Below are 144179 nucleotides of genomic sequence, written 5' to 3'. Positions count from 1 at the left end.
CGACGATTAGGAACTGGTGATCCTCTCCCACGGATGATTAGTCAACGAACGGGCATATTATAATGGTCTGTGGTGAACAGGATGGGGAGTAACTACGGGGTGAAGAGGATGGGGAGTAACTTGTGGTGAAGAGGATGGGGAGTAACTACGGGGTGATTGGTGGGGAGAGGAATTAGTTACTTAAAATTGTTGGTATATCCATAAACTACCTTTAGTGTGTGTGTGTGTGTGTGTGTGTGTGTGTGTGTGTGTGTGTTTAGTCGTGCGTATAATGGTGTAGGTGGTGTGTATGTTTAATAGCGTGTGTGCGTGAGTAATGGGGTACGATGAGGAGTGTTTAGTGGCGTTGGTGGTGGTGTGGCGTTGGTGGTGGTGTGGCGTTGTACCAACCAGTCCATTGACCTGTCCATTGACCAGTCCATTGACCAGTCCATCGACCAGTCCATCAACCACACAACCAAATAAGTCATCAAACCTGTAACCAAGCAGTTCACCTTAACAGAATATTGTCGGTAGAGTGTACTGTAGGGAATAGAGACAGCAGGCGCCAGACTCTAGTGAATGGAGATGAGGCTTTTGAAGGAGAGAGAGAGAGAGGAAGGGAGGAAGACGGAGGTGACTGTAGAGCCACCAGCCTGAGCGACCCTCACTCACCTCCCTGGGGACATCCTGTGTTTAGCTTTAATTACGAACAGTTGACGACACTGAAACTATTCTCATGCTAGTAGTGTGAGGATCAGGGTTACCGAGTCGGGTTTTCACTCTTGTATCAGCCGTGGGTTGTCATGTTAATCCCAGAGAGTAGTGAGCCCGGTAATACTAGTTGCAAATGCTTTGATCTCGGGCTGGCGGTCATGAGAGACATCCAGTTATCCTGGATAAACATTAGCTTGTTGCTAATGCAGGATATATCTGGTCAGCTTGGTGTAGGTAAGCATAATCTTGCGGTTGAGACAGCAGCCAATGTTGCTCTCCTTACAAGAGATCTACTGAGACATAAGGTGTTTGGTAAAGCACCTGAAGACACACCTGAGGGCACTTAATGAGTGACCCTTGACCCAGAGCACACATCGAAACACACAACACTTGATGGTTTAGATTTAGTGCTTAGTGCACATTATTGTTAATAAACGTAATCTGCATTAAAAAGGTTATACTGTATTGGCGACACCCGATCCACATTGGTATATGACAACTGCACCATGAGCATTATTAACGCGTTCATACATGACCACTACATTTGGTGCTACTAAATATGGACAATGTATTGGGCAAAAACTCTGAAAACAAGTCATGATTGAATGGCGATAAAGGCACTGTGTCCATGTTTTTCTAATAATATAATCTACTGCCCCGATACAGTATTAGCCTATGTGATAATTGAAACCTTGAAAATATACCTGGTGATGGTAGTAGTGGTGGTGGTAGTGGTAGTAAATTTATAGTTATTGTAGTAGTAATAGTGTTGGTGGTAGTTGTAGTGGTGATGGTGATAGTGGTAGCTGTGGTGGTGATAATGTTACTCTGAACTATATAGTCATGGTCTGGTAGTCGTATCACTGTCAAGCCGTGTCGTTGGTAAGGTCGTCTTTGTCATTCAGGGTCGTCCACGTCATCATCATCGTCACTATCGTCCCTCTTCACAGTTAATTACACCACGCCACACCGCGCCACACCACACCACACCACACCACACACAGACACGAAGAACAAAACTACAATAATACTAGACAGGAAAATAATAAGACCAAGGGAACACTGTACAGTCTATGTGGGTCAGTTGGTACAGTAGAAGAAAAAAATATTGTTAGAAATTGGCCAGGTGAATCACCATGCCGGGGTTGTTATAGTAATTTGGGACGAGTTAACACCTGATTGGTCTATTTGACACCACTACCATTATCACCACCACCACTAACATCCCCCACCACTAACACCCCCCCACCACTAACACCCCCCACCACCCCTACCCTCACCCCCACCACCCCTACTTTTACCTACTTTTACCCTAACACCCCCACCTACCCCACCCTACTTTTACACCCCTAACACTACCACCTAAAACCCCCCACCACTTTCTTTTACACCCCCTCCTATTGCGACTGTTAAACATCATCACCTCAAGACTTGGTGCAACCATGAAATCTGTGATACCTCTCTTAATCCCTTCTCCCCCTCCCTCTCTACCTCCTTCACCTGCCTTACCTCCCCTCTCCTCAACCTTCCTCCCCCCCTTCCCCTCACACCCCCTATGCCTTTGCATCTCCTCCCTGTGTCCTCCTTCCCCTCCCCTTTACCATCCCTCCCCTCTTCTACCTCCCTCCCTTCTTCCTCCCCTCCCCTCTTCACCCACCCTCCCTCCCCATGCCCCCTTGCTCCCACCTCCAGGTTTGGCTGTGTGCTGCCGGATCCTGAACTTCTTTTTACCTCGGTACTGGTTGGTGTGTCCTTCAGGTAGAGATGGAAATCTCTGTTGTCGTGAGAACTGCTTGAGGAGACGCCTGTCAGGCTCTGGGTGCAGAGTGAGGAGGTGGTGATGATAATTACAGGTACTCAGCAGAGCATGGATGAAAGGTTTTCACCAAATGTATTTAACAGTATAAGTCTCTCTCTCGGGGTCCAGTATACATGGTAGTGTAGGAGGCATGACTGGTTAATATCTGGAAACTTGTTTGTGCTTTTGGTTGGGCTTCGTATCATTACTACCACTCCTATATTCTACCACACACTCCACCACCACTACACTCACCACCACCACCCTCCACCACACACGCCACTACCACCACCACCTCCCTACACACATCACACACACACACGTTGATAAGACAGAATAAGATAGATTTACTCGCTTGGTAAATAATCTTCCCTCAGCGCTTCTTATCTTGTTTTTTAGTTTTGTTTATCTTTCCTGTTGTTTATTTTACTGTAGGTGTTGACGATCATACACGAGTTGAGTAAGTTGTCATAATCACCTGAACTTTAGGCACCCCAGGATCACCTGTTTAGGGACCCCAGGGATCACCCTGAACTTTTGCAGGCAGCCAGGACCACCTGAACTTTAGGCACCTGAGGACCACCCTGAACTTTGAAGCACCCCAGGGGACCACAGGCACCGGCTTCCAGGATCACATGAACTTTGAAGCACCAGGAATACCTGAACTTCGGCACCCAAGGGACCACAGAACTTTGTTTTTGGATCCTGAACTTTAAAACACCAAGAGATCTGAACTTCAGGCACCAGATCACTGAGGCTTTGAGATCCTGAACTTTAGACACCAGATGCCCTGAACTTGGCTTTTAGGATCACCTGAACTTTGCGACACCCAGGATCCACCTGAACTTTAGGCACCAGGGATGCCTGAACTTTAGGCACCCGGGATCACTGAACTTTTGGCACCCCGGGGATCACCTGAACTTTACCAGGCTGCCAGGGATCACCTGAACTTTGGGCACCCCAGGGATCACCTGAACTTTGGAGCCACCCAGAGGATCTTGCCTGAACTTTGCGTACCCAGGGATCACCTGAACTTTGCAAGGCACCCAAGGATCACTGAGCTTTGAGCACCCAGGGATCACCTGAATTTTGAACACCCAGGGATCACATGAACTAGGCACCCAAGGGACCACCTGAACTTTAGGCACCAGGGATCACCCTGAACTTTAGGCACCCCAGGGATCACCTGAACTTTAGGCACCCAGGGATCACACCTGAACTTCAGAGCACCCAGGGGATCACCTGAACTGCGACGCAGGGGATCGCCTGAACTGGAGCACCCCAGGGATCACCTGAACTTTAGGCACCCAGGATCACACAGAACTTTAGAGCACCCCGAGGATCACCTGAACTGGGCACCAGGGATCACCTGAACTTTAGGCACCCCAGGGATCGCCTGAACTTTGGGCACCCCAGGGATCACCTGAACTTTAGGCACCCCAGGGGATCACCCTGAACTTTAAACACCAGGATCACCTGAACTTAGGCACCCCAGGGATCACCTGGTTTAGGCACCCCAGGGACCACACCTGAACAGGCACCCCAGGATCACACCCTGGACTTTAAACTTCCCAGGGGATCTTTACCCTGAACTTTAGGCACCCCAGGGATCACACCCTAAGACTTTAGAGCACCCAGGGATCACCTGGATTTTAGGCACCAGGGATCACCTGGTTTGGGCACCTGGGGATCACTGAATTTGGACTTTGGGATGCCTGAACTTTGGGCACCCAGGGATCACCTGAACTTTTGGCTTTTGGGGATCACTGGCTTTAGGCTTTTGGGGATCGCCTGAACTTTGGACACTGGGGATCTCTGTGGACTTTAGGCACCCAGGGTCACCTGAACTTTAGGCACCCAGGGTTGGGAACTGGCACAGGGATCACTGAACTTTAGGCGCCCAGGGATCACTACTTGAAGGCCCAGGGGGATCATTTGAACTTTAGGCACCGGGGATCACCTGAACTTTAGGGGATCGCCTGAACTTAGGCACCAGGGTACCTTGAACTTTAGGCACAGGGGATCACATGAACTTTAGGCACCAAGGATACTGGACTTTGGGCACCAGGGATCACCTGAACTTGGCACCAGGGGTCTTCTGACTTTGGGCACCCGAGGATCACCTGAACTTTAGGCACCCGGGGATCACTGAACTTTAAACACGGGATCACCTGAACTTGCATGCAGGGATCTGAACTTTAGGCACCCAGGGATCACCTGAACTTTGGCACTGAGGGATCACCTGAACTTTGGGAGGATCCTGAACTTTGGGCACCCGGGATCACCTGAACTTTGAGCACCCCAGGGATCACTGAACTTTAGTTTAGGGATCACCTGAACTTTGGGGCACCCAAGGATCACTTGAACTTGGCACCCCAGGGATCACCTGAACTTTGGGCACCCCAGGGATCACCTGAACTTTAGGCACCCAGGGATCACCTGAACTTTTGGGGATCACCTGAACTTTAGGCACCCAGGATCACCTGAACTTAGGCACCCCAGGGATCACCTGAACTTTGGGCACCCAGGGATCACCTGAACTTTAGGCACCAGGGATCACCTGAACTTTAGGCACCCCAGGGATCACCTGAACTTAGAGCACCCGTCACCTGAACTTTGGCACCCAGGGATCCACCTGAACTTTAGGCACCCAGGATCACCTGAACTTTGGGCACCCCAGGGATCATGACTTTAGGCACTGGGGATGACTGAATAGGCACTTAGGATCACTGAACTTTGGGCACCCAGGGATCACCTGTGCTTTGACACCCCAAGGATCTCTTTTTGTACTTTAGGCACCCCCAAGGGATCACCTGGACTTTCTGTTTTGGGATCACCTGGACTTTGGGCACCCCAGGATCACACCTGAACTTTAAACTTGGATCACCTGAACTTTAGGCACCCCCAGGATCACCTGAACTTTGGCACCCCAAGGATCACCTGAACTGGCACCCCAGGGATCACCTGAACTTTAGGCACTTTGGGGACCACCTGAACTGGGCACTTGGGATCACCTAGACTTTGACTTTGGGGATCTTTTTGAACTTTAGGCACCAGGATCACCTGAACTTTGGCACCCCAGGATCTCACTGAACTTTAGGCACCCCAGGATCCTGGACTTTGGGCTTTGGGATCACCTGAGACTTGGGCACCAGGGATCACATTTCAGAACTTTGGGCACCAGGGATCACCTGAACTTTGTTTAGGGATCACTGGACACCGGCACCCAGGATCACTGAACTTTAGGCACCCCAGGATCACCTGAACTTTTAGGCACCCAGGATCCTGGACTTTGGGCTGGGCACCCCAGGATCACCTGAACTGGGCACCCAGGATCTGAACTGACACCCCAGGATCACTGAACTTTAAAATCCCAGGGATCACCTGAACTTCAGAGCACCCCAGGATCACCTGAACTTTGCAGGCACCCAGGGATCACCTGAACTTTAAGGCACTGAGGGGATCACCTGAACTTGGCTTTTAGGATCACCTGAACTTTGGGATCACCTGAACTTTAAAGGCTGGGATCCTGAACTTTAGACACCCAGGATAGACTTACTGGGTTGGACTTTAGGCACCGGTGCTGAACTTTAGGCACCAGGGTCACTGAACTTTGGGCACCCCGGGATCACCTGAACTTTTAGGCATTTAGGGATCATGGACTTTGAGCTTGGGGATCACCTGAACTTTGGGCACCAGGATCACTGAACTTTGGCACTTCAGGGATCACTGAACTTTGGAACTTTAGGATCACTGTTGGGTTTTGAACTTTAAGCACACAGGATCACCTGAACTTTAGGCACCGGGATGCTGAACTTTGGGCACCCAGGGATCACCTGAACTTTGGGCACCCGGGGATCACCTGAACTTACACCAGGGATCACTGAACTTTGAGCACCAGGGATCCTGAATTTTAGGGCACAGGGGATTGTGAGCTTTGGGCGCAGGTACCTGAACTTTGGGCACCCAGGGATCACCTGAACTTTTAGGCACCCGGGGATCACCTGAACTTTGGGCTCTGGGGATCACTGAACTTTGGCTGGCTTGGGATCACTGGTTTAGACTTTGGGATCCTGAACTTTGCAGGGTGCTGTTTGGCACAGGGATCACCTGGACTTTAGGCACCCCAGGGATCACCTGGACTTTGGGCACCCGGGATCACCTGAACTTTAGGCACCCAGGATCACTGAACTTCAGGCACAGGGATAACTGAACTTTTGGCATTTTGGGATCACCTGAACTTTAGGCACCCAGGATCACTGAACTTTGTGTTGGGGATCACCTGTTTGGCACCCAGGGTCCTGCTTTGGGGATCACCTGAACTTTGGTGAGGTCATTTTGGTTCAGGGATCACTGAACTTTGGGCGCCCGGGGATCACCTGAGCTTTAGGCACCCAGGGTCACCTGAACTTTAGGCACTTAGGGATCACTGGACTTTAGGACTTGGGGATCCTGTTTAGGCACCAGGGATCACTGTTTGTGGTTGTGGGGGGTTGTGGGGACTGGTTTGGGCACCCAGGGATCGCCTGAACTTTGAGCACCTGGGGATCTTTTGAACTTTGTTTGGGTTGTTTAGGGAGGGATCCTGAACTTTGTGCCAGGGATCCTGATTTTGGGCACCCCAGGGATCACTGGCTGGGCACCCAGGGGATCACCTGGCTTTGGGCACCCAGGGATCACTTGAACTGGCACTAGGGATCACCTGGTTTGGGCACCCCAGGATCACTGAGCTTTAGGAACCCCAGGGATCACATGAACTGGGCACCAGGGATGATGTAGGCTTGGGTAAAAGTGGGCTTTTAGGATGACTGAACTTTAGGCACCCAGGGATCACCTGAACTTTGGGCACCCCAGGATCACCTGAACTTTAGGCACCCAGGGGATCTTACTGACTTTGGGCTTTTGGGTTGTTTGCAGGGATCACCTGAACTTTAGGCATGGGTACCTGAACTTTAGGCACCCAGGGATCACCTGGGCACTTTGGGGATCACTGTTTTAGGCACCCAGGATCACCTGAACTTTGGCTTGGTTGTTTGAGGGGATCACTGAACTTTGGCACCCAGGGATCACCGTTTAGACCCCAGGGATCACTGGGCTTTTGGCTTTGGGTTGGCTGGTTTGGGATCTCACTGGGCACTGAGGGGATCACCTGGGCTTTAGGCACCCCAGGGGATCACTGGTTTTAGGCACCCAGGGGATCACCTGAACTTTGGCTTTTGGGGTCACTGAACTTTAGGCACCCAGGGATCACCTGAACTTTAGGCACCAAGGATCACTTAACTTTGGGCATTGGGATCACCTGAACTTTGGTGCCCAGGATCTCCTGAACTTGGAACCCCAGGGATCACCTGAACTTTAGGCACCCAGGGATGCCTGAACTTTAGGCACCCCGGGATCACCTGAACTTTGGGCACCAGGGATCACCTGGACTTTAGGCTGAGGGGATCACTGACTTTAGGCACAGGGATCACCTGAACTTTGGGCACCCAGGGATCACTGAACTTTAGGCTTTTAGGGATCACTGAACTTTAACTAGGGATCACCTGAGCTTTAGGCTTTTTAGGGATACATGACTTTGGGCACTAGGGATCACCTGAACTTTTGCATTTCAGGGATCACTGAACTTTGGCTCCGGGATCACCTGAACTTTAGGCACCCAGGATCCCCTGAACTTTTATTTTTGAGGATCACCTGAACTGGGCACCCCAGGATCACCTGAGCTTTAGGCACCGGGATCACCTGAACTTTAGGCACCAGGGATCACCTGAGCTTTAGGCACCTAGGAGTCACCTGAACTAGGCACCAGGGATCACCTGAACTTCACCCAGGATCACCTGGTTTAAGCACCCAGGATCACCTGAACTTTATTAGGTATTCTTTGGGATCCTGAACTTTAAGCCCCAGGGATCCACTGAACTTTGATCCCAGGGATCACCTGTGCTTTGACTTGGGGATCCTGCCTGAACTAGGCACCCAGGATCACTGAACTTTGGCACCCAGGATCACCTGAACTTTGGGCACCCAGGGATCACCTGAACTTTAGGCACCCAGGGATCACCTGAACTTTGGGCACCAGGATCACCTGAACTTTAGGCACCCAGGATCACCTGAACTTTAGACACCCAGGATCACCTGACTTTAGGCACCTAGGGATCACCTGAACTTGGCACCGGGATCTGAACTTTGGGAGCTTGGGATCACTGAACTTTAGGCTTTGAGGATCACCTGAACTTAGGCACCCGGGATCCTGAATTTAGACACAGGGATCCCACTATGAACTTTGGGCATGGGACCACTGAACTTCCCAAGAGCACCCAGGGACCACCTGAACTTTAGGCACCCCGAGGATCACCTGAACTTTAGGCACCCCAAGGGATCACCTGAACTTTAAGCACCCCAGGGATCACCTGAACTTTAGGCACCCCAGGGATCACCTGAACTTTGGGCCACCCCAGGATCACCTGAACTGGGCACCCGGGATCACCCACAGACTTTAGAGCACCCCAGGGATCACCTGAACTTTAGGCACCCACAGGAGGATCTCACCTGAACTTTTGGGCTTGCAGGGATCACCTAGACTTTAGGCACCCAGGGATCACCTGAGACTTCCCAGAAGCACCCCAGGGGATCACCTGAACTTTACTAGGCACCCAGGGATCACCACCAGACTTTGGGCACCTGGGATCACACTGAACTTTGGGCACCCCAGGACCACCTGAACTTTAGGCACCCCAGGGATCACCTGAACTTTAGGCGCAGGGATCACCTGAACTTTAGGCACCCAGGGATCCTGAACTTTGGGCACCCCAGGGATCACCTGAACTAGGCACTAGGGATCTTACTGACTTGCCCCAGGGATCACCTGAACTTTGGCACCCCAGGGATCACCTGAACTTTAAACACCCAGGGATCACCTGAACTTTAGGCACCCAGGATCACCTGAACTTTAGGCACCCGAGAGGATCACCTGAACTTTAGGCACCCAGGATCACCTGAACTTTAGGCACCCCAGGGGATCACCCTGAACTTTAGGCACCCCAGGGATCACCTGAACTTAGGCACCCCAGGGGATCACCCTGGACTTCAGGCACAGGCTGGGCACGGGGACCACCTGAACAGGCACCAGGGGATCACCTGAACTTTGGGCACCCAGGGACCACATGGACAGGCTGGGGACCACTGAACTTTAGGCACCCCAGGGGACACGCAGACTTAGGCACCCCAGGGACCTGAACTTTGGCACTTGAGGGCCATGGACTGGGCACCCAGGGACCACCTGAACTCAGGCACCCCAGGGGATCACCTGAACTTTAGGCACCCCAGGGACCCTGAACTAGGCACCTGGGGATCACCTGAACTTTGAGCACCCAGGGGACCACTGAACTTTGGGCACCCCAGGGGATCACCTGAACTTGGCACCCCAAGGGGACCACCTGAACTTTAAGACTAGGACCACCTGAACACCCCAGGGACCACCTGAACTTTAGGCACCCCAGGGGACCACCTGAACTTAGGCACCGGGGACCTGAACTTTAGGCACCCCAGGATCACCTGAACTTTTGGCACCCCGGGGGACCACCTGAACTTTGGGCATCTGGGGACCACCTGAACTTTGGCACCCCAGGACCACCTGAACTTAGGCACCCCAGGGGACCACCTGAACTTTAGGCTTTGAAGGGGACCACCTGAACTTAGGCACCCCAGAGACACCTGAACTTTAGACCAGGGGACCACCCATTTAGGCACCAGGGAACCTGAACTTAGGCACCCAGGGGACCACCTGAACTTAGGCACCCCAGGGGACCACCTGAACTTTAGGCACCCCGAGGGACACCTGAACTAGGCACTGAGGGACCACCTGAACTTTAGGCACCCAGGGCCACCTGAACTTGGCACCCCAGGCCACCTGAACTTAAGGACCCAAGGGACCACCTGAACTTTAGGCACCCCAGGGGACCACCTGAACTAGGCACCCCAGGGGACCACCTGAACTTTAGGCACCCAGGGGACCACCTGAACTTTAGGCACCCAGGGGACCACCTGAACTTTAGGCACCCCAGGGACCACCTGACCTTAGGCACCCCAGGGGACCACCTGAACTTTGAGGGGACCACCTGAACTTTAGGCACTGGGGGACCACCTGGGCTTTAGGCACCCCAGGGGACCACCTGAACTTTAAGGCACCCCAGGGGACCACCTGAACTAGGCACCCCAGGGGACCACCTGAACTTTAGGCACAGGGGCACAACTGGGCACTGGGGACCACCTGAGGACCCAAGACTTTAGGCACCCCAGGGGACCACTTGAACTTAGGCACCCGGGGACACCTGAACTTTAGGCACCCCAGGGGACCACCTGAACTGAGGCTTAGGCACCCCAGGGGGACCACCTGAACTTTAGGACCACCACCAGACTTTGGCACCCCAGGGCCACACCACAGAGCACCGGGGACCACCTGAACTTTAGGCACCCCAGGGACCACCTGAACTTTAGGCACCCAGGACCACCTGAACTGGGCACCCCCAGGGGACCCCCGCCAGGGACCACCTGAACTTGGGCACCCGGGGACCACATGAACTTCAGGCACCCCGGGGACCACCTGAACTTTAGGCACCCCAGGGGACCACCTGAACTTTAGCTTGGAGCACACCTGAACTTTAGGCACCCAGGGGACCACCTGGACGGGGACCACTGAACTTTAGACTTCGGGGACCACCTGAACTTTAGGCACCCCAGGGGACCACCTGGACTTTAGGCACCTGGGGACCACCTGTTTAGGCACCCAGGGGACCACCTGAACTTTAGGCACTTGGGGACCACCTGAGACTTTAGGCACCAGGGGACCACCTGAACACAGGCACCCCAGGGACCACTGAACTTAGGGGCCACCTGATTTAGGCACCCAGGGGACCACTGAACTTTAGACTTGGGGACCACCTGAACTTTAGGCACCCGGACCACCTGAACTTTAGGCACCCAGGGGACCACCTGAACTTTAGGCACCCCAGGGGGACCACCTGAACTTTAGGCACCCCAGGGGACCACCTGAGCTTTAGGCACCCCAGGGACCACCTGAACTTTGGGCACCCCAGGGGACCACCTGAACTTTGGCAGACCACCTGAACTTTAGGCACCCCGGGGTCTTGGAGGCACTTGGGGACCACCTGAACTTTAGGCACCCAGGGGACCACCTGAACTTGGGCACCCGGGGACCTGGAACTTTAGGCACCCCAGGGACCACTGAACTTTGGCACTTGGGGACACTGGGGACACCTCTGAACTTTAGGCACCCCAGGGACCACCTGGACTTTTGAGGGACCACCTGAACTTAGGCACCCCAGGGACCACCTGAACTTTGGGCACCCCAGGGGACCTGAACTTTAGGCACCCCAGGGGACCACAGACTTAAGCAGGGGACCACTGACTTTAGGCACCCCAGGGGACCACCCTGAACTTTAGGCTTCGGGGACCACCTGAACTTTGAGCTTAGGGGACCACCTGGACTTTAGGCCCCAGGGGATCACCTGAACTTGGGCTTGGGGACCACCTGCACCCAGGCACCCCAGGGGCCACCTGAACAGGCACCCCAGGGGACCCCTTAGACTGGGCACCCCAGGGGACCACCTGAACTAGGCACCCCGGACCACCTGAACTTTAGGCACCCCAGGGGACCACCTGACTTGGGGACCACCTGAACTGGGCACCGAGGACCACCTGAACTTTAGGCACCTTGGGGACCACCTGAACTAGGCACCCCAGGGGGACCACCTGAACTGGGCACGGGGACCACCTGAACTTAGGCACCTGGGGACCTGAGACTTTAGGCACCCAGGGGACCTGAACTTCCCAGGCTTTGGGGACCTGCAGACTTTAGGCCCAGGGGCACCTGAACTTTAGGCACCCCAGGGGACCACCTGAACTGGGCACCCCAGGGACCACCCGGACTTTAGGCACCCCAGGGGACCACCTGAACTAGGCACCCGGGCCAGGCAGGGGACCACTGGGACTTTAGGCACCCCAGGGGACCACCTGAACTTTGGCACCCCAGGGGGACCTTTCAGACTTCCCCATTGGGGGACCACCTGAACTTTAGGCACCCAGGGACCACCTGGACACCCCAGGCACCCCAGGACCACCTGAACTTTAGAGCTTGGGGGACCACCTGAACTAGGCACCCCAGGGGACCACCTGAACTTTAGGCACCCCAGGGACACCTGAACTTTAGGCACCCCAGGGGACCACCTGAACTTTAGGCACCCCAGGGGACCACCTGAACTTTAGGCACCCCAGGGGACCACCTGAACTTTAGACACCCCAGGGGACCACCTGAACTTTAGGCACCCCAGGGGACCACCTGAACTTAGGCACCCCAGGGGACCACCTGAACTTTAGGCACCCAGGGACCACCTGAACTTTGGCACCCCTAGGGGACCACCTGAACTTTAGGCACCCAGGGACCACTGAACTTTAGGCACCTGGGGACCACCGACTTTAGGCACCCCAGGGACCACCTGAACTAGGCACCCCAGGGGACCACCTGAACTTTAGGCACCCCAGGGGACCACCTGAACTAGGCACCCCAGGGACCACCTGAACTTTAGGCACCCCAGGGGACCACCTGAACTTTAGGCACCAGGGGGCCACCTGAACTTTAGGCACCCCAGGGGACCACCTGAACTAGGCACCCGGGGCCACCTGGCTTTACAGGGACACACAGACTTTAGGCACCCAGGGGACCACCTGAACTTTAGGCACCCGGGGACCACCTGAACTTTAGGCACCCCAGGGGACCACCTGAACCCTAGGCACCCCGGGGACCACCTGAACTTTGGCACCCCAGGGACCACCTGAACTTTAGGCACCCCAGGGGACCACCTGAACTTGGCACCCCAGGGGACCGAACTTTGGGACCACCTGAACTACCCAGGGGACCACCTGAACTTCAGGCATGGGACCACCTGACTAGGCACCCCAGGGGACCACCACAGACTTAGGCACAGGGGGACCACCTGAACTTTAGGCACCCAGGGGACACCTGAACTTTAGGCACCCCAGGGGACCACCTGAACTTTAGGCACCCAGGGGCCACCTGAACTTTAGGCACCCCGGGACCACCTGAACTTTAGGCACCCCAGGGGCCACCTGAACTTTAGGCACCCAGGGGACCACCTGAACTTTTAGGCCCACAGATTTGGCACCCAGGGGACCACCTGAACTTTAGGCACCCCAGGACCACCTGAACTTTAGGCACCCAGGGGACCACCTGAACTGGAACTTGGGGACCACCTGAACTTTAGGCACCCCAGGGCCACCTGGAGGATGATGATGATGATGGTGGTGGTGGTGGTGGTGGGTGGTGGTGGTGATGGTGGTGTGGTGGTGGTGATGGGATGGTGGTGGTGGTGGTTGGTGTGATGGTGGTTGGTGGTGATGGGATGGTGGTGGCTGTGATGATGGTGGTGGTGGTGGTGGTGGTGATGGGATGGTGGTGGTGGTGGTTGGTGATGGTGGTCAAGCAGTAGTACCAACACTGAGAATAATCCTAAAGAAGACACCCCCCAACTCATAATAAAAACACTCACGCCTTTTTAATTAAATTCTTTATATAATTAACACCATTTATAGTGATTTAGATATTTTGGAACTCTTAATTATGGGATGAAAAATATTGTTTGGTCGGGGCTCGTTGGCAACACTGGTCAAGGTGGGCTGCTAATGAGGGTTTAATGTGAAGCAAATATCGGTCGTCCTAACAGGTAATTTTATCTGCCACCAACTAATTTTGGGTGACTGAGGAAAATATTTTTGTGGGAGAGATGAGGGCATTAATTTAGCCTTGTTGAAATTAGTGTTTCTTAATGATGGGTGGATGAGTGGATGGGTGGGTGGATGAGTGGATGGATGGGTGGATGAGTAGATGGATGGGTGGATGGGTGGATGGATGGATGGATGGATGGGTGGATGAGTGGATGGATGGGTGGGTGGGTGGGTGGATGGATGGATGGATGGGTGGGTGGGTGGATCCTTTTAAATATACTTATTAATGTTTCAATATTTCCTTCAGTTTAGTGTATAAGAAAAAAGAGTCATATAAATTTTACACTCTTCTTTAAGTCCGTTATATACTTGTACAATGCCTGCAGTACCTCTTACAATACCTGCAATCAGACACATCTTGCATTTCTTATTAACTCATTTCCATTCTTGAAGGAAATTGTCGGTGTGGAGGAGACAGAGGGGGGAGGCATCGTCCAACACCTGTAATTAACACAAAAGAAAATGTTTAGACGGTTGATGACGTCATCTCTCCAGGTACACATCACTATGTTAATTAATGATTATTCACACGTTGTAGTGTGTGTGTGTGTGTGTGTGGTCAGAATAAAATCGAAGCACGTTCATCTTCCACCCAGCAGGGTGTAGTTGTGTGGCCAGCAGGGTGCAAGTGTGGCCAACAGGGCATAGTAATATGGCCAACAGTGTGTGTGTGGCCAGTCAGCGCCACTATTCACCTAGCCCACAACACACACTCTCACTTGCATATGTGAGTGTTTCGTGTTGAGCGTTATTAATTACTCACAATCAAAGCAAACTTAAATTACTTTCAACTTCCAATTTGGATCCAAACATAAATTCCGGAACACAGAGCCGTGTGTGTGTGTGGTGGGGGTGAGGACGGACCGTGAGTGGCCAGGAGGGTGGGAGAAGGAGGGGGGGACATCTTGGCGATGAGTGTTTGATGAGAGTCACCAGATGGCGTCGTCTCCTACCTGGTCGGAGACAAGGGAAGGCTGAGCTGAGGATCCTGACTCCTTCCTCTGATGTGAGTTTGATGCTGGTCAGTTTCAAGATTCTACCGACCCGACACTGACAACCCGACTGAGTTCTTGCGTACACCGGCAACAACATTAAACTATATTTTGGTGACTGGGTGGAAGAGGTTGTGTGAGGGTGCGGCCATGCACAACGCTGGTCTTTTCTTTGTAAATTAGTCAACCTAAATATTACTGACGGCGATGTTGACAGTCGTATATAAGCCTGAGTGAAATTGGCTGTCAGAACTTTCCCTTTCCTGTAATATTTATGGGAGCTGTACTAGGACTGTATGTTGCCTTGTGATCATCGGCAGTTTCAATGTCTCTAACTTCACACATGTTGCGATACTATATGAAAAAGTTTGAACACTTCTGTAATATAACTCTATTGTTTCGTTCAGCGTAGAGTGAAGGAATGGCGGGGAACAGATCTGGTATTTTGTTCTTAAGGAAAAAATTGAAACGTATTTTGACGTGAATGAATGTCGAAAGTTGTCGTCTCTCTCACAGCCCGGCCGACCGTCCGCCAACAGCGACAACACCTTCCTGGGGTGTTTGTGTTGTGTTGCTTTGTGTTGTGTTGGGGTCCTGTTTAAGTGGGAAGGGGAGCAACCAGAATACACTATGAACGGACTCAACATAACCTGATATATATTAACAGCGTCCCTAGACAGTACTTTAATATGACCTGGAACCAAATAACTCCTGACTGGATCCCTCTGAGTCATCTAGCGAGACTACCTTAACTGTCTTCTAGCGGGACCATTAGAGAAAGTCCCTCACAGGACCCCTCGGAGGCTGCTGTCAAAACAGTATAAGATGCCGGGTCATCTAAACATCATCTTTAGAAACTTTCATTGTGGGGGGAAAGGCGAGAACCCCGTGGCGGCAGGTCTTGTGAGCTGGGCGGGTGACACCGTGGCCAACGAAGGGAAATTTGGTAGTGCAGTGGTAGATGCTGACTTGTCCCTCGAACCTGTTTTACTCACCCTGAAACCCTCATACCCCGTGTTGTTGCTTCCGGGGATGACTTACTTTATATAAACGATCAGCTGTTTACACCATCTACAGCCAGCTGGTGTCAGGGTGATGGTGTCATGCCTGTGAACATTTCCATCATCATCATCAAGGCTGCTCACCGGTTAAGGATGTGATTATTCATAAGTTTGTTTATCTTCACAGTTTTTAGTGATGGATTCTTCCCGGTTTTGGGCAAGATGGCGGGTCTAGTTGAGCCGCCATTATGGTTATTTTAGTTAGGTTTATTTTCCTAAATCTTAGAAATAATGTGATGTGGTGATGGTGATGGTAGTAGTGGTAGTGATGGTAGTGATGGTAGTAGTAGTGATGATGATGGTAGTGATGTTTAGTAGTGGTGGTGATTACTTCATCATCATCATCATCAGCAAAACAATCTCCAACTCTGTGATCATTCAAGCATTTTTCCTTTTTTTTCACATTTACACTAATTAATTATTATCCTTTCAGAGAATTAGTCTTTCAAAACGGAGAAACACGAAACACATTTACAATAACGCCTCTAATCCTCTGCCTCTGGTAAAGGTTATTCTTTTTTTGACATTTATTTTCTCTTTTCTGGTTTGTTGGCTCTTGCTGCCCAACACGCTAAATGTTGTGGCATGGTGTGTGTGTGGGGGCTCAGTGATGAGTTGGGCGTGTTGTGAGTAACTTGGGTAGGGTATTAGTGTGGGTGAGGGTGTTGAGGAGGTGTGGGGAGGGGTGTGTGGTGAGGAGGATGTGAGTGAGGTGTGTGAGGGAGGGTGTGTGGTGAGGGAGTGGTGTCAGGTAAGAGTGTGGTGGGGAGGTGTGTGGGTGAGAGTGTGTGGGGGGAGGTGTGTGGTGGGGGTGGTTGTGGGTGAGAGATGTGTGGGTGGAAGGAAAGACGGACAGGGTGAGGATGAGGTTGGCAGGTGGGGGTGTGGGGTGAGGAGGGGTGTCAGGTAGAGATGTGTGGGTGAGGAAAAGGCCGGACAGGTGAGGGATGGGGGTCCCGGGAGGTGAGGGTGTGGGGTGAGGGAGGAAGGGGGCAGGGGACCTCAGTAATGTCGTGAAGTGACGGGCCGTTTAGTCGTGTGTCGCATATACTACCGGCGGCCGGAAGTAGTTGAGGCTACACAGTTTAAATGCTTGACGGCAATTAATTTCATCACCTGGTTCTCTACTGTTAAAACTCAACGCGTTTTTTTTTTCTTTTTCCTTTCCTTTGTTTTCAGGTGTTTTATCGATTTTGTCACCGTTTTATTCCCCTTTTCTTCATTATTTACCTCGACTTTTCATTATTTATCTGGATGTTTTGTAGTTTATCCTCTATCAATCTTTCCCGGCGTTTTCTTCATCATTTTCCGCGTTTTTTACAATAAATTTCCCGCGTTTTACCTGTCATATCTACAAGGGGCTGGCTTGTCACCTGATATATCGTCCTCAATAACAGACTCTTATCACTTGTACTCTGGGTCGTTTCATTACACACTGAGTACATGTTATCGGCCAAGATGTGACCCATTTTCTATGTAATATTGCAAAGAAAAACGAAGCGAGGGAAGGTTATATTTTAGTGTAGTGTTCTTGTATGACACGTGTTCCAGTTACTGCATAATAACTGCTGATAATAATTGCATCATTGGTGTGTGTGTGTGTGTGTGTGTGTGTGTCTATGTTGTATATTTATGTATACTGTATATGGTATGTATACGAATATACGAGCTTTGATACACCATTCAGCAACCTGCCACCCTGACCACCTCCTCCTCCCCACACCCTGACCTCCTCTTCCCCACCTGACCTCCTCCTCCCCCACACCCTGACCTCCTCTTCCCCCACACCCTGACCTCTTTCCCACACCCTGACCTCCTCTTCCCCACACACCACCTCCTCACACCCTGACCACCTCCTCCCACACCTAACCAACCTCCTCCTCCCCCACCCTAACCTCCTCCACTCCCCCACCTAACCTCCTCCCCGACCTCCCCAACCCCGACCTACCCCCTTTCCCCTCACACAGTACAGGAAGCGAGGTGCATTAGTGGCGCTAGTGTAGTAGTGGCAGATGGTGGGAGGGCATCCGTGCCACCACTACCACACACCTCATGTGGCGTCTGGCTACGGGTTCACAATACCGCACCAGCAGGAGTAGCCCGGCGGTTGTTGTGGACTGACTGGGAGGAAATATTGGCGTGGGATAATTACATAAGGTGGGGTACAGGTGAAAGGGGGTGCAGGTGAGATAATGGGGGTGCCGGTGAGATAAGGGGGTGCAGGTGAGATAAGGGGGTGCAGGTGAGATAAGAGGTGCAGGTGAATGTGGGGGGTGCCGGTGAGATAAGGGGTGCAGGTGAGATAATGGGGGTGCCGGTGAGATAAGGGGGTGCAGGTGAGATAAGGGGTGCAGGTGAGATATAGGGGGGTGCAGGTGAAAGGGGTTCAGGTAAGATAAGGGGATGCAGGTGAGAAAATTGGCTTGCTTAAGATGTGGACACGAGGTCGGGTTTAATCTGTGGGGCAAATATACCTGGTGGATGTAACACCTCTCTCTCTCTCTCTCTCTCTCTCTCTCTCTCTCTCTCTCTCTCTCCTTTCATTCTTTCTACTTCTGCTATTCAATTCATCATCTTCCTGTAGTGGTGGTGATGGTGGTAGTAGTGATGGTGGTAGAGGTGGCAGTTGTGCCGATGGTGGTAGTGGTGGTAGCGGCGACGCACAAGACTAATGGGTCACACACACATATTTTCCGGACAAAAGTTGGAGAACAAAAAAAAACTCGGTTTCATCCTGTCGAATTAAAAAGAAAAATGTGAAGTAGCAAGATTTATCATTGTATTTTTGTTGCCCCCGTCTCCTTGGCCGTGTGTGTGTGTGTGTGTGTGTGTGTGTGTGTGTGTGTGTGTGTGTGTGTGTGTGTGTGTGTGTGTGAGAGAGAGAGAGAGACTATTGTGGGTCGTAATAGTGGTGGTACTGGACGACTTCCTCCCCACTGTGGGTTAACTCAGCCCCACAGTGGGTAGTTAACCTCCTCTACCTCTCCCCTACTCTTTCCTCCACCCCTCTTACCTATCGCCCTCCCTCATCCCTCATCATCCCCCTTCCTCCTTCATCACCCTGTCCTACTGTTATCCTCTCCCATTCTTCTCTCCTTATACTCCCTCCCCATCCAGTATCCCTATGACCCTTCCTCCCCATCCTTCACGCCCCGTCTTCCACTTCTTTCCCCCACCCCACTCCACCTCCCCATCTCCCCACCCCCCTCCCACCTCCCCATCTCCCACCCCCCTCCCACCTCCCCATCTCCCCACCCCCTCCACCTCCCCATCTCCCCTCCCCCCTCCACCTCCCCATCTCCCCACCCCCCCTCCACCTCCCATCTCCCCCCCTCCACCTCCCATCTCCCCACCCCCCCACTCCCCATTCTTTCCTCTCCCATCTCCCAGGAAACCAAAAAGTCACCATGAATATTGTATGTTTTGTTCATCTTCCCGTACCACAGTCTCTCTCTCTCTCTCTCTCTCTCTCTCTCTCTCTCTCTCTCTCTCTCTCTCTCCATGACCGTCGCCCCATTTCCTGGCCATTTTGTGGGAGAGAGAAAGAGAGATTCCCATGACTCAGGTTTTCTCTGTCAACACGTAAATGTATTTCAGTGTGAGGGTTCATATTGCCTCTGTGTGTGTGTGTGTGTGTGTGTGTGTGTGTGTGTGTGTGTGTGTGTGTGTGTGTGTGTGTGTGTGTGTGTGTGTGTGTGTGTGTGTGTGTGTGTGTGTGTGTGTGTGTGTGTGTGTGTGTGTGTGTGTGTGTGTGTGTGTGTGTGTGTGTGTGTGAGATAGTAGTTTTGTCTGTCTCTACTTAGGGAAGATGTGAGGGCGAAGGTGATTGAGGTCGGGAAGGAGGGAGGGAGTGGAGGGGTCAGGAGAAGGAGGGTGGAGGGTTGGAGCTAGATGGAGGGAGGGAGGGAGCTAGTGGGGGGGGGAGGGAGGAGGGTCAGGTAGAAGGAGGGAAGGAGGGAGTGGAGGGGTCAGCTAGATGGAGGGAGGAGGGAGGGAGGGCAGCAGACAGAAGACCGCTCCATCAGTGGTACAAATTGTTGTCTTTGCTCAGCCTCGTTACTTCACTATTGTCTTAGGTTATTAATGAAAGTCAATCTTGCTTTTATTGTCTCCCCTTCATTATATCCCCCTTCACCTTCATTATCCCCTTCACCCCTTTACTATCCCCATTCACCCCTTCATTATTATCCCTTTTCTCCCTTTATTATTATGCTTCACCCCTCTTTGTCATTCATTAAATTGACATAGATGTGGAATAATAATAATATATAATAATAAGAAGAAGAAGAAGAAGAACAATAATAATAAAATCAATAGTTAAATGTATAACAATCATAATAAGAACAACACACACACACACACACACACACACACACACACACACACACACAGGAGAGGAGGTTTCCAGGTACAAATTCTTAAGAACTGATTGGGAGTTTAACAAACACAAAGAGCCAATCACGTCCCTCCTTACCTCCCCTTGAAGAAGCTTATCACAGCCAATCATCTCTCCTTACAACCCATGCAGGGAAGCTGATCCCGGCCAATCGCATTACCTGCCTCCCTACCTTCTCCCCGCCCCCCCTCCCTTCTCCCTCCTCCCTCCCTCCTACCATCCCCCTCCCCCAACCATCCCCCTCCCCTTTTGCAACCTATTGGAGGAGGAGAGCCGTAGTATTGAATCGCCTTCTTGTACTGTACCAGAGAGGACCTTCTGTACTCACCAATAATGGTTAGTTAGGTTACAGTCTGCTGTAGAAGGCCAGGCCAGGCTTCAGCTGCCTCCCTCCCTCCTTCCTTCCCTCCCCTCCCTCCTTCCTCCCTCCTCCCTCCCTCCCTCCCTCCCTCCCTCCCTCCCTCCCTCCTTCCCTCCCCTCTCCCGTCCTCCGTCCCGTTCCTTCCCGTCCTTCCATAGCAGCCTCTCTCCCTTGTTTACAAGACGACTCCACTTTCTCCCTCCATCATCAACTCCATCACCCCTCCCCTCCATCACCCCTCCTCCATCACCCCCTCCCTCCATCACCCCTCCCTCCATCACCCCTCCCTCCCATCACATTGCGCTCTCTAGCACATTATAATCTGTTTTTATTTTTAATTTAACTTCAATTTACGGAAATATTTTTAAGACAATTCATTTTAAACTTAGAAGGAATTTTGTAAAGATATTAATTTTAACTTTTAATTTATATAAAGGTAGTTTGTGTTGTTTACAGGTGATAATATACGTATTTCTTATTTTAACGTCACTCCACCTAGTGTGTGGTGGAGGAGTGATCTTGTGCTCTCACCACCACCACCTTTACTCCACCTAGTGTGTGGTGGAGGTGATCTTGTGCGCTCATCACCACCTAGTGTGTGGTGGAGGAGTGGCTTGTGCGCTCACCACCGTTACTCCACCTAGTGTGTGGTGGGTGATTGGTCATCCACCTGTGTGTGGTGGAGAGTGAGCTTGTGCGCACGTTCCACCTGTGTGTGGTGGGTGATGTGCTCATCACCACCTAGTGTGTGGTGGAGGGACTACAAGGAGAGTTTGAGGGCAAGTTTAACAACTTTACTTGTCCTATATATCAACCATTTTTACATGGGGCGGGTGGTGGGAGGGGGTGGGGGAGGTGGGGTGGGAGGTGGTGAGGGAGGATGGGTGTTGGAGGTGGGGGAGTGGGGAGTCCATCTTGTTAACTTTATTCACTAAATCAAGTCTGTATTTATTTTTAATTATGTATTATATATTAGTTGTATAGGGGGGAGGTAGGGGTGATAACAGGGGGAGGAATGTGTGATAACAGTGCCAGAGGAGGGTATAAAAGGGGAGAGGGTTGACAGTATGGAAAGGGAAGAGGGAGGGAAGGGGGTGACAATAGAGGGGGTTTGATAATGAAAGGGAGGAGAGTGTCTTTGTAAAGGATCCAACAGGAGAAAAAAATGAGTATTGATTTTAGAAGAAAGGAAATATTTTTGTTCATTATTAAAAGAGTTTGTTTATCAGTTAATAGGATGATTTTTTTTACCTTTTATCTCAGGAGTTCAGGGCCTGTGGAGGGTGATTAAGGTGATAAGGGGACTCAGGTGATTATCATTAGTGTATGTATATGGTATAGTTAACAACATGTAGGCGTGTGTTGACAAGTATTGGTGTATAGAAAGGTGTGTGTGTGTGTGTGTGTGTGTGTGTGTGTGTGTGTGTGTGTGTGTGTGTGTGTGTGTGTGTGTGTTGAAGGACAGGCCTCACAAGAGTCTGGTTACTGCCCCGTGTGACTCCTGCTAATCATATATTGTCCCTTCATAATGCTGCCTAATGAGGACAGGTGATGAGGACAGGTGATGGGAGGACAGGTGGTGAGGACAGGTGATGAGGACAGGTGGTGAGGACAGGTGATGAGGACAGGTGGTGAGGACAGGTGGTGAGGACAGGTGGGAGAGGACAGGTGGTGGAGGACAGGTGGTGGAGGACAGGTGATGAGGACAGGTGGTGAGGGACAGGTGATGAGGACAGGTGGTGAGGACAGGTGATAGGACAGGTGGTGGAGGACAGGTGATGAGGACAGGTGATGAGACAGGTGATGAGGACAGGTGATGAGGGACAGGTGATGAGGACAGGTGGTGAGGACAGGTGGTGAGGACAGGTGGGAGACAGGTGGTGAGGACAGGTGATGAGGACAGGTGGTGAGGACAGGTGGAGGACAGGATGAGGACAGGTGATGAGGACAGGTGATGAGGACAGGTGTCGTGTGGTCGGATGGTATTTTCTTTTTTTTTACCTTTGACATAAAACTCGATCAGCTTCTCTGTAATCTCAGCCAATCATTGTAGGTTAATCAGTTCACGTGTTCGCTTGTTAGCCAATCAGTGTAGAGTATTCAGGTTATGTTTTTCTTTTAGCCAATCAGGTCAGTTGTCCTCTTTGCAACCAGTCAGGCATAATTGATCAGGTTATGTGTGGGGTAATCAGGCCGTATGTTCTATCAACCAATCAGATACAGTTAATCAAGTCACGTGTCCTCGGTTCAACCAATAGGGTATTGATGAGCTTACCTGAAGTCTCGTCCAATCAGCGAAGAGGAATATGGAAACGCATCTAGACTCGACCTTAACTATTTACCTCCAACCAAGGGAAAGAAAATATTAAGGAAGGGATCTTTGAGAATCAGGAGAGAGATGATCTGATTGGGGGGGGGGGTCTCTGACTACCTGCAGCTCTGTGTGGCGTCGCTAAATTGACTTCTGATTGGCTTCCCAGAATGTTGACTTAAACTTGTGGGGGTCTGTCAGGCGGGGAAGAGGAGGAAGGAAGAGAAGATGAAGATGGGATTTGAAAGAGAAGGAGCTGGAAGAAGTAGGGAGAAGAGGAGGAGGCATAATAGAAGTAGGGGGGGAGAGTAAACAGAGGATAACGTAAAACATTAAACAGAGACAACAATGAATAAAGATAAAGGAGAGAGAAGAGAGAGCGACACACACACACACACACACACACAGGTGGGCAGGTGAGCATTACCTGTACACGACTAATCACTAAGGTTGTTCTCCTGAGCGTGTACCACCACTCACCCCTATAGGGCTACATCCTCCCCCTTGTGAGGACACCGGTGCTGTACCGTTTTTACTGTACCTGGGATGTTGCGTCACTCCTGTACCATCTGTGAGAGAGAGAGAGAGAGAGAGAGACGTGAAATGCCACTTGGAAGAGAGGGAGTTATTAGGGGTGAAGTAGTTGGGTGGACGATGAGGGAGAGTAGTGACAAAGGGGCGTTAGTTAGTGGTTCTAGGAAGGTTAGTGGTTCTAGGGGGGTAGTTAGTGGTTCTAGTGAGGTGGTTAGTGGTTCTAGGAGGTTGTAGTGGTGAATGGGGTAGTGGCGCCTATTGGCATAATATTCACATAACATACATTTAACTTTCACACACGAGGTCAAAGGTCAAAATGGTGGGTAAGGTAGATGGTATGTCTCTCTCTCTCTCTCTCTCTCTCTCTCTCTCATGGTTAGATTAATTATTGAGCGGGTCTCTACCGTTCCCCTGACAGCAGATCAGTAGCTTGTGTGTATAACTAAGACAGGTCATGGAGGAGGAGTGTGTGTACCTGGTGTCTGGCCCCCCTTTATGTGGCTCACCTGTGTTGTGGCTCACCCGTGTGGCTCACCCGTGTTGTGGCTCTGTGTTGTGGCTCACCTGTGTTGTGGCTCACCGTGTTGTGCGCACCTGTGTTGTGGCTCACCTGTGTGCTCACCCGTGTTGTGGCTCCTGTGTTGCTCTGTGTTGTGGCACCTGTGTTTATTAACACCTGTGTTGTTCACCTGTGTTGTGGCGCACCTGTGTTGTGGCGCACCTGTTGTGGCTCACCTGTGTTGTGGCTCACCTGTGTTGTGACGCTCAGGTGCAGATAAAGTATTAGAGAATGAAATGTGTGTGTGTGTGTTTTGGTTTTACTCGTGACCAAGAACAAAATCCTCTCCCATGACCCTTCTCCCCACACTTCTCATAACATTATTCATCCCTTCCTTCTCCCTCTCTAGATCCTTTTTATCCCTCCCTTCCCCGCTCCCTACAACCTCTCACCCCTCACCTCTCACCCCTGAGCGGCTACATGATGGGCACATCAAGGACAAGCTTGAACAAATCTCTTCTTCTACGGTAAGTTCCTCGCCCTGGCATGCACGGAGACGGACCGACCCTTCACCCACGGTCGTTACCTGACGAGATTATCTTGACATACCGTTGAGGTTTTCAGCCTTAATGATCAAATGTGATAACTCTTTCTTGACTTCACATCCCCCTTCACCATCTATAAGGTCGTTTTATCTGTGTAAGAAGCGTGAGATTTTCGACTTAATATCCGCTGTGTGTTGATGCCTCTTGACTCCATTCATTCAGCTGGTCACTTGAAGCCATAATGGCTGATTCTACTGTTCGAGATGAATGATAATCTCATCCTTAAGTCTAATGTGTGTTAGCTCCCTCTTGACTCTTACCTTATCAGCTGTGGCACCAAAGAACCCTACATGGTCGCTTTTGCCGTATGAACAAGGTGGGATTTTGAGCTCAATGTGTATTGTGTGTTGGCAGCTTCTTGACCCCGTCTTGGTCACCTGTTCCCCCAGGTGATGTCACGCGTGATTAGGATATATGTGAATGTAGTGTTGTGTGTGTCTTGGAGGAGAAGATTTTGTAGGTGTTTTAGAAGGGAATGTGGAGGTGTTTGGAGTCTTGAAGGAGGAATTTTGATATTTTTGAAGGAAATTTGGAGGTGTGGTCCTGGGTTGTAAGTTCATTGACTTGTTAGAGGGAATTTGGAAGTAGAGCGACGTAGTTAAAGCATTACTGGAGGTTTGGAGGTGAAGGGGTGATGGAGGAGGCAGGGAAGCGGTGGAGGAGGAGGGAGGGGAAGGGGTGGAAGAGTCGTCCATCTATGGTTTCGTATCTTATTAGTCTCCTCCATGTGTCTATCTCTCCTCCCTCGTCTCTCATCTCTCACTCCCCCATCCCCCCATCCCTCCCCACCATATCCTCACTCAAGCCTACACCCCTACCGTGTCCTCCAACCTCCACCACCACCACCACCTCTACTTTATCCGTCAACCACTACAACCACCACTATCAACACTACCAACAACCACTACAACCACCACTATCAACACTACCAACAACCACTACAACCACCACTATCAACACTACCAACAACCATTACCACCATCCACTACAACCATCACCATCCACCACCATCCGCCACCAACAACAAGCTCATTATCACACAGAATTCCTCACTATTCTTCAATCGTCATTAATATTCAAGTCTGCGCGTCAGCTGCGTCTTCTCGCCGCCAGTAAAAGTGGCGGCTTGACCCATCTCCTGCCGCAGCCGCTTGCGTCACGCGGCTGTGGCTGTGTGTGGTGGGGAAAGTGGCCGCTCGCTAGACCCGCTGTGGTAAAAACTAGCGAGGCGGAGGCGAGTGACCTGACGGCGCTGTGACCTCCCCCCCACGGTGCCTTCCCCCTCCCCCCCAGGACCTCCGACCCTCTTAAGGTAGTGCCCCTCCCCTCTCCGTCCTTCCCTCTCCACTCCCTCTCCCATAGATCAGTTCCTCCTTCCCATGATCCTTCCTACCTCCCTCTTACATTCCCTTTCCTTCAAGTCTGGTCCCCCTTCCTCCTGAATCGTGTTTCCCCCCCCTCACCCCTCACTCACCCCCGGGCGTTGAGGGAAAGTGCGGGAATGTTGTATTGTTGAAGGAACAACTTTTACCTCACCCGCAAAATGTGGAGGAATATGTGGGTGTATATATGTGTGTGTGGGGGGGAGGGGGTTGCGGTGGCTGAGGAGATACAGTACTCGCCTCCTGTACTAAGAGTCAGTGGTTGATGCTCGGAGTAACTCTAGTGCACCTAACTTTACAGATGAGTGATGTGAAGATGGTCTAGTGCAGTGCTGGGACAGGCTGTTTCTGCAGTTCCAAACGTACAGGCCCTTCACTAGTGCGTTTACAGAGGCTTGCCATATAAGCATTCCACATTGATATATTTGTTTTAATATTGTTTTTCTTTGATTTCATAGTCTGTTAACTATTGTGAGTTTCCTTCTTTTAAATGTAAACATACACAGTGATGCCATACTGTGTGTGTGTGTGTGTGTGTGTGTGTGTCTGTGTCTGTGTCTGTGTGTGTGTGTGTGTGTGTGTGTGTGTGTGTGTGTGTCTTTATTAACCTTCTCGCCTCTACATTTGTTTATCTATTTGTCTGTTAATCTGTCTGTCTGTGTGTCTGTATCTTAATGTCTCAGTCAGTCTGTGTGTGTTCATCTTACCGACCTCCTGGCTGTTCTGGAATCGCGAGTACATGGGTTCGACTCTCTGGGTACGAACGAGGAAGGAATATATATATATATATAAATATCTACATCTATCTGGGAGTCAATACTGCCAGCGATATATTCCTGGTAATTTCCCATGAGAGAGAGATACTAGTGGTGGTGGTGATTTGGTTATTGTTGTGGTAGTGATCATGGTAGTACAGTTGTCATGATGTTGATGGTGGTGTTATGGTGATTGTTGGTATAATTGTGGTGGTTTGTCGCGGTGATTGTAGTAATTGTTGTTTAGGATGGGGTAATGGAAGAAAGAAAGTGGTGGTGAAGGGGTGGTGGTGAGGGGGTGGTGGTGAGAGGTGGTGGTGAAGGGATGGTGGTGAAGGGATGGTGGTGAAGAATTGGTGGTGAAGGGTGGTGATGAAGGATGGTGATGAGGGAGTGTGATGGGGGTGGTGGTGAAGGGATGGTGATGAGGGTGGTAGTGAAGGGGTAGTAGTGAGGAGTAAGGGGGGAATGAGGGGTGAGGAGGTAGTGGTGAGGGGTGAAGGGGTGATAGTGAGGAGTAAAGGGGTGATAGTGAGGGGTGAGGGGAGGTCATCACTGCCCTCTAGTGGTCATTTACTACACACAAGTGAAAGTTGAAGAGGAGGTGTCGTGAGGCTAGGATTAACACACACACACACACACACACACACACACACACACACACACACACACACACACACACACACACACACACACACACACACACACACACACACACACACACACACACACACTAAAACGTGGAAGAAACTTAATATTAGTTCCTAAAACGAGAGAGAGTTACTACATGCAACTTCACTAATCATCTCTTGTCTGTCTCGTTGCAAGTCGTCAGGTAGGTTATTTTCGTTGTTTACCTCAGCTTAGTAACCTCCAAAACGTTCCCCTCTCTCTCTCTCTCTCTCCCAACGTTTGAATATATGTAGACAAACGTTCGGCCGTAGAGAGAAGATCAAGCATTACTTTCACTTGTAAATATCAAATATGTCAATACGTCACTTTGTAAATTATTATTATTTGGATCATGTAAAAGTGTAAATATTCCTTTGTGCTTTATCAGTGTCTTGTAAATAATTTCTTGGTTCTGGGGTCAAGAATTGCGTGTGGCGATAAGCTATTTTGAGTGTGATTTGCGTGTGTGGGTGAGGGTGGAGTGCAGGAGGTCCTCGGGTGTGTGTGTGTCAGGGATCAGTGTTTTTGCATGGGCTTATCCTTCACAGCACCTCCCCAGCACCTCCCCAGCACCCCCCCCCAGCACCTCCCCCAATCACTCTACTTGCCTATTTCCCAACCTCCCCACCTACCTATCTCCCCACATATCCACCTCTCCATCATCCCACCTACTTATCTCCCCACCTACCCATCTCCCCAGCTCCCCTCGTGGTGGTGGTGGGGAAGTGGATGGTAGTGGTGGTAGTCATGGAGGTAGTGATGAAGATAGTGATAGTCCTTCCTTCCCTCCCTCCCCCTTCCCCCCTTCCCTCCCCTCCTCCCTCGCCCCTCCCTCCAGCTCTACCCCTCCCCCTCACTCCTACCTGATCCACACGCTCCGGTCTTCGCTCTATCTGCTCATAAGAAACACCAGACAGCGTATAGATGTTGCCACAGAACCTTGAGTAAATCATATCGTATACCTCGAGTCCTCACCATTGTATATAACTCACAGGGGAGGGGGGTGAGGGGGAGGGGGGGGAGGGGGAGGGAAGTCTTTGCGTGTTTTATCATAATATACTTTCCCTCCCCCCAGGTATACTCGTCCTCAGGTATACTCGTCCTCAGGTATACTCCTCCTCAGGTATACTCGTCATCATTTACACTCGTCGTCAGGTATAATCCGAAGTTTAAACTCAGACCAACACAAGTCATTAAAATCCTCAATTCGGGACACATACCGCCCAGTCAGGGTCCTCAGCCAGCCAGTCAGGATCTTTAGCCAGCCACTCAGTTAGTCAGTCAGTCAAACTCATATCCAAGTTGGACTGTTAAAGCTGACAATAATGTTTGTTTATCCCTGGTGATGGTGAGGAGAAGAACCAGGGAGGGTAAGGGAGGGTAAGGGAGGAAGGAAGGGGGTAGTATAGTCCCAGATAATAAACAGGTCAGGTGAGGTCAGAAAGCAACCCCTCCCCACCCCTCCTTCTACCCCCTCCCCCTTAACCCCTCCCCCTTATCCCCCACCCCCCAAGGTCTTATCGTCGTGTGTGGCGGAGGATAAGTATTTACAATTTTTTTTTTCGTGGCCACAGGTACAGTTGAGTGATAAAGGTGGGCGCCCCCTCACAGGTGTATTCAGGTGGTAGGCGGTAAAGTGTCATCATTGAGTGTGTTTATCTCTCGGGCTTGATGGTCTCTCAGTCCTCTCACTTCTTCTTTTCACTACTTCTTTATTTGATGATTTTTGTTTTTATTTCCTCCTCTTCTGGTCGTCGTCATTTTCCTTGATTTTGTGTTTGTGTGTCTGTCTCCGTATATAGCCAACGTCACTCTCCTCCTCTTCCTTCTTTCTCCTCCTTCATCCTTCTCCTCTTCCTCCCTCCTTGTCTGTTGAGTGCTGGAAATGTTCAGAATTCACATTTTGTGTTTTTCCTAATTTGTGAATGTACTCTCTCTCTCTCTCTCTCTCTCTCTCTCTCTCTCTCTCTCTCTCTCTCTCTCTCTCTCTGCCTGGGTGTAGAGTGAGGCAGGCAGAGGGCGTGGGCAGGGTGAGGACCTTGCTGCTGGCCACCCCGCCTCAGGCTCTACTACCATCCCTCTCCCTATCTCCCTCTCCCTCCCTATCTCCCTCTCCCTCCCTCTCCTCCCAATCCTCCTACCTTCCTCTCCCTCTCCTCCTCCCTCCCTCTCTCTCCCTCCTTCTTCTCTCCTTCCTTCCTGTCTCTGCCAGTCCTTCCTTCCTCCCTCTCTTCCTCTCTCCCTCACCCCCATCAGTAGGTGGTGGGGGAGGGAGCAGTGTGAAAGAGAGGGAGGAAGGAAGAGGGGGTTGAGGGAATGGGAAAGGGGGGAAGGGGAGAGAGAGAGAGAGAGAGAGAGAGAGAGAGAGGCAGAGCAGAGATGAACAGTGCTGGACCAGGTAAGGACTAGCCACCACCACCACACTGCAAATAACACCGCACCTTCAGATCAACTCACCTGCCGCAGTATTAGCCACGTCATATTACCAGTGTTCTCACCTCCGCCAGATGACACTTACCTGTAGGGATAAAAAGTAATTGAAAAAGGTTTTTTTTATATATATTTATATTTATATATATTATACCTGTTATTGGTAACACTGCATGACTGGGGGAACTTTTTTTTGTCTTCTCTAAATTCATGTTGGTAACACTGTATTGTCCAGGAGGTCGGAGGTGAGCGTCTTGGAGGAGTGACTCAACCCTCTAGTGGCCAAGGTGTCGTAATCTGAGCCTTAAACCCCCTTATCGTAAGGTGGGAATTGCAGGTGTTGACGAGGGAGGGGTTAAGGGCGTGTTAGGCCAGCCGCAGGTCGTGGTGGTGGTTGGCAGGATACGTCTTCTCTTCTCTTCTCTTTATTTTCTTCCATTCCTCCTCCTCCTCCTCCTTCTTCGCCTTCTTCGTGTTTCTCCATTTTTGTGTTTATGTCTAGTATTTGGTGTCATGTCGTCTCTCTTATGCTGTAATTTATTTATGTTTATATCTTTCGTAATAATATATTTTTCCTGTGAGGTATTGTGAGTGGTACCCGTGTGTGTGCGTGTGTGTGTGTGTGTGTGTGCGTGCGTCCGTCCGTCCGTCCGTCCGTCCGTGTGTCCGTCCGTCCGTCCGTCCGTCTGTGTGTATTAAATTGATTTGTATTTTCATTAATATTTATTTCATTAACATTATTATCACATGAATTTCAGTGACTTTTTTCTTTATTTTATTTATCATCACTTCTGGTTTTAATTACAATTTTATTTTATATTTGACAGTTTGTTAGTAATTTTTAATCCTAGTTTACTTAATTAAATAAAAAAAATACATGTTAATTAATTTACATGAACCAATATTAATATCCACGATTTTTATTTATTTTTTTATTATTTTTAATGAAATTTGTTGAGAATTAGGACAAAGTGGACGATGGTGGGCGACATGCTGGAGTTATTATTGTTATTATTATTGTTATTATTGTTATTATTATTATTGTTATTGTTATTGTTATTGTTATTATTATTATTATTATTATTATTATTATTATTGTTATTATTGTTATTATTATTATTATTATTATTATTATTATTATTATTATTGTTATTATTATTATTATTATTATTATTATTATTGTTATTATTATTGTTATTATTATTGTTATTATTATTATTATTATTATTGTTATTATTATTGTTTTTGTTATTGTTATTGTTATTTTGGTGGTTGGTGATGGTGGTTGGTGATGGTGGTAGTGATGGTGGTTGGTGATGGTGGTGGTGGTTGATGAAGAGCTAGATGCTGGTGGTTGATTGGTTGATTAATGAAGACGATGTGTTAAGGAAGGCGTTGATTGGTTGACGCGTCGAGAGGTAGAGAAGATTAGATGTCAGCGAGGGGGAGGGTAGAGGGTAGGGGGGTGATGGATAAGGTAGAGGACCTGTGACGGAGGATAGGGCTAGTGAAGGGGGAGAGGATATGGGGGAGGTGAAGGTGGAAGGCAAGTTGGGGGGTAGGGGAGGGAGAAAGGGAAGGTGGGGGGTGAAGAAGGTGGGGGAAGTAGAGGGGGTGAAGGGAAGGTGGGGGGTGAAGGGAAGGTGGGGGGTGAGTGGGTGAGCACATCTTCAGGTAAGAATGTGAAAGTTTAGGAAGACAAGTGTGTAGATGCTACTGGTGATGTGGGCGGAGTGAGAGTGTAGAGGTGTGGGGGTAGGTATGTGGGTGTAGAGGTGTGGATGTGGGTGGAGGGGTGAGAGTGTGGAGGTGCAAGCGTGGGCGTAAGGCGTGGAAAATCAAATTCGGGTATGGGCGTGTGGGCCTTGGGTGTGCAGGCGTGGGTGTGTAGACAAGATACGAGGCTTGGGCGTGGGTGTGTGGGCGTGGCTGTGAGGGCGTGGGGACGAGGGCGCGGGCGTGTGCCGGCGGACATCCCTACCTGTGTCAACAATGAGTCGGAGGATTTATTCCACCGTCCATCGTGTGTGTGTGTGTGTGTGTGTGTGTGTGTGTTTGTGTGTGTGTGTGTGATCATCACACTAACCCGCTACATTTTTGTCACCTGGCCGTACACTCATTAACAGGTGACTCACAGGTAACTCACGTAGCCTACCTGGTGTGTCACCTGAGCTCACACAGGGCAGTCAAGATCGGCGAATCCGATCAGTATTCTCCACCCTTCTCACTGCTTCCTCCTCCCTGCTCCTCCTCCTCTCCTTCCACTCCCCTCTCTCTCTCCTACCCCTTCCTCTCCTCCCTATCCATCCTCCTTCCTACCCATCCCCCTTCCTACCCATCCCCCTCCTTTCTACCCATCTCCCCTCCCTTCTACCCATCCCCTCATCTCCCTCCCCCCACATAAACCATCACAAGAGGCAGGTGTGAATTATGTTATCAATGCAGGATGGAGCCCGGCAGCCACACCTAATTATCATAATTACCTGACCTGATCATGTGACTCTTACACCTGAGGCCCTAGTGTCTTGGTCGTCTGTGTCTGTCTGTCTTTCTGTGGGGGGGTGTAGTGCGCTTTTTAGGAGGGAGGGAAAGGATGAGGGTTGTTTGTAGGGGGGAGAGGGGGTGGTGTGTGTGTGTGTGTGCGTGTGTGTTCCTATTCACCTAACTATCTACACATCTCACACACACACATACAAAAAGTATATATACACCTGTATTACTTTAATCACTAGACATACCTGATATTTCACCTGTGACCTGTGTGACCTTAGTTAATTAATGACCTTGGAACCGAATACGTCACCAGGATATTAGGGATTGCACAATAAACTAGCTTCATGGGGGGGGGGGTGTATAACTCTATGGACTCACCTACACACAGTTCACTCTGTACCTGTGTGTTGGAGGAGGCTGGTGGTAATGCGTGTTGCTCTGTCTCTCCTTCTCTCCCTCTTTCTCCTTCATCACCTGTCTTTTCTCCCTTCCCCTCTCCTCCCTCTTTCCCTTCCCCTCTCCTCCCTCTCTCCCCTCTCACTCCTTCCCTACTCAACCTTTCTCCCCTTTCTCAATCCTCCCTCCCTCTACTTCGTCTTTCCTTCCTCCTCCTCCTCCTGTACCCAAAACTTCCTCACGTCTACCCAGGTGCATAACTTACCTGGGCCAGGTGACACTTGAGTCCTGGAGACGTTCACTGTAACCCACACGAGACCAAGTTAAGTGAGAGAGAGAGAGAGTAAGAGAGAGAGTTACCTGCTCGGGTTAATGGGGACGACCTCTCTCTCTCTCTCTCTCCCTCCCCACCTTTACCGCCTGTCCCTTCCTCCTCTCCTCCTACTTCTATACTCTTCCTCTTTCCCTCCCTCCCCCCTCTCACCTCCCCCTCTACTTTCCCTCGGCGGGATTTCATATCACCAGGTAGAGTTAAGTGGTCAGTGAGCAGCCAGGAAATTTCAGGTGAGTTCACAGGTGTACAGCTCCTGATTGTCACTCCGGCCGATCATCTTGTCACCTGTGGGTTCCAATCATCGTTTTTATCTGATGGTCACTGCCAATCACAGCCAATCTGATTATCATTTCCAATCATGATTTGACCTAATTTTCATTGCTAATCACCTTTCCCTGATTATCGAGTGTTATTTTCTATTAATCTTGTATCTGATTATCACTCTTATTTCCTGATGATTGTCACCGGTGGCTGCCAATCACCGTTTCCCCGATTGTCACTTTGAAGTTGCTAATCACCTTTCATCAGTGCCGGGGAGATGGGGAGACATGTTATTGGTGGTTTATTGCGGGCTGAGGAGGGGAGGTTATATTGTCAGCCTGGGGGAGAAGATGGGGAGATATTGGAATGGTTGTCATAGGGAGGTTATTGAACTTGGCTGTGGGTGAATATTTAGGAGTGTTGGGAGATTAGATGCTGTTGGGGAGATAGTTCAGGGGTGCTGGGGAGAATATAGCCTAATAGGGAGATGGATTGGCTGGCGTGAGAGCAGACTAAACCTTTAACACCGTCTTTGTTTCAATTTCATGTTGGTGTTCAGCTGAAACATCTGTAGCCATTATCCACGATGCCTGTACTTACCTCTCAGTGGCGGGGAGATAGAGTATGGGGAGTGGGGGTGAATAGGATGGGTGGGGAGGATGTAGGAGTGGGAGGGGAGAGGGGAGGAAACACCATCCTTCATATGATTACCAACACGGCAGCCCAAACGGCCCTGGGAGGTGTTTATTACCCACGGGTTGGCAACACTGCTTGATGGTCCAGATCCCAGGGGCAGAGCCAGCCTTAGTTCTCTTATTACGGGGTTTAAATCATTCACCAATTGGTAACGTCGGTGTCCTGAGAGATAATTTAATAGGGTAGAGTCTCGGGCTGAGTGGTGTTGGGAGGCTCTTGAGTCTGTTCGTGGACCGAGTGTTTGAGGCGGATTGAATCCATCCAGTGGTTTGTTGACGTTCTCGTAAGTGATGCTCCCGGCGGCGCCCCTCACATCGTCCTCATCGTCTCTACACGTCTCCTTCCTCTTACTGGACGCCCGTGTGATAAATGGCTTCAGGCTGCTGCAGTCACCTCAACTCTCTCTCTCTCTCTCTCTCTCTCTCTCTCTCTCGTTCAGGCTGGGAGCTAATCTCTTGTCGCTCCTCAGTGCCGATGGCCCCTCGGAGGCAGCCATTGTAGGGTTTCTTTATCTGTCTGGTTCAACCTCAAGTCTGTAGTGTTTCCTTCTCTACTGTATTTGATCTTAATAAGGTAATGACTGGCCAGGTACTAGGAGATATTCTGATAAGGTACTAGGAGATATTCTGACCAGGTAGTAGGAGATATTCTGGCCGGGTACTAGGAGATATTCTGGCCAGGTACTAGGAGATATTCTGGCCGGGTACTAGGAGATATTCTGGCCGGGTACTAGGAGATATTCTGGCCAGGTACTAGGAGATATTCTGACCAGGTACTAGGAGATATTCTGCAGGTACTAGGAGATATTCAACTAATAATACAACTTTTTAACCATTCATAAATAAATAAACAAATAAAAATAATGTAATAATCTCCTTCTGTTATGCGGTAATAAATGTTAATAGATTGGTTGTGGTTGTTTGTGGTTGGCGTGGTTGGTGGTCATTATATCTCTCTTCCTTGCGGTGGTGGAATGATTGTGGTGGTGGATAAGTGGTTAATAGTGGTGGTTATAGGGTGGCTGCTAGTGGTTGTGCTGGTTACGTCTTAGTGGTAGTTGGTTGTGATTGGTTGTGGGTTTTATAGTTTGTGGTGGTGAGGTGAGTGGTGGCTATGGTTTTATATTGGTGGTGGTAGTTGTGGTTACGGTGGTGGTGGTGGTTGGTGGTGGTGGTGGTAGTTGTGGTTACGGTGGTGGTGGTGGTGGTTGTGGTTTTGTTGGTGGTGGTGGTAGTTGTGGTTACGGTGGTGGTGGTGGCAGCTGTGGTTACGGTGGTGGTGGTGGTAGTTGTGGTTACGGTGGTGGTGGTGGTGGTAGTTGTGGTTACGGTGGTGGTGGTAGTTAGTGATGATGGTAAATAATAATAATAATAACAACAACAACAACAACAAAACACGTGGGTCGTTTGGTTCGTACAAGTCAATTAATAACCACCTAACTACCTCGTTCAACCTTCCTTAACCACGCCCACCTTGTTCCATCTGCTCGGTATCGCCAATGACTCAGTTCTCGGTCAGACATATACTGTAACTGGCTGTCAGTCATATGGCCTCGTGTCTGAACTATTGTCATGACCATAGTAAGGTTTGTGTGTGTGTGTGTGTGTGTGTGTGTGTGTGTGCGCGCCCCTACTTACACGTATACAGATATTGTGTATTTCCTTGCTGTAACTACTATGGTCTTAAACACACACACACACACACACACACACACGTACACGTACACATACATACACGTTGATCCTGACAGTCTCGAGCTGAACATATCTACTAAAACTGAGAGATAACTGAGAGACTGAGAGATAACTGAGAGACTGAGAGATAACTTACGTCTCTCACGGGCAGGTAGAGGGAGGGAGAGACTCCTCCTCACACAGGTAATATTTACGCTTCCAATTATTCATTTTCTCAGGTGATTTATTCCGTCTTTACCTGATATTTTATCTTGGAATTTATTCTCACTTCCTTTGAAATTTAGTTAAAATAAATTAGTAAAATATTCAATAGAAGAGGTTATGGATTGGTGTGTGTGTGTGTGTGTGGTAGTGGTGGTGTGGTATGCGGTGGTAGCAATGGTGTGAGCATTAATCACGATTGCGGTATTTGTGGTATTGGTGGTGTAATGGTGGTAATAAGATTCAGTAGTGACGCGGTTGTTGGTGGTTTGATTGTGGTAGAGATAGTTGTGGTTGTGGTGTTGATGGTGTGTTTTTTCTAGTATGATATTTTGTTGTGGTTTATTAATGGTGGTAGTTGTGGTTGTTTAAATTAATGATGGTTTTGATTGTGGTTGCTTAATAATTGTTGTGGTAGTTGTTTAATAATGGTTGTGGTGGTTGTATAATGGTTGTGGTAGTTATATAATGGTTGTGGTGGTAACATTGGAGGTGTGGTAGTAGGTGGTAGCATCTCTTAAGGGAATTCAGCAACATTATTTACAGTGGTAACATTGGTCATCACGTAGGTAGAGTCACGGTCGCAGTGTTACCATTGTGTTAAATGTATGTGGTCGTGTTGATGTGGTAACACCTGTTGGTCCTTGGTGCGGGGCGAGGGAGGGTAAGAGGTATGCGGGAGTGGAGGCAGTTGGCTACACTGACGCTCCCAGGGCCCTGATGCCTCGCGTACAGGAATTAATCTCTCCCAGTCAGGCATAAATAAAACTTATCTCTTGAATCTGACGTTGGTGAGATCGGAGCTTGAATATTGAATTTTACGCGGTTTTATTTTCTGTGTCTCTTGTATCTCGTGTGTATGTCAGGATAACTCGTCGAGGTGTTGCAATTAATGGCAACTGCAAAAGCGCCAAGTTGTCCCAAGGGGATTTTTTTTTTGTGTGTGTGTAATGGCGGAGCGACAAAAACAATGCTCGCGTGATGGCAAGAGCGCGCGCAACCATCAAGGCACAGAGCTGAAGGCAATAATTACAACATATTCACCCACAGATGATCTATGAGGAGGACCGGACCGACAAAACTACGCTCTAATCCTTATTCTATCGTTCAGTACCCGGGCGGGCTCTGTAACAACACGGGGACGACCATCGACAAGGCGCTTGAACATTGTGGAATTTTTCGATTAATCAGAGTCCAGACGCCATTGGGCTGGTGTTAACTCGCACACGTTAGGTCCCGCCGCTCCCCCAGATGAAATATTCTCACCTGCCGCCTAAATGGCACCTGACTGTATTGTTTTCTTCCGCGACACATGTTCTACGGCTTTTGATTTAAAAGTTCATTAATATTTGCAGTGAGAGGTGGGGGATGAGCTATCAGTACCCGCATGTTGGGGATGTGAGGAGGAGGTAGAGGCGAGGTGTGTTGCGGCGTTATCTCTCGGACACCACACAACTTGACTCATTTTTCTCAAGCTATAATACAAGTAATTTGTTACTGGGTGTTGCAGGCCGGCCGTGGAGCCTCGTGTATCTTATGTTGATGTTTCGTGCTGGTGGTTGCTGAGGCGAGGCATTAGGGGGAGAGAGATGGGGAGAAGAGGGGCGAGGAGGAGGAGGAGGGTGGGGGGGGTACATGCCTCCCTGGTTCAACAACCTGCTGATTACTGCTGCTGCTTCGGCCACCTCACAGTGATAGCAGTTCGCTCTGGCTGTGTCTGGAGGCTGAAGTTCTCCTCCGGTGCATCATGGCAGGTATTGTCCCACCTCCTCCTGCTGTCTTTATCCCGAGACAAAATTCAACAACTCACAGAAAATTGGAAGCCAAAGTTCATCTCCCTGTCACCTCCCCTCCCTCTCCTCGTCTCCCCTCCCCTCCCCACCTCTCCCCTCCCCACCTCACCTCTCCCCTCCCCTTCCATTCCCTCCCCACCTCTTCCCTCTCCCTTCCCTCCCCACCTCTCCTCCTTCCCTTCCTCCCCCCCCTTCCCTCTCCACCTCTCCCCTTCCCTCCCCACCTCCCCTTCCCCCTCCCCACCTCCCCTTCCCCCTCCTCCCTTCCTCCCACCCTTCCCTCTCCACCTCTCCCTTCCCTCCCCACCTCCCTTCCTCCTCTCCTCCCTCCTCCCTCCCTCCCTCCCCCTTATAATCCCACCTTTAATGTCGCCAATCATACCTCAGCCAACCCCTCCCCCACTCTACAACTTCAATAGAAGACCCGGCTACCTTCCTCCCCCGCTACCTCCTTCATCCTCCCAGCTTCCATCCTCCTCCTCCTCCTAGGCTTCCCTACCCTCCTCCTCCTCCACCAGGCTCCCCCTACCCTCCTCCCTCCGAGGCTCCCCTCCTCCTCCCTCCACCCCGCTCCCTCCCTCAAGAGTGCTTGATGCTGCTCCTTCCACACCAACCTTCACACCTCACGTTGACTACAAGAGGATAATCCCTCCCCCTCCCCCTCTCTTCTTATCGCCTTCTCCTTTCCTCCCCTTTTCTCTCGTCCAGTATCTCTTCTCCTCCGCCTGCCCCTCTTCACGCGATTCTTGCTGGTAGGGACGACTGTGTTGCGGGAGGAGGAGGAGGCTGTGTGTTCATTAAAGTCCTTCTGTAGGTAGGTGTTTGTTGCTGGTGGTGGCGTCGCTCTGGGGGGGGTCTCAGGCTGAGTGTGTGTGGGGGTCTCAGGCTGAGTGTGTGTGGGGGGTCTCAGGCTGAGCGTGTGTGGGGGTCTCAGGCTGAGTGCTGTGTGGGGGGTCTCAGGCTGAGGTGTGTGTGGGGGTCTCAGGCTGAGGTGTGTGGGGGGTCTCCAGGCTGAGTGTGTGGGGGTCTCTGTGGGGGTCTCAGGCTGAGTGTGTGTGGGGGGTCTCAGGCTGAGTGTGTGTGGGGGGGTCTCCAGGCTGAGTGTGTGGGGGGTCTCCAGGCTGAGTGTGTGGGGGGTCTCAGGCTGAGTGTGTGTGGGGGGGGTCTCAGGCTGAGTGTGTGTGGGGGTCTCCAGGCTGAGGTGTGTGTGGGGTCTCCAGGCTGAGTGTGTGGGGGGTCTCAGGCTGAGTGTGTGTTCTAGTAAAAAACTGACAGACAGATATACACAGATGTTCAGGTAAAGCATCATTCGGGTACACATTGATTCGTTATATACATAGGCAGTACACGTAAACAATAAACATTGCTGGTATACAAACAATGTTAACAAAAGTCCATTTAATAAAGGATGGACCAAGAAAACTGTTACAAACTTATTTCCTTGTCTGAGTGTCTCTCAGTCTAAATGTTTGACAGTCAAGTGTGTGTTTCTGCATGAGTGCCTCCCCATTTGAGTCCCTCCCTGTCTTAAAGTACCTCTTGAGTGCCTCCTTGTCCTAATGTCTCCCAATTAAAAAAGATTTTGTTAAATGTTTAGTTGCTCCTTCGGGTTTTGTTGACATGTGACTTACGTGTTTCGTGTTTCCTCCACCAGAGCGGCCGAGGTACAGGACGGCGTACGCTTGTGAAGGCTCCACGCTCAACATGGAGTGTGACCCCGGCCACGTCATCAACCTCATCCGCGCCAACTACGGCCGCTTCAGCATCACCATCTGTAACGACCACGGCAACACGGAGTGGTCTGTTAACTGTATGAGTCCTCGCTCCCACCGCGTCCTCCACGACAAGTGAGTACCCGTAGTTGTATACCGCCTTAGTAAAGAGGTCGTAGTTACCCAGGTCCTCTATACCACCATACTCCAGTGGTCGTAGTTACCCAGGTCCTCTATACCACCACCCAGTGGTCGTAGTTACCCAGGTCCTCTATACCACCATACCCAGTGGTCGTAGTTACCCAGGTCTAACTACTGTCCTTATCTGAGGTCGTAGTTACCCAGGCCAACTACTGTCCTTATCTTGAGGTCGTAGTTACCCAGGTCCTCTATACCACCATACTCCAGTGGTCGTAGTTACCAGGTCTAACTACTGTCCTTATCTTGAGGTCGTAGTTACCCAGGTCTAACTACTGTCCTTATCTTGAGGTCGTAGTTACCCAGGTCTAACTACTGTCCTTATCTTGAGGTCGTAGTTACCCAGGTCTTAATACCATGTTACTCCAGAGATCTGCCAGGTGTGTGTTTTCCCAGCACCTGTGATTAGTGTCGGGGGGTGAGGGGGTCACCTCTCCTTCCCTAGTTAAAGGAGGAGAGATATTGATTGATTTATATACCTGCATAAATTGTGTTATTGATACACCTGTTGGGCTGGAGTTAGTTTATTGATACACCTGTAATAATTGTGTATACCTGTGTTCTGGGGTACTTCTTCCTCAACTTTTCTCCTCCTCTTGCTCCTCTATCCTCTTCCTCTTCCCATCCCCCTGCTTTTCTTCCTTTTCCATTTTCACCAGCCTCCCTCCTCCATCTCCACTCCTTATCTTTCTATCCCTCCTCCCCCCTCCCTATCTACCTCCTCTCTCTTCCTACCTCCTCCACCATCTTCCACATCCAGCCTCCTCCACTATCTCCCACATCCAGCCTCCTCTCCTCCACTATCTCCCTCTTCCCTCCCCATCTCCACATCCAGCCTCCTCCTCCTCCTCCACTTCTTCCTCCTACCCTCTCCCTCCAGACCCACCACAAAGTCCCTCCGTTTCATAAATATCCCATTTACACAGTTGGGAAAGTAAAGGCTGCCTCGTATAGGTGGGGTATATAGGTATGATTGCGTGCTCTCTTGGTAATTCATCATGTCTGTTTGTCAATATTTAGTGTAGAGGAGGAGGAGGAGGAGGAAGGGGAGTAGAGGTATGAAACGGAAGAGGAGGGAGTGTAGGAAGAGGAAGAGAAAAAGAGAAAGGAGGGGATGAGGAAGAAGAGAAAAGGAAAAAGGAAAGAAAAGAAATGAGGGAGGAGAGGGGGAACAGAAAAAGAGGAAGGAGGGAATAGTCATCAGGTATATATAGGTCACATATATACTGTACACACACAATCACACACACACACACACACACACACACACACACACACACGTTTATCCTAACTATAACGCAGTAGAAGCCCTTAATCCTTACTTGGCCCTGACATGAACACTGAGGGCAGGTCACTCCCCTTCACCCCCCTACCCCTCCCACCCCATCTCTGATCCCCACACCTCTCCCCACACTCCTCCCCACTCCTCCCCACACCTCCTCCCCAACCCCTTCCCCCACACCCCCAACTCCTCTCCCCACACCCCTCCCCCACACCCCCAACTCCCTCCCCACACCCCTCCCCCACACCTACACCTCACACCCCTCCCCACCTTACACCTGGACGACCTGAGGGTTTTATTACCTGTCCATTACCTTCATGACTACCCATCCATCATCACCCACACCGAAATTGAATTAGTGGATCGAGGAAGGATGTCAAATACCTGTGATTGTGTGTGTGTGTGTGTGTGTGTGTGTGTGTGTGTTTATATAATGGATATAAGGTTGTGGTTGTGTTTTTTGTGCCTGTGTTGTTTTTAACTTAGGTGTGAGGTGGAAGACTATCTCTCCATTGAGTTCTGGATTATAAATGCACTGATGCCAAGTTTACATGTAAATAAACACAGCGATGCCACGTTTTATGCCTGTAGCCAGTACACAGGGAGCTCGCCTACACCTCTGTACTAAAGGGAACCTGTAGTTGTACACATACGCACATGTACTACCTTTGGTGATGTTGGTTACTCTCTCTCTCTCTGATGGTTGTAATAGGGCCGAAGAAGAATAGTTGTTATAAATAGGACCTGTGGGAATAGGTTGTAATAGGCTGGCTCGGTGGGGAGGTAGTGGTAATAGCTGGTCGTATTAGGAAAGGAGGGTGAAGGGAGAGAGAGGAGATGGAGATGAAGAGTAGGAAGGAGGTAGGGAAGGGATGGAGGGAGGGAGAAAGGAGGGATGGGAGGGGATCAGAGTGAGGGAAAGGGAGGGGAGAAGGAAGGGAGGGAGATAGGTCGACATCCACCTAAATGGTCCCGAGCATCCACCGTGTAATTGGTTCTATCTTCCCCATTTAATTGGTTCGGTCAAATTGGCTGTTAATCTGGTCGTCTTATTGAATTACGGACTTATATATATTATTGAACGCATGCGGCCGTGTCTTCTACTGTACACATGCGGCTGTATGATTCTAGACGCATGCGGCTGTATGATTCTAGACGCATGCGGCCGTTAATGCAAGTTTGATACATAATCCTATAACACCAATACTACAATGCGGCGCCCAGTCCAGAGCTGCAGCATGCGTGGGGAGAGAGAGGGGAGGAGGAGAGAAGGCCAGGCTAGGCTGCCGCCTCCCAGAGATCAATATATAGGTCCTTCTCACCCCCACTCACCTCCCTCCCCACCTCCCCCTCCTCACCTCTCACCCCCTCCACCTCCCCCTATCAGAGGCTATGTATGTAGGCCTGGCTGGCACCTCCCTCCCCCCACCCTCTCCTGCTGCCCAACCTCTTGTGTACGATAACACACACACACACACACACACACACACACACACACACACACACACACACACACACACACACACACACACACACACACACACACACACACACACACACACACACACACACACACACACACACACACACACACACACACACACACACACACACACACACACACACACACACACACACACACACACACACACACACACACACACACACACACAGGAGGTCACGTAAACAGGTATCGTATTATAACAGCCAGTGAACAACCTGAATTAGCATTTATAATACAGTGTTGGCAATGACCAGGCGAATTAATATGTAGATGAGTGGGAGTTATTCACAGTGGAGCATAGCACAGTGGAGCATAGCGGAGCACACAGCACAGTGGAGCATAGCGGGAGCACAGTGGAGCATAGGTGAGCACACAGCACAGTGGGATATAGCGGAGCACACAGCACAGTGGGGCATGCAGGAGCACAGCACAGTGGAGCATAGCGGAGCACAGCACAGTGGAGCATAGCGAGCACACAGCACAGTGGGAGCATAGTGAGCACAGCACAGTGGAGCATAGTGGAGCACAGCACAGTGGAACACAGCACAGCGGAGCATAGCGGAGCACACAACACACGGAACACACAACACAACACAGCCTCCACAGCACCAACCACAGTTTGCCTCCCTCTTTGATCTTAAAATATCCACACATATAGTGAAAGCTCTATTTACCGGACTATATAAAGAATAAAGTCCGCTACATCTGAAAACCCCATCTATCGGATTATAGAGATGAAAGTCCGTTATCGGGAGATAGAAATCTGTTATATGGAGATAGAAGTCCGTTATATAGAGATAGAAGTCCGTTATATAGAGATAGAAGTCCGTTATATAGATAAAAGTCCGTTATATAGATAAAAGTCCGTTATATAGATAAAAGTCCGTTATATGGAGAGAGAAGTTCATTATATGGAGGTTTCACTTTAATAAACAACCAGACTCATTAATTAACTCAGTATCTTTATTATAAGAGTGAAGGTAATTATATTCATTAACACCTGACTCTCTATTTACACTCGGTAAAAAAAAATTCCAAAATGTATAAATGTTTTTTTTTTAGTCATTACTTTTTATTAATTATTTCGAAATCAGATGAGCGAAAAATATTGGAATTTCTCTTGTGGTGATTAGTTTTTGATACCATTGAGGTGTGGGGGTTAGGGGGTGGAGGGGAGGGTGTGGGGAGAGGTGGGGAAGAGGGGAGGGAGGAGGAAGAGGGGAAGAGGGGAAAGGAAAGGAAGGGAAGGGAAAGAGAAGAAGGGAAATAGAAAGGGGGAAGGGGTGGGAAGAAGAAGAGATAGAGGGAAGGGAGAAGGATAGGAAGGGGGAAGAGGCGAGGGGAAAGGAAGGGAAGGGAGAGAGAATGAAAGAGGGGACTGGGGCCGAATGTTACATAATACCTGGAATTTGTTTGTTGTTTTTGTATTAATTTACATATTAAAAAAGTTTTGTTTTACGTAATAATAATATTTTAGGTGTTGTCTTAGCAGCTCTTAAGCGTGAGGGAGGTGTAGCTTTTGTTTGTTTGTTTGTCTAGATGTTTGTTGATGTTAATACAAGTTATCTTAGGAGAGGAACTTTAAGTTTTTATATACGCGCGCGCGCGCGCGCGTGTGTGTGTGTGTGTGTGTGTGTGTGTGTGTGTGTGTGTGTGTGTGTGTGTGTGTGTGTGTGTGTTTTTCCGTGCGTATATGTGTACCTGTGTGTGTTATTCTGACCTCTCTCTCTCTCTCTCTCTCTCTCCCCTTATTCATTTTGTCAGCTTTCCATTATTTTAACTCCAGCTTCCAGTAGGCAGGCGGGTTACGTCCAGATCAAACAGCTGTGCCAACGACTGTAAACTTCCACCCTTGTGTCCCCGTGTACTAGAGGTCCCATTTGTCCTCACCCTCCCTCTCCTTTCCTCCCCTCTCGCCCTCCTCTTCCCTTCCCTCTTCCCTCCCTCTCACCTTCCTCATTCTCCCGCCTCTGTTATGCATCATATGTAATACTATTCAAATTGTCAATTCTCTTCTCCACGCTGTTTTAATGTCCCTGTTTTAACTGTGGCTAAGATGGTTGGAGGTAATTTGAGCTCGCTGATGTGATTAGGGCCATGGTTCGAGAGATCATGACGGAGACTTGAATAAAAAATTTCACTTCCTCCCCCTCCCCTCTCCCTCTACCTCCCCTCCCCCCAAAAAAGGGTCTTGTGGTTTATTCTTCATTAAAATTCAAATAAATATTGTAATTCGTTTTGGGTTTTAATCATTTCTCGTCTTTGGTTCCTGGAAATAAAGTGAAGAAGAAAGATTATTTTTTTTTATTTAAATGTGGTTCATCTTGACAGGTGAGTGTGTGTGACAGGTGAGTATGTGTGTGACAGGTGAGAGTGTGTGACAGGTGAGTGTGTGTGACAGGTGAGAGTGTGTGTGACAGGTGAGTGTGTGTGTGACAGATGAGAGTGTGTGTGACAGGTGAGAGTGTGTGTGACAGGTGAGTATGTGTGGCGGCAGGTGAGAGTGTGTGTGACAGATGAGAGTGTGTGTGACAGGTGAGAGTGTGTGTGACAGGTGAGTATGTGTGTGACAGGTGAGTGTGTGTGACAGGTGAGTATGTGTGACAGGTGAGTGTGTGTGACAGGTGAGTATGCGTGTGTGGGCTCTGTAGTACTGGGTGGTGGGTTAGGTCATTGTAGCAGGGACGAGGTATAAAATGAGCAGTGGCTTCAGGCTTATTTAATTACTGTCTCTGGCCTAAAGCACCGACACGATTATTGGGTTGAGATCAAAGTGAGGGGTCCTCTCCCTCTCCCTCCTCCTCCTCTTCTTCCTCTCCCCCTCCTCTTCCTCCCCCTCCTCCTCCTCCACCGTGTCACAGCCTCCTCCCATCCTCTCTTACGTTATCTCCCCCTTGTTCTCGCCCTACCCTCCTTCCCTCCCTCCTTTCTTCCTTCCCCCTTACTCCTTCTTTCCTTCTTTCTCTCCCTCTCTCCTCCTCCCTCCCATCATCCCTCCCCTTCTCTCCTTCTCTCCCTCTTCTTCTCCCTCTCGTCTTCCCTCTCTTCCTTCCCTCCCTTCCCTCCCTAGGTCTTCCTCTCCTTTCTCCTTCGTCACCACACTTCTACTCCCTTCTCCTTTTTTCCCACAAATCTCCATCTCACACCTCCCTTCACCTTTCTTCTCATTGTCTTTTTCTCCTTCCCCCACCGCCCCCCCCTCTCTCCCCGTGACCGTCTCTTCTCACCGCCTCGACCCCCATACCCCCTCCTCCACTTCATACTCCCCTCCTCCACCTCCTCACTACCTCCCCCCACTACCCCCGCCCCCCCCCTGTTTCATATCCTGATCATCAAAGTAGTGGTAAACGCAGCTCTTAACCAGCCAGAAATTGTCATTAAGGCACCGAGCGCGTGTGTACCCGTGTTCGTATTCGTGTGCCCGTGTCAGTAAGAGTGTGTACGTATCTGTGAGTGTGTCCGTATCTGTGAGTGTGTCCGTATCTGTGAGTGTATCTGCTACTGAGTGTGTGTGTGCGTGTCCGTGTCCGTAGAATAAAACCAACGACGATAAGGTGGTATTAGGGAGGGTAGTGAGTGGCGGGTGTCCGTGTTGATACTCGAGGCTCACGTTGGAGGGTGAGAGCTCATCCTCCACAGTTCGAGGAAGAGGAATGAGCACCAGCGTAGCTTATCAACCACGTGACTCACAAAATAACTTAAAAAAAGAAAAGAAGGAAAATAAACGTGGGAATAAAAGAGAATCCATCTTTCTGTCGTAGCTTAAGTGAATCAAGAAAAATCAACATATATGTATCTTTGGGACTTTGGGTAGGATGGTGGGGGGTTGGGGGCAGGTGTGGGGGTTGGGGAGAGGTGGGGGGCTGGGGAGAGGTGGGACAGGATGGTGGAGAGAGGAGTGGGGGGAGGTGAGTAATAAGAAGAGATGTAATAGTCCCTCACAGGTAATTACTGGAGGTGTTTTATTGAGGTGGTGAAGGAGGATAGTGAGAGACATCACCCACCACCACTATAATCCTCACCACCATCACCCTCACCACCCTCACCATCATCCCCATTCAGTCCTCAGATGGATCAAAGCCCTTCCACACACACACACACACACACACACACACACACACACACACAGATTCAAGCACATTGCTGGCTCCCAGACTCACCTGAGACCCTGCACCCGAGACCCCACCCCAGACCCCCACCCCAGACCCACCTGAGACCCCACCCCAGGTTCCCCACCCCAGACCCCAGCTCCCCAGACCCCCACCCCAGACCCCACCCAGACCCCCACCTGGAGACCCCCACCCCAGACCCCCACCCTGAATTTCACCCCAGACCCCTCACTCCTGTTCCTCACCCCAGACTCCCAACCCTCCCTTCAGTATTCACTTACATTTAATCCTTCCCGCCATTAATATATATTTACAACACGCTATATATAATACCCTGTAACATAATACTGTGTGTAATATAATCTACACGAATACTTATAATCAGGAGAGTCACGTCAGAGAGATGAAGTATTGGCTCGATAATTTCCTCTCTGATGCGGAAGAGGGAGAGAGAGGGAAAAAAAGACCTTGTATTATTACTCTCAGAAAATGGAATTCTCTACCGGAGGCACCAATTTGTGAGTGGGCTGGCTGACAGAGACGGACTAGCTGGTGATTGGAGCCCCCTAGCTGAGGAGTTGGTGTGTGGTGCATCTGGGGGTGTGTGGTGAGCGTTGCGTGGCGGCCCCACTATAAGGAAGTGTTATTTTAACGCCTTCACTACTGGGACGCTGCTTTACGCCTGGCGATTTTATTCAGCTCGGAGGGGAACCTGTACATGAGGGGTGAGTGCTGACACCGCCACTCATGCCAAAACCCCTGTACTGTATAGGTGTCTGTAGTGCAGCTCCAGTGTGAGAGATGTAATAGCAGAAGTAAGGTATATACCCACACAAGTAGGGGTATATACCCACATAAGTAAAGGTGTATACCCACGCAAGTAGGAGTATATTCCCACGAAATTAAAGGCATATAAGTAAAGGTATATACCGACATAAGTAAAGGTATATACCGACATAAGTAAAGGTATATACCCACACCTCGGCACAGGACCTACACAGGTGGGTCACGCTAGCAGGTGTGAGGTGGGTCATATTCTCCCGCCAATTTTTCCCTCGCGCGGCTAAATAATTTCCCGCCAATTGGCCGCCTAGACTCCCGCGCAAACCCTCTATTTTGCCAGTCCCACTCCCACTTAAAATGGCGGGCAGATGAGCGATAGTGTACCCAGGCAAGGGCAGGCTATTTTGCCCGTGCGATGTTATCGAAAATGACTATCTTTATTATAATGACTTCGCAGGCAAATGTGGAGGCGGGGTGAGGAAGGGGGGGGGATACGCACATACATACATACATGATTTGTCTAGCTCCGTGTGTGTGTGTGTGTGTGTGTGTGTGTGTGTGTGTGTGTGTGTGTGTGAGAGATAAGTGGTTGGTAGGGATTGGTGAACTATGGACACATGATGATGATGATGATAATGATGATGCATAAGTAAAGTGTCAGGGGATATGATGCATTGATGGTGACGGTAGTGGTGATAGTGATGACGGTGAGACTGCTGGTGGTGGTAATGGTGATGAATAATGATATCGGGAGGAGTAGAAGGATTATGGTGATGGGGAAGAGGAAGAAGAAGGGGTGGGGGGGAAGTTGATTGGTGAGCCTCTGCTAGTGGTGATGGTGATGGATGGTGACGGCGAGGGATGGTAGTGATAGTAGTAACATGGTGATGGTGGTGAACCTTTTCCTGGTGCTTGTGTTGGATGGTGATGATGGTAGTGGTTAGGTTAGGTTAGGTTGCTAGGGTTAGATGAAGGAAGAAAGAAGTTAGGTTAGTTTTAGGTATTAGTTAGGCAACTCTGATCACCCTGACCCCAACCAAACGTGCTCTCACTAGCTATCTTAAATCATCGTTACACAGGTGTCTTGTTATCACTCCGCAGGTACACGGGCAGCCTTTGTGATCACGACCGAAAGATATTGGGAAAAATTAGTGGCATGACGGTAATGAACTATTGATAAAGATGGATGGTGAGAGAGAGAGAGAGAGAGAGAGAAAATTAAGAATGAATTTTTTGAAGTTACTATAATGTTTGTACGTAAATAATCACTTAATTATTTCTCATCTGAGGTTAATATATGCATTAATAGGACAATAATCAAGGTCTGTCTTTTATTTGTCATACTTGGACACTTGTGAGAGCTGGTTTAGTGAATTATAAGTATTTAAGTAATTACCAACACGTGTAATAACGTTGTAAGTGTTAAGTGAGTGTGTGAGTTAAGCGTTAAGTATGTGCGTTTGAGTTACAAGTATGTAAGTGTTTCTAACGTGTGTAATATTTAATTGTAAGTATAAGTAATGTAAAGTAACTGTGTACAGTGTTACAAGTACTCCCAAAATATGGTAATACTTGTGTGTAGTATTGTAAGTGTAAAGTGAGAGGAGGCGTGTGTTGAAGGAGAGAGGGGCGTGGTGGGGTGAGCGTGTGAAGACGTGGAAGGGGAGATGGATAGCGTATGTGGGCGTAGGAGGGGAAATAGAGAGGCGTGTGGGCGTGGGAAGGAAGAGGAGTGGGTGTGGGAAGAGAGAGGAGTGCGTGTGTGGGCGTAGGAGAGAAGAGAGAGGGGCGTGTGGGCGTGGGGAAGATTGTAGTGAGACTGGAGATATAAAAATCTTGGCCTGGTTATTTCTCCTGGGAAGTGTGTGTGATGGATACTACTGGTGCCGCCTCTCTCACCTTCCCTTCCTCTCTCACCTTCCCTTCCTCTCACCCCTTCCTCACACCTTCCCTTCCTCTCACCCCTTCCTCACACTGCTGTATATTTATGGCTAAATAACGTGTTTCAATATTAATAATCCACACGGCAACCACAATACCACAACCACACTACAACAACCACCACACCACAATAACCACATCACAACAACCACACCACAACAACCATACAACAGCAACCGCACTCCAACAACCACACCACAACAACCACACTACAACAACCACACCACAACAACCACACCACAACAACTACACTACAACAACCACACTACAACAACCACACCACAATAACCACACCACAACAACCACACTACACCAACCACACTACAACAACCACACCACAATAACCACACCACAACAACCACACTACACCAACCACACCACAACAACCACATCACAACCACACTACCACAACAACCACCACAAAAACCACAACACAACCTGGATAACCAAAACACAACACGGAGTTAAAATCACCTCAGGGGTCAGCAGGAAGAGACGCGTTTATAATCCCGGTATTTATATCTCGTCGTCGACCTTGTGTGTGGTGAGGTTTTGTGTCACCCGAGAGCTGGGAGGATTAACCCGGGATTTAGAGATAGTAATGAAGATTTATGTGGAGCGTGATGAAGTGGGAGCGGGAGGAGGAGGAGGACCCGGGGAGTTGAGGTCTTCCTGCTGACGGCGGGGGGGACACACACATATTGGCTTTTTATTGTTGTGGGGGTGGTGGTAGTTGTCTTCTTCTTCTTCTTCTTCTTCTTTCTTTTCTTCTTCTTTCTTCTTCTTCTTCTCGAATTATTTTGTTACAGTTCCTTTCATTCGTTGTATCTCTCTCTCTCTCTCTCTCTCTCTCTCTCTCTCTCTCTCTCTCTCTCTCTCTCTCTCTCTCGTTCCTATAATTCAGTATTAAGTCTAATAAAGTATCAAGAAAAGAGTAAGTACAGATAAGTCTTACCATAAAGTAAATAAGACGAAGGAAACACCTACCTGAGCACTCATCAAGGACAGGTGTACATCGTTAGTTCCTTATTGTGTACTTACAGAGAGACTTGATTTATGTGTTCAGGTGCAACCAAAATTTTCTTCGATATCTAGCAGTATCTGGCATCTACTTTTGGATTGTTGTTGTTGTTGTTGTTGTTGTTGACGTATAAGAAACATGAAAATATACGTTATAATACAAAGAAATTTTTTTGTAAATAGATGACCTTTAAGTGCCTGTGTTGTGTTCAGAACGAGGCCGGACACACACACACACACACACCTAAAGTGGTCGAGTCAGGCAGTGTCAAGAACAGAGAGGTCAGGCGAGGTCAGGTGGTCAGTGTTGGGTGTGGTCACTTAAGTCAGTATCATGTCAGGTGTGGTCAGGTCACAGAGCGTCGCTAGTTAAGTGTAAAGCTGCTGTATTATCGTCTGAACTTAGTAGCGAGTCACTAGAGTAGTCATAAGTTAGCGTTAAGGGTAAATTAGTATTAGTTAGCGTCAAGTTGCTAAGTTAGCTTCATTAGTTCATAGTCGCTAAGTTAGCTTTAGTATCGTGTGAGTGTTGACTTAGTGTGGCCTGAACCTCTCCAGTGTGTTCTCTCTCCACTATTTTTTTTTTATCTTATTCACAATTTATCATCACTTGTCTGTTTCCTCTTCCCGCCACAGACGAAACTGGGGTGAGTAAGGTTACCAAACGTCTGTCTCGGCCCCAGAATGAGACAGAAATAGTGTCTCGAGATAAATAAACAATTAGGTGGGCGCCATTGTGTGTCAGTCAGGCGGCTGGACATGGCTCCTTCGCCACCATTTTTCCCGCGCTCCGACCCGCCTCCCTCACCACCGCCTCCCTTACCATCGCCTCCCTCACCACCGCCTCCCTCACCATCGCCTCCCTCACCAACCCCGTAAAGGCCTGAGAGCTTACAACTGCCCATAAACATTCCATATAAACAATTTCCCTGGTGGCAAATATCACCCACGCAACGGGGGGAGACTCGGCCTATAAGATGTGACCTCCCAAAGTCCTTCCTTCCTTCTCCCTATCCTCCTGCGCCTCCTTCCCCTATTCCACCCCTTTACTCAGGCCACCCTATTCACCCCATCCTCCCCTCCGGCGCCCCACCATGTTACAGACACCCTTGGGTTTATTGTCATTCCGGTCGCCGTGCTCAGAGTATTCGGGGAGGAGTCCTCGTGGGGCCGTAGACGCGGCCAGGCTACTCGTAAAAAAGTGAAGAAGGTTCTGCTGGTTGTTGTGTGTGTGTGTTGCTGTTTGTTGCGATTGGAGAGACAGAGACTTGCTACCGCCTCCGTTTGTTGCAAGAATACAACAGTTGGTCCTTCAGGCTGCTCGTGGGGGCGCTTCGTTGTGGGCGTTGAGTGAGAAATATTCGTGCGAGAGATTTAGCAACACTGCCCGAGACTGATTCACCGCATGGAGTCTCCTCCTCACTGACGGCCATTACCAGTGGCAGGAAGTGTTCTTGGGTAGGTGGGATGTGACTTGGTTGCTCTACAATGGCCGCCACCGCCCCTCTGTCCCTCCTGGGCTGCTCCTGGGTGACGACTCTTACCAACACACGAGAAGCTACCACCTGACGACACAACAACTGCAACAAAAACAAATACCAAACAATTTTTTCCACAAGATGTTGTTTGTTCTGTTTTGCGGTGAAGGAAAGAATTTTCCTCCTTATGTTTATCATCATCATCATCATCATCATCATCATCATGTATACGGGCATCTTAACAGAATAATTTACGGGAGTACCAACAGAAAAATTTACAAAACCCTCAACACGCATTTTAACGGAACCTCCAACAGAAGTATTTTATAAGAATTCCGTTGAGGCATTTGCAGAGGAGGTCCCAACAGAAAGGCACTGCCCTCTGTTCTTTGTCATTGCCCGCTGCTCCTTGCCATTGCCCGCACACTCTTGCCCCTTACCGGCGTCGTCTCAAGCTCGGGAGGGGTGTGACAAGGATCTACCCCAGCCACATATTAAGCAGCTCACTGTCGACGTCTTCGCCTGCCGCCTTGTCTTGGTTTGCGTCATTTGCATTAAGGTGCTGCCGCTCAACCTGTGTGTAGCGGCAGTTGGCCAGGTAACCTTTATCGAGGCTTCACACACTAACTGCTAATCATTCAAGCAGTGGTTAGGTTAGGTTTCACTCAACTATTAGCCAGTCATTAATCAGGTAGTAGCCAGGCAACACACAGCAACTGTTGGACACACACACACACACACACACACACACACACACACAGTTTTTGCCCAGTTATTAACAGACTTATTGGGTTTTTCACATCAGTTTTCTGACAGCCACGAACAGTCAGTGCCTAGGCTTCACACAGCATCTACTGGACACAACCCTTCAACAGCTACACAAGAGAGAGAACTGTTTACGAGGAGGGTGTTCATAAAGCGGCCTCAGTCAGCCTCCTGCCACAACTCCCCCGGGATATCTGTTGTGTGTTGCCCTCAGCCATAAACAGCGAGTAACCTGAGCCAAAGATCTCCGCGTCCACTTCTCTAACATATAAACTAGGATAACAGGAGCCGGAAGACGGGCCTGGCGGTGCCTATAGGACGGGTTCCTTCAAGTGTTTATCTTCCTTAGAGGGCGTATAGGATGTATTTACAGGATTTAGGATGTCTGTAGGTATTGTTATGACTTGGGATAAATGACTCGCCTAGTGAGGAAAAATTGTCTTCACAACACGGCGGTTTCTTTAAAGATTAACCCCCCCACATTCTCGTTGTCTTCCAAGAAAATGTAAGAGTATAAGACCTCCTGTTGTCTTGAGACCCACTTGAGGACTTGTTATGGTCGCATGCCAAGCTGTGAGGCGATTTAGGTTCATAATTGCCATTAAGAGAGTTGTCAAGGGGCGGTGAGGATGGTAGGTTATGATGGTCACTGATGATAATGAAGAGATGGGACGAGGAATCTGGTGGCTGGAGGTAGTGTGTGTGAGAGAGTCCTTTAACCAACGGGGGGCTGTAGGTGACTTATCTTCTCGCTCGGGTTACCACAGCTGTTGTTCCTGTTGCTGGTTTATCGATACTGTTATTTTTGCTGTTTTTTTACCGATTTTACTGGGTTTTTTTTACTGTTACTTTTGTTTTTCTTTTGTTGATTTTACTGCTGTTATTATTAACCTTTTTTGCTGTTTTTGTTGCTGTTGTTGACATTATTGTTGCTGGTGAATTCAGTGTTGATTTTACAGCTTCTTCTCTTGTTGCTGTTGTCACTTCTGCTGTTACTCTTGCAGTTGTTCATGTGTGTGCTGTCTCATTTGTTATTGACGATGCTGTTGCACGTCTTCTCACCGTTAATGCTGTTGTTGTTGCTACTAACCCAACTGGTGGTAAGTCAGTCAGTCAACCAAGAAGAAGAAGAGAAGGAGGAGGAAGAGAGAGTAAATGGATGCACCAAGTAAAACAAAAATATATATAAGAATAAAGAGAAAAAGAAAACAGATTATGATTTTAACAAAGGAATGAAAAAAGACGAAGAGCTTGAGACTACAGTAGTGGGTGGAGGGGGACGTCACCAGCAGGAGCGGATGGTCAGGTTACCTTCAGTAGCCACTCCTGTATGATATGAGGGCCAGGACGCTCTAGGTGAAGGTCATATCTCCTCCCCCCCTCTCCTTCTTCTCCTCCTCCTCCCCATCCTTCTCCCCCTCCTCCCTCTCCCTATTCCTCCCCCTCCCTCTTCCTCCCCCTCTTCCCCTCTCACCACAGTAATGTGCCCAGCTCTACTGTATAATGGCTCTCCAGCGCCATTTAACATGGGTGCCACTTTTATTGTCCTTGGCACCACTATGTACTGTCCCAAGCCCCACTGTACTTGTCTGGCACCACTGTATGATGGCCCCAGTGCCACTTGTCCTCAGCACCACCATGTCGTCTCCAACACCACTAACACCAGCACGGCCTTTATCTTTAATCAGCTAGAGAAGGTCCACTACCACCAGTCCGCGTCGAGAGAACAGCACTAAGATATATAATAGCACCAGCAGCAGTAGTGAGGGCAGCAGCAGGTAGAACAGCAGTAGAAGCAGGAGTAAGGGCGGGCCAGTAAGCAGGAGGAGGGAATAACAGAGGAGGGCCAAGCTCGAGTGACCCGCCACATTTGAATGCAATAGATGGGTGTGTTTAGGTAGTGACGGGGCCTGAGGGAGTCGTCGGCTGTACTCGGCTGCCCCGCCTCAGGTCCCCGTCAGCTAAGTAATTGACAGGAGCAGGAATCTATAACTTATCCCCGCTACGATTAGGTCCTTCAAGTGAGTAGTTAAACCCAGAGGAGGGTCATCGCTAGTTAGGGCGTTGTGTAGGTGATTAGGTGATTATCATAAGTTTGTGGATCCCCCGACGATGGGCTGGTGTAGCTAGAGGGCGCCATTATGTGTGGTTGAGGTCTGTGTTTGGTAGTTTATGGAGGACCAAGAACACCACATGGGTTTGTTTTTATCCCTGATGGCGTAGTGGAGTCGGTGGTGGTAGTGGTGCTTGCTAGTAATTGTGGTTAGTAAGAGGTTGTTGTTGTGGTGATGCTTGCTAGTAGTTGTGGTTAGTAAGAGATTGTTGTTGTAGTTGTGGTGGTGTTTTATTAGTGGTGGTGGAGATAATTACGTAGTTGTCAGTGGTAAATCCATAACCACTAAGGGTTAAATCATCATCGTCCTCAAAGGGTTAAATCATTATCATCATCAAAGGGTTAAATAAAATGTTCCCAGTATAGGTTTCCTTGTAGTTCCTTCTTACTAAACACTACTCGTACCCGTGTAAGTCACCCGTGTTGGGGCCGTGTTAGGGACGAGGTCATCCGGTCAATATAACATGATCGACGACGTAAATCATCATGATCGACCAGGGGTAACTAAACCTCTGGTGGAAGAAGCTCAGGTGACGGCTGGACGAAAGAAAAACATGAAAATTACAGCCACTGAAGAAATAATTTGTCTCTGGGGAACTTGATGATGAAAAGTCAGGAGCAGAAATACGAACTTCTGGCTGGTGGTGAGACACAGGTCAAGGTCTGACCCAGCTGAGGAGGAGGAGGCGGAAAGGGGAGGAAGAGGAGAGACGGGGAGTAAACTAGGGCAAACCAAGGAGGTTAAAGGGAGCGGTTTAGGGAGGAGGGGAGGGAGGGAGGGAGGGAGAGACAGGTAGCAGCTCCAAGATTAACAGTAGAGGCGGGGCTGGGAACGGGTAAAGAGGACAGGAAGGGGTGAATGGCTCGATGGGATAGGGAGAACGTTCAGGAAATAAGGAAGGACAGGGAGGGAAGGATAGATAGAGGGTAATGGGATGAAATGTTAGGTAATTAGGAGGATAGGAATAGATGAATAGAAAATGTTGAACAGGAAGAATGGTTAGGGAATAGGGGGAAAGCAGTCGCCTTTATAAGGGAGGGATGGGGAGGGCAGGAAGGTATGTGGGGGATGGGAGGAGGAGGAGGGCAGGAGGTAGCCACGTAACCTCACCCCCCAACAAGGTAGGTGGCCCACGTAACCAGGTGGGCTTAATTATAAATCTGATTTTATAGGCGTCGTTGTTGTGTAGGGGTGGGGCTGGTGGCCCTCAATCCAGCCCTTCTGTACTCTCTCTCTCTCTCTCTCTCTCTCTCTCTCTCTCTCTCTCCCCCCTTTGCTTTTCATTCTTCTCAGTTCTCTCCCATCCACTTACTATAATCTCGTGTCTTTCCTAATTCCTCCTTCCATCTGTCTGATTCCTTCGCAGTTTCCTCCTGGTCTCACCTCCATTGACTTATTTCTCCTTATCATTATCCTCCATCCTCTTCCATCCTTTGTTCTTCATGACCCTTACCTTTCTACCTCCCCTTCCATCTCTCTCTCTCTCTGCTGTTCCTCCCTATAACCTGTTCTTTTTTACCTTTGTTTTTCCTCTTCCATCTCTCTCTCCTTCTCTTGTCCCTCCTTCCCTTCCATCACCTGCAGGGATCACTAGGCTGGCCCTGATCAATAGGTTCAGTGGGTCAAGTACCAGGACACTTGTGGGTTTGGTCTCTTATTTAAGCATGTGCTTCTGACCTCTGACGTAACCCAGGAATGGGATGACGTAAAATGGGGATGGGGCGACGTAAAACGGGGATGGGGCGACGTAAAATGGGGATGAGACAACGTAAAACGGGGATGGAGTGACGTAAAACGGGGATGCGGCGACGTAAAATGGGGAAGAGACAATGTAAAATGGGGATGGGGGCGAAGGTAAAATGGGGATGAGACAACGTAAAACGGGGATGGAGTGACGTAAAACGGGGATGCGGCGACGTAAAATGGGGAAGAGACAATGTAAAATGGGGATGGGACGAAATAAAATGGGGAGGAAGTGACGTAAAATGGGGATGGGGCGACGTAAAAGGGGACCAAAACAACATAAAACAGGGACTGGGAGACAATACAGCTCTGTCCTCTGATGGTGACTGACCTGTGTGTGTGTGTGTTTTAAAATGATATTTATTGTGTGTTTTTGGACCTAAAAATCATTGCCGTATCAACTTTGAACAGCTGAACGTACAGAAAAGTTCAGCTGTGTTGGGGCTACACTTATGTAAAACTCTTCAGCGCCTGAATTTTTCTACATGTTGAAGTTCAGCCACACAAAGTTGGCATGATGTGGATTCTTAGGTCAAAAGACAAACAATAAAAGCCTATTTGTATGCACACACACATACACACACACACACACACACACACACACACACACACACACACACACACGACTCTCTGACACTGATGGATCCGTAGAAGACAAAAACACGCAGCCATAACTATTATCAGTTCAGATGTGTGACGGATGACAATGAGACGAGGATGATGAGACGAGGATGAGGAAAACGAGGAGGACGTGAGGGAAAAAAGGTCTCAGGGGCTCCTCGTCGGGGCTGAGGACGTGACATCTCTCCCACCTTGGCATTACTTGGTAGTTGTTATAACAGGACGTCTTGGGAACTTGGTTGAGTCAGTTGAGGTTGTTGTAGTTGTGGGTTAGTCAGATGAGGTTGTTGTTGACCTGGTTGAGTCAGTCGAGGTTGTTGTAGTTGTGGGTTAGTCAGATGAGGTTGTTGTTGGTCAGATTGAGTCAGTCGAGGTTGTTGTAGTTGTGAGTGAGTCGGATGAGGTTGTTGTTGGCCTGGTTGAGTCAGTCAAGGTTGTTGTAGTTGTGGGTGAGTCAGGTGAGGTAGTTGTGGTTGTAGGTGAGTCAGGCAGGTCGCCACGATCCCTGGTGTTGTGGTAGACTTCCCGGTGTTCTGGACGATAACCGCTCAGGCCTAGAAGGTGCGGTGCCCTGGTCTACTTTAGGCGCCCATGGGAGAGGGGGAGAAGGAGAGCCCTGCCTGCCTGTGAGACTAGCGAGCTGTTGGGAAGCCCTGGGGAGTGGGGGAGTGGAACCTCGTGTCTAGGACTCCTCTTACAACTCCTGCAGGACATGTAGATGGAAGCGAAGGACTCCCATAGTGGTAGAGGCGGTAGGATATCATGGGATGTTTTTTAGGTGAAGAGCTTGAGCGTGTTGTGATGTGTGGGTGTGGAGGTGACCTGGGAACTGTCGGTAGGAGGAGGAAGTGTGGGCAGTGTGTTGAAGGAGTAGCTTTGAGGAGGAGGGAGAAGAAGGGGAGAGGAAGAGAAGGAGGACGAGTATGAGAGGAGGAAGAGGAGAGGAGGAAGAGGAGAGGAGAGGAGAGGAGGAAAGGAGGACGAGTAGGAGAAGAGGAGAAAAGGAGGAGGAGGCAGCTGGTCCGGTTTAGGGTTGTCAGATGGTCAGATTGTTAGCAGAGGTGGTGGTGGTGGGGGGTGGGGGTAAGCTTGGCCTGCCCCCCGTCTCTATCTCCCTCACATCTACAGGGCGACTATGTCACCTCCACCATTATCACCACCGCTACTTCCACCATTACCTCCATCACCACTACCACTACTTCCACCACCATTACCACCACCACCACCATTTTGTAACCCACCACCATTAACTACCAACACCAGCACCCTACAACAAACCCCACCACCACTACTCTCACCACCACCACCACTCTCACCACCACCACCACTCTCACCACCACCACCACTCTCACCACCACTACCATCACCATTACTACCACTACCACCACCATTAACTACCAACCCCACCACCACTACTCCCACCACCCCTACCACCACCATTAACTACCACTACCACCACCATTACTACCACTACCATTACTACACTACCACCACTACTCCCAACCAACATCATCTACCTGTGCACCTTCTCACGGTCCATGAACTAATTTACCTGATTAATCAAGGTAAAGTTAGTTAATGAAGGTAAAGGATAATTTATGGAGGTAAGGTAAGACAAGATTTATATAGGCTTAATGTCGAACAGAGAGATTGTAAGGAACACATGCTGGACACGGTAAGTTGGACACAGATACTGTCAGATACATAGGGAGCTGGATACAGATGACGTCAGATATAGTCAGGTACAGGGGACACTGGATACATAGAACGTAGGACCCTTATGAATATGCACAAGATAGCACTATGTTGTCCCGAGCCTTATACCTGCCTGCTGTAGTCGTTACTCCTAGGTTGGTGGTGTAGGATGGTGAGCCTTGTGGAGGGTGAAGGAGGGCCTCGGTGGCACTGACCTTAAAGCTTTAATTTTTGTCTTCGCTTTCCCCTCCAGGTAGGAAGACAACAAGTGTTAGATGCTGTTTTCCTCACAAAATATTTCCCCCAATTCAGTTAACTTCTACTCAAATGGAAGATAGAATGAGTTTGAGTTTATCGTCGCAGGTAATTGGGTTTATTTGGGTCCAGTAGTTCTTTAATTAACTTTATTATCCAATTTTCTTCTTTTTATTTTTGCTGTGTCCGTCTTTATTCGGTTTCATTTCCGCGATTCTTCAGTGTAACTTTTTCCTTCTTTCTGGGGGACGTCGTGACGTTTTTACAGCGAAAGTTTACAGAGCCGTAAGGTGAGGGTCCGCTAGGTCAGCCTCTCCCGTCACCACACCCGGGTCCTTCGTCACCACACCCGGCCGTACGGGACCACACCCGGGACCCCCTCCGTTACACCCTGCAGTACGGGGTCATTATCCCGTCGGTCTACCTTAAGGAAATAGTCGCCCCAATGGCTGCGGTAAGCAGCCGCAGAAGTTATTAATAATATTGTTATGCGGAAGGGAAATGGAGGGAGCTTCTGGAGGGAGGGGAATGGAGGTGAGGCAGAAGGATAAAGAGAGGGAGGGAGGGAGTAGGGAGGTAGCTGGCGTCATCAACCCTGGGCTTTATGACTGCTCAGGACGGGAGTTGCCTCGTGTAGGCTCCTTCCCTAACACTCAGAACTCGCCACTTTTTCTCCTTAAACCCCGGGACTTTTTCTCCATAAACTGGGTCTTGGCTGAGACTTGAAACTACTGCCCACATTACCGTGCTGGCGGCGCATCACGGACGGTGGGCGGAGGGAATGTGTGTGTGGGAGGAGGAGGTGGAGGAGGGCAGGAGTGGGAGGAATAGGAGGAGGAGGAGAAGGGGTAGGTGGAGGGGGAGGAGGAGCCATTAGACGTTTTATAGACGCATTAGACGCTGGAGGCAAGAGTCCCTCCAGAAAGGTTCTTCACTGCCCACCCGCTAATTGGATGCAAGAGACGTATTGCGCTGTGCTACGGGGGGAGGTTACTGCTGCACCGCCTTCGTCAGGGAGGGAGGAAATAGGTCTTTGCTACCGTCAGTAAGTGGAGGACGTAAAAGGAGGACAAAGAGGAAGTAAAGAAGGATGAAGAATGGAAGACAGAGGAAGAAAGTCGGTCTTATGGGGTTGATACAATTTTTTCTTCTTTTCTCGAAAGGAAATTGATAAGATGACGACGAGGAAGACGGAAGAGAAGTTGATGAGAAAGAGGGGAAAAAAGTGGAGGAGGAGGAGAAAAGGAACATAGCGATGAGGATGGAAGGAGAGATGGGCGGATTAATCTTCTTCCCTCTCACTTCCTTACCTCAACACCTCACCTTACCTCCCCTCACCTCACCTCACCTCCCCTCACCTCACCTCCCTTCACCTCACTTCAACTCTATCCACCCTTTCCATCCGTTCTTCATTATCCTTCAAGTTTCTCTCATCCTTACCGCATACCTGTCGAACTTTTATCTTATCCTGATCTTTACCCCTCTTAATCTTCCCTCCTCCTCCCTTCTCTCTTTCTCGTTTCCCCTCTTTTTCCTCCTTCTCCTTTCTTTCTTTCCTCCTGTTCTCTCCCCACCCCCTCGTCTCTCGCCTCACACTGAGAGAAACCGCTAGACATATTCCTCCCCGTCATGCTGCTAAATTGTTCAAGTGTTGGGAGGCGTCGTTAATGACTGTCTAAATTGCCCTCCGAGTCGTTTACTGAGCCAGTCAGGGGAATGTCAAAATTCAGGAATTCAAAAACTTTGGGGTTTGGATTGGCAGGGTTCGAAGTTCGGGGGTTCGAAGCTTTAGTGGTTAATGGAGTTCAGGTTTTGAGGCTTCGGGGGTTCGGGTTTATTGTGTTCGGCCTCCTTTTGGCCTCTTCTTCCTCTTCACACCCCAGCCCCCTCTTCTTCACACTCCAGCACCTTCCTCTTGCTCCTCTTCACACTGAAACGTAAACAGAAGCTCATTAGACAACAGAGTCACCCATACTACTGTACACCTGGATAACGCATGGAACAACAGGATTCTCGTGGGACAAAAATATTATCCCGAGAACACTGGTAGGGCAGATGAACTACCCCTGGGAACACGATGGATAAAGAGAAAACATAGCCAAAGATAGAGAAAATAGCCAAGACTAAAAGGAGCCACCCGAAAACATAGTCATTTCTTCAGTCAGGATTAAAACAATAGACTGGAAGGAGCAACAAGAGAATTAAACCTTTAACCTGTAATCCCTACTGACGGGAGAGTTATTGTTGACAGCCAGGAGACGATACAGTTTTAAGCCTGGACTTGACCTGTACCTACCACTACTACCCCTACCACCACTACTACCACTACCACCACTACCACTACTACACTACCCACCACTACTACCCTACCACCACAATACCGTCTCTGTCTCTCCTCCCTTTCCCTTTCCCTTCTCTCTCCTCCCCTCTCCCCCCTCCCCTCTCCCCTCCCCCACCTCCTTCTTTCCTTTCCCAACCCCTCCTTCCCTCCCCCTCCCCTTTCTTCCCCCTCCCCTTTCTTCCCCCCTCCCTCCCCTGTATCTGCTGAGTCTCAGCGCTACACTGACTTCATTTGCTCTTGTGGTTTGCCTCAGGTGAGACCAATTAGACCAGGTGTTCTCAGGTTACAGGTAAATTGGGTATAAATTGGGAGTAGTGAGGTGAAGGGGGTGCTGAGTGTTGAAACAGTGCTGAGTGAGGTGAGTGTTGAGTGAGGTGTGAGATGAGGTGCTGAGTGGGAGTGCTGAGGTGGTGAGGAGTGCTGGTCAGGAGTGCTGGTGAGAGAGGCTGAGGTGAGGGGGTGAGGTGAGGGCTGAGGTAAGATGAGAGTGCTGTGGTGAGGTGGGGAGTGCTGGGGTGGGGGGGTGGGGTGGTGTGAGGGAATGCTGAGGTGAGGGATGCTGAGGCGAGGTAAGGAAGAGGTAAAGAAAACAATAGCATCACGTCAAAGGTACAGTCTCAGAACACACTATCCGCCATTGTGGTCAGCGTAAGTGAATAAGTTAAGAAAGATAAGGGAGGAACATAGGAGTGTGTTGGCCGGAGCCTCACCTGGCTATACGACCTGCTCTCTTAATTAATTAGCAGGTAATCTAGAGGTGGGAGTTATCTCTGTGTGGTTAATATATATGTGATGTCCTGTGTGCTGCCACCGGAACGATCTGACGGCTCCCCCCTCCTCCTCCTCCTCCTCCTCCTCCTCCTCCTCCTCCTCCTCCGTCTTTCTCCTCCTTCTCTGGTTCCGTCTTTCTTCTCCTTCTCTTCTGGCTCCGTCTTTCTCCTCCTCTTGCCCACTTTTTTGTTCTTATTAATTCTCATTCTCCTCATCTGACTTAGTCTTCTTCCTCCTCCTCCTCCTTACCTTACCTTACCTTACCTTCCTTAACCTCCTTCCCCTACTACATTTTACCTTACCTTACCTTACCTTACCTTAACCTTTCCCTACCTTACCTTAACCTTACCTTAGCTTCCCTACCTTACCTTACCTTAACCTTACCCTTACCTTGCACTTTTTGCTTAACCTTTCCCTACCTTAACCTTTCTCTTACCTTGCAACCTTACCTTACCTTACCTTAACACCTTACCTTAACTTTCCTACCTTAACCTTTCCTCTACCCGTTTACATTACCTTACTTACCTTACCTTACCTTACCTTACTTTCCTACCTTACCTTAACCTTACCTTAATTGAGCCAAAGGTAAACTTACCCAAAGATTAGTCATTTATTTTAAGTTTATTATTAGTGGTCGTGAGATTTAATGTTATGGTTCAAGATTGACTCATGCTTCCGTGGAGACGGAACAGGTCAGGAAGGACAAGGACGGAACAGGCTGGATTCTGTCCCACCACTTGTATATATTATGGAACGGGTTAGATGCTGCCCTTCTCAAACGTATATATCTCTTGTGGAACGGGGCGGAACGGAGCGGAGCAAAGCGCGTTAGATTCTATCCATTCACAAACGTATACCTTATGAAACGGAACGGAACGGGGCGGAACGGAACAGGGTATAGCAATCCCATCTAACTGTCTCTCTGTGGGACGGGACAGGGAGAGAACACACACACCAGCATCTGTCTCTCGGAGGAACAACCATAAACATAGAGTATCTCCAAGCACTATCTCTCACGTAGACACTCATAAATACAACACTATCTCCCCGAGAGACATGAGGTGGCGGTACTGACAGACGGTTACTCCTAGTGGGAGAGACTGGTATCTGGCTCCTACATGAATGGGTGACATTTATACCTGTTGGGAGAATTACAGATAATGATGGTTGATAACGATGTATAGTGATGTATATATGAGGTATAGTGATGTATAATGAATGTATATGATGTATAGTAATGTATAATGTATATTGATAATGTATGGTGATGTATATTTTAAACGGAAAACAAAATCTAAATCAATAGACACATTAAAAATTTATTTTTGGGAAAAAAAGAAAAAAATGTTCTTGAGAAAAAAAATTGAAAAAAATCTACTGGAGGAAGATAATGAGGGGAAATAATTTGTAAACTTGAAAATAATTTGTGAAAATTTTTACTTATCTGAAGAAAAATTTAAATAAGATTATCTACTTATATGGATTTCGGATTTAGGAAGTCAATTAGTTATGTTAATGAGGTGATGAGACACATAGGTAAATTGTGTCTCATGAGTTCGTTGTGTCTCTCATGAGTTCGTTTTCTCCTTCATGATCTCGCTGTATGTCTCAAAAGCTGTTTGTGTCTTCAGTGTGCTTTTTATTCCCTCAGCCGCTAAACACAGTACACAGGTGCACACAGGTAAGCTCTTTTATGGTTATATACCTTAATTAGGGATGTGTGTACCTGAGGTCAGCTCCCAGACAGGTGTACCGTGATGGAGGGGGCGTGTGTACCTTGGGTTTGGCTCTTGGACAGGTGTACCGTGGGGAGGGGTGTACCTTGAGTTAGCTCCCGAACAGGTGTACCGTGATCGGGTGGGGGGGACGTGTGTACCTTGGGTTAGTTCCCGTACAGGTGTAACGTTAAGTAGTGTACCTGGGGTCAGCTCCAAGTTAAAGGTACCGTGGGGAGAGGGGGAAGGAGGAGAAGGTCGACCTGTACCGATCCCGTCCTATTCCCGATACTCGAAATTAGTGATGTTAAACGGGTCTTGAGTCATGGTTTTGAGCACAATAGAAGGAAATACCCAAAAGACGTGGTTAGGGGGAGGTACTTGGTCAGGATTTTTGGGGGTAGCAGTAGTTAGGGTAGGGTCGAGGGTAGGTACTGGGCACGCTTGGGTATCTCTTGTCACATAATGTACCCTGGACAGCTTCATCTGGACGGGTTGTGGCCTGATAAAGGTTGGCCACTAATTACCTGAGCTCACCTTACTGCTGTGTGTGTGTGTGTGTGTGTGTGTGTGTGTGTGTGTGTGTGTGTGTGTGTGTGTGTGTGTGTGTGTGTGTGTGTGTGTGTGTGTAAGGAAATTTTATAACCTGAAAAACAATTCTTCTTTTCCTTTCTTTCTTCTTCTTCCTCCTTTATCTTTTCCTCCTCATCTCATCTTCCTTCTTCCTCTTTTTCCTCCTCATCTTTTCTTTCCTCCTTCCTCTTTTCCTACTCAGCTTCTTATCCTTTCATTCTTCCTCCATCCTCCTCATCTCTTCCTCCTCCTCCTCTCCACAACACCCAGACGTTAAAGGCATGTGGAAAATAATCAGTCGTAGAGTGTAGTTTCCCCCAATACTAGCGCGTTGATGCCATGTCTCTCCCCCTCAAGTGCCTGTTATAGAGGGAGAGTTTACGGGTTGGTAGTCCATCCTAGGAGACGTAATTGGCGTCAAGAGTTGCGAGTTGTTAGGTAGTTTGGATTGTGTTGAGTGGGCTGGGGAGTGGGTAGTAGTGGGCTGGGGAGTGGGTAACAGTGGGCTGGGGAGTGGGTAGTTGTGGGCTGGTGAAGTAGTTGGTTGTTATGGTGGGCTTGGGGTTATGTGGTGGTGGGTTGGGGAGTGGGTTATGGTGGTGGGCTGGGAAGTGGGTGGTTATGGTGGGCTAAGGACAGGTCTTCGTGTGTCTCAAGTCTGGCAGTAAACAATAAACACATCACCCCACCTTAGGGTAGAGACAGTGCCAAGACGGTCAACCTCCTCAACTACTGCTTCCTATACGTCTACAATTCCCAATATTAACCCCCCTTCCTTCCTTCCTTCCTTCCTTCTTCCCTTCTTCTTCCTTCCTTCCTTCCTTTAATCTTCTTTCATCCCCTTCTTTCTCTATACAAAAGGGAGGGTTAGCAAGTATATAATAAGACCTCAACTGGAACGTATCTCATTGACTGTCTGTACTCTCCTCTCCTCTCCTCCTCCCCTCCTCTCCCTCTCCTCCTCCCTCTCCTCCCTCCTCTCCCTCTCCCACCTGACCTCCCTCTCCTCCTCCCTCCTCTCCTCCTCCCCTCCCCCTCCTCCCGTACTTCATTCTCAACCTCCTCCCCCCCTTCCTTCTCCTCCTCCCCAGTGGCAGTGATCAAGGAGCAGCAGCAGAGAGGAGGAGGGGAGTGAGGGAGGAGTTTGTCACCGGTAGACTCTGAGGCTAAAGGAATCGATGGTTCTTCCCCCTTCCCCCTCTCCTCCTCCTTCTCCCTCCTCCCCTCTCATCCCCATCCCCTCATCCCATCCCCCACCTAGATAGATGGAGTTCGGGTGAGCTGCCTCGCTGTGGGGGGTGGGGGGGGGTGATCGGGTCGTTCTCACAGTCGGATTTACGCCGGATTTATTTACGTTTTTAGATAAATCTCCGGAGTTTGATTCTATGGGGTAAGATGTTTGTGGCCTGAGACTCGCGTTATATCTGGGGGATTATTGGCCTCCTGTTCTGGGGGAGGGTGAGGAGGAATGAGTGGGGAGAGGCAGGTAGGTAGGAAGGTGATTTATACAGTAGCACTAATACCAGTTTTATCGACAGTAGTAACTGTACAAAAGTGGCAGTAAAATCAATATTAGCAGTATAACAGTGCCAGAAATAGTGCCATTAGTAGTAGTAGTAGTAGTAGTGGCAGTAGCAGCAGGAGTAGTAACAGTGCCAGCAGGAGCAACACTCACAGGGCTTGGAAGAGGGTCGTCGAACCAACCATTTCTCTGCTCACTCGATTGATGCATAAAAAACTGTGTACTAAATCGTCTCCCTCCCTCCCTCCTCCCTTTCCTCCTTTCCTCCCTCCTCCCTCCCTCCCTCCCCTCCCCTCCCTCCCTCCCCTCCCCTCCCTCCCTCCCCTCCCTCCTCCCCTCCCTTCCTCCCTCATTCTCCTCCCTCCCTTCTTCTCCCACCCTCCCTCCACTCCTCCCTCCCTCCACTCCCTCCTCCCTCCCCTTACTCCCCTACCCTCCCCTTCCCTCTTCTTCCTCCCTTCCTCTGCCCTTTTACACGCTTTCCTTTTTATCCTCTCCCTTCTTCGCCCTCCCTCCCTCCCTCTCCCAGTCCTTCATCCATCCCTCTTCCTCCTCTTTCTCTTCCTTCTCACTTATGTACAGGTTCTCTCCCCTTCTCTCTCTCTCTGTTCATCATTCGTTCACAGTTTTTTCTCTCGTCTTCTTTTACCCTTTCACCTGTTTTTTCTCTTGTTCCCCTTTCAACTCGTTCTCCTATTCTTTTTCTCCTCTTCCTACCACTATCCTCTACCCCTTCGCTCCTTCCTCCTAGCTTGCATCCTCTTCTATCCCTTCTTCTTCCTCCTCCTCCTCCGTGACCAGGGTGCCGGGCAGTATGTCACCACCACTTTATAACAAACCTCACCAGTATCTACACCCCCGTCTGCCCATTGTACACCCCCCCCACCCTCCACACCAGCCACACAAGAGGGGTTAGGTTACGTTTGGTTAGGTTAGGGTTAGATTGGTTTTGGTTAGGTTAGGTTACGTTAGGTTAAATTAGGTGGTTTAGGTGTGTGTCAGGTGAGTGTTAGGTGGCCCAGGTGCTAATCTTTGGCCAGGTGACAGTGATGGAGGGAATAAGGGGAGGGGCGGGGAGGGTAACAAGGGGAGGGGCGGGGAGGGAACATGAGGAGGGGCGGAAGAAGGTAGTGAGGATTAGCATAGTATGAATAGAAATAACATTGGTGGAGGGAGGGAGGGAGGGAGGGAGGGAGGGGCGACTGATAGTGGAGGTGAGGGAGAGGCGATGATGGGGGAGGGAGAAAAGGAAGAGGAGAAGAGGGAGGGAAAGGTAATTGTGAAGGGAGGAAGGAAAGGAGGGAGAGGTAAAGGGAGAAGGGAGATGAATGAATGAAGATAACAACGAGACGAGAATGAATGCAGATGAAAAAAGTTGTGAATGAAAACAGTAAATAAAGAAGGAAGGAAGATGTGAGTTGAGTATAAAAACCGGGAATGAAAATAGCCAATAAAAATATCACAGATGAAAGCAGTGGAAAGAATGTCGCGGGATAGGAGGTGAATGAAAATGGTCGTGATGAAAGAACTTGAGTTTTAAGAATGAAGATGGCGCCGAGGGAATCAAAGGATCTTGTGAGGCCGAAAGAAACACAAAGGGAAGATTATGATGATCGTAGAGAGAGAGAGAGAGAGAGAGAGAGAGAGAGAGAGAGAGAGAGAGAGAGAGAGAGAGAGAGAGAGAGAGAGAGAGAGAGAGAGAGAGAGAGAGAGAGTTTATTGAATCTGAAATCTGTCGACGTTGTCTGACAAAGGAGTGAGGGAAGGATAGCAGGTAGTGAGTGAATGCAGTGCCAACCTTCAGTGCCAATTTTAACGGACTATAAAGTAGACCGCCTGGCACTTTCCTGTTGTGGCACTCTTCCTATAGGGGCCACTGGTGTCACTTATGGCACTTCATATGGGTGCCACTGGTGTCACTTATGGCACTTCATGCAGGTGCCACTGGTGCCACTTATGGCACTCTTCCCATAGGTGCCATGTATTGATCTTAAGGTTCCCAGGGCGGTAGCTTGATGGAGGGAGGGGAAGTCTGAGTGAGTGTGTGAGAGGAGAGGAGACGGAAAAGAGAGAGACAGGAGGAATGGAACAGTGGTTAAACCCAAGAGGTGAGAGGAGAGGAAAGGAGAGAGAATGAGATTGAGAGGAGGAGGGAGAATAGAAGGAAGGGAGAATAATAATGGCGTTAAAGATGTGGACGAGAGAGAGAGAGAGAGAGAGAGAGAGAGAGAGAGAGAGAGCCAACTAACAATAAAACAGTAAAGCATAATCCGGCTTTATGCTCGGACCATTCAGTCATTTTTATACATTATTCACTAGTTAATATAATCATTATTAAGCCTGTTTCATTTGAATAATTCCACACATTCATTATACATCACGTAGTGTGTGTGTGTGGGTGTGGGGGGGGGTGTGTGTGTGGGTGTGTGCGTGTGGGGTGTGTGTGTGTGTGTGTGTGTGTGTGTGTGTGTGTGTGTGTGTGTGTGTGTGTGTGTGTGTGGGTGTGTGTGTGTGTGTGTGTGTGTGTGTGTGGTAGTGGGTGTGTGTGTGTGTGTGTGTGTGTGTGTGTGTGTGTGTGTGTGTGTGTGTGTGTGTGTGCGTGTGTGTGTGTGTGTGTGTGTGGGTGTGTGTGTGTGTGTGTGTGTGGGTGTGGGGGGGGGTGTGTGTGTGGGTGTGTGCGTGTGGGGTGTGTGTGAACCTTGCTAGACGTGTTATGGTTGGTTGAGGATAATGAAGTTTGTTCAAGGGATGTCATTGGCTGGAAAAATGTGTTTTAAACCAATGGCCAATCAGAATTGAAGATTTTTCGGCGCGTTTATTAACTGATAGATCTTAGCCGTGGAAATATAAGAGTTATGGACCAATCGAAATTGAGTATTTGTCTGCGTGTATTATAACTGGTGAGTATAACAGCGAAAGTTTGAGTCTCGTCGACCAGTTAAAATTGGAGTTTTATCTACGTGTATTAACTGATGATTGTTATTGGTGGATACATGATATTATGGACCAATCATAATTGAGCATTTTCTCTACATGATATTGTTTGTGGTAGTAATGCCAGCCCCCCCTTCCCCTCCCTCCCCCTTCAACCCTCCCTCCCCAACCCCCTTCCCCCACCTCCCCCACCTCTTCACCTTCATTCTACCTGTCCCCTCTCCCTTCCTCTCTCCCCTTCGGTCTTTTGCAATCCCTCCTTCCTCCTTCCCTTCCTTCCCACCCCACCCTCCCCCACCTTCCCCCCACCCCCTCACCTTCAGTCTTCCTGCCCCACATGGCACCGAGGGGCCATAAAAGCAGGCCCGCCATAGCTTCCGTGAGTACAGCCCTGATGGAACGCCATATTTGCATATAATTTTGTTGGGTGAATGTGGGGTAATGTATCGCGCCTGATAATATATATATATGGCTTTTCTTTCTGTGACGGAATCCATGATGGTGATGGCTCTTAGTGTTACTATTTACTGGTGTTACTTTTGGGTGAATTGTTACTGTTACTTTTTGGTGTTACTGTTGTTATTGTTGCGCGTCACCGCTCGGACATACATACATACTCTCTCTCTCTCTCTCTCTCTCTCTCTCTCTCTCTCTCTCTCTCTCTCTCTCTCTCTCTCTCTCTCACCAGGAGCTGTTTAACATACGTGACATTGCAAAATACTAGTTGTCGGTGCTACATTACCCTAGTGTGTGTGTGTGTGTGGTGTGTGTGTGTGTGTGTGTGTGTGTGTGTGTGTGTGTGTGTGTGTGTGTGTGTGTGTGTGTGTGTGTGTGTGTGTGTGTGTGTGTGCCCCCAGGCGTGGTACACATGGTGGGCGTGATCATGGGGGGCAGTGTACGGGCGGCTCGGGATACATTGCCCTTATTTGCAATTCTATTCCCGGGTTGTATTTGGCTCTATACCTTATGTCTCACGGCCTTCAATAACTCCGGGTTTTGCCTACCAGCTCGGGGGAGGGAGGGTGGAGAGGGTGGAGAGGAAGGGGTACTGTAGAGAAAAGGAGAAGGTAGAGAGGGATGAGAAAGATGACGAGAAGGTGAAGTGAGGCGTAAGGAAGGATGAAGGTAAGAAGGAAGGGAGGAAGGAAGGAAGGGAAGCAGCGAAGGAATTGTAAGGAAAGATGGGGTGAAGGAAGTTGGTACACACTCAAACACAGGAGTAAGACAACACATCCCGGGAACACAGGTAGCACATCACAGCACAGCGCAGCACAGCACACCGCAGCACAGCACAGTTTGTGGAGGCTGTGTATACACTTAAGAGGAAGCTGTTGACTCATTATCCTGAGTGTGTGTCGTGGTGGTCAGCTCAACCTACCATGAGGCTCCACGTGTTATTAGTGAAACTGGGTGCTGAGCGAGGTGCTGGGCATGGCTGGGTGTTGGGTGAGGTGCTGGGCATAGCTGGGTGTTGGGTGAGGTGCTGGGCATAGCTGGGTGTTGGGTGAGGTGCTGGGCATGGCTGGGTGTTGGGTGAGGTGCTGGGCATGGCTGGGTGGCCTCCTGGGTGTTGTGTGAGGTACTGGGCGTGGCTGGGTGGCCTCCTGGGTGTTGGATGGAAGGCCATAGCTAGGTGGCCTCCTGGGTGTTGGATGAGGTGCTGGGCATGGCTGGGTGGCCTCCTGGGTGCTGGGCATAACTAGGTAGCCTCCTGGGTGCTGTGTGAGGTGCTGGGCCTGACTAGATACGTTCCTTTTACACTTTGAGTCATAGTTTACGTGTGGCGTGTTGTTGACAGGTCGGGTGGGAGTGACAGATGAGTGACCGTGTTGACCGTAACTCAGCAGGGAGTGTTGTGGTAATCCCCCTCCCCCCCCCCAGGCTGTGTGCCTCCATTATTGTTAAACCATCATCTCTATAATGTGTTTTAGATTTAATAGTATAGTTTATTTATTGTTTTATTTTAAGATATTATTAGCGTCACCTGAAGATTATCATTCACCTTATTTCACCTTAAGATTAATCATCCTAATGCTAATCTAACCTAAACCCCCTAAGGATGTTTAATTAATCAGGTGAAATAAGGTGAGTCTAATTAATCAGGTGATCTTTTTCTTGTTTACAGCAGCAGTGATTTACCTGACGTGTTTACTAATTGGTGTCCTCCTCCTCCTCCTCCTCCCGCAGGTGCAGCCAACGACAGAACTGCAGTGTGGCGGCGTCGACGAGAGGTTTCGGTGACCCTTGCCCTGGCACCCTCAAATACCTGGAGGCCCACTTCCAGTGTGTCCCAGGTGAGTGCCACTTATTGTTCATGGTCACACGTTATGAATAATGATGTGGACTGAGGTTGTGTTTGTCCCGTGCGTCGTTGTCACCTGTGCTGTTACGTTACATGACGGTACATAATTACTTAATACATGATACATAATTACTTAATACATGATACATAATTACTTAGCAATACCTGATACATAATTAATTAACAATATATGTACCTTTAATAATGTTACATAGGTCATTCTTCCTCACTACCTCCACTGGTGAGTCTTACACCCGCTCCCAGGGAACACTTGATCCTGTCGCGCCACAAATGTTGTGGTAAACGTCACACAAACTGGCGTATAATGACTCAATCGTGGGAATGACGGTGCAGTAACAGGTTGCAGTGGTTACAATGAGCTGTGTAACATTATCAACGGTACATGTAACGTTATTATGTAATGTCCTGTAATAAGCGTAACTGTACCCGATATAAATCCTATACATTACTCAGGGGTGACGACACACAGAGGTGGTCCAGCCTAGTGTGTAAACATTAGGTCCACCTGTTGTTAGTGGCGTCTCATACACCTGTACTGGTTCCCACGATGTGTAATTACTATATTAAATACCTCATGTCCTAAACACACACACACTGAAATATTTGTGTACTGTAGAACGTGAACAAATGAGGCGTGTATGTATTTTGTTATTCATTTTAGTTAATTACAAAAATATAATTAGCTTGTAATTATCGAGGTGTTGTGGTGTGTTACCTGACCTGGCAACTGTGGGGGGAGGGGGGGGTCCTGTCGTACAGTAGCCTGCCATCTACCTCTGCACTGTACCCTCCCTCCCTCTCTCCAACACACACACACTCTCTCCCCCAACACATACTCTCTCCCTCCAACACACACTCTCTCCCTCCAACACACACTCTCTCCCTCCAACACACACTCTCTCCCTCCAACACACACACTCTCTCCCCCAACACATACTCTCTCCCTCAACACCTCTCTCTCCCTCCAACACACACTCTCTCCCTCAGCTTTTACACTCTCTCCCTCCAACACACACACCTCCCTCCAACACACACTCTCTCCTCCAAGCTTTTACTCTCCCTCCAACACACACACACACACACACACACACACACCTCTTTCTCCAACACACACACTCTTTCTCCAACACACACTCTCTCCCCCCAACACACTCTCTCTCCCTCCAATACACTCCCTCTCTCCAACACCCTCCCTCCCTTCAATACACACAGCCAGTCCATCATTATAAGTACCGTTTTATAGTCCAATATTAGTGGTCAACACACCTCACCTGTAGTGCCAACCTTACTAGTCGTGCCACGTCAGGGCCAAGTAACCACACATGTACCACCATCACATAACTCTTTCTTCCACACACACACACACACACACACACACACACACACACACACACACACACACACACTAGGATAATGTACTTTTGTTTACTCTCAGGTGTGTAGGTGTAGTGTATACATGTAAATGCCGCTTTGGTTTATCTGTGTACGTACATGAGTGGCTTTGTGTGCTGTGTGTGTATTTTCTACTTACGTACATAAATGTTATGTTATAGATTTTAGATTACCGTGTGCACAAATGTAGGTTCCATTGACGGTGTGTACATGGTTGTGACTGTCTCGCCCTTACAGTGAACCCGCCGTCGCACACAGCCCGGCCACGCCCTCCCTGGTTCATCGCCACCAAGACCACCGTCAGCTCCATCACCGAGGACGACCCCCCCATCCCCTCGCCTCCAATTAAGGGCAGCCCCGTTGGAGGCAGTGGGGGTGGCGGCGGTGGTATCGGAGGCCCCGCTTCTGGCAACGATGGAGATGGTGGGGGAGGAGATGGCGAGAATGTTGGAGGAGGAGGAGTACTACTAGGAGGAGGAGGAGGAGGAAGAAAGGGAGGGGGAGCAGCAGCAGGAACAGCAGGAGGAGGAGGGGAAGGAGTCAGTGGCAGCGGGGATACCGGCAGCCTTAATTTGGAGAACCGCCTGAAGGGGACTCCTGTCGAGGACCTGCCGCAGACGACGACCTCCACGACGACAACGACGACGCTGCGGCCGCCGCCCTGGCTCATCACCAACACGACCAAGAATACCACCACCACGACCACTACTTCGACTACTACCTCCACTACTACCACCACCACGCCTATACCCGCCTCCTCCACGACCACCACGACCTCAGGACCTCAGACGAACCTAGACAGTCCTGTTGTGTCGTCGGCAGCAGAGGCGGGCGGAGGAAGTAAGACTCGAGGAGACCAGGACGACAGTGACGCCACGGGCGACAAGTCGCCCACCCAGCAGGAGGAAGACGATGAGGTGCAGGGCGAGCAAGTCGTCACCTCCACTATCTCAACCACAAGTAAGTACAGCAGGTGGAGGTGGACCTTCACGAGGCCTGTGTTACCCTTGAGGGACGATAGTTTAACCCCTTGACGATTTAAAGCTCTTCAAGTGGTAGTAGCTTAAACTTAACCCTTCGAGGACGATGGTTTAACCCCTTTAGAATTATAGGTCTTTAAATTGTTATATCTTAAAGGCTAAGTCCACTTTCACTAAACCTAAAACAGTAAGTGAATTATGTGTGTTTGTGTGATATTCAGTATACTTGGCCGAGATTAAATGCAGGAACAGTGTACCAGCGTTATTTGATTGCTGTCTAACTGAATTCATAATTAGTTAATATGTATTAAGAGGGAAACACGCGTATTAATAATTCCATTATTCTCTTAAATATTTGTTCAAATGATTTATGTTCATCGTGTTCAGAGCAGAAGGAGAGATATAAACTGGGGCATATTTTCACAGTGTCTGAGCACCAAAGACGCTTCAATCTGAAATCTCGCCGCCAATATTGGGTTGTGTCACAGAAGATTGTCCGACGCCCACACGAGGCTGTTGTTGTCTAAAAGATTGGAATATATGTTATTGAACTGCCGTGGGTGGCGGGACATATTGCGCCTTCCTTATTAGTTTGTGCACAGCGGGGCTTCCGGGAGCACTCTGCTGGTATTCCACCAAAAGTGAGGACGTCTTAAACTGACGTGTGAGGGGGGGGGGGTAACCTGGAGGTGAGAGTTCCTGGTTACTGAAGGATGTTGGGTGATGTTTTGGGAGAGAAATATCAGTCAGGTCATATACTGTTTAGCCGAGTTACTGCATGACTCACATCACTAACTGTTTCCCTTCCCTTTACAGCTGTGTGGTCGGCGCGGGCGGAGGTGCCCACCACGGGTGTTGGTCCCATCGGCAGCGAGGCGTCGTGGTGTCCTCCCTCGTCAGGCCGCGGTCTTTTCTGGAACTGGACGCAGGGTGGGGACCTAGCGGTGCAGCCGTGCCCTGGGGGAGCCTCAGGGTGGGCGCGGCGCCCCTGTAACCCCTTAGGGTGGTCAGGACCTGCCGACCTGAGTGAGTGTCGCAGCGTGTGGCTCACCACCCTCACATCTCGCGCTCACGCTAACGACGCGGTGCTGGCCGTAGCCCACGACCTGGCGGCGGTGACGGGCTCCCGAGCTCTGTACGGCGGCGACGTCACCGCTACAGCCAGACTACTCAACAGTCTCGCCCGCAGGATGGCAGACGATGTCAACAACTTCCCTGACGGTGACCAGCGGGAGGCTCTGGTGACGGAGCTCGTAGGCGCCGCCGTAGCCACTGGTTCACATCTAGTGGGCGGCCAGCGAGCGGCGTGGGCGGACTTGAGGCCTCCCGAACACAGGGCGGCCGCCACCGCCCTCCTGCTGGGACTAGAAGAGGCAGCTTTCCTGTTAGCTAACAACTTACACTACGAGAAGACTGTCAAATTTGCCGAGTCTAATATATGTGAGTACAATACAGTACAGTACAGTACAGTACAGTACAGTACAGTACAGTACTTCTGTTTACCTGTCCCGTGTGTGTCAAGTGCCCTGTCCCGATACTAACATGTCTGGACCGATGCCTCTGTCTCAGCACTTCCCTCCCAATAGCTGTAATATATAACCATTCCCCCGGGTGTAGGAAGGTGAGGGGTGTCAGGCACAGTCCAGGGGCCTCCTACACTCCTACACGGGTGAGGTCCTTTAGGAGCAAGGAGGAAAGTCTTGAGTGTTACAAGGAGTAGGTTACCTGTCCCTCACCTGTCCTTCGTCACGCCTTGTTTACCTTCTTGTCGTTCCTCAAGTCTTCCTCCTCCTCCTCCGTCCTTTAGTTCACAGTCTTATCCCCCCTCGTTCCTTCAGCGCCTCCGGCAGTAATTGCATCAGACTCAAACGTATAAGATCCTGAGAAAAAGGTGAGTAATTAAAAGATAGTGAAGCTTCCATTATGTGCTTGTTGTGGCCTGCAGGAGATGCTTGTACGGCCTGCAGCAGATGCTTGTACGGCCTGCAGCAGATTTCTCACTACGGCCTGCAAAAGATGCTTCTTGTAGCGTGCAACAGCCTTTGAGGACCTAGTTGTTAGAGCCTGCAGGACCTACTTGCTGGAGCCTGTAAAAGGTAGGCGGCCAGCTGGGAGTGGCTTAGTGTCCTGCCCGTGTACCCAGGACAGTCTGGCGTAGAAAAGTCTTCTCATTTGCATACGGTATTTTTTCCCTTAAAGATGTAGCGTTAAGTAAGATCGTAACTTAAGAATGGGGAGCCGGGTAAGTCGATCCTACTTTTGTTTACTTAATAGACTAAAGTAAATTAACCCAAGTTGTTGTTTTACTTAAGGACGAGTAGTGAAGTAAGAGACGTTGTTAAAGTAAATCAAACTGTTTCAAGGACTGGAGTAGATTTTGAAAGTAAATTATAAGTATTTACTTAAAGGTTTTGAAAGTACAAGTTGAATACGAGGAGGAAATACTCTCTCTCTCTCTCTCTCTCTCTCTCTCTCTCTCTCTCTCTCTCTCTCTCCCTCTCTCCCCCTCCTCTCCCCCCCCCTCCCCCTCCTCCTCGCCACACATCCATCACCCAGGAGATAATATATAAGCCAGCATCACATTGCCAGTTCTTAATGGTCATCCCCCCTTTCTTCCCCCTGCAATCCCCTTCCCCGTCACCTCCTCCTCCCCTCCCCCCTTCTTCCCCTGTTGTTTTTGTTATAGTGGATTTCATGACAGATAACGGAAAAAAGACTTGACAGAAAGCAAACAGACAGACACAAAGAAAAGACCGACAGGAAGTAGGCAGACAGACAGACAGACAGACAGACACAGACAGACAGACAGACAGACACAGACAGACAGACAGACATAAAGTAAAGTCAGACACACAGTTTTTCCCTGGGTGTTGTACAGGGTCTCAGGGCCAGGGGTCAGGAGCATTGCCCTGATTCGTTGCTACAGGCGAGGCTGACCTACTGAATACCAAGGTCCTCCCCCCCTCGCCCCCACTCATCGTGTATTCCTCCGCCGCGGGTTTTATCACTGGTTTATCACACGGCTTGTTTTAGTTGTGTTTTATCGTGATGAGGATTAACGATAGGATATTAGGATTAGGTTTAAGTAGTTAGTATCCTTCACTGACTGTCTTTACGGTAAATTATTGTAGGTGTTAATGAGAAAATTTACCTGTATAAAAGGTGTAGTCTCTCTCTCTCTCTCTCTCTCTCTCTCTCTCTCTCTCTCTCTCTCTCTCTCTCGTTAAAACTATTGGCAACGCTGATTGGGAGGTCCAGGAAGAAGGAAACTCTTTGGCAACACTTGGTGGACAGCCGCGGAAACCAGCTGATTGAAATTACACAGGTGGCTCGCCCTCGCCGCCACCCCCCGTCCCCTCGCCCTCGCCTCTGCAGCTTGATTGGCGGCCACGGCTTCCTGGAGGGTGTGGGCGGGGTGGGGGCGTGGGTAAAGGGCGTGGAGAGCACAGACGTGGGTGTAAGGCGTGGCAGTGAGCGCGTACAAACAGCGTACTTTAATATTAACTCGGGAGTGGACCTGTGTATGAGAGAGAGAGAGAGAGAGGTTAGGTTTAGGTTAGGTTAGAAAACGGGAAGAAAATATTAACATCTCGGACGTTGACTGATAACAAACGTTGATATTTATGACGTCAGACAAAAACGTTGAGGCAAGCGTTTGTTGTCATTTATAGTTGACTTTACCTAAAGCTTCTCCGTCTGACGTCACCATTGATAAAAACTTTGAGAACTTTAAGTTTGTTTTACCATTAGAGGAATTTATTTTACCCAAATAAACTGACAGATGAGGAATAAACGAACGCGGGGGAGTTTGTATTGAGGAAGGGAGAGCGAGAGAGAAGGAGAGTCTGGAGGGAAGGAGGAAGAGAGCGAGCGAGGGAGGGAAGGAGGGAGGAAGAAGGAGACAGTTTGGGTGGCTCGACATAATTCGATTTAAGACTTGATTCCTCCCACAAGCTGGTGTCTGTCTCTGTCTGTCTGTCTCTGTCTGTATCGGGCTGGCCAGGACAGGGAAGAGAGAACAAGTTCATTTGGTCATTGCTATCTCGTTAAAATCCCTCACAGAAGGTGACCTCAACTCCCCTGGTCCTGTTAACAGCTGTAGCCACCACCACCACCTGGCCCACAACTGGTGTTCTTGTAGGAGGAAAGGTCAGCAGGGAGAGGGATCAGGTCAGATGGTGAGGGAGGTCAGGATGTAGGAGTAGGTTACATCAGCAGGGAGAGGGATCAGGTCAGATGGTGAGGGAAGTAAGGCGACGAGGGGCCAGGAGGGTCACGTGGGGCATTATTGGGATCACACAAGGGTGAACTAAAGTGAAAAATCAGCGACACAATTGGAAAAAATCAATGGTAATTGAAGTGTGACGCTGTTATTGTAGCCAGATGAAAGACGGCGAGGGACCCCACGCTGATCAAAGGTGCTTACCCAGCCCCGCCTCAACCCCGCCCCGCCCCGCCTCGCCTCGTCTCACCCCGCCCCATGCCACCCCCCCCGCCTCGCTTCGTCTCATCCCACCGCCCCATCCCACCCCTTGCCCATCCCACCCCCGCATCGCCTCATCCCACCCCGCTCTGCAAGATCACCCGCCACACCACCTCCCCCTCCCCACCACCCTTTGTCTCCCTCCTACACCACCAGGACGAATCTCTCTCAGTGTAATTGACTTTGGATTTGATTTCCTCGTGTGGTGATGCTTCGGCGACGCTCTCCGGCGCCTGTACGGATCACGCCAGACCTGAGATGAAGGGATGAGGGAGTCGGGGTGATGAGGGAGTGAGGGAAAGGAAAAGAGTTACAGGAGGCTTGGGTGAGGGGAGTGAGGGGAAGGCTTGGGTGAGGGGAGTGAGGGGAAAGCTTGGACGTGAGAAAGACCAGTCACCTTTAAAATGTCCTGTAGATACCATATATTGCGGGGTGGTGGTGGTGGTGATGGTCAGGGGTGATTGTGGTAGTTATGGTGAGTGTGTTGAACTTGTTAACGATAGTTGATTGTGGTGGTAGTTATGGTGAGGGCTACCGGTGGTTGTAATGTTGGTTGTGGTACTAGTGATCGTTGTTATGAGACAGAAGCTAATGGTGGTGATAGTGATGATAGGTGATGGAAATAGAGGGTGATGGTGGTGGTGGTAGCAGTTGTTGTAGAAGAAGAGATGAAGATGGCCAGCCTGCCTCCCTCTCTCCCTGCCTCCCTCCCTGCCTCCCTGCCTCCCTCCCCCCCTCCCCTCCCTCTCCCCCCTTTCAGATAAAAGACTTAATTTACAGTGTAGGTATCGAGCGAGGCATCACCTAGCAGACTGTGTTTATTGTCTTAAAGAAGATGATGTCACCTTGGCCTTATGTTAGGTAGCGTGTAGGTACTAGCGTCTCTCTCTCTCTCTCTCTCGTTATTGAGTCACTACTAATATTCTCTCTCTCCCTTCGTCAGTACTACGCCTTCAGGTGGTGGAAACGAGGAACGTGGCGGCCGTGTCCTTCCCCTCATCTGGCGAGACGTGGCTAACGACGACGCCTACACGCCCTAGCGACCCGGCCTCCACGCCCACCGGCAACCCCTCCTACTCCTCCAGCAGCTCCTCCGGGGACCTGGACGCCACGCCCTCCTTCATCGGCGGGGACGTGTCTCAGGATTTAGGGGCCGAGTCGTCCAAGGTGCCCCTCGACACCATCATCCTGCCCCCGGAGGCTCTGCTGGAGAACTCTGAGAACGGGCTGGTGAAGATGGTGTTCTTCAGCTACGATGGCCTCCACCACCTGCTGCAGCCTGACGGTCGCTCATACAGGGTCAACGAGGCCAACTTCAAGGTGAGTCTCTGGCCAGGTGGGTGAGGTACAGGTGAGTTCCGCCAGGTGGGTGAGGTATAGGTGAGTTCCGCCAGGTGGGTGACGTTACTCTGGATCAAGTCACTCTACGGCCCTTAACTCCAAACTGCGACAAAAGTGAATACTGAATCCATATTATATACATCGTCAAAATTGAGAAACTGCGTCAAAGTTCAAAATTGCATCAAAATTACTAATATAAAGTCCAGCCACTTAAGCTTTGCCTCGATAAAACAACACTTCAGTCAGTGTAATTACGACCAAGTGATGAGATTTGAGTTAATTTGGCAGAAAATAACAACTGGTGATGACTGAGAGAGGTCGAGAGGGTAGAGTGAGGTTGACTTCTCCGGCCAAAACAAAGACACACCTTCAGTATATCACCTACAGTATATCACCTGTAGTAGCTGAGTGTCCGGGTCGTCTCACAGGACCTACTACTGAGGCACAAGACACAAGCCACGAGACACCTCCCTGGCATCTCCATTTGCCAGAAACAATTGTACCAGCTCGTGGAAAAGTGAAAATGGAAAACACAAGATGATACACGCGATGGTGACTCAGTTATCGTCACCTATGTGTGATCATCTCCTAACACTTACCAGAGGTGTAGAAACTTGGTATACGCGTGTGAGTTTAGGTTAGGTTAGGAGTGTAGACATAGAGAAATAATTAGAGTTTATTGTTACATTATAAAAGTCATTGTATTGATTCACTAAGCTAATCCTCCCGCCTCCTCCCCCAGGGCGTGAACGAGACGCGGGTACTCAACTCGAAGGTGCTGTCGGCGTCGCTGGGGGCAGGACGACACATTGAGTTGTCTGAACCTGTGGTCCTCACCTTCGCTATGATCCGCACCGTCAACGTCACCAACCCCGCCTGCGTCTTCTGGGACTACACCACCAGGTAGGTCCTCTCTTGTTTCTCCCAGGGTTTACTTCAGCCTTCTACATGATTACTTCAGCCTTCTACATGATTACTTCAGCCTCCATAAGTTTACCTCAGCACTCACAGAATTACTTCAGCTCCCCACAAATTTATTTCAGCCCCCAGAGTATTAATTCAGCCCCCAAATGTTTACATCAAGCAACTTTCCCCGGCATCTCCCCATCCACACCTCCCACACTTGTATTGGCTATTGATGTTGTAAGACCAGACGTACCTAACCTAACCTAACTAAGCAAGCAGAGAGCAAGAGAGATGAAGCTGCCACACTCCACAGTTGGTACCGGGAGAGAAGTGACCCCACACGCTGGTATCTTACCCTCAGCCACTGGGAGGGATGGTGGTATCAGGCCCTCATTCTGGAGTTTATAATAACATGGTACCAGCATTCATGGGTTATACCACTAAAGAGTATCATGGGTTAATACCACTGTTAGTAATATCGTGGGTTATATTCTTAATACAGGTTACATAACATTTACCATACAAGATACAGCACCACAACAGCACCACAACAGCACCACTACACAGCACCACAACAGCACCACTATACAACACCACAACAGCACCACTACACAGCACCACAACAGCACCACTAATACACGTACAGCAACAAACCACACACCACACCACCAACCGCCACAACACCACCACACAGGTCTACGAGGGAGAGGAAGCATCCTGCCGTTTTTATCGAGGGATAATTGCCAGAAATTACACTGAAATGGACCGCAGACAACACGAGATAAAAATCAGTGATAGTGATCAGGCCGCGAGCCAGGCGATCACCATCTGCCTCCACAGCTGGCGGCGGGGGAGAGAGCAGGGAGGGAGGGGGCAGGGGGGGGCGGGAAGGGGTGGGAGGGGGCGGGGGAAGGAGGGGAGGGAGGGGGCGGGGAGGATGGGCAGAAGGAAAGGAAGAGAAATTATAAGGAGATTAAGGGGTATAATGGTTAAGGAACGGGTGAGAGGGAAAGAGAGGGGTGTATTGAGGTGTCAGGGTGATGAGGGAGGAGACTGAGGGAGTGTAGAGGTGTAGGAAGCGCTGGGAGGAAGTGTCAGGAGTGAGGAGGAGGAGGAGGTTGGAGGGAGGTGTGAGGGTGTTGTGGTGGGGTGTGGATAGGTGTAACAGACGACCCTGGAGAAGTGGGAGGCAGGAAGAGGAAGAGGAGGAAGAGGAGGAGGGGAGGGTGGAGGAAGAATAGGCGGAAGAGGAGGAGGAGGAGGAGGAAGAGGGCACTCACTCTGTGGCGTCTATGATTATGACATGTTGATCAGTTGGTGATGTTACCTCTTGCACTTCTCGCCTCCCTCCTCTCCCTTTTTCCTTCCCTTCCCTCCCTCCCTCCCTCCACCACTCCATCACACCTCCCTCCACCACTCCACCACCCCTACCTCACTCCACTGTATCACCGTCAGCTTGGTCGCTTCACATATAAAGTGTTGCCAACCCTTACGGAATGTCCAATATATTTATGAAATAGTTTAGCTGGACATTTGAGCGGATGTGGCATCATTTTTTTGAGTATTTTTTAAGGGGATACAATATTTTTTTTTTCTTTTATTATTTTTTTTAGTGAAGCAAAAGCCGTATTAAGTATCAATGGTTGTTTTTGGTGTTTATCAAAGGTACAGTTTTATGTGGGTATTTTATTTCTTTATTTGATATCATGTGACTTTTTCCCCCGTGGGTGATATGGGTAGTATTTTATGTAGTAATTGGGGACGAGAGGATTAATTTTTTTAGCTGTTAATTTGATATGAATTATTTTGTGGTGTGGTGTGGTGTGGTGTGGTGTGGTGTGGTGTGGAGTGGTGTGGTGTGGTGTGGTGTGGAGTGATGTGGTGTGGTGTGGTGTGGTGTGTTTGTTGACAAGTGAGTGAATACTACTACTACTACTACTACTACTACTACTACTACTACTACTACTACTACTCAGATAACCTATAACAGTTTTTGATTTACAGTGGGGTAATATGTTTTGTTGTTGTTGTTGTTGTTGTTGAGAGTCCCCCGCGTTCTTTCCGTCTGTTAAACTACTGCGGGGGATGTCTACAGCAGTCATCTCGTGGGGATGTCTGCCAGCGGTCTGGCGGATCCATCTCGCGCTCGCGTTCAAATCCTGGCTGTTCCAACTCCCTGCCCGTCCATCTCACTCGCGTTCCAACTCCTCTTGTTCATCTTCTGACGTTCAACTCCCCAGACGTTCAACTTCCTGCCGCCCATCTCACTCGCGTTCAACTCCTCTTACATTCATCTTCTGACATTCAACTCCCCAGGCGTTCATCTCCCTGGCGTCCATCTTTCTAGCGTTCAATTCCTCTCACATTCATCTCCTGGCATTCACTTCCCCAGGCGTTCAACTATAACATTCAACTCCCCTCACGTTCATCTCTCTGGCATTGAACTCCCTGGTCGTTGAACTCAGGGGCTGGCGTTCATTGACCGCCCCCTCCCCAACAAATGGCGTGGCAGTGTGCGTCTGACAGGCATTAATAAAGACCGTCCTCGCTCTCTCCTGACGCCGGGGAAGAGAAGAAGAAAAAAAATCCTCGCGGGTTAATTAGTGAGCAGGACCCGACCCGACCCGTAGTCTCAAAGGTGTGTAAAGGTAAATTTGTTTCTCGCCTTAAGATGAATTTCAGTGAGGATGAAGACTAATAGTTCTTTTCTCGGAGGTACATAAGGTAAATTTTCACCTGTAATGTCGAAGTTAATTAATTATATCGACACGTGGATGGATTCTCAAAGGTGTACAATGTAAATTTTCTCACATTGAACAAAATTTACCTGTTCATTTCAATTATGACACCTGGACGTAAGATAAATTTCCGACTCTTGTAAGTGAACATTGAGATCGACTTAACTATTTTACCGACAATATTACACAAAGATAGAGATTAAAATCCCCCCAAATGTTAAGTTAATTAACCTCACCTGACTAAGACACAGGTAGAGTCTTAACATTAACACTATACCTGCCGCCATCTTTGACTTCTTATACATCAGTTAAGAGGAAAAAATTATCTCACGAACGTTAGAGAATCAACCTGTTTACTGTAGACTGAATGAGCCAATTAGGTGAGTTTGTAAATATCCAATTAGGGGAGAGAGAATTAACATAGGAATCACTAACAACCCTATCTACCTGTCCTGGTATAAATGAGGCAGTTAGATACACTCTCCTATCTCCAGACAGGTGAACAAATTTAAGCTTAGGGAACACCTGTGAGTCCGTGTGGAGGTTGGGTGGTGGTGTGGTGTTTGTGGTGGGGGTGGGTGTGTGTGGGAGGGGCTTGGTTGGGGACGTGTGGTTGGAGGTGTGTGGTAGGGGGACTGGCTGGTTGGGGGTGTGTGTGTGTGTGTGTGTGTGTGTGTGTGTGTGTGTGTGTGTGTGGGGCTGCGTGAGGGAAGGTGTACGTGGTAGAGTATGGGCTGCGTGTATGTGCTGGCCAGGGGCTGGGGAGGACGTGTGTGTTGGGGGCTGAGGGTGTGTGTGTGGTAGGGGCTGGTGTGTGTGTGGTGGGGGGCTGGGTGTGTGTGTGTGGTGGGGGCTGGGTGTGTGTGTGTGTGTGGTAGGTGGCTGGATTGTGTGTGTGTGGGGGGCTGGGTGTGTGTGTGTGTGGTGGGGAGCTGTGTGTGTGTGGTGGGGGGGCTGGGTGGGGGTAGTGGTCGTGGTTCACTGGCGTCTCTTCCCTTGGCTCAGAATTTCGATTAAATGGGGTAATTAGAAATCTGGCGGCCTCAGGCGTGTTGTGGGAACTGGATGGTGGCTCCACCAGCTGGATACTGATAATGATGTGTGTGTGTGTGTGTGTGTGTGTGTGTGTGTGTGTGTGTGTGTGTGTGTGTGTGTGTGTGTGTGTGTGTGTGTGTGTGTGTGTGTGTGTGTGTGTGTGTGTGCTTCCTCAACCTAACGTCTTGCATTATTCATCTTTTTTCATTCACTGTTACTAGTCTTTTTCCTGTCACTCTTATTTTTATGTGTGCAACGTATGTATTATGATGAGTGCCTCCTTCACAACACGGCCCCTGGTATGAGTATTCCCCTTCCTAGCTTGGCCCCCTGGTATGGTATTCACACTTCTAGCTTACCCCCTAATTATGGTATTCATCCTTCACAACATGGCCCCTGGTATGGTATTCCCTTCTGTAGCTTACGGCCCTCTGGTATGGTATTCCCCTTCACAACATGGCCCCTGGTATGGTATTCCCCCTTCCACAACACGGCCCTCTGTTATCAGTATTCCCCTTCCACAACATGGCCTGGTATGTTCCCCTTCCACAACATGGCCCCCTGGTATGGTATTCCCCCTTCCACAACACGGCCCCAAAATTTCCATCTGGTTTACCCTTGTCGCTTGAGGAGGGTAAAAATCACGTCAGATGGCTGGTGGAGGGACGGTGCAGGACGACGGACCTTCACTCACCCTCACTGACAGGGGAGGGAAGTGAACGTATGAACCTTTGTGGATTCGTACCCTGACCCCCCAGTGAAATGTGAAATAAAAACATAAACAGCTGATCGACAGGGGCTACAGCTGGTAGACAAGAACCAGCAGTTGGTTGATAGACAGGCAGGAGCCACAGGAGTTTATACCTTCATCCTGCCTGTCTACACCTTCATCCTGCCTGTCTACACCTTCATCCTGCCTGTCTACACCCACACACGTCGCTTATTACCACCAAACGTTGCCCAAATACACAGCTAACGCACTCAATCAACAAACACTGAAAACTTCAATTACACTGTTTACAGAATAGATCTTTGTGTTTGGGTGAGGTCAGACAGTGAGGGGGCAACGCGCTTTGGGGGTCATGATGGTGTGTAAGGATGATGTTTCTAGTGTTATGACAACTATGTACCCCCAGACGTGACCTCCCACAGGGTTGTTCCTAGACTCCTCCTGTTGGTAGTTTCAATATTTTCTTGGACTGACGGGTCTTATCCGTCCTTTAGTTTATCCATACAATTAAGATAACCCATGATGGATCTGAAGGAGGGTGACCTTGGCCTACTGTACGAGGTCATGAGGCCAGTTATGGGAACTCTTTTATTAATTAAGATAACCAGGTGAAGGATCTGACACACGCGCCGCCAGGAGACTTATATCATGGCTATATCCAGTCAATCTGCCAGGCGAGTTAGGAGATGGATGAGTCTGTCTTTAGTTTCAAGGTGGTGAGGCCGCTTAGTGATGGGGTGAGATGAGGAGTACCCCAGGGACTGTGAGTGTGTTCTAGTTCCACCGCTGTTTCTCAAGTAAGAGTGTGTGTGTGTGTGTGTGTGTGTGTGTGTGTGTGTGTGTGTGTGTGTGTGTGTGTGTGTGTGTGTGTGTGTGTGTGTGTGTGTGTGTGTGTGTGTGTGTGTCGCGGCATTGAGGACACTGCCATTTTGTACTGTACTGTCACTCAGGATGGTAAACAGAATCTGCTCATACCTAATATTAACACCAGTCTCTTATGTTCTCTCTCTCTCTCTCTCTCTCTCTCTCTCTCTCTCTCTCTCTCTCTCTCTCTCTCTCTCTCTCTCTCTCTCTCTCTCTCTCTCTCTCTCTCTCTCTCTCTCTCTCTCTCTCCGGATAAATATAAGGCTAAAAGCTGTGGATTCAAACCTCTCAACACCCGGATTAGACCTCTTAATAAAGATTTAATACCTTTCATTCCCTCCCCTACCACCCCTGCCTCCCTCTGCCCTACCACACCCCCACCCCCACCCTACCCCTCCTTACCCCACCCTCTCCCTTACATCACCCTCCTCTTAACCCCTCCCCCCCCTACCCCAACCTTTGAACCCTCCCGATACCAGCTGGTGAATGTGTGTAAATAAAGGTTACATATTATATATAGCGAGAGATAGGCGGCCTTGTGATGACGGCTCGCTAATTAAAACCTGGTTGTGTAGTTGTGTTGCTGGGTGTTGTGTGTTGCTGGGTGTTGTGTTACTGGGTGTTGTGTTACTGGGTGTAGTTGTGTTACAGGGTGTTGTGTTACTGGGTGTAGTTGTGTTGCTGGGTGTAGTTGTGTTGCTGGGTGTAGTTGTGTTGCTGGGTGTAGTTGTGTTGCTGGGTGTAGTGTGTTTCTGGGTGTAGTTGTGTTCTAGATTGTAGTTGTGTTTGCTGGGTGTGGACTACTGTTGCTGGGTGTGGTTGTGTGTTGCTGGTTGTAGTTGTGTTGCTGGGTGTAGTTCTGTTGCTGGGTGTAGTTCTGTTGCTGGGTGTAGTTGTGTTGCTGGTTGTAGTTGTGTTGCTGGGTGTAGTTGCGTTACTAAGTCTAGTGTGTTTCTGGGTGTACTGTTGCGATTCCACAGTGTGTTGTAAGATGATTATAGTGTTGCAGCTCTCAATATGTTGTCAAGCAGATATACTGTATTGCATTTCAATATTCCGTGTGTGTTGTCAGGCAGATGTAATGCATTGCAACATCCCTTCCCCTCCCTTGTGCATTGAGAGGAGAGAGGGGTAGGGGTAAAGGGAAGGGGAGGGGGGTGAGGGCAGGGGAAATGAGGGAAAGGGAGGAAGAGAGATGAGGGGGGAGAGGGCAGGGAGAATCTGGGGAGAGAGCCAGAGGAGGGAGAAGCCTGAGGAAGTGGAGGGAGAGTGTGGGGAGGGGAGAAGTGGGGAGGGATTTGTTTATTTGTACAGCTGAATTTTCCCAGTCTGGTTTCACTGTGTTAAATGGGGGGAATTTATTAGGGGGCCGTGGTTTAGTCCTTGTTGTAGTGTAGGGGAGGCCGTAGTTAGTGTAGGGGAGGCCGTAGTTAGTGTAGGGGAGGCCGTAGTTAGTGTAGGGGAGGCCGTAGTTAGTGTAGGGGAGGCCGTAGTTAGTGTAGGGGAGGCCGTAGTTAGTGTGGGGCCACCGTGGTTAGTGTAGGGGCCATCAGTTGGTGTGGGGGGCGTAGTTAGTGTGGGGGGAGGCCGTAGTTGGTGTGAGAGGCCGTGGTTAGTGTAGGGGAGGCCGTGGTTAGTGTAGGGGAGGCCGTGGTTATAGTGTGGGGGAGGTCGTAGTTATGGTGTGGGGGGCCGTGGTTACTGTGGGGAGGTCATGTGGTTGCTGTAGGGAGGGCCGTAGTTAGTGTAGGGGAGGCCGTAGTTGGTGTGGGGAGGTCGTAGTTATAGTGTGGGGGAGGTCGTAGTTATACCTTACTTTAGTGTGTGTGTCTGGGGAGGATATCTGACCTCACGAGGGAAGCCGTGACGTCATCAGGCAGAACACGAGTTAAGGCACTGTAAACATAACGCCAACATGGCCGCCTCCCCTCCTAATTTTCATTTTATTTTAATATATATATATATTTTTTTTTCAAGTTGAGATAAAATTCTACCGCTGGAAGAGAGAAAACAAAAAGTTAATTAAATTTAACCCGGCCAGTGTCCCAGGAGCGGCGTATACAGATTATATTAATCTTATTAACGGGGCAAAGCTAATTACTCGTGGCTAAGAGGGATCTGGGGGGAGAAAGAGGTGGTCAGAGAGGGGGGGAAGGGGATTGGAAGGAGGAGGAAGGTTAAGGTAGAGAGGAGGGAGGGAGGTGAGACAGAGGATGAGAAGGAAGGGGAGGTAGATAGGTGGTGGCAGAGGATGGAATCAAGGTGAGAAGAGAAGGTAGTGAGGATCTGGGGTTGAAGGAGAGAGAGATGAGAGAGATGAGAGAGAGAGAGGCTGAGAGAGAGAGAGAGAGGCTGAGAGAGATGAGAGAATATTAAGAGGTAGTGTTGAGGGGCTGTGAGAGAGAGGGGATGGGAGAATGGAACAGAAGTAGAGAGGGTGTTGAGGCCTTCCCACAACTCGCCAGCCTCTCCTACAGGTGTGCGAGTGACAGGTGAGAGCGAGTATACACATCACTACTACAGGGACCTCCAGTAAACAGTGCTCAGGTTACCACACACACACACACACACTCTACAGGAGGTTAGAGTTACCGTATTTAGAGTGAAAGTTCAGGTATATGTCGGTCTCCTCACTATAGACCTGGACACTATATATGCGATAAATTGCAGGTGTATTACAGCTTAGACCATAGGAGGATACTACAGGTGTCGACGGAAGATCACAGGCGGTGCACGTTGGCTGTAGGACAACACAACACAACACAACCTAGCAACACAAAAGACCTATCATCTGCACACCTGTGGAAACCAATTAACTGTCTGTGGGTAGTGAAACAGTTACCTTACCTTGCCTTACCTTACCTTACGTTGCCTTGCCTTACCTTGCCTTACCTTACCTTACCTTGCCTTACCCTGCCTTACCTTACCTTACGTTGCCTTACCTTGCCTTACCTTACCTTACCTTACCTTACCTTACCTTACCTTACCTTACCTCGAAATCTATCTTACTCGACCAGCCAACCTAGCTTCACCTTGACGCTAAGACACACTATCATCTGCTTACATAAGGCAATTATTATCACAGGAGAATTCGTGTCTAACATCAAAGTCTATGTTTGTTTTTGTGTTTCAACTCCATTCATGTTTCTTTTTGTTTATTCTTTATTAATTAGTTCAGGTTGGGATGGGTTTAATGTCTTGATCGTGAGCTCAGGGGAGGAGAGAGATTAAATAGGAGACGGATTAACTTGTTACGATCGCCTGTCAGGGTTGAATTATAGTTTGGGTTTTATAATTCCGGGTTATGTGACGTGATGATAGTGTCGTGGTGAGGCTGTGTGTTGATGATGATGATGATGGTGGTAGTGATAGTGGTAGTGGTGAGGGAGTTGGTGATGATGGTTCGTTGTGGTGATGGTAGTGATGCAGCATTGGTGATGTGGCGGTGGTGTTGTAGTGATGATGGTAGTGGTGATACTGGTGATTTAGCAATGGTGGTAATGGTGGTGATAGTGGTAGATGTAATGGTGGTAGTGGTGATGATGATGATGATGATGGTAGTGATGATGGTGGTAGTATCAATGTGTTTGTGAGATTTGGCAACAGCGTGTAACTGTGACGTCACCCTTTGTTTATATGCTGCCATTTTTGGAAGCTGAGTGAATATAACACACACACACACACACACACACACACACGAGTAATACAAGTTACTATGAAGGTATAAAGCCAGGTAAGAGGAGGAGGAGGAGGTAACCAGGTACTGTATGTTAGAGAGTGAATTAAGATGTATTTAAAACGTATATGTTTATCCAGTTTGTGTCGTGTGTATCTGTCCAGTCAAGGTCACGTGACACTGATTCCTCACTGCCGCTGACCTCCAACACTCGAGTAGGAATGTTAAATGTGAGGGAAGTGAATATAATAAATCTTTGGTTACCTGGCGGGGGATAATGTTACCATATGTGAACCTGGACGAAACCTAACCTAACCCAGCCCAGCCCAGCCCAGCCCAGCCCAGCCCAGCCCACTTATCCTAACCGAACCTAACCCAACCTAACCTACTTATCCTAATCAAAGTTAACCTAATCTATACACTTTAGATTATATAAAGTGAGCCACGTACGTCAACTTAAACTATCACAGACTGCATTAACAAGCTCCTGGCGGCACTAATTGAAAGATGGAGAAGAAGCTAAACCTTTCATGTTTATAGGGGCGGAAATCCCTCGGTTCTTCATTACACTGGGGGACCTTCCTTACACCCCTGGCTGTTGAGTCCACCTGTACCTGTCACCTTTAATTATCGTCACCTGTCAGGGGGAAACTCCCGGTTGTATTCGTGTATGGGTGTTGTAGTGTACAGGGCAGGAGAGGCAGGTATTGAGCTGTCGACGCAGCCAGGGAACTACCTAATATTGTGTGTGTACTTGACGTGGTTCAGGTCGGCGGTGGGGAAGAGGGGAGATGAAATAAATGGTAAGGGAGAGAAGGAAGAAGACAGAAGTAGAAAATGAGGGAAGGGGGAGAATGAGGGACAGTAGGGAGGGAGGGAGGGAGGGAGGGAGGGAGGAGGGAGACTACAGCGGCTGAAGCACTTTACGACAAGGAAGTGCTATACAACCATACCGCCACAGGTCGAGAGTCCCGTGTTAATCCAGGCGAAAATCATCCATCTTCCACGGGACTCAAACGGTAGCCACAAGGGGCGGGGGGCGGGAGGTGATTTTCGACAAGGTGGGAGGAACAGCATACTCGAGATTAATCACGTCTCTGTGTCGAGTGAGGGAGGGAGGGAGAGGCATGGTTCTGACAGCCTCCCCTCTCCACCCCCCTCCCTCACACTCACACCTTAATTATTGTACTAATTGAATTTATATTTTAATATGTTGTGTACTGGATGACTTCGGTTAGGTTAGGCTAGGCTAGGCTAGGCTAGGCTAGGCTAGGCTAGGTCAGGTTAGGTTAGGTTAGATTATGTCCCCACGGTGATGACAATAATAGTTTCATTACACAAGATTGTATAACCTGAGTACCTATTACAGTATAATTTGTGCTTAAATTACCTATTACGTATGCAAATATAAACATGAGAACCAATTACATTACATAATAGTATAACATTCAGTACTTTATTACAATATAGATGTGTACATTGCCTTACAAGTATAATGCAGGTATAGGAGTACAGTATAGCCATCAGTCAGGTCTGTTTAGTAGAAAAGTACACTTGTTGGCTCGATAAGTACACTCCTGGGTACTACAATAGCTACAGAAATCAATGAATCCTGTAACACACTTTTGGTTTGTTATAGTTCAGTTTCTGTAACACCGTCGATATATCAGTGTTACCAGGGTGACGGAAGCTCTCTGGTTGACGTTGTTACAGTTATCAGAGTCTAGTTAGTGTCTTTGGTAACACTGTTTGTCCTGGTGATTTGATATTCCTACATAGACTTTCATAGTTATTTAATCTTTCTCTCTCTCTCTCTCTCTCTCTCTCTCTCTCTCTCTCTCTCTCTTCCTTTTGTATGTTAACTGTATTTACTCTTTCTCCACCCTCCTTTTTTGCCTCTCCTTCCACCCTCCTCTTTTGCCTCTTCTCTTTTCTATTGTTCGTTTCTCCCCCTTCTTTCTTTTTCTGTCGCTACCCTCCTCCTCTTCTTCCTCCTTCTCTTCCTCTTTCTCCTCTCCCTCTATTTTTCATCCTCTCAACCTCTTTTCTTCGTTTTCCATTTTATGGTATCTCTCTCTCTCTCTCTCTCTCTCTCTCTCTCTCTCCTCACTTCTCTCCCCTCCCCTACCTCTCCTCTCCCCTCTCCTACCTCTCCCTCTCCCTCCTCCCCCTCCCCTTTCCCTCTCCCCTCCTACCTTCCCTCTCCCTCTACCTTCCCTCTCATTTCCCCCCTCCTCTCCCCATCGCCATCTCTCCCTCCCGTTTTAACACGGGGTAAATGAGGTTAACTTGTCGTTGGCTTCCGCGTGGAGGAAAAGCCGGTTTTCTCGTCTAGGCGTTTTAATGATGGAAATTGATTGACTGATGACTTGTGGGGGGTGAGGTTAGGGGCTGAGGAGGTGTGTGGAGGTATTGAGTGAAGAGGTGTGGTGGGGAGTAGAGGTGTGGTGGGGAGTAAAGAGGTGTGGTGGGAGTAAGAGGTAAAGAGAGTGTGGTGAGTGGTGTGAGGTGTGGTGGGGAGTGTGGATAAGAGGTGTGGTGGGGAGTGTGGATATAAGGGACTGTCCAATAAGCTATAGTTTTAGCTTATGAGGAAGAAAATCTGAATCTGAAATTATTGAATGTATATTATTTCTGTCTACATTATTATTATTATTATTATTATTATTATTATTATTATTATTATTACTGAGTGTTTGGAGTGTGTTGGAGGACAGAAAAACCCAACCTCTAACACTATTGAAGGAGCTCCTTTTTGTGTGTTTGAGTGGGTGGGTGGGCGGGATGGGTGGAGTGGGTGTGGACGTATTGGGACGTTGGGTGTGTGTGGGATAATGACGTTACAGCTCCTTTGATGATATTTTACTGCTGAACTGACTATTTCCTTTTGCCACATCTAACGACACACTCAAGCAGCTTCTCCTTCTTGAGCTGCTGCTGGGGTGTTATGTTTTGGGGGGAGGGTGGGAGAAGGAAGGATAAGTAGGAGGAAGAGGAGGGAAGGAGGAAGAGAAGTGGAGGAAGAGGAGGGAAGGAGGAAGAGGAGTGAAGGAAGAGGAGAGTGAAGTGGAAGAGGAGATGGAGGAGGATGAAGAGAAGGGGGGGGAGGTGAGGGAAGTGGAAGAGGAGATCTTTTACGATGTGTTCTCCCACACAATTTCTAACTTGTTAAAAATAATTCATATTGCTTTATATCCTTCATTACCGACACGTGAATATTTCTGTACTTAATCTGCTGCCATACCTAAAGCTTTAAAGGTGTTGTGGTACGTGAAGATCTGGAGTACAGGTGTTAGAATAGTACATAAAGACTACAGGTGTTTGAGTACATGAAAATCAGCAGTACAGGTGATGGCGGTTTTGGAGTCATTACCAGGAAGGCGCGCTGAAGCGGAGGGGGATACCAGGCCGCGTATTTTGAGAGTACACATTCAGTTACCCGTCCCGCACCACCACGGCAAATATTGTTGTTGTGAACCGCCACGGAAACTGGATTCGAGTCTGAGAGAGAGAAGGGAGAGAGAGGAATGCGAGAGAGAGGAGTATGAGAGAGAGGAGAGAGTAGTGGTGAGGGAGAGTGGAGCCTGGAGGTATGGTGGGGAAGACGGTAGGGGGAGAGGGAGGGGAGGATTAAGGCGAGATATAATGTAATTTCGAGAAGCAACACGTCCATAAACCGTGTGTAAGCGACCCCCCACGACCCTCTGCGATCACGAACCAGCGTTGCTAGTGAGGCATCCCCCTGCTACCACCAATACCTCGTTAATTCTACCCGCGTCCCTCGCTGCTCCGCGCACAGGAGACAATGCCTACTGCCCAGCTAGACCATCAGGCTCCAGGTCACGGTAGAGGAAACCAGAAGAGGTATTAGAAATTTTACTTCTACTTTTGGTTAGTTATCTATACACTGAGCTCTATAGGTGCCCATTTTCCTCTAGTTTCCTCCCTTATGTGATTCTTCCTCGTTTTCTGTCCCTCAAGAATTACCTCGAGCATTTTGTTGTCGCTCTCACTTGAATGTTAAACACAAGTCATAAACATAAACCATAACACCACTAGAAAGGGTTTTATTTGCTGGATACCTTGGGGATATGTTTTAGGAAGTAGCCGGAGGGATTTCGAAGTGCAGAAGTGGTGGCCGCATAAATGACTGTGCTCAAAGTTAAAACAAATTGAAATAACAGTTACTCTTAGATTTTACACCAAGCACTTAAATACAGTGTCTCCGTATATATCGATTTAAAGCCGTGTCTCTCAACGTGAGGTCAAACACTGTAGTTCGTTTCTGCGTTCAGTTTTCACACAAGGAAATCCACGCAACTTCATCTACGTTTAACACAGAGCAACATCCATCCATAAACTGGGGGAAGGGACTGTTGATAAGTTCTCCATATCTTAAGACAACACAGACCTCCCTGCGTATCATATGTGACAATTGGAACATTTTAAACTTGAACAACTTCCATGATACGATACTCTTACTCGTATCATCAGCACCAGGAAGGTTAGTAAAATAGTAAACAAAAAAATAGTTGTCCTCATTTCAAATACTTATCAGGTTGTTGGTTGTTTTTCGCCAAGAAGTGTCGAAGGTTTTTAGAGACTGTGACGTGAGGGGGTCAGTGGTCAGGTTCTTCAGTCGTGTTTGGTTGAATGTTTTTGAGGATTTTTTCTTTTCATCAGCCTCAAGTTGGAACTCGTGCAGATCTTACAGAGAGAGAGAGCGAAACATCTTTCAAAATCAGCTCATAACCTATAGTTTAAGCAGTGAACAACCAACAAGTCAATCGGTCTTAAATTTTAGCTGAATTGTCAGGCCTCTTCGACAGCCTGGGCGGGGGGGAGGAGGGGGGATACAATGCCTAGTGCCAAGATTGTTTTAATTCATCTCTGTTGATTGGTTACAAAGACTGTCTCATTGTGTGTCGGAGAACATTGTTTAAATGATTGAAAAGTTTCTTAGACGGTGAAAATATTGATCCACACTGATTACTCATCATTGTCAGTTATGATTAGCAATTAGGTACATTTGCGATGCGAATCTGGTGACTGTTGACTGAATGAGACAGAGAGATTGGGGGGAGTGGACGAGAGAAAGGATGATGATAGTGTATAAGGAGAGGTTGGATGGTGAGAGGAGGAGGGAAAGAGTGGTGGGTAGGAGAGGATGAGGGAGGGAGGAGAAGGTGGATGGGAGAAGGGTGAGGAAGGGAGGAGGATGAGGTGCGTGGGAGAAGGATGAAAGAGGGAGGAGGATAAGGTGGGTAGAAGGAGGGTGACGGACGGAGGAGATGGTGGATGGGAGAAGAAGGGTGAGGGAGGGAGAAGGAAGGAGTGAGCGACGGTACTTCAGAAAGATCACTTGGTAGATAACATTCTCTAAACGTAGAGGTTCTTGTAGTGGACGTCAGGAGGTGGAGCCTGGACACACCGTCTCACTTACCTGGACAAAATACTCCTTACCTGCTGACGAGTTCTTAATGAGCGAGAAGCGTGTTTTACCTGCTGTTTGTAACTTTCTCTCTCTCTCTCTCTCTCTCTCTCTCTCTCTCTCTCTCTCTCTCTCTCTCTCTCTCTCTCTCTCTCTCTCATGTCTATATATTCTAATTCACTTACCTTTAGTTTTTAATTGAAATTTTACTTTACCGCCTGTGTGTGTGTGTGTGTGTGTGAATTACTTTTCCAAATGTATAATATTAGGTCTTGTATACAATACCCCCTACACCCTAGCTCTGAACCTCACCCCTACACCCTAACCTTACACCCTATTCCTAGGTTTAGTCCTTAATCTTACACCTTAGCCCAGCACCACACCCCAGGGAGGGCGTAGCGGTGGTGGGTGCCTCCTGAGTGACGGGCAGGAGAGTGTTATCAACAGCCAGGGTGACACACGCAGCCACGGTGATCCATCACACAACACAACCAAGGTGGAGGAAAAAAAACAAGATGTTTGAGCTCATCCACGGTACTGGTGACCGGCTAGCACGCTCTCCCAACACTCTGCCTCCTTCATCTAAGTCTAAGATATCTGCCGTCTTTACCGTCACTTGTAAGACATCCAATGGAGAGATACATTGAGCAAGGGACAGGGATGATCAAACGTGAAGTGTGAGATTCAAAAAGGAGAGACAGGGAAAAGACAGGACCGATAAAACATCTAACAAAGTAAACTCAACAAGGAAAGTCAATACAGTATCAGGGAAACAGACAGGAACGATTGGTTATGAATAAACCATGACGAATTGTTGAGGAACTCTTGGCTGTCATACCGATGGAATTTCATCATTTTTCGAGCCCAGGACGGCCATGTAGGGGTGTTAGGCGCCAGGCTGAGAGAAGAGAAAGGGGGGTTAAGGGGAGTTAGAGCTTCAGGGGGTCATCAGGGCCGTGAAGCGTCTTGCACCATCAAAACCTTCTCAAACATAAACAAACACTGGGTAGGTTTTCTGGCTAGTTTCTTGGCTAACTATTTTGGCGGGTTTCTTGCTAGTTGTTCTGTGACTCGGTATCTTGTGGCTTTCAGTGTATTATGTCCGTTGTATTCTAGAGGTAGTAGTGAGGGAGGCAGGGGGGGGGGTGTAGCAGCAGCAGGGAGGGTTGTGGCAGTAGAAGGAAGGAGAGGCAGGGAGGTTAGTGTTAGCCTCCTCCTCGTTTACTGTGTATCATAATATTTACCTCGCCACCCTCTGTTGACCCCACGTCACTCATCGCTCCTTGTTTATACCCCGTGAGGACGATGGCAAGGCCTGGGAAGACGAGGAAGAGATAGTCGAAGGGAAGGAGGTGAATGGTGAGGACTGGGAGCAGGAGGAGGAACAATATACAGGGTGGTGCAGGACACTATACAGTTCCTCTGCGTCATCTTGCTTCTACTGCCTCAAGAAACATTTAGATAATCATCCAGATAGTTATCTTTATAAGTCCTCCCTGTTGTCTCCAGTAACCTACCTTCTGTTATTATTACCGCCATTACATTTACTGTATACTCCAGTAATGTACTTTTTTACCTTAGCAATGTTTGAGGAGTTTTCTCACCTGTCATAATGTTTACTGTTTTTAATGAGGATCAATTGACATTTTTCTCTCCAGGTTTAACGTTTGTTGTCTCTCCCTTACAGCTCGTGGTCGGAGGAAGGTTGCCGTGTGCTGCGGTACAACACCACCCACACGGTGTGTGAGTGTGACCACCTCACTAACTTCGCCGTACTCATGGACGTGCACGCCACGCCCCTGGCCTACCCTCACCAGCTCGCCCTCTCCATCATCACCTACGTCGGCTGCGTCATCTCCATCGTGTGTCTTCTTCTCGCTACTATTGTCTTTCACGCCTTCAGGGGCCTCAAGGTGAGTTGATACAGGTGTTTAAGGAGGCGTGACGCGGATTATTGTGTTGACGTCGGCGGCTCGAGCGGGATTTATTCTCGAGTGGAGGTGATGAGAGGTGAGGCAGGGGTCCTCGTCACCCTGTTGTTGTAAGGCTTTGTCTTAGTTTATTTATGACGGGCGAGATTTATGAAGGAAGACTTTTAAGGTGTAAGTATGGCTGTAGAGGAGTGTTTGGGAGGCAGGTGAGGGCAAGGGAGTGTTATCACGGTGTTATCTTAAGGATCTGTAGTGATGAAGGTGTTGAGACGCGGCTTGTCACCAGATCCACCTCTCCACTACACAAACACGAGGGTCCTCCACTCTCCCAGACATTCATTCTTTATGTTTAACAGCTCGGTGGTGGCAGCGGGACACACAAACACCTCTACCACCACACATGTTCACTACAATAAACAGTTGAATCACTTGTCCACGCACCGTGTAGTGACGTGTGTGTTAACTCGGAATGTTATGGTTTTTTCATCACCGTCAGAGCCCTCACCAGCGCCTCACCATACACCACCAGCTGTAGTAACCCACAAATGAACTCGAATTATCTTGGCTACAAAATAATACACATATAAATTTCACACAATAGTAGATATACATAATACATTATATTACACATAATGTAATACATAAAAATAATAATACGCATTACCCATAGAACACATATAATTTGTATGATAATTTTTTGGACACCTTGAGTTCCTATACATTACTGATTGCCCCCATAAATAGGAGAGACTGTTAGTAATTAGTGAGTAATGGAGTGGTTATATAGCTTTGTTCTCAAGTCTGATTAACTCCTTGAATACGAAGACACTGTTCCCAAGGGGTTAATATTACCTGAAGTTACCTGAAACACCTGATACCAACCTTATACTTCCTGATACCAACCTTATACATCGTGATAACCAGCATTATTGACCCTGATAACCATGTCCTAATACCACTAAGTTAACCATACCTCCTCCTCCTCCCCACAGAGTGACCGAACGACCATCCACAAGAACCTATGTGTGTGTTTGTTGATCGCTGAGACCGTGTTCCTGGCGGGGGTGAACCAGACGGACAAGCCGGTGGTGTGTGGGGTGGTGGCCGGCCTCCTCCACTTCTTCTTCCTCGCTGCCTTTGCCTGGATGTTCATGGAAGGTGAGAATAAGTTACCTGGATGGTGAAGAGATCTGCAGTGCTTTATGGGATATGGTAGTTAAATATGGTTCATGGTCCACACATCAATAGCCCATGGTTCATAAGTATGGTTCATGGTCCACACATCAATAGCCCATGGTTCATAAGTATGATCCATGGTCCATACATCAACAATCCATGACTCATACATTTACGGCCCATGGTCCACACACATACGGCCCATGGTTCACAGATCAAGAACCCATGGCCCCCCACACATACAGCCCACATATCAACACCCTAGGACCCACACACACGGTCCATGATCAACACCTCGGGTCTGGTACACTTGTGGGCGGGCGTAGTAAGGCAGGTAAGGGGTGAGGTTCGTGCTTGGAGTTGCAGTGGGAGGTTTGTCCAGCTGTCAGGCCGTGTCACCCAAATTTACTCTTAACACCTACTCTCCTCTCTCTCCCTCTCCCTCAGAAAAAACGTCTTGGGGTTGTTTTCCTTCTTCCTCCTCCCCTTCTTTTTCTTCTCCTCATTCTCTTCTACTTGTTTTGTCTTTGTTTCTTTTGGTATTTTCTTTGTTAGTTATTTATTGTTATCACTTCTTCCCCAACACTGTTTTAATTATTGTGTCATCTTGTAGTGCCTGAAGTGATGTCATGTCCCGGGATAATCTATTGTCTTGTACTAACACACTTACATGTCCGTACTTACATGTTTAATCAACATTGTTCCAGTACAAACACAAGCCTCACTCCCTACTCGGTCGTGTATTAACAGTGCTCCAGTACAAGTCGTCAGCACTACTAACCCGCCGGTGTCCTCCTCCTTCAGGGTTCCAGCTGTACGTGATGCTGGTTGAGGTGTTTGAGGCAGAGAAGCCCCGGGCCCGCTGGTACTACGCTGCCGCCTACGGGTTCCCGGCGGTGGTGGTAGCTGTCAGCGCCGTCGTCGACCCCTTCAGCTACGGCACCAACGACGCCTGTTGGCTCCGCACCGACAACTACTTCATCTTCGCCTTCGTAGGGCCTGTCATCGCCGTCATTATCGTAAGTACTGACACAAGTTCCTGGTTGTCGGGGGGAGGGTGCTGGTGACGGAGGAGCGACTCACTCACATCCGACTAGTGAAGGTGGTGAGCGAGGAACTATGTGGTGGTGAGCGAGGAATGGTCGCCCTGGACGATGAGGGATGTTGAAGGTGAACGTAAAATATCTTACCGAGATTAAGATGGTGATGGGTGTTCGTGCTGCCTCTGGATCGTTGTGCTCAGTGTCAACATTGCAATACCTGGCTGGTTGTCGTCAGGTAAGTGGAGCACCTGACTGGATCACTACATATATCCGCTTAAGGGTTTTTCTACCTGGTATGACCTGGTATGACGGCACCTAGTTTAGTTTAGCAGTAGAATTTAATATTATTCCCTATACTGTAGCTTGTGTCAGGGGTAAAGGGGGTTTCTTTAACCTCGGTAAGAACCTTAGAATATGGCCAAGGAATCTTAAAATAGCCCGATTATTTTGTTTTATTTTATCTAAACTAATATATCAAGCGTTCATTAACTACTTACTGGTCGTATTAGCCGAGGCGTTTAAATGCTTGATGTTTACCTGACGTGGCTGAAGGTGGAGCTGGTGTTGGGATTTACTGCCAGGCCCCTGATTATCTTGTATTGGTCCCATCCAGCCCTCACGCCCTCCCGTCCAGCCCCCACTCCCTTCCGTCCAGAACCCATGCCTTCCTACCCAAAACCACACGCCCTCTGTCTAGCCCCGCCCACCGTCCGAGCCCCGCCCACCGTCCGAGCCCCGCACCCACCCTGTACAATTTTATCCGACCATTTAGCTCCATGGCGGCCAGTGTGCTCGGATTTTATGTCCATATTTATTCGTAATGGAGTGTGGGATAACATCTGGTTGTGAGCCGACCCGACACTGTGCTGCGGGGGTGGGGAGGTAAGTGAGGGTGTGTTAGGGAGGCTGTGAGGTGTACCGGGGAGAACAAGTGGGGTGGGTGGGTGTTGTATCGTGTGTGTGCGCGCAGGAGAAATAAATGTGTCGTGTATTACAGAGTCAACACAGTGCCCCTCCCAGCCTTGTCTACACGGGGGTCAGGTTACCCTCACATGCTTCTGTTACCCTCCACAAGTACCCTCCTCCTCCCTCCACTAGTGTCCTCCTCCTCCCTCCACTTGTCCTCCTCCCTCCACTCCTCCCTCCACTTGCCTGCCCTCCTCCTCCCTCCCTAGTGTCCTCCTCCTCCCTCCACTTGTACCCTCCTCCTCCCTCCACTTGTGCCTTCCTCCTCCCTCCACTAGTGCCCTCCTCCTCCCTCCCTCCCTCCCTCCCTCCCTCTCCTCCACTCATAAGTTTGAAAGTCGTTGATAAATTCATTGTTACGTTTACCTGTGTAATTTTTTGTGACATCACCTGAAGGCTGCTGAGTGTCACCTGCTGTTCACCTGAGTAATGCTCCTCCCCTAATTGATTGCGAAGAAACACATTAATAAAAGAATGAAAGCGACAAAGGTGACAGAAACTTTATATGTGTTTTTATATTTGATTTAATTCATCTATTAAAATTCAACTTAGTAACTATAATTACAGTAATCGTATGAGAAACCATTAGTGAGATTATCAGTTAGTTAATTAAGAGTAGTTGAGGCGAGTACAGGAGCAGTTATAAATATTTCAACATAACAGCCCATCATCATGAAGGGCCGCGTGACGTCATCAAGGGAGTGTTTGTCACCTCAGTGAAATGTATTTTATTTTATTTATTTTTTTTTAGTTTTGTTTTGAGGCGAGAATTTTATGGCCCATTCAACTGACTGTGTGGAATGTTTGTGGTGTTTAGGTTGTGTCTGACCCGCGTTTGGCGTAACCCCAGCTTGGCCTGACCCCAGTTTGACCAGATCTCAGCTTAATAAGATTCGACTCCAGCTTGGTCAACACAGGAGGTCCAACCAGATCTTACCTTAACTAAACTTGACCCCAGCTTGACCAGCATCCAGCAGAGGACGTATGCCGGGAGGTGGGGGTCCTCGATGCTGGGGTCCTCGATGCTGGGGGTCCTCGATGCTGGAGGTCCTCGGTGCTGGGGGTCCTCGGTGCTGGGGTCCTCGGTGCTGGGGGTCCTCGGTGCTCCTCGATGCTGGGGGTCCTCGATGCTGGGGGTCCTCGATGCTGGGGGTCCTCGATGCTGGGGGTCCTCAGTGGGGTCGTAGGGGTGATGGAGTTGTGACGACAGACAGGATTATAAACCCAACTTGTAACTGGATTCCCACTTTTTTTTCTTCTCCTCGTCCTCTTGAGAATTGATATCCACGAAGAGGAAAACTCGACCTTGTGGACTAGAAGACCACAAGGGTGAGAGTTGCCTGAGGGTGTTGTGTAGTGTGGAGGAGGTTCTTCTTGCCCCGACCCTCGCGGTGGAGTCGTCACGCTATTGGCTGTGAAAAGATTGATATGTTGACACAGACACGGGTTTTAGAACAAAGAAACCAAACGCTGCCTCCTCCTTCTCCTCTTATTGCTCCTCCTTCTCCCTTTTCCTCTTCCTTCTCCCTTCTCTTCCTCTTCCTTCTGGTGGTCTATCAACAGAAAGGGGCAAAAAAATCTCCCTCTGGTACTAAGGGTTCAGCTCGAGGAGTTTTACGGAGGAGAATTAAAAAAAAATTAATGATCTTTCTCAGCTTTTAAAAAACAGTTGTGTAGTGTAGACTCTGCCTTAATGGACGGCGCTTAAGTGTTGTTGTCTAGTGTAGAAATTGATTTAGTGAACAAGGCTTTAATGTTGATGTCTAGCGTAAAAACTGACAGCGAGAAGGTGCTTAAAAAAGGTCAAGGAGTTTGACTTAGCGAGGAGCGTTTATAGAAGAAGTTGTTGTCTATAGCGAGCGGAGGAGCCAAGACTGTGTGACAGACCCGGTGTTTAGAGATACCTGGTTGTTGAGTAGCGTCTCGTAATACCTAAAGGAACGATAACAACAGACTAAAAAAAGAAGGGGGTAGAGGGTGGCAAGTTACGGCTACTCAAAACAGGAGGAAGAAGGAAGAGGAAAGGGAGGAAGGGGATAGGAAGAAAGGAAGAGGCAGAGGCGAAAGGAAGAGGAGGGGAAAGAAGGATGGGGAGAGGGATGAAAAGAAAGGAAGGAAGAGGAGGGTAGGGAAGGAGATGAAGAAAGAGGAGTGACGGCACAGCGTAAGCCAGTATCGTTGTGGTGTGAGGAGGTGGTGGTATTCAGTTTCTCCCGCCAGAGGGTGTTGTGTCTCCTTATTGTTTCACGTCGTTTTGTAGAGGGTGTTGAGGGCGGGCTAGAACGGGTGTAGAGGGCGGGACTGAGTGAACTTGAACGGGTGTAGAGGGCGGGGCTGGATGGGGCGGAACGGGTGTAGGATGGCGGGGCTGGCTGGGGGCGGAACGGGTGTAGAGGGCGGGGCTGGGTGGGGTGGAACGGGTGTAGTGGGCGGGGCTGGGTGGATCATACTGGGGAAGAATGTGTGTGTCATTACTGTTGTTCCACCTCTCGAAAAAGACTGACTGAAGGTTTGCTTTCGTCGAGGGCAGGTGGGTGTAGGTGTGGGGGAGGGTGTAGGTGTGGAGGTGTGTGGGGGAGGGTGTAGGTGTGGAGGTGTGTGGGGGAGGGTGTAGGTGTAGGTTAGGGATGAACTGACTAACCAAACACACACAAAAAATAATAACGTGTTGTGAAAAGTTGCTAAAATCAACACAACGAACATTGCCTCCAGCAGCTGAGATAACACGCCTAACCTGGCCTAACCTACCACCTGCCAAACACTTGCACAGGTAATCACTCAGGTACTCATCAAGGTAGCCAGTCAGGTGGTCACTCAGGTACTCAACCAGGTAGCCAATCAGGTGTACACTTTAGATAATAAGACTTACCCAATCAGATCGTCTATGGCATAAAACATTAATTATTTTGTTCTGTTATAAATATAGTACAGTGGAACGCTAGATACATGTATATATTTTATAACAATTTGAATATACCACAAGATAATTTGACCCAGCGAGTGTGTTGATAGAGCCACGTACACGAGGATATTAGTGTGTGTGTGTGTGTGTGTGTGTGTGTGTGTGTGTGTGTGTGTGTGTGTGTGTGTGTGTGTGTGTGTGTGTGTGTGTGACAGATATAGAGTTAGGTGTTGGGTTTCCTTCCTGTTTGTCTCTCTGTCTTCCGGTATCTGTTTTCTACCCGTCTGTGGCTCACCGGGTGGTCACTGTGTTGAGGGAGGGGTAGTGGAGAGAGGAATAAAGTGGGGAGAGGAAGATAGTGGGGGGATGAAGAGAGAGAGGGGTAGTGGGAGAAGGGAGGGGAGGGGGGAGAAGGGTGGGGGGAGGGCAGAGGAAGGGAGGGGTAGTGAGGGGATGAAGAGAGGGGGGTATCTGTCTTATCATATATTGCTTCCTCCCTTCTTCCTCCCCTGTTCATCTCTCTCCCCTCTTCCTCCTCTCTTCATTTTCCTCCCTTCTTCCTCCCTTCTTCATCTTCCACCCCTCTTCCTCATTCTTCCTGCTCCTCCCTTTCCACTTTCTATGTGTCCTCCATGAGCAAGAGTTGATGGTACTATTACATCTACAACTCTACTACTTTTCTTCTACTGTTCACTTATTATTTCTACCACCACCATTATTATACCACTACCATCTACTACTACTACTATTTTTTTTTCAAATTGGCCTCCAGCCTCCCCCAATAGCCACACCTTCGCCGCCATTTTATTACCTTAAAATTAAATATCCTAATACATAAGTAGTTACCCTAGCTGTGTTGAGTTAGTTGAGCCGCAGATCTATGCGGCATTCAGTGACTGTTGCCTCATAGTCAATATCTGCAGCAGTTGTCGGCTTTGGGGCCGATGCTCTCGTTCCCCTGAGGCAGAGCAAAGCCGATCTAAGGAGAGAGAAGGACAGCCGACATCTCATCCAGGCTGTAACATAACTTCTGGGCTGCTGCTTCTGTTCGGATAACACCTCCGTGAGTCTGGCATAGAAGCATCTTGCACTTGGTCCCATCCCACCAGAGGTTGTGAACACTAGAGGAGTGAAGCTGCCTTGATCAACCACCACTATTTACTACCACTACTATTGTACAACAACCACCATTCACTATCACCACTATTAATACTACAACTACTATATACTACCACCACTACCACCATTTACTCCAACCACTACTACACCCACTACTACCACAACCACCACCACTACCGGCCGGCCTCAGATTTCAAACCTCTCTTGTGTTTTTTCTTCATCTTATAATGACTATGCTAATGAGGTCTTTGTGATGACGCCGCCCAACTTGGCTGTTCAGTCACGCCGTTTTTGCCCGCCCGTGTTGGTGTTGTGTTGTTGTTTGTGTTATTGTTTGTGTTATGTTGTGTTGCGTTTATGTTTGGTTGTTTCTTTCAGTGGAACCTTAGCGTGACTTTTTGATGGTAGGGGAGAAAGGGGAGGAGGGGGGGGGGGAGAGGGTTGCTAGAGGTAGAATAATTCCCCACCACCCCACGTAGAATATTTTCCAGGGAATAAACTCCGATTATTATCCCAATTCGCATCCTTGGAGTATTTTCCCGCCAGTTCGTCCTCATCGTCACTAATTACCCACAACATTGCCACAGTCTTCCAAAAAGCGATAAAGCAGTGGTTCCAATATTACGCGGAAAAGCGATGCGAGTTTGTTTAATATTTAATTTATTTTCCTAGTATGGTCAACGTTATGTATCAGAGTTGGGTTAAGGGGCTTTTATGTGTCAATAGCGTTGACCCCACTGGGATAAAAAGGCCATTTATCTTGTGAATTTGGAACGAGATGACATTCGGGTGTTTTGTGTGTGTGATATTGAGCATTTTAAATAGCCTCATTTTTCACCCATACTGGATAATGTATTTTAATTCGCTGGTATTATGGGTCTCTCTCTCTCTCTCTCTCCATAGTTAGGTTTATAAAATTATTGTCTCTATTGCTCACTAATATAGCGGCTCTTTATATAAATTTTTCCACCTATTTTTGTTTCAACATTTACAATCTTTTATTCATTATTCATCTGTTTTATTAATAATTTTCTTTTACCGTATTTTTATTTATTTTTTATTTATTTTTAGAGACGGTCAAGTACCCGTCGTTAAAATTAAATGCCCCAGGTAAGCTGAACAAATGACTGCTATCACGGGACGGGGTATTTCATAGCTGGGGGAGAGGTGGGGGGATGGTGGGGAGGATAGGGGAGGGTAATTTCATAGTTGGGGAGGTTAGGGGGAATGCTGGGGAGGAAAGGGAGTGGATATTGGGTATAGATGGGGAGTGGGGAGTGGGATAGAGTTCTTTCCTCCCCTTCATAATTAATCTTCCCCCCTACCTCCCTCTCCTCACCTCTACCCTCGTGTCCTCACTGTACCTCCCTCTCCTCACCTCTTCCCCTCCTACTCACCTCTACCTCCCTCTCTTCACCTCTCCCCCCTCCCTTATCCTCCCCTATCCTGGTCAATAAAATATCTATCCCCTCCTCCCCCCCCCCTTAGCTGCTGGTAAGGGGGGGGGAGGAGGGGGTATTTTCCCTCACTTGTTTTTCTCAACCGGTTATCTTTTTTCCCCTCAGCTTCTGGTTCAGTAATTGACGTAAAGGAGCTTGTTAGTGGAGAAGCAGCCATTACCTGGACGAGTGAGGCGTGTGTCTTGTGACGTGCACGACGACACACGCCTGAGTTGTTGGCTGGCGTGGGAGAGAGGGAGGGAGCGTGGGGGAGGGGGCGTGGGAGGGGGAGTGTGTGTGTGTGTGTGTGTGTGTGTGGAGAAATGTTCCCTTGGTCATGGTATTTCTCCAGCGTCTGTCCGTCTTGCCCCTCATCCTCGCCCCTCATCCTCGCCCGTCATCCTCGCCCGTCATCCTCGCCCCTCATCCTCGCCCCTCATCCTCGCCCCTCATCTATACTCACTGTTGTCATATGAGGCACATTCTTCCTCACACCCAGAGTGAGTGAGTGAGTGAGTGAGTGAGTGAGGTGTCTGTGTGAGGGGTTGTGTTGGCTCCTCAGGGGATCAGTAATGGAGTCATGAGGTGGACGACTCTTTAAAGGGTCGTTCCTGGTATGGTGTTAATGAGATGGTTCAACACTGAAGGAGGTCATTCTCCAGGGGGTGTTCGGGATGGTGAGGGAGGGTGTGGAGGTCATGTGGTGAGGGAGGGTGTGGAGAGGTCGTGTGGTGAGGGAGGGTGTGGAGGTCGTGATGGTGAGGGAGGGTGTGGAGGTCGTGTGGTGAGGGAGGGTGTGGAGGTCGGGATGGTGGAGACGAAATGGCCTCCCTGACAAAACCCGAGTCACACCTGTATTGCCGCCTAATTAGGTTCCGATACAGGTGTGCACAGTTTATAGAGTCAAGCCGGGATAGTTGTAGGTGTAGATTACAGGTACAGTACTTCCCTGTGTGTGTGTGTGTGTGTGTGTGTGTGTCATATAAATCCCTAAAAAATTACACAAATATTCAGACATGATGGCGTGGTCTCTCTCTCTCTCTCTCTCTCTCTCTCTCTCTCTCTCTCTCTCTCTCTCTCTCTCTCTCTCTCTCTCTCTCTCTCTCTCTCTCTCTCTCTCTCTCTCTCTCTCTCTCTCTCTCTCTCTCTCTCTCTCTCTCTCTCTCTCTCTCTCTCTCTCTCTCTCTCTCTCTCTCTCTCTCTCTCTCTCTCTCTCTCTCTCTCTCTCTCTCTCTCTCTCTCTTCTCCTCTCTATACTGGCAACATTCTCTCCCCCTTTTTCTTTCCCCTCATCTCCCCTTCTATCTCAATTAATCGGAACTAATATTCTGTTTACTCTCTCCCCATCTTTCTCTCCTCTTGTGTTTAATTATCATCCTGTCTCTCTTCTCTCTCTCCCTCCCTCCCTGTTTTGTCCCTCGCAAATAATCGGTTCTCCCTCTCATCACATTTCATCACCATGTTGCAATTATTTGATCTCTCTCTCTCTCTCTCTCTCTCTCTATAGTTTGATTTGCTTCTTACCAGTTTTATTTATTTTTCTCATTTTCTTCTTCCTCCTTCCTGCCTTCCTTTCTCTTCTATCTTCCTGCTCTCTTTCCTTCTCCTTCCATATCATTCTACCTTCCCTCTTTCTTCCTTCTTTACTTCTTTCTCTTCTCCATCCTTCACTCCTTACCCACTCCCACGCTCCATACTTGCCCTTCTCACCTCTCCTTCCTTCCTTCCTTCCTAACCGGACTTACCCAACATTATGGTGATAGTAAGTCAAGTGAGGTTTTTATGGTCGTTGTAGGGAGTACCACCACTACCACCACCATCACCACCATCACCATCACCACCATCACCACCACTACCACCATCACCACTACCACCACCACCTCCGCGCTTCGGGTGTCGGGTTACACGGCCAGGCCTCGAGGGAGCTTCTCTTGTTATGATGGTCGCTCGAGCTAGGATACCTTTTACACCTGTTTTTGTTTACCTCTGTCTTATAGAATCATGTTCACTGGCAGCAGGTTTGTGTGTTAGGACAGGTGTAATTGGTGCAGGTGTGTGGGATGACAGGTGTAACTAGTGCAGGTGTGTGTTAGGACAGGTGTAGCTGGTGCAGGTGTGTGGGAGGATAGGTGTAGTTGGTGCAGGTGTGTGGGAGGGCAGGTGTAGGTGGTGCAGGTGTGTGAAAACTTGTACTGAATTAAGTGTTAACCTTTTAATGAGAGAGAGAGGTGTCTTTGGTGTTTGTTCTTATCTCTTCTCTTCTCTATCTTCTTTACACATTATCTTCATTAGTTTTATTCTCATCTCCGTTCTTCTTCATCTTCATTTCCTCTTCTCATTGTTCGCACCTCTCAACTTCCTCTTCTCTCGTCTTCCATTTCTTCTTGTCTGTCTCTCCTCCTTCCTCTTCTCCATCTATAATATTCTCCCATATCTCTCTCTCTCTCTCTCTCTCTCTCTCTCTCTCTCTCTCTTTTCTTTAATTTCCATCCCTCCCTCTCCCCTATTCCGCCCCCCAATCACCCCCTCTTCCCCAATTCCCCCTATCCCATCACCTTCAATTCCCCTCCCCTCTCTCACCAATCCCCTTCCCCTTCCCTTTCCCCTCAAGCCTTCAGGATGGGCTGACGGACAAGGCATCGTGTTTAATTTGCATAGTTCATTTCGCAGTTGCAAATGAACGAGAGAGCGAGAGTCACATGTGGAAAATTTCTAATCAAACCTGGACTGGCTGGTGACATGATGGAGTCCTCCCTCCCTCCCCTCCTTCCATCCCATGCTCCTCCTTCCTTCTTCCTAACCCCTCTCTCCCTCTTTTGACTTCCTTCTTCCTTCCCCGAGCTCTTCTTCCCTCTCCTTTCCTTCCTTTCATGACCCCCTAACACCCTTCCTCTCTCTTCTGTACTCCATCTCTTCACCTCTCTCTCTCCTGCATCATTTTCTCTTGTTCCCTCCTCCTCCTCCTCTTATCCTACCCTAAACTAACTCTCTCCTCCCTTCCTCTTCCACTAACATTCTTCACCCCTCTTCAACCTTCCTCTCTCTCTTCTTCCAGGGTTGTCCTCTTAATGCTCTCTCTGTCAGTCTGTCTGTCTGTCTCTTGAAGAAAAAGAAGATAAAAGTTACGTTGTCGACTATTTGAGCTGCAGGTCTAAGTGCTGTTGTTGTTTACTGAAGATGCTAGCCGGATGGTGGTAGGGGTGTGGTGGAGGTAGGGGTGTGGTGGAGGCAGGGGTGTGGTGGAGGTAGGGGTGTGGTGGAGGTAGGGGTGTGGTGGTGGTAGGGGCGTGGTGGTAGTGGTAGAGCGTGATAATAGTGGGGACGTGGTGGTAGTGGTAGTAGTAAGGGCGTGGTGATAGTGGTAAAGGCGTGATAATGGTGGGAACGTGGTGGTAGTAGTATGGGCGTGGTGGTGGAGTGGAGGCAGCAGCAGCAGCAGGAGGAGGTTTACGGGGCCAGGTCTTGTGGTCGTACAAGGCTCTAACTCGTGGCCCCAGCACGGCCAGAGTAGGCAGGCGAGAATAAAACGGGAAAATACTGGACTTGTAGTGAAACTTGAAAGAAAAAATTAAAGAAAAAGAAAATGAAAGAAAGAAATTAAAGAAAGAAACGACAAAAATAGTAGATATTAAATATTTGTCGATTATGCTTAAAGAAATGTAAATGAAAAATGATTACATAGGTACAGATGGTGTGTACACGAGACAAACAAATGCCTTACTAAGCTGGTTTTTATTTAAGTTCTTCCATTTAACATACACCTCTCTCCCCTCCCTCCTCCACTGTATTGTGTTGAGTAAATATAAAACATTCACGTTCTGGTGAGGGTTTGTCTTGGTCCGTTTTCTCTTTCCTGTAAATAAAGAAAATGGGATAAAGCTTCCTGGGACGCCTCAAAGAAAATGGTTTCTCTGTCCAAACATATTAACGAGTTTTAGTTATTTATTTTATTACTTGGCGAAACCTTTGATGTCATCGTGTGAGAGAGAGAGAGAGAGAGAGAGAGAGAGAGAGAGAGAGAGAGAGAGAGAGAGAGCTGCACCATTAAAGTGTTCAACACACCGTCATGTTGTTCAGAAAAACTCAACAATATGCCTCGGTGAACAACAGGATCGCTGAACACATTTTAATGGTGATTTTTAACAAACTTCTACATATAAATGCTGGAGAAATATTGAGAAATAAACACTGAATCCTGGTAATCTGAGTGAGTGACTACCTCACTCACCGACTCTCAACCACACCCACAACGAAACACACACACACACACGCAACACACACACACACACACACACCCTCCAGCAACAGGAGACGAAATCGTAGCAAATTGAAATTCGGAAGACGCCCAATCAGCTGTATCAACAAATCCTGATGATGGACCGTCGGCTATGGACTAGTTATCAAATGTTGCTTTGAAGATTACTGAGTGGGAGCCTCGCCCAGGGCTTCCCCCTCCGCCTCTTGTACTTCAGTCAGGTCCTCTTGTCCGTGGTTGTCAGGTTCCAGGTCCTTAACTGTGAGGTCCTCCTCTAGGTCCTTAACTGTCAGGTCCTTTTGTCCGTGGTAGTCAGGTCCTCTTGTCCGTAGGTGTCAGGTCCTTAACTGTGAGGTGGTCGTTACGGTCGTGCAGTAATAGGCGCTTCACTGTTAGGTCCGTCATCGGTGTTCTTCATGTTTACCTTGTAAATATCGCAACCAACCAGGGCCCCAACACACGCTTCACTGTACACAATAAAACAGTGTATATCTCGTACCAGCGGTGGTGGCTACTGGGCTCACCACGGGGCCGCCTCGTCTGGAAATGTTGTTGTAGTCTTGTTTATCTGGAACTTCCTTACTTTTACGCCATTATTAAACTGCTTAACTGTTCTGCCATTTATGATCTGTTATCTTCAGGATCGCTCGGTCGTCGCCATCTTCTGTGAGTGGCTATTAGTGGCCCTCAACACACAAGCCTTTCTTCCAGCAGCCCTATTAGTGGAGGTCTTTGGGGTCTGTCCTCAGCTGGGTCAGGAAGTGCGTAGAATTTAAAGTCCTGGAGCAGACCCGTACACACTATGGTCTACCAGCCGCCGACAGAAGTATATCGGTCATGTTCCTGGATGTGGTGCGAGGTGGAGAATGATGCGTTGGGAGGGTCGACACGGGGAAGAACATGGTCCTTGGGGCGGCGGCTACTGGGGCCGTGACATCCAACAGGGCGGAGAAAGACCTGACATGCTCCTTCAATATCTCACTTTTCCTTCTGGATCTATAGGGGCTTAATGTTTGATCGGCCGAGTATTAAGTCACAGAGAGAAGCTTAACCTAATCTCTCTCTTTCTCTCTCTCTCTCTCAACCTGCTGGTGATAATGGCGCCAGAACTCTCACTCACGACGCCATACCTTGACTTTAAATGCTTCAGGCAGGAGAGTCAGTGGCTGCCTGTAGCTCGGGTAACTTCAGTCAAAAAATAAATAAATACTCGTGTTGGTTCAAAATAGGTCCTCAGGTTTTCGCTATATTTTTTAGTTTTTTTTTCCCTTTTCTGTCGTGTTAATGTGGTGAGTATTTCTTGTACCGTGTGGAGTGTGGTTGAGTGTGGTGCTTGTGGTGGTGTTTTGGTGGTTGTGGTGGTGTAGTGGAACGTATTGGTGTGGTGATGGTGTGATAGTGTTATAGTGGTGGTAGTTTAATGGTAGTGTGGTGTATAGGTTATATGGTGCAATGGTGATAGTGGTTTTATCATGGTGTTACAGTGGTTCTCTGGTGGTGGTAGTAATGATAGTGGTGGTAGTGGTAGTAGTCGCTGTGATGGTGGTAGTGATAAATTACATATTCCTTTCCACTTTTCTCTCCCTTCACCCTTTCACCTCTTTCCTTTCCACCTCTCTTCACTCTCCTCCTCTCTCATTTATCACCTGTTTGGTTCTCTCACCTCTCACTCACTCTGTTTCTTAATTATGGAGAGGCTTTAATAACATCTCGTGTGGAGTTGAGTTACTCTTGAGGAAAATCTTAAAAACGGATTTTCCTTTGATGTTTGTGACCCGTCGCTTGTCCTCACACTCTCTCCCTTCTTTCCTCACGCCCTTCTTCCCTCCTATCCTCACGCCCTTCATCCCTCCTATCCTCACGCCCTTCATCCTTCCTATCCTCACGCCCTTCCTCCCTCCTATCCTCACGCCCTCCCTCCCCCTATCCTCACTCCCTCCCTCCCACTTGTCCTCACCTCTCCCCCTCTCATTCTCGTCGACCCTATCCTTTCTCCCCTATTCTCACCCCATCCCTTATACACCTCATCCCTACCTTCCCTCCAAGCACCTATTCCTTCCCTATTTCCCTCTTCCTCTCTCCAATTCTCCTCATTCCAATTTAATCTCTCTCCTCCTCCCCAATCTCTCTCTCTCTCTCTCTCTCTCTCTCTCTCTCTCTCTCTACCGCCTGAGGGAGGGAGGAACTGGGTCCAGGGTGCAGAATAGAGCGATGGAATGATTGTAATGTAAATCAGACTCATTCTTCTCCTAGATTAACATTCGCTGATCGCACTGTCCGAATTGGGGGGATTTTCCTTCAGTATGCAAATGTGTGTTTGGGCGGCTGATCAGCTGTTTGTTCAATTAGAGCCTCACCTTAGTGTGTGTGTGTGTGGAGAGAGAGAGAGAGAGAGAGAGAGAGAGAGAGAGAGAGAGAGAGAGAGTATTTACCATTGATTGTCTCAAATGTCTATCCTACCTTACCCATCCCTCACCCCCCACTCCTTCAGATTCCCTCTATCATTTCTTCCTCTTCTCCTCACCTACCCCCGTCTCCTCACCTCTCCTCCTCTCCTCACCTACACCCCTTCCCCTCACCTACACCCCTCCCCCTCTCCTCACCGACCTCCCCTCACGTTTCCTACCTTCCTTCCATGTTATAAACCATGTAATCGCCATTCCCGCGGCTATGTACCTGACCGTATATGTAGTACGTGGCGTCCGTCCGTCCGTCCTCCACTTGCCCGTATAAGAGAGTTTTTCGTCACCTCCCCCCTGGTCTAGCTGGGCTGCTACACGTCTCTCTGGGCCGATATGAATGGCGTGAAGCAGCCGCCACGGATACTACTGAAGGAGGTGGTGGTGGAGGAGGACGCGAGATGTAAATAACTTAATTTTGTTGATCAACTGTGGTGAAAGATGTGTTGTTGACCCTCCGTGTAAGGTAACTTGATCGTGTTATTTCACGTATGGATTTTTCTGTCGTTCTTAGATTTGAAACTGCCTTACTAGTTGGATAAAGTCGTCGTATCTCACTGTGTTGTTCTCATGGTGGTGGTGGATTTGTCGTACAAACACACTCACACACGCGCGCGCGCGCACACACACACACACACACACACACACACACGTATTTCAGTGCACGTCCGATACCCCTGCCTCCTCTCCACACCGTCAAGCCTCAGTAACAACACGCGAAGGTAATTTTTTTCCCCTCCAGCACAACGTAGTCTCCTGGCGGTGGACAAATCTTACAGCGTGAGGCTAAACGCTGGTAAAGCCCCTACCAAGAGATGGTTGTTGCAACATTCAGGACAACGGTGCAGGTCTTTCTGTGCAACCCATTGAGTATGCAGAGCGCCTCCCTCTCTTGTGCCAGACCCCGTGTCCACCCCCCCCCCCCCTTATCCTTTACTGAGGCGACTGGGGAAAATCTTAAAATTCACGGGTTCGTCTGTCTTTTTTTTTTTAACTGCGCTTGTGCCTTGTGCCCCTCAAAAGGAAAGATAAATGGTGAAATGAAAAGTTCTCCTCGGCGGGCAGAATGCTTGTGTGTGTCGTGGAGAGGGGGTCATCGTGCACGTCTTTGCTGACTATTGCTTGTGGATGCGTGGTAGTGGTGAGGGTGGTAGTGGTGATGGTGGTAGCGAGGGTGGTGGTGGTCGTGGGAGTGGTGAGGGTGGTAGTGGTGGTTGGGGTGGTAGTGGTGATGGTAGTAGCGAGGGTGGTAGTGGTGGTTGGGGTGGTAGTGGTGATGGTGGTAGCGGGGGTGGTGGTGAGGGTGGTTGGGGTGGTAGTGGTGGCTGGGGTCAGCAGCTGTAGTTGGTGCTGTCCTCTACTTGCTCCAACTTGGGCTCGACAGAGTCTATATATTACATGTCCAAGATTAATTTGACAGCGTCCTCCTGATTCCACGAGTAACACTAAGAGAGCTCCTCAACACAGTATGAGCTCCACAACACACCCACAACACACTAAGAGCTCCAAAACACACAGAGCTCCACGGTACAGTATAAGCTCAACAATATACCCACAACACACCCACAACACACTGAGACCTTCACAGCACACTGAGAGTTCCACAACACCAATTCAGACATCTTCAGGACGCCAACACCTCACTACACTGACTTTGATGAACACTGACCCAGCCAGACAATCTCTCCTACCAGCTAAAAGTTTCCCCGAGTCCTAAAACCTATTTGGTCTTAGTTAGGTCTGGTGAAGCTTAATGGGTGATTTTGTCCAACACACGGGTAGAGCTTCCCTCCTTCACTTCTTTCTCTCAACCCTCCTCCTTGCCTTCCTTCCCTTCTACAGTATATCTGGTCGCTTCAACACCCTCTCTTGCACCTCCCCGCCCCCTATCCCATCTTAAATCTAATGACCATATATTCTTCTTCTCTTGTCCTTTTCCCTCTTCCCTTTCTCTATCCTATGTCGCCCCCCTGCCCCCCCCCCTCCCCCACGCTTCCCCTCCCCCACGCTTCCCCTCCCCCACGCTTCCCCTCCCCCACGCTGTCCTGGGCCCAAGGCGGGAGGGGGAGGCTATATTGACTGCTACAAGATGGCAATAACGGAGCTACTGTGGCTAATAACCGGCGCCGCCTCCCTCTCTCTCCTTATTGGTGGGCGTCCGCTGCGTCTCACACCTCCTCCTTCTCCTCTCTTGTTGTGGACGAGATCCTTCACGCTGTTTACCTCCCCAGCCCTTGTGTGAGGAGATAACAGTATGCTCCCCAACCCTTGTGTGGGGGAGATAAAAGTGATGCTCCCCAGCTCTTTTGTGGGGTGTTGTGATGCTCCCCAGCCTTTGTGAGGGGGAGAGAACAGCGATGCTCCCCAGCTCTTATAACTTTACATTGAATTAACTCACTATTGTTATGGAAGAGTATTATGACCGAATCTTCTTGAGGTGGTTCAGTGTTGCTGGTTCACGTAATACAGTGACACTTCCTGACACCTTCGACGAGGGAGGTACAATGTTACCACTAAACTCTTTTACTTTATCTCTGTGTAAATACCATTGTATACAGCGTCAGGACTGAAATTGTTCCCATCATCTGACACACGAATATGACTGTTGCTCACTAAACCTTTAAATTAATCAGAAACTGTAGTATATATTATAACGAAAGACAGTTGTATATACATTCCTTCTCTATAGGTTAGGTTAGGTTAGGTTAGGTCCAGGTCAGGTGGCGCTGTAAACAAATTCTCACAATACATCTCCGGCTCAAGGCTTCACTATAACTAGATACCTTCCTCCATTCACAGTCTCGGGGACAAACATTCACGGGTGTATCTTATTTAGGGATTGGGAAACGTGGGCCTTGGTTGTCTGAGGGGAGGGGAGGGGAGGGGAGGGAGAGGGACGGGGCTTGTTAGTGTGTGTAGGAGGGAGTGAGGGGGAAGAGAGTGGTGGTGTTGAGCTGCTGGAGACCGTCTCAGTATCTGCATTGTAAAAATTGGATGGACAAGTTTCTGTTGGCGATGGGTGACAAGCGACCAAGATATTTCCTCGGCAAACAAGATGGATAAGTGTGTGTGTGTGTGAGGGGGTCTCTCTCTCTCTCTCTCTCTCTCTCTCTCTCTCTCTCTCTCTCTCACTCTCTCTCACACACACACACGCACATCTTCACAACACACGAGGATCAAATATTCACTTCCCTCCACACAATACTAAATCTCTCGCGCCATGAATCAGTTGATGGACACACAAAACGACCCCAGGTTGGGCAGGACAGGTGGCGGAAAACACACACACACACACACACACACACACACACACACACACACACACACACACACACACACACAGCCTCCACCCTTAACAAAAATATCCCTAGCCCAAAAAAACACAAATTTCGCCAAAATTGTCAGGTAGTGGCTGGGTGTCTCGCCTCGCCTAACCCTTCCCTCGCCTCGCCTCGCCTCACCTCACCTCACCTCGCCCACCCAGCTGATGCCAGGCTATCCTCGTTATTAAATCATCTATTATTAAGTGCCGTTTTTCTATCCAAGGGAAAAATTATGAAAAAAAGAGAAGAGATGATTTCTTCTTCTCGTCCCGCACATTTGCATTCGGGAAGACTTTTACGGAGAGTTGACTATATTTTCAAATTAATTGTATGATTGGCTCTCACTGATCGATAGTCTGCAGAGTTTCCCGCCTGAATTACCTCACTGGAGTCTGCATAAGTGTGTGGGGGAGAAGGAGGTGTGTGCTGGAGGAGGAGGTGTGTACTGGAGGAGGAGGTGTGTGCTGGAGGAGGTGGTGTGTGCTGGAGGAGGAGTATGTTGGAGGAGATGATTTGGAGGAGGAGGAGGAGGAGGGGTGTGTTGAAGGAGTGTATTGGAGGGGAATGGAGGTGTTTGCTGGAGGAGGAGGTGTGTGCTGGAGGAGGAGGTGTGTGCTGGAGGAGGAGGTGTGTGCTGGAGGAGGAGGTGTGTGCTGGAGGTGAGCGTCATCAATGTACTTCTTTATATAACATCTGTAAAATATAATTCGTGTGTCGATAAGAGGAACCATAAGTACGAGTCGTAACCTCGATATAACGGACTTTTCTCTCCGTTAAATCGAGGTTTTACAAGATACGGTTTATACTGTTGATTACTTTGAGTCCAGAGCTTTTGTTTAGTCTATTGTAAACTATATGACTTTTGTTGAATCATCATATAGGTTCACACTGGTTCATTATGTCCATAGACAGTGTACCTAGACAGTGCAGGTATACAGTGTACCTAGACAGTGCAGGTATACAGTGTACCTAGACAGTACCAAGTATACAGTGTACTCTTACCCTAAACGTAAGGCACTAGACGAAATTGTCTCTCTCATAGATAGTGAAGATCAAGTCAGTGTTTTAGGTGAGAGGGAACTATGCCTCACCCCGACCAACACCCAAAGATTGCCGAGAGATCCTTCACCAGCGTCACACACACACACACACACACACACACACACACACACATCCACTTTGCATAACTCTCTCGTAAGTTATTCTCGTTTGATTATTTTTTTTCTTCTCTCGTTTAGGGTCGAGGCTCAGGTGAGGTATTGTCCCTGGGTAATTACCTGTTGGTGGTCAGGTCTCGTCCCTTAACTCACTCTAGTGTGTGAGTTATATAGGAGACTGGTGGTCCGTCTTGCTGGTGGAGAGAGAGAGAGAGAGAGAGAGAGAGCAGTCAATTAATAACCCGAAGAATATAGTAGTGAGGGTGATTGAAAAGTATCATAGAAAACGGAGTTAGTCTTGAGAGGGAGACTAAACAGTAATTATTATAATACTGACGCAGTGCGGAATTAGGGAGGAGGTGGCGGTAAAGTAACGGGTTAAAAGTTAGGCTCCAAACTCCACCCCGCCTCCGCCAGAGTTCTCTCCCCGCTAACTTACTCACACCTCTTAAACTTAGATCACCCTGCCTCGGGCCTCACACCTCCTTCCATCCCTCCCCTTTCTCCCTATCCTCCCTCAACCCCCCTCTCTCCCTCTCTATCCTCCCTCAACCCCCCTCTCTCCCTCCCTATCCTCCCCAACCCCTCTCCTCTCCCTCCCTGTCCGCCTCACCTTCCCCCTCTCTCCTTCCCTCCCTCTTTACCCTCCTCGTCAACACCCACCTCACTATCACCCTCCTCCACCACCTCAAGGCCTCCCACACCGCCACCACCTCAACACAACCACCTTCAATATCCACGCCCTACGCAGATTCATACCTTTATGAGACCTCCAATGCAAGAGAAGTAAGGCGAACGTACGTCTGGCGTAGTAGTAGTAGTAGTAGTAGTAGCAGTAGTAGTATTGTTTATGCACGTTATCATCGCTGGGTTTGGGATGTCCTAAGTGCCTGGCGATAATGATTGCTCTTACTGGCGGTGTTTGTGTGTCGTGGACCTCTGTGAGTCACCATCATAGCCATAACACGTATCATCATCTCCCTCACTCCCATAATTCTACCGTTACCATCATCACAAACATAATTCCGGGTATTTTTTTCTCCTTCCATCATCATCACCATCATCCTCCATCATTATTTCCCCATCACTGGTGTTCTCTGCATCACCATATCTTCACCATCAATCACAGGTCTTGGTTCTGGTCATTACTTTTCTACTGTTACCAAGAGGATTTTTTTTCGCTTCACACAACACGCCCCTCTCCCTCCTCATCCTCACAGTCCTCCTTCCTTATCCTCACGTCCTCTTCTCATCCTCACAGTCCCCCTTCCTGGCCGAGAGTCTCAGAGGGCCCCGTTCCCCCAATAAATGAAGACATAAAGGACGCACAACTAACTAGCTCACTTAGCCTCAGGTAAAGGTGGTGGCTGCAACACTTGTAACCTGAACTGTAATTAGAGGTATTCTTCTCCGTATTCTTGGGGGAGATACAAAAGGAACCTTTGTGAATACGGACCTTGGTAATGGATTGTCAAAGGTTCCTGCGTTAAATGTGTCCTCGTAAGTGTAAACAAAGAGAACGTACCTAGTCATCATCGTGCTGTTGTCATATTTAAGCTCGTAATTCCGTTACATTTGTGTCGTCAGTGGACAATATATTCAATGTCACACCTGATTAAAGTACTTAGTATAGGTAAATATGCACCCCAGTCTTTTCACTCAAGTTGCGAACCATTCTTACTGGTCTCAACATAGTATTTTTTAGATTCACTTTTACTCAGCTAGTTTATTGTGCACCTCCTCGAGCCCTGTGTGAAGTGTAGTACGGAGCATCACTGGCGCCGGAGGGACCGATGATCACAGCAGCAAGAGTGACTAATTGATTTTAAGAGAGAGATAACACTGTATAGTTTGATCTGTTTATATGGCGGATACCTTAACACGGTAACATCTACTTCCAGGCTGTGAAAGATGTGATATTTTGGACCGGGAGGTGATCTGTCGATGGCTGGGGATCTGCAGGAGGAGGCGGAGGCGGAGGCGGAGGAGGCGGAGGCGGTGAGGAAGGTGATCGGAGAGGAGGGGGGTTAGGTGTATACGAGCAATGTGAGGATATTTTTCGAGTCCCCCGGGCGGTGTACAGGTGACGGGGGGGGGTTGGCCCGGGCGAGGGGATGGATGGAGACTATCTGAGGGTAATGTTCTCGCTCCGTACCTCTCATTTGTTTCTCTCCGGCACGCGCGGGGAGTGGAGGCCGGGGAGAAGAATGTGTGTGTGTGGTGCCGGGGAGGAGTGGAAGAAGAGAGAATGGAGGTGAGGAATAGGAGAGGGGGAGAAGGTAGAGTAGAAAAGAGGGAGGGAATCTAATAAAAAAAAAAGATTTAGAGAAGAGGAAAGTGTAGGAAACGGGAGGTTATGAGAGGGGTAGGTTGGAGTTGGGAGGAAAAGAGAGGTATTCCTGGTGTGTGCCGGGACCCCACACACACCCCCCCCCCCACACACACACACACAATTCTTAAATTAAGTTTCAGTTAATTGTGATTCCATTTACCCAACTCGAGATGATCTTGTTTATATCTCAGCCTCGGTCATGCTGGTCAATGTTTCCGGAGAGGAGGAAGTCACCAAGTGTCCAAGGTACCGGTGATCAGTACTGGGGACACCTGAAGCTCAGTTCGTCGACAGGTGTGATGCCCCCCCTCCCCCCCTCCCTCACAGAGACACACCTGGGTATATGGTGGTATAGTCGGTTGAAACTACATGATTTTCTACACGATTTTTGTTGCTCATCATCGTACAGGTTTTAATCGTCAATAACGGTGTAAAATAACTGATGAGTCCCGCCTGCACCGAGAGTTCACTTTGGAAAACAACAAAACTCTACCAGAGGACAAAATCCCACTTAGTAATTTCCTCTGTGAAAAAAAATCCCGCTCCACCAAATTACAAAAGCCGAACAAAATCATGATGTCTGGAGTTTTTTTTTATAAGCCCGAATACCCAGTTAGATTAGGTTAGTTTCGGTGTGGTGTGGTGTGGTGTGGTGTGGTGTGGTGTGGTTATGTGGTGTTAGGGCCTAAAACCGTAAAATAAGACGAGTTAGCTGGGGAAAATGTTGTCAGGTTCATGTTGTGTTGGTTCAGTTTTGACAGAAATGTAATCACTCCTTGTTCTTTGTTTTCTTCATATTGGAGGTTAAATCTATTGATCGTTGCGGTGTGTGTTGAGGAAAACCGAGTCAGTGTTTACAAGTTCATTTGGGGCTGGTGGGGGGGGGGGTTAAATAAAACTTGTGGAAAACCTAAACTAGAGGAAAATCAGAGAAAACGTAAAATCTTAAGAGAAAATGTAGAAAAACCTGAGAATAAAACTTCAGCCTCAAACGGCAAGTGATTATGGTGGACGGTTGTTTGGAACACTGCAATACCACCACTAGTCCAGGGAGCGAATTTTCTTAATATTCCAAATTAGAATCTTTCTTTCTTTCTTTCTTTCTTTATTTTTTCTTTAACTGGACATCATAGAACTCATCAGGCAACGGTAGACTCTCGGTTCCATTCGCTTCCATTTATGCCGCCGCCATCTTTGTTTCGTTGCTCTAGTGAGAATATTAAATGCATTCTCGGGTCTCCGGTTACTGGAAAAATAACAGCCGAACTTTTAAGACTGATGCCAGGAGAGCCAACACAGCCTGATAAACACACACACACACACACACACACAAGGTTCTCGCTGTGGTAGTAAACTTACAAGGAGTCTCTTGTTTCAGAATAACTAATTATAAAAAGCACCGCATACATTTGGTTACGAAATGTCCTGCTTCAGACTCCAGCCTTGACGCACACTTTTGGACAAGAAGCAAAAACTCTGGTAATTTATGGGATAATTGCGACAGGAAACTAACAATGAAGACTTGATGCCTCACACAGAGGGTTACACATGTTTATGAACACCTTTCACACACAGTCGTCCTCACATTCCGGTTAGTTGACAGTCTTCCCGCCCGCCATATTACCCCAACCCAAACATCGCCGGGATTGCTTACACTCGGCAGTCGACTGTGTTGCCGTGCTGCTTGATGCTATAATGTTTTTTTCTCGAATTTTTATCCACATTCGGAAAGTTCTTCAGCAACATGAGTACAATAATGTTGAAGTGCACATTTAACTACAAACTTAGAAACGCAATAATGTTTAAGTGTGTGTATGTGCTTTCTCACTCCATTGTGCTAGAAAGTAATTTGTATTTTCGTTGTGATTTACAAAATAATGTGTTATTGGTTGTGTAAACGACTTCAATACAACGAATAAGTTTCTCCACCAAACACGCCAGGCGGGGAACACTATCTCAATAAGAACTTTTTGTAGTATTGTACCATGATTATTGTTCTTACTCTTGATGACACTATTAGATGCTACAGCTGCCCTATACATTTTTCTCTCAATCCTTCCCTGAGAGAAAAAAATGTCTGACTCACCTGTAATCATTCTTCGTTTTATTATTATTACAGGTATTATTATAATCATAATTATTATTATTATTATTATTATTATTAGTATTATTATTATTATTATTATTATTATTATTATTATTATTATTATTATTATTATTATTATTATTATTATTATTATTATTATTATTATTATTATCATTATTATTATTATCATTATTATTATTATTATTATTATTATTATTATTATTATTATCATCATCATTACTCACCTTTCGTCCACCTTATAACTAACACCACTCTCGTTGCCCCCGCAGGCCAACTCTGTGTTCCTGAGTATGTCGCTGTTCATCATGTGCCGCCACACCAACTTCACTGCCTCCCTCAAGAACAAGGAACACACTAAGCTGGCCTCCGTCAGGTGAGTCTCGCCACCAGCAGGTTCTGGGTGGATTTTTAGATGATGGATGAAGTTGGAGAGAGATGGGGTATGGAAAAGTAGAAACGACATGGATGGATGGAGAAGGGAAACATGGATATTAAAGACGGAATAAGGGGAATGGATGAAAAGGGAGAGAGGAAAGCCAAGATAACACCAGGAAAGAGGAAGGAAAGTAAAATAAAGAGGAAGAAAGGGAAGTGTAGTTAAATTAGAGAAGATGTAGTGAAGGGGTGATAGGAAGGAAAGAAGAGACGGGAGAGGATGGCGAAAGAGAAAAAAGGGGAGGAAAAATGGGTTAAATAGATGAAGGGAAGTAGTAGTAAAAGAGAGAGAGATGAAAGGAGTAGAATGACCGAAGGTAAATATTAAATGTTATTAAAAGATTATGAGTTGAGGAAGAGACAGCTCATGAGAGACAAACAGTGGCTAAACTGAGACACACACAATGGCTAAAGTGAGACACAAAGCTCGAGAACAATATGACATAATGCCTGGGAGGAAGCCATAATGGGAGACATAATGCGTTAATACTTCCTTCATCAGTCTCATTTACTGGGAGTTAAAAATCCTGAGAAATTTTTTGCATTTGAAAAACCTTTTGTTGGGTTGAACGTTAAGCCTTTGAGGGGGTTGTGTGGTACTGAACTACTCAATAAAAGTTTCAGTAATAGCCTAAAGGATTATGCACGTAGAAAAAATGATAAACATTGATAATGATGATGATGATGATGATGACGAAGTAATTAAGCAGACAGGGGAACTTTTATTCGCGAAAGTTTTATTGTCAGTAGAGACTCTTATCAAATGAGCTGCCCACACCTCTGTTAGCTTAACTCTGGAAGGCACACTCACTATAGGGCTGGTCACACCTATCCCAGCCACACCTGCCTCAGTCACACCTGTCTCAGTCACACCTGTCACAGCCACACCTGTCACAGCCACACACCTGTCTAGATAAACCTTTTAACTGTAGTCTTAGGACAGGAAAGACTTATTTAATGTTGTGTTGTCATTGTGTTCCAGATTCTAATAAGTTTCCAGAGCTTGGTTGAGTGTATCTCTACTTCCTCTCATGTAATGTTTAGTTTTTATTATTCATATTTCTCAGTAGTTTGTCTATGATAACTTCTTGTGTAGTTTTATGTTAACAGCCTCAGACAACCTTTCTTACTTGTGTGTAATTAAGACACCTTTATAACTATATTAGACTAACCGCATCTGTTAGTATAATTTGAACCCGTGTAATTACGGGTGTGTTGTGTGAGCTGGCAACACTATCACTAACCTCCCGTGGTGGCGGCCAGACGCAGGAATTATAAGCCCGGTGGTGTATAACTTAGTTACAGACTCCCATACTAATCTTCTCTTGTTTACCTCCGTCTGTGTCAACCCTGCGTCTTCATCTGCTGTTGGTGTCACTGCTTCTACTACTACTGCTACGGTCACTGCTGCTGTGGTGACTGTGACGGTAATGGTGGTGGTGTGGGTGGTGATGATGGTGACGTATATAGTGGTGGAGAGGAGAGTGCACTCTTCGCCAAAATCCAGAATCATGTGTAAGACGAAGTGTGGTCGTTTGAGTTGTCTTGTGGGAACGAGTGTAGGGGACCTGACTGAGCCGGAGTGTTTACCTGTGTCACCTTGTATAGTTCACAGGTAATTTGTTTATCTTGGTAATGAAGTCTGTTGATGTTCATAAGAAGTGAGTTTTCATCATGAACTAGCTCAGTCGGGTCTCTAGAGCTCTTGCCTGTCTTGGTAGCACGAGCACCTCCCTCACACTTCTCAGGGACCCAGCACTCACAATGCCCGCTTGGCCTCAACACAGCCAGGGTCTCGGGTCGTCACGAGAGCATACAGCCTGCTGCAGGAGTCCCTGAGTCACGGGTTGCTGCTGCTGTTGCATGGGGAAGGCTTGGTTGCTTGTAGCATCTTGGGTCGGCCTCCTGCTCTAACCTCTGCCTTAACTTCTTCCTCGCTCTAACTGTACTCTGCAGCCTCTATCTATACATTTCTAGAGTCAAGTGGATGGTGTGGTGCCGCCTACTCGTCCTTCTGTTGTTGCTTAAAATAGTTGCTTTACATTGAGCAGTTAACCTAGAAGACTGACCTTAACCTCAACCAACTCTTCTCTTCACACACTTGAGAATTGAATGTCACTTTTTTTTTCTGGGTGAACTTAAGGGTCTCACTCTTGACCTGTCAACACCAGCCAAGGAACGCCTGTTTGTCTTGCTCATACTTGCCTTAAACACTTGGTTAACTCTTTCTTTTCCAACTGTTGGGAAAAACCAATTGTGTGATATGATGATGATGTTTTAGGTTTAATTTTGTTTTAAGTTACAGAAAAAACATCCCCAAGAGGTAATGAAATTCAAGAGAGTTTTACGTATATTCTTTCCGGTGTAAAATGTGTGTTCCCAGCCAGCTATTGTTGAGACTGAAGAACCTACAATGTGTGTGTGTGTGTGTGTGTGTGTGTGTGTGTGTGTGTGTGTGTTAGTCGTGCGTGAGATACAAATGTCAACATGGCCTCTGTGACGCTCCACCAATAAGAACCCAAACCTGTGAAGAAAAAATTACTCTAGTTTTGGGAGAAGAAAGTGAAGAAATACTATTTGATGATGACCTTCTCTAGTTCCATAACTGTTTATAAAGAGAATAAGGTCGAGGCAGCCACCATACACCACCCTGGGTCTTGTTCACCCCCTCCTCCCCCCCCCCTAAAAAAAAACGAAACGGATGAAAAAGAAGAAAAATATAGGAAAAGGGAAGAATGACGTATCTTGTTAGGCGAGGACCACCACCACCACCACCACCACCAGCAGCCAGCCAGCCAGCCAGTCTTCTATTGCACGCCTCTCCCCTCCTGCTGCTCTCCTGTGTTGACACGTGTCGAAAAATTCAGTAAAAATCTCACAGGAAGAGCGACAGAATAAACTCGGACAAGTTTCAAAACTATCAAAGCCAGCTGGTCCGGAAAGTAAATTTAGAACAGAAGAAAAGCGAAACGAGTGATACCAAAAAAAAAAAAAAAAAAAAAACCCAAGTGAAAATTAAGAAAAAACAAACCTGAATTGGTGTATACAACAGAGGAATGGTAAGAGAAGGAGGAGGTGATAAAGGTAGAGAGAGAGAGAGAGAGAGAGGAATGGCATTTGACATTTGGTGAGGAAACCCTGGAGTCGCCCTCATCACTCACCATTACCGCTCGCTCACCACTCGCCCTCATCATCCGCCCTCATCACTCGCCCTCACCACTCACCACTCGCCATCACCACTCGCCCTCATCATCCGCCCTCATCCTGCCCTCACCACTCATCACTCGCCATCACCACCGCCTCACCCTCATCACTCGCCATCACCACGCCCTCACCACTCACCCTCGCCACACGCCACTCGCCACTCGCCCTCACCACTCGCCCTCGCACTCCACAGTAAACACAACGCATTTCGTCTCGACAGCAAAAAATCATCCCCACAACGGTACATAAAAGCAGGAAACCAACAGAGCCGTAAACAGAACACAAACAGGAGAACAACAGGACCGTCAACAGAACACAAACAGAACAACAGGACCGTCAACAGAACACAAACGGGAGAACAACAGGACCGTCAACAGAACACAAACGGGAGAACAACAGGACCGTCAACAGAGCACAAACAGAACAACAGGACCGTCAACAGAGCACAAACAGAACAACAGGATCTCCTGGAATGACAAGCCAACGCATGTAAAATTAACAGTCTGGTTTTAAGCTTCAACTGGGAGAGCAGCGGGATGTAGAGACCCACTCATTTAGATGATAATACCCAGTGGACGAGGCTCTTCCCTCCCTTCCCCTCCCCTCCCCTCCCCTCTCCTCTCCTCCTCTCCTCCTCCTCCCTCCCTCTCCTCCTCTCCCTCTCTCCTCCCTCCCTCCTCTCTCCCTCCCTCTCTTCTCTTCCTCCTCTCTCTCTCTCTTCCCTCCTCTCTCTTTCCATTCTCTCTTTCCTTTTCTCCTCCCTCTCTCCCTCCCTCTCTCCCTCCCTCCCTCTACTCTCTCCCTCCCTCTACTACCCTCTCCCTCCCTCTCCTCTCTCCCTCCCTCTACCCTCTTCTTCCTCCACCAGGACTTCCTCCCGACGTCCCCAACCCCTTCCTTCCCCGCACCACCAGGATTCCTTCCCTCCCTCCCGCCATCACCACCACAACCTTCCTTCCTTCCTTCCTTCCATCTTGACCACCCCTTGCATATGGACTAAAACATCTACAGTAAAGGTAAACCAACAAAGCGAGACAGTGTAGTGAAGGTATACCAGCCTCGGTATACCAGCGTGTGGTGTACCAATACCCTCGGGTTCTGTTGGTGTATGTTGTAAAGCCGGTAGGTTGCTGGCTCTAATACCGACCAGCGTTATAGAAAGCTGTGAAGATCAGGATAAGTCTACCAGAAGCCGTCGTCCAGAGCAGAACTAGTGGACCCGAGTATTACCAAGGCTCACGGTAAAATATCACTAACTGGTTACCCGCGGCCTAGTGAGTGAACAAGCCGGGGAAACACAAGCACACGTCCTCTGCTTCAGCCTCCACAAGCAGCCAATGTTTTTTTTCCCGTGTTTTTGTGTGTTTTGAGGGTGTTCACCTGACTGCTTCACTCTCGAGTTGTTTTCCTCTGTGTTTGGCGTTTACCGCTTTTCTCAAAAAATAGTGGATGTTTTTCTTGTTTTAAAGGTTTACGCTTCTGTATATAGCCAGAGTTTTGGAGTGTGTGTGGGTTTGATGGAATAGAAATAGTTTAAGAGTGGAGCGTAGTGTGATAAAGAGTGAAGAAGAAAAATGGTGTTATACCATTTTGTGGAGGATGACACGTGAAGTTCTTAACACTCACCAGTCGTGACCCAGCCACCTTGTCCTCCCAGGGTACTTAACACACACACACACACACACCAGCTGGCACACACGACCACACCACCTCCACACGACCACACCCTAGATACAACGTATTCACATTTCCATAACCTAACCATCGTGTCGTCACAGTCAACAGACCATCACACTGTCAGTACTCCGCTTCCCCTACCTCAAATACGAGATTCCCTCCTTCCACTAGCTGGTCCCCTCACCCCCTCCTACTACCAGGCCCTCCAAACTCCTCTCTCTCCCAGGGATGGTCGCTGGTGGCCGAGATCTCAATTTTCATAAAATTTGTTGGTTATTTTTTCATCCCTAAGTGAGGATAAGAGTCGCATCAAGGCCAGGTAAAATGCCGTTACGATTTCCACACTGTTTACGTCGCCTCCATTGTGTCGCAGCTCAAGTGTGTCACTGAGATGCATTCTTATATCACCAGGAAGTGGGGAGACCTCACCTACGAACCGTTTAGAATCCTGGCAGAGAGTCGTACAGGGCAGCGAACATCCTTAAACTTGTCGTAAAGTTTACTGACGTGCGTGTGGTCATGTTATTGTTCTCGTCAGCGATGTGTTTAACCGTGCTGACAGTAGCTTCACCAAACAACACCTTCACAGCTTAACCCCTGACGAGTGTCCAAATACAGAGTGAAACGCTGTGTGTTGATCCTCTTCCTCTTTTTCACTATGTTATTGTTGTTGTTTAAGTCTGGCAATACCTGAAGAGCGAGACCTTGGACCTTTGAGGAGGGGGGGGGAGGGGAGGAGTTCACAGTCCCACGAGGAAGTAAGTGGAAGGTCTTGCTAAACACAGTAGGCGCCCTCTTCTCTCTCTCCCCACCAAGTGCCTCTCTCTCTCACTGCTCAGACGCACAGTACGACATTCACCGTTACACCACTTTCCTCACTTGTCTTATGCACCACACATCACCTCCGCCTCCCTACCTCCTCTCCAAAGTACTGTATAAAGCTTGTTTCCCTACCAAAGTAACATCCTTCACCCAGTACTACACCCAGTACACACCCCCACTAAACCCCCAGCACCACACTAGCACCACACACCCAACACCATCACCCCACCACCCACCATCACCCCACCACACCCAACACCATCACTCCCTACATGACACACCCCTCACTATGTAAACCCCTGTGTACCCTTGTCTTGTAAACCTCTTCAGGAACAAACATTTCTGGATATACTTTACTGACCGTGAGTTTGTGTCGCCGCAGGACCTGGGTGAGAGGAGCCATAGTGTTGATGTTCCTGCTGGGGTTAACGTGGACCTTCGGGCTGCTCTACCTGAACCAAGCCACCGTCGTCATGGCTTACATCTTCACCGTCCTCAACTCACTGCAGGGACTCTTCATCTTCATATTTCATTGTGTCCAGAACGATAAGGTGAGTAGCGGTGTGTGTGTGTGTGTGTGTGTGTGGTGTGTGTGTGTGTGTGTGTGTGTGTGTGTGTGTGTGTGTGTGTGTGTGTGTGTGTGTGTGTGTGTGTGTGTGTGTGTGTGTGTTTTGGTCGTTGTTTGTGTGTGGGGTGGAAGTTCCGTGTGTGTATGGTGCTGTGGTGGAATTTCTGAGTGTGTGTGTGTGTGGCACGGGGAGGCTGTGGACTGGATGGATGAACGTGTGTCTATAGGGATGTTCATGACTTACTGTACAGTTGTTGATAAGAGAACTTGGTCAACAGGTGTGCTTCTCACGTATAAAAGTTTTATGTTATTAACACCTGTAATTAGTTATTGCGTCCTTCATAATGAGCTCAATTGTTATTTATTTTATATTATATTTTGGTTGTGGGTGTCCCCTTTGATGATTTTTTTTAAGACTAATTTACTAAAAGTATTTTGTGTAGCTTCTTATACCGCTGTGTTGTTACTTATATATTAACCTTGTGGTGTCTCACGGTTACCCTGTTTCATCAAGTTTTTATTTTGGACTAATTTTTGTAACATTTTTGATACCTGTAGTTTTAGACTTTTTTCAAAACTTTTTTCTTTCACCCAGTTGCTGTAGTGTTAGTTATTTTTTACTGTAAGTTATAGTAATTTTTGTTTGTTTGAGCTGGAGGATGTGTAGGAAGGTAGACCAGGCCGCCGCGCCGCCCTCACAGTGTGGGTATATGTTGTGTGTCTGTACCCGGTAGGTGAAGAAGGAGTTACGTAGGGCTGGGCGGCGACACCCCTGGCTGCGGGCGTGCCTGTGTGCCGCCAACGACCGCTCACAGACCAGCAAGGACACCCGCACCTCCCACAATGCCGGCTCCCACTCACAGCCCAACTCGCACGCCTCTCATACAGTGGGTACCTCTTCCCACGACGCCCACACTTGCCCCAACGCCCAGGCCGCCACCACCCACGCCCACCCCATCACCCACATCCAGCTACCCGTTAACCTCAACCCTCTGGCCGCCCACCACCTATCCCAGGCCGACCATACCATCCTGGACGAGACCGGGGCCCCTGTGGGCTCCATCAATGCTGCCCTCAACCTACCCGTCTACCCATCCTCAACCTGTGAATCCACATCCTCCGCCTCAACCGTTCCTCCTGACTACCAGAACGCCCTCCCCTTCCACATCCAGCAGGTCAATGCCGCTCAGATCTACTCCTCGCCCCCACCCACCCCAACTTTGTCTCAGCTGTATGACACTGCAGGCCCCACCCTGGCCTCAGCCGCCCTCCACCACTACATCCAGCCTCGCTCTAACCCTCTCACGATAGGCACCCACATCCTCCCCCAGCAACAGACTGTCTCAGCCCTCTCCCTCAGCCCCTCCATGCTTCAGGCTGCCCTCTCCTCCCTCCACTCTAACAACCCCAAATCCTTACAGACTATTGATCATCATCACTATCACAACCTCCTGCAATTCCCACTGGCTGCCATCCACTTAACCCCAGACGACTCCAACTACCTCCAGCCTAAGTCTCATCTCACCTCTGGCACCATCACCACCACCAGCCTCCAACACCCTCCACCACCAGGCGAGAGTGTCCTCCCTCCTCACACTCCTCCCGCCCTGGTTAACTACCTATCCCCAGCTCCTTCTGTACATCCTACCAGACAGTCCCTAAGGGGAGGCCAGACCCCAACCCCTCCCACCCCATCCACCCCCACCCCCACCACCCTAGCCCCAAGCACGCCCAAGAGTAAAGTTCCCCCTCGAAAGCCGGAGAGGCCCCAAAAGAACAGCAACAACAATGTAAAAGGTATTTTATTCTCTCGCCTCCAAAAACGATTAGAGCCGCACGCTCGCTACCATGTCACTCACTCCAAGACTTCAGCAAATACTCACTCCCAAAATTGAAGGGCTGCTTTTGTAACCGGCGGTATGGGGGGTAGGAGGCTCTAGAGCAACAAGTCCGCTATTAACGCTTCTCTACACTCTTGACTAGAATATTCTTGGTAGGAAACTGCAAGAGGTACTGCGGCATGTACACCAGACCAGTGTGCAGATGGTTCCATTAGCAAGTGTTGTCGGCGAGGGGAGCCGTGAGCCCATGACGGTAGTTGGTGGTGGGTAGCGTAGCTCGCAGCATGTACTGTACCTTAGGTCAGCACCACACGCTACACACTGTGTAGCTCAACACTTAATGCTACACACACAACACTGGCGTACGCATGCATGTATGCCTAAATATGCAGATGTCTTCCATCATGAGACATGCCGCTGTACACCATAGTAGTGGCGGGACGAGGCAGCCAACCAAAACATTTGGGTGAGGGAAAAGTGATGTAAGCAGAGACGTCGTCCACTACACAACGATGAGCTGACGGGTCGCTGCTGTACCAACATGCATGGGAATCGACCTAGTTTGACCTAGTTTGACCTTAGTTTGCTATCAGACGCTCGGTCAAAACTGGCGTGGAGGTCGACTCATGCATGTAGGATGAGGCCGGCTGACCAGGAGCTGTTGTGTTCTGGGGACGATGGTGAGGAGACTCCCGCTCGCTGCCTCCCGTCTGAGAGGGTCGGGGGAATCCTGCTGTTTATTCACTCAATATAACCTACTTATGCCTGTATATATCGTAATTTATTTTACGCTTTTCTCTCCAGCTGTTTTATCATAATGTATCTCTTGTGCTTCCTTAATTCTTCCTTACAACCGTTGGTAAGTTGTTGGGTGATTATTTCCCTTCCGAAATTCAGGCCCTTATCGGGGAAATAATCGAAGAATTCTGAATACCATCGATCAGGGAACATAGTGCTAAACCACCTGGATCTCGAGTATAAATCTTGAGGTATTAGCACGTGTCATGGTGTACCCTATTGTGAAAACCTGTCAGGTAGTATCCACAGCGATGGGGATTACTTTGTGGTGGTGTCACGTAAGAACATAATATACAATCGAAAATTAGCTGTTAATTTTACTTTGGAAGGACAGACGATAAATGCGGGTGTGTAATTATGCAAGTCTTCCATCCAGTTTCTTTTAATCAGCCGCCTGCCGGACTTTTGTGCAGCTTTTTGTTAACAGTAAAGTTGGGATTACGGATCATGTTTTTTTTAGCAGGAGATAAAAAAAACGCCAGTTAGAAGAGCCAGTATATTCTAAAACTGAAAATGACCCTGTAAAGACCTGCTGAATGTTGTAGGACAAGAGGCGAAGAAAAAGAAAGAGAAATAGGGAGATAGAAAAAAAAGGAAATTGGGCCGTAAAACACATCTAGGTTGAAGAGAGCGAATGGGGAGGGGGGGGGGGCACTTCATCATCTCGTCTACAAATATTGTTGGGACCCAGAGCTCATCAAAGGTGCCCACCATCCATAACTTCACTTTCAATTAACGGTGTGTGTCTTTGATCTGTCCGCCCGGGGGAGGAACACACACACACACACACACACACACACACACACACACGACTAACCCGGAATTCTTCATGGAATGGATGACAGATGGTAGATCAACTTGTTCCACTGACAGATGGTAGATCAACTTGTTCCACTGACAGACGGTAGATGAATTGTTACACAAGGTACCCATGCAGAGTACAAGAATCTCGTAGGGCGTGAAGTGAACGTATTGACATATTAACCTTTACTGTTGACTGTTGGTGAGCCACACAAACTGTCAGGACGGAGGGTGTAAAAGGAGGAGGAGAGGTTGGTAAAGTTTTGAGAGGCAGGAAGAGGAGGAGGAGGAAGGAAGGGAGAAGAGTAATGAAAGAGGGGAAGGCCGGGGTGTGTTCAACAAATGGAGACGATGGAATGCAATGAAAGGGGAAAGAGAGGAATGTTAGAGAAAGAGAGAGAGAGAAAAGAAATATATATAAAAATAAAGTGCAAAGAAGGGTACACCATGTTGTTTTAGGTGACGCAACAGAGGAGGGTTTTGATGAATTGTTTGTCGTGTAGAAGGTGTATTGTGTACCTAAGAGAGATAGTGTTGGTATATGGGACAGATATCTTAGCGCCGATATGTACTTTAGGACAAATGTGTCGTGTTGCGGTTGTTGTCGTCGTGTTTGTTAATGCACGACCGTAATGTGATGTCAAAACAGGTGACTGGATTTAGTATCGTGCCCCCTACCCCACCCCCCATCCTCCTAACTCCCAGTGCACGCATTAATTATCGTCCTGCCTGCCTCAGTGTCCAGGTTCACAAAGGTTCACTGATGAATTAAGAATGCAACTTAATTCTTTAACTTAAAATTAAACCAAAAAAATAACTCAACAAAAATAAAAATTAAATATAATCCTGGGGAAAAGATTCAACACCTTTAATATTATATACTAAACGGCGTTAAGTGAATGTATATAGTTAAGGTAGAATCTCGGTGCAGTTTGTTAAGCCATTTCTGAACGTAGATTGTTGTATTTTAGCCTAAGTTAACCCAGTAGGTGGACTCTACAGCGAGCCTCTGGTAGTGTAGAGTCTGTCACTGTAGACCAAGTGTTGTGGTGTCTTAAGGTAACTCACCAGTCACCACATACCGTACTGAGCAGGAGAGGGAAATGTTTGAAGACGTGTTGCCCCCCCCTGACCTTCCCTCCTCCCCCTCCTCCCTCCACCTGCCTCTTCACTCTCTCCACTTCTCCACTTCATCTCGCATCCCTTCCCACCTCTCCCATTTCACCAGCGATCAACAATCTTGTACCCCCTTTCTCTTTATCCCCACTCCTCCCCGCCATCTCCAACCCCTCCCTCCCCCCCTTCAATAAGTCTTGTCAAACCTTCTACAATCATTACACATAACACTCAATGGCAGAAAGCCTCAACAATACAATATCAATGTACCGTACAGTGTGTGTGTGTGTGTGTGTGTGTGTTAGGTCGTCCTCTGTCTGGGTGCTATTGAAATTATATTCAATTATCGTCGATTTTCATAGAATTTGTAGTTTCCTAAATGCTTCCCAGAAAACAGGTCAAGTTGCTGAGCTGTTAAAGAGAACGACGACCAATTGCATTTGCATTAAGCCTTCCCTGATGCCCAACTTTGCTGTCCTCAACGTTTGCAACTGGAGCGCGGCGATGATGATAATAATAATAATAATAATAATAATAATAATAATAATAATAATAATAATAATAATAATAATAATAATAATGATGATGACAGCTATGTGAACCTCCCTCCATCACGGTTTGGTCTGGGCTAGCGAACTTAATGTCTGGCTGTGTTATGATTGACATTTACACTTAATATAGTTATATATTTACAAGTATTGCATTGTATTACTGTGTATGCACAGTTATCTACAGAGCTCTTGTATTAATTAAAAATTCAATTCCTTGTTCTCGTACTGTAATTATTATCGTTTGCATATTATAAACAATCATTAGTTTTAGCTCATATTGTAAAAGTTTACCGTAAAGTGAATGCTGTATAACGTATTTAATGAAGACTTTCACTCTTGTTCACTTGGTCACATTCTAGTCACTTAACATGACCAGGTTAACACCCCGACGTAACTGGGCATTAATGTATCGTCTCTCTCCCTCCCTCGGCCACATAACAAATATAAATTAAACAATATTAAAAAAAATTAGCTGGACACTTGTAATCTACCGCATGCGATGGGTAAATCAAGTGTGCCGCTCCCTCAATTTTTAAGTTACTGTAGTATAGTACAGCTGTAGTCGGGGAGCCAATAAGCCCTCAGGTCTTGAAACAAGATTAATTTCCATTGGCTGTCACTGCCGACAACATGGCGGGGGTTATTGGCTCTCTGGCAGACTTTTTGACACTTGACACATAAGACAAATGACACCTGAGGGCCCTTTATGATAGTCTCCGGAGTCTGACACGGGCCAATTTGCTGGCATAATTCCTGCCATAAGTCGATGTCGTGTTTAGCTTAGTCAGATACAGATATGAAAATGAGATATTGATCAGCGATGCTCGCTGCCTTGGAGGCCGGCTGAGGAGGGTGTGGGGGTGCAGGGTTAAGGCGCCACTTACAGGAGACAATTACAGCTGACAACGGCGCAAACAAAACTTTAATGTCCAGATAAATAGTATTACCAAGACTCAGATGTAACACTCGGAATGGTGGAAGAAATTCTTCCCTAACTACCATGAACGTCCTCCTGGTGCCCAGAAGCCCGCCCTCTGTTTCCCCGGCCCACATATCACGTACCAGGGATGGAAGGTGTTCGTCAGCTTGGTGTGTACATTGTTTAGGGTGAGGCGCGTCAGGACGGCCGGGTGACTGACGTAGCCTTAAGAGAAGAGACAGTTTTACACCCACAATCACTGAGCGACTAACGTCTCCTTACCTCACCTTGACGTTTATGATAATCCAACTTGAACGTTTTATTAAACGAGAAAAGCTTTTCGAAATTATACATTTTGCGAGTATTTTTGTAAACTCTAATTTTCATTTTTCACGTTGCCTACCATAAATTAATGTGGTACTTTTAACTCTTGGACGGGACGTGTAAGATGCACCTGTATAACAGAATGTAATTAACTAAGAGTAATACGGTAAATGTAGTGGCAGATGAGGAAGACATTCAGGAGAACTAAATTAACACGTCCATCAAGACGACAGACAGTATCTGTGCCTCACAGGTAGTACAGCTTCACACCTTCTAGCTGCTGCTGCTGCACTAAAGTAACACCGGTATCTTCCCTTCGTCTGGTAATGATATTTCAAGTCATATTTCAAGTCTGCCATTGCTATAGTGATCCCTGTGGCTATCAGGGACAAATATAACGTGCAAAACTCTGTGGTAGGTAATGCAGTCGTTGATATGTATTCTGCAGAAGTTAAGTATAATGAAGAACTTACTGCAACACTCTCAGGGGGTGAAAATACTCAAACAGTCGCTCGACACTAACACGATGTGTGACCAACAACAAGTAGGTGTATTGTGTACAAGCTGTGGCTTTAAGTAGAAGATTTATTCATAGTGAAGTATAAATTGTCCTACATCTTCAAAAATCTTATAATGCCGTCGTCTTCTGGCAGGCGTTAAGAGTTTGAAACCTTAACTGGATTTTTAGGTCTTTAGCTCTGCCAGCCGAAGTTTTGGTGGGGGGGAGTGATGGCACCAGTGGAGAAGTAGTTTAATGGTAATCGTTTCCCACCCCTCCTCCTTCCCCAGCACTGTAATGGGCTCACCACCACCCAACTTTAGATAATGGAGGGAGGGGACCCGCTATCCACCTTCAGATAATGGAGGTTTGAGGGCACTACCCACTTTTAGATATTGGAGGTGGGAGGGGGGGGGCGTTACCCACCTTTAGATAATGGAGGGGGGAGGGGGCAGCCGTTACACACCTTCAGGTAATGGAGGTGTGTGGGTTGGAGGCCACTACCTTCCTTCAGATAATGGGGCCGCTTCACCTGCCCACCAAGCCTAATTCTCTCGCTCGGGAAGACCCCAAGACGGACGCTAATGATAATTGCCGCAAGAGTTGCATTTACGCGGCGCCTCAGTCCCCTCACGACCTCCGGAGACAATTTGTGGCTGTGTGGAATTCATAGGGGTGGTATCTGACGCTGCGGTGCTCCAGATCCCAGTAAGGGTACCAAGTCACAACACTGATCAGGTCACTACATTAATCAGGTTACTACACTGACTTACCCTTCACAATGGAGGTCATGTCAATTGTGACTTCAGACGGAATTATTTTTTTTTAACGTGTGATTATTTCTGGGTGATTAACTTTTTTTTTCTTACTATTCCTTTTAAAATGGATATTAGTGGGCTATTCAGTGGCTAATCCTTAACAAAAACAAGAAATGGGATTAGGGTCTGGGTAAATGAGTGGCAAATCCTTAAAAAAAAACAATAGGGATTAGGTCAGTGGGTTAGTGAGTGGGCCATCCCGAGTGGAGATTGGTGGTGTTGGGTTGAGACACACACACACACACACACACGGCGCTCACAACGTATGTAAATCCACCGTTTATTGTGTTTTTCTGTTCATACTAATCCTCTCCAGTTCATGTTGTGTACTTCTTGTCGACGGGAGGTCAAGGTACCTAAAATTCTGGTGTTCTCAGGTCAACATTAACTCCCCCCTCCTATCCCCCATGTGAGAGTACCAAGTAACCTAACCGCAACCAGTTTACCTTGCACTGCTGTGGTCGTTTGTGATCTACCAGTGAACGGCTTCCTCTGGTGGACAGGGCTCTCAGCTAACACAGATTTCATCCCTTATAGCTGCCTATAGTGGAATGCTGCCAAAATGCTCCCCCATCTGGCATCTTAATCAAACTGGTATAGTATATGCACCGGTTTGGGTTTAGGTGGGTGATGGTTTGTGTCCTAGTCTAATCCTAGAGTTAATCCTTGATCCTATATCCTCCTGGCCGGTATTAACACAGGCTCACTGGTACGGGCCTTCTCATGTTATGTATTTTTTTTTCATTTTTTATATTTTATTTTATTCTTGGTTCTAGTAGCCATCATGTATGTTCCTGAGCTTTGTGTTTGCACTAACGTAATGGGTTTAGGGTTTTATGTTTAAGTTTAACAGATTATAAGTATTTTACCAATTTTTATTTTGTGCACTGCTGTAAGAAATTTTTTGCTAATTAAGATAACCCTTGACTGTAATATACAATAACTATGAGTATAAAAGTGATTGTTGTATGTATTAGTGGGAGGGAGGGAGGAGGGTAGTGCCCCAGGTGTGTCTAACAAGGTGTGTGGTGTCCTCCCCCAGCTGGTGCCGCGGCTGACGTCAGGTCGGTGGACGCGGGGGAGCAGCAAGGGCAGCACCACGACCTCCTCGTCACAAGCGGGGGGTCTGCCCCAGGCACCCATAACAACGGGTCCCCTCAGGGGGGGTTCCCTCTCGAGGGCATCCCTCTCCAGGGCATCCTTGTCCCGGGGGTCGCTCTCCCGCACCCCTCAGAGGAACAGCAGCGGCCGCTCAGCTCGCCATCACCACACTCTTCATGCCCGCACCGCAGCGCACGACCACGAAGATGAGGTGAGACGGCGCAGCTGCCATGGCTCTCTCAGTCTTGAACTGTCTTGTGCTGCCAAGGGCAGCTTCAAGTAGTTTTTGGCTGCATTGAGTTGTCCTGGGCTGCCAGGAGGATACCCTGGGCTGTCTGAAGCTGCTCTGTGCTCTCTAAGACTGTCAGGGACTGTTTGGGACTGCTCTGTATTGAGAGGTCATTGGCAGTCCAAAAGGCACTGGGAATCACCCTGGGATTACTAAGGAGCCTTTTGGGATCCCCTTGGCTGTCAGGGAAGCCCATGTGATACCCTGGAATGTCAGGGAAGCACTTGGATGCCCTATGATTAACACGGGTTATTTCGAGAGATACTTCAGATGCACTTGACTGGCTGGGACTTTCCTAGGGTTTAGTAGATATCCTGGGCTATTTAGGGCTATGCAGATGTTCTAGATTGTCGAGGGCTGTTACGTGGTATAGGGCAACTCTGAGTACTGTCTTGTACAGTATATGGAATTTCAATTCTGTATATTAAAACATAAACTTTATATATATGATGATTTCTTATATTCTTTAATAGAAAACTAATCCACTCATTTCTTTCAGAAGTATTCGTTCAAGTCTTGTGGTCGTGATAGTGGGCACGGAGGGTCGGAACAAGAGGACTCGCCCCGGAGTGGCCCTGCTGCCAAGCTGGCCTCCTTGCGCCTCAACAACAACATAGCACCTCATCTGCCCCCGGACCATCTTGTTAACCCATTTACCACTGCCAACGCTGCCGCCGCTGCTGCTGCTGCAGGTGGTGGTGGTGGTAGTGGCGGTGGTAGCCATGACCAGCCACCGCCTGGACCAGAGGCTTTGCTCCCTGATTACCGCCTAGCAGGGGACACACCCACACTGCGACTCCCAGCCTCTACCAGCACAGCCCGTGGCCACCGCACCCACTCCCCCTGGAACCACACATACACTGAGATCCCAGAAGGTGCAGCCACCGCTCGCCAGGGCCCGATGGACGGGGGTGCTGACCCTGTCTATGAGGAAATAGAGCGAGAGGGTCGCTCAGAACTACAAGTGAGTGACTTGAGTGACGAGGACGGCCGACGTCACAGTTCTGACATCTCTCGCCAGTCATCACGGAGCTATGGTGACCACCGCCCACTGCTACCATACACCCTGCCTGACCGTCACTCAGCCTCCCACCACCATCAGCCACAGTATGACCCACGACTCAAAGCTCGCCTCCGTCACCAAGAAGGTATGGATGACTCCCAAACTCATACTCTTCCTGGTGGCAGGCTGGGTGTTGGAGTTCCACTCGACCACACCATGGTTAGCCCCGGCCACATCCTCCCTATGACCCATGCTGCCGTCACCTCAGCCCATGCCCTCCCTCCCGGCAATGGTCACATCGCCACTCAGCAGTACATGGACAGTGGGCCTCACTTGGCCAACAGTGGTCAGCACTTGGTAGACAGTGGGAGGCAGTTTGTTGATGCTATGCCACAGTACAGCCAGGCAGTGTTAGCAGCCTTGGGCCACCCTCTGCCTGTGGTACACCCCCTCAGTGAGCCCAATTTACGGAACTGGGAGGCTGCTCAAAGGCATCGAGACCTGCAGCAGCTTCAACAACTAGGAGAAATGACTGTAGCAGTGCTGAGTGGTGAGCAAGTGGTATGTAAGCTGAAGCCCCCCCTGGCTCCCATCCATGAGAACACTGGAACAGCTCAGGTGGAGAGGCACCCGCCGCCTCCTGCCTACAGCCACTGCTAGGGCCTCTGTACAGTCATAGTTGTGTACATACGTGTATAGTGCTTTAAAACCCATTAAAGGCCTTTACGCTTTATGAATGTAGGTGTGTGCAAGTGACAAAACTACTCATGATAATCATTATGATAGATAATTTGCATTTAGGTATTGATAATCAGGTGGAACTGAGTGTTGCAAACCCTAAGAGATGATTGCAACCCTCTGCCTCAGCCTCTTCCCGTGCTCCTTCGTGTGAATTGAGTGACGAGAGTAACAAAGCCCATCATCCTAGTCAGGTCTTCAGCAGGAGGAGTTCAAAAACTCCTAAGCACCGGCAGGTAAAATAAAATGTAGGTTTTATTATGTCCTCTGTCCAGGAGAGTGTTAAGACTTCTTTTATTGAAAACTTTGACTCGGAGGTCTTCAGGAACTGCCAAAATGGATGCAAACAAGCACAGTGAAAGATGTTTTGCACATGATTTTAGCAAGCATCTCGTGGCTGCTTCCTCCTGCTGGTGAGACCACACTACCAGGAACACTGCGGACATAAACTATTTTATAAGTGACTGGCAGTGATTCTATTGCGTGGACGTATTTATTGCACAATTTTGAAAATAATGTAGATAGGCACAGTAAGGACGCTAAAATAACAGTAAAGAAGTTGAAAAAAGTTTCTCTTAGTGACGATTGGAACAAGTCTATGAAGTATTCCTTCAAGCAATACAGTATAACAGTGATGCGGCTGAGCACATTTAGACTTTGTTTGCTGACGTCTGCTTTGTTACAGAAAGTTGTTCATGGAATAAATCATCCAAGTTCAGGTATTAGGAAGCAGCCATTGTCCATCTGGGTTTTATTCAGTTTATATTTGTAAGTTAAACTCTCGTAGTGTTTGTCTTAAACTGAAATTAAAAGCTAATATCAAAAATTTTACATGACTGAATATTGATTTTTTAATTTAATGCTAAAATCTGTATGAATGTGAATAAAATTTGACTTCACTTTGTTATTGGATGTAGATATTTAAGCCAGAGACATTATACGTACTTTAGTTCCCAGTATCAGAGCTTGGCATGATTTAAGCCGTTTGACTGTTCTTACACGTTCGTTGTTTGTTGCTTGGCCCATCATCATTCCATAGGATATGTCCTCTCAGCAGATCCTAATAATGATTATGTAATATGCTTCCTCTCAGTTGTGCATTATTCTTTCATAGGTGTTTCTATTTCATTCTAACAAAAATACCAGGAAAAAATATAATCCTTCATGCATTAGATGTCACACAAACTCTAGGTGTCAGTTTTGACAGTCTTATGTTTTTCATATTTTTTAATGCGACATATCTGCTTACAGACTTGTAGCAATAATGTTTTTAACTATCACCCCCACAGCTGATTCGTCTAGCACAGACACCACCACCTACAGACACCAACACATGCAGTGAGGTCCTTGCTCTCGGTTCTGTTATGAACAATATTTTGTTATAGTTTTTCAGCCATTCATGTTCCTTTAGCCTATGTTGAAGGTCTCCAGGGATAGCCACAAAATAATTTAGAAGTTAATGAGAATTCTCTGTAACGCATAAGAAAAAAAGAAATCATTTAACATTCTGCCGATTAGATAGAACATGGTATACGATTTTTAAAAATTTATATTTGACAATTACCATGTTGTCCCTAATCAAGTTTGAGAGATAATTTTTCCCATGTAGACATAGTGGAGCCGGAGCCCAGACGACGGCCCCGTCCGACATCCAACTCACAGTAAAGCTAAACTTCGACTAGCTTACATATTTCTGTGCCTCTCTCTCATGTGTAGTCATTGTATAGAATCAGCTCTGTTTTGTAATATTTTGTATGTAAACTGTGATACATGTATTAAATGAACAAGAATCTATCGCCAAATTGATATCAAATAAATTATTGTGAAAGGATATTTTATTTATCCGCCTTAACATCCTCTTGTTATTACTGTGGAGTTGGTCATGTGTTTCCCCTATGTGACTACCAGGGAGCTCCCATGGGCCCTACCAGGGCCAAGGCACCCAAGGGGCCTGCCAGAAGCCCTAGGGGACAAGCCAGGGGATTTAGATAATGCGAAAATTCTATGATAGAAAACGGGACATTTTTATCAAACATGGCCCTGCTAGGGGCCCCAGGGGCTACCAGTGCCAGGGTTCCCTTTTGGCTACCATGACCAGGGCCCCCATGGGACTACCATGACCAAGAGCCCCATTCGACTACCAGGGGGCCCTACCATGCCAGTGGACCCTACCAAGGCTAGGGAACTAGAGGGGACCCCCAGTAGCCCTACCATGGCCAGGGGGCCCTCATGGGACATACCACTGCCAGGGACCCTATTGGACTACCAGGGGCCCCCAAAGGCCATACCAGAACCAGAGGACCCAACGGACTACCAGGAGGCCGCCAGGGGCCTTGACATGGCCAAGGGAATCATTGTTTGTTATAGCGATATTGTCCTCGACCAACATTTACATATACATTGTCGTTAAGAGTGACTAGACAGAGCGAACATCTCCAAATTGCAAGTTTTATTTGAATGTTTTTCCCTGGACTTCACAACTACAAGATGGAAAGTGAAAATTGAACAACCTTGAGCGATAGAGAAAATATTTTTTAGCTATCTGGTAGCCTTTCCACCTCTCCGTCACCCCAATCTCGCCAATTCGGGGAGAGAAATTGAATCAAAACAGATTTTTTTCACGGCAGCCTGGGCCTGTTACTCAATTTCCCCTCAGTTTGGTTACCATGAAGCTAGAAAGACGGACCAGCTTGCCTCTGCTACAGCCAGCCTGCTTCTGCTACGGCCAGCCTGCTTCTGCCAAGACTAGCCTGCGTAAAACACGACCAGTTGATCTATTTCCTGATGAGGATGACAAGTGAAGCAAGTGTCTTAGAGTTGGTACAAAGTGGCCACCCCAGATGTCAACAATACACACACCACAACAGACAGACCACAGGTGCTGACAACAGACAGACCACAGGTGCTGACAACAGACAGACCACAGGTGCTGACAACAGATAGACCACAGGTGCTGACAACAGACAGACCACAGGTGCTGACAACAGACAGACCACAGGTGTTGACAACAGACAGACCACAGGTGCTGACAACAGACAGACCACAGATGTTGACAAGACACAGACCACAGGTGTTGACAATATACAGACCACAGGTGTTGACAACAGGCAGACCACAGGTGTTGACAATAGACAGACCACAGGTGTTGGCAACAGACAGACCACAGGTGTTGACAACAGACAGACCACAGGTGTTGACAACAGACAGACCACAGGTGTTGACAATAGACAGACCACAGGTGTTGACAACAGGCAGACCACAGGTGTTGACAATAGACAGACCACAGGTGTTGACAACAGACAGACCACAGGTGTTGACAATAGACAGACCACAGGTGTTGACAACAGGCAGACCACAGGTGTTGACAATAGACAGACCACAGGTGTTGACAATAGACAGACCACAGGTGTTGACAACAGACAGACCACAGGTGTTGACAATAGACAGACCACAGTGTTGACAACAGGCAGACTACAGGTGTTGACAATAGACAGACCACAGGTGTTGGCAACAGCAGACAGACCACAGGTGTTGACAACAGACAGACCACAGGTGTTGACAACAGACAGACCACAGGTGTTGACAATAGACAGACCACAGGTGTTGGCAACAGACAGACCACAGGTGTTGACAACAGACAGACCACAGGTGTTGACAACAGACAGACCACAGGTGTTGACAATAGACAGACCACAGGTGTTGACAATAGGCAGACCACAGGTGTTGACAATAGACAGACCACAGGTGTTGACAATAGACAGACCACAGGTGTTGACAATAGACAGACCACAGGTGTTGACAATAGACAGACCACAGGTGTTGACAATAGACAGACCACAGGTGTCGGCAACAAACACACAGACGCGGACGGGATAAGTACAATTCCTGCGTCTCCCCAACACAGCGCACCACGCCTAGGATAAGTGCTGCAGGGCAAGTGCTCCAGTTCTCCAAATATTTTTTTTTTAATTTACTATTCCCATCCACGAATCCGTAATGGATTCTGCCCATCTCTGAAAAGGCTGCACTTTACCGCAGGTGTTACGCTGCCTGGGACAATACTGGCGGCATGTTGAGTAAGCCCCCCCCCTCCCCCAGCTTAGCCTTACAAACAATTTTGAAAGCTTTCCCCATGACAGGCTGTTATTGGAATGCACAGTTGTTGCACTTCCATTAGGGAATACAGCATGTGTCTGGTGGGAATCCCTCACTGCCACCAGTTACCCGTGAACGTGTTGTCCATTTGTTCACTCTAATTCTCCTCCTAAATGAACCGAAAACCACACGCTGGCTAACTGTGATGGTGGAGGCCTCTACATACTCGCTACTCAATATTCCATACAGCCAGAGTGTTTTATGCAGTTTTGGTGGATTTTCAAAACCATAGGAGCAGATGCATTCGTATGTTTCACTAAAACTCTGATGTCGGTAATGAATATATTCATTTTACACGACTCGGCAAGTTGAAAATTTGACGTTGTATTGAGAAAACCAATAACTATGCATCAATGAGGCTCTGGCGCTTAATGTTAACCGGTTTTACTGAAGCTATGACGTATAGTAAACGTTGAATGAATGCACGTCGATACCAGTCTGACGTCACCAATAGTAAACAGTCTGACGTCACCAACAGTAAACACAAGTCTCAACACTGCACTGGTAACTCCTTCTTAGTACAGTTTAACCCTCACACCATCTTGATCACGCCCCATGTGGACGAACTATAAAGCCTTGTACAGCCTTTTGAGCTTTATATACACAATAAAAATCTAGAACAAACTATAAAACCAACAGCTGTAAACAATAAACACTAAACATAAACATGATACACAGCAAACAATAAACACAGAAGTATAAACAACACAGCCTCACCACCCACCCACACTCCGGCCTGCACCTCACAAACTCACTCACCAAACTTGTTCCTGCTTTGAGAAACTTCTTGTTGTAATTAACTTTCACAACTTGAGTAAAGTAAAAAAAAATGGCGTTAACTAACCAAAAACAGATAATTGTGTCAACTGCAGCGAAGGAGAATAATGGAAAAAAAATTATATATATATATATATATATATATATATATATATATATATATATATATATATATATATATATATATATATATAGTTTCTTGGTCATAAAGTTGGCAGCGCCTCCATCCACGTCCCCTGAGAGAGCAATTATAGTTTCCCCTTCTTAACCCAACAAAATATCCCACACTCTCGGACAAACGTGCTTGGGGGTGTGTGGGGGGGGGTGGAGGCCTGTTGTGGGGGGAGAAAACGGGGGCAAGGCATGCAAGTCGACACGAGAC

At 48.4% G+C, this 144179-nt stretch overlaps 1 protein-coding gene across 5 annotated transcripts; it reads left to right on the top strand.

The window, feature by feature from the left end:
- Positions 1–39884: 39884 nt before the first annotated feature.
- LOC121865743 (adhesion G protein-coupled receptor L2-like) lies at positions 39885–140694 on the top strand. 5 transcript variants are annotated; one of them, XM_042365282.1, is made up of 15 exons: positions 39885–40024; positions 71441–71547; positions 73206–73928; positions 74765–75388; positions 79375–79751; positions 80515–80675; positions 96840–97065; positions 98076–98241; positions 99064–99278; positions 121631–121734; positions 123267–123311; positions 127882–128050; positions 128802–128954; positions 136777–137046; positions 137627–140694. In XM_042365282.1, exons 1-15 carry the CDS (start codon positions 39990–39992, stop codon positions 138785–138787), a joined length of 4536 nt encoding a protein of 1511 aa, XP_042221216.1. In that variant the 5' UTR covers positions 39885–39989; the 3' UTR covers positions 138788–140694. The 5 variants fall into 5 exon arrangements, with proteins under 5 accessions (XP_042221216.1, XP_042221218.1, XP_042221219.1 ...); XM_042365284.1 differs by having other exon boundaries at positions 128802–129864; positions 137624–137760; XM_042365285.1 differs by having other exon boundaries at positions 128802–129864; positions 137627–137758.
- Positions 140695–144179: the final 3485 nt, after the last annotated feature.

Source organism: Homarus americanus, unplaced genomic scaffold, assembly GCF_018991925.1.
Source record: "Homarus americanus isolate GMGI-L3 unplaced genomic scaffold, GMGI_Hamer_2.0 scaffold45333, whole genome shotgun sequence".
NCBI lineage: Eukaryota > Metazoa > Arthropoda > Malacostraca > Decapoda > Nephropidae > Homarus > Homarus americanus.
Note: the sequence above shows the minus strand (reverse complement) of the source record. Positions and strands in the feature narration are given on the sequence as shown.

Bases quoted from the DNA above. Each gene is read 5' to 3' on its own strand.
- LOC121865743 (XM_042365282.1), top strand. From the start codon at position 39,990: ATGAGTCCTCGCTCCCACCGCGTCCTCCACGACAA. The intron at 73,929-74,764 runs GTAAGTACAGCA...TTCCCTTTACAG, and splicing joins CTCCACTATCTCAACCACAA to CTGTGTGGTCGGCGCGGGCG. The intron at 75,389-79,374 runs GTGAGTACAATA...TCCCTTCGTCAG, and splicing joins ATTTGCCGAGTCTAATATAT to TACTACGCCTTCAGGTGGTG.